General features: G+C 43.8%; 1 protein-coding gene and 1 long non-coding RNA gene across 4 annotated transcripts; one reads left to right on the top strand and one right to left on the bottom strand.

The window, feature by feature from the left end:
• The first annotated feature begins 45277 nt into the window (after positions 1-45277).
• Positions 45278-112573, top strand: REEP1 (receptor accessory protein 1). 3 transcript variants are annotated; one of them, XM_073562076.1, is made up of 9 exons: positions 45278-45902; positions 51039-51111; positions 60308-60384; positions 64169-64289; positions 65095-65208; positions 68306-68468; positions 70137-70172; positions 81061-81209; positions 107381-112573. In XM_073562076.1, exons 1-9 carry the CDS (start codon positions 45862-45864, stop codon positions 107450-107452), a joined length of 846 nt encoding a protein of 281 aa, XP_073418177.1. In that variant the 5' UTR covers positions 45278-45861; the 3' UTR covers positions 107453-112573. The 3 variants fall into 3 exon arrangements, with proteins under 3 accessions (XP_073418177.1, XP_073418176.1, XP_073418175.1); XM_073562074.1 differs by lacking the exons at positions 70137-70172; positions 81061-81209 and adding an exon at positions 96060-96191 and having other exon boundaries at positions 45282-45902; XM_073562075.1 differs by lacking the exons at positions 70137-70172; positions 81061-81209 and having other exon boundaries at positions 45280-45902.
• LOC141074828 (uncharacterized) lies at positions 51544-70866 on the bottom strand. The gene is made up of 2 exons (XR_012227215.1): positions 70761-70866; positions 51544-53579 (listed from the first exon to the last, which is right to left on the bottom strand). It is a non-coding gene; the product is annotated as an uncharacterized lncRNA (long non-coding RNA).
• Positions 112574-112793: the final 220 nt, after the last annotated feature.

Genomic DNA, 112793 nt, shown 5'->3' with positions numbered 1-112793 from the left:
TGACATCCAATGCCAATGCCTGAGGCTCTTTCCTGTTGACCTGGAGAAGTCTTGCGATTTAATCGCAAGTCACACGTGTGGTGCGTTTTCAATGCGATTTTTAATCGCATCCATAGACTTGCATTGGCGAATCCGATCCGAAAATCGGTGACAATCGCAGCATGCTGCGATTGTCTCGGTCCGAGGAACGGATCCGATAAAAAAACGCATGATGGGAGCAGCACCATTGAATAACATTGGGATGAATGCAATGCGATTTTTAATCGCATTGCATTCGTCCGATATTATCGCTAGTGTGACTCCGGCCTTAGAGTTAATAAGGCTGAATGGTGTAGAAGTTATAGTTAATAAGGGCAGATGGTGTGGAGGTTATAATTCGTTAAGCCCCCTTCACACATAGTAACATAGTTATTAAGGTTGAAGGAAGACTTTAAGTCCATCTAGTTCAACCCATATCCTATCCTAACTTGCCCTAACATGTTGATCCAAAGGAAGGCAAAAAAAACCCCATGTGGCAAACAGTAAGCTTCACATTGGGGAAAAAAATTCCTTCCCGACTCCACATACGTCAATCAGACTAGCTCCCTGGATCAACGCAATATTAAGGAAACTAGTGTATATACCCTGTAATATTATACTTTTCAAGAAAGGCATCCAGTCCCTTCTTAAATTTTAGTAGGGAATCACTCATTACAACATCATATGGCAGAGAGTTCCATAGTCTCACTGCTCTTACAGTAAAGAATCCGCGTCTGTGAGAATGCTTAAACCTTTCCTCCAGACGTAGAGGATGCCCCCTTGTCCCCGTCACAGGTCTAAAGGCCCCTTTACATTTAGCGATGCACCAGCGATCCCGACCACGATAAGACCCGGTCAGGATCGCTGGTGAGTTGCTAAATGGTCGCTAGTGAGCTGCCACACAGGCAGATCTCACAGCGATGCAGCAGCGATACAGCGGTCATTACTTACCTTTCACATGCAGCGATCCTGGCGTCCTCCCGTCCGCGTCCACGCTTCGCTCGTCACGCCAGCAGGAAGCCCAGCAGGAAGCGCCCGACGAGAAATGGAGCTGCGCGATCAACGACAGACAGCGGGGGAGCCGGTCGGAGGTAAGTATCACACATAGCGATATCGCTAGCGATATCGCTGCTGCGTCATCAAATCGGTGATGCTTTAGCGATATTGCTAGTGATATCGCTATGTGTAAAACCCCCTTAAGAGTAAAAAGATCATTAGAAAGGTCTTTGTACTGTCCCCGCATATATTTATACATTGTAATAAGATCACCCCTAAGCCTTCGATTTTCCAAACTAAATAACCCCAAGTGTAATAACCTGTCTTGGTATTGCAGACCCCCTAGTTTCCTAATAACCTTGGTCGCTCTTCTCTGCACCCGCTCCAGTTCAGCTATGTCTTTCTTATACACATACCGCACACGGATGCTGTCCGTGTGCTGTCCGTGTGCGATCCGTGTGCGTTTTTAAAAGTCAAAGGGTTAACATTGAAAATAATTTTTCAAAAACACGGACACACGGACAGCATACGGACAGCACACGGACAGCACACGGATGGTACAAACGGACATACCGATAGCACACGGATGTCACACGGATGACATACGTATGCACACGGACACGGATAGCTCCTGTACCGGTTTTTCCGGTACCGGAATTATCTGGACGTGTGAAACTGCCCTAAATGCGAGTTTGTCGTCCACCCATACACCCAGGTCTTTTTCAGTGACAGTTTTGCCCAGTGTTTTACAATTAAGCACATAATTATACATCTTGTTCGTTCTACCCAAGTGCATGACCTTACATTTATCCCCATTAAATCTCATTTGCCATTTATCAGCCCAAGCTTCTAGTTTACATAAATCATCCTGTAATATAAAATTGTCCTTCTCTGTATTGGTTTCCCTGCAGAGTTTAGTGTCATCTGCAAATATTGAAATTTTACTCTCTATGCCCCCTACAAGGTAATTAATAAATATGTTAAAAAGGAGCTGGCCCAATACTGACCCCTGTGGTACCCCACTGCTAACCGTGACCCAGCCCTAGCGATATCGCTAAAGCGTCACCGATTTTGTGACGCAACAGCGGTATTGCTAGCGATCTCGCTACATGGGACACTTACCTCCGACCCGGCTCCCCGCTGGATATCGCTGATCGCGCAAGAACGGGATGGTCCATTTCTCGTCATTGGCTTCCTGCTGGCGCCGACGAGCGACTCCATGGACGCGGGCGGAAGACGTCACCCTCGCTGCGTGTGACAGGTACCGTGGGGAAAAAAAGTATTTAGTCAGTCAGCAATAGTGCAAGTTCCACCACTTAAAAAGATGAGAGGCGTCTGTAATTTACATCATAGGTAGACCTCAACTATGGGAGACAAACTGAGAAAAAAAAATCCAGAAAATCACATTGTCTGTTTTTTTTTTCATTTTATTTGCATATTATGGTGGAAAATAAGTATTTGGTCAGAAACAAAATTTCATCTCAATACTTTGTGATATAGCCTTTGTTGGCAATGACAGAGGTCAAACGTTTTCTGTAAGTCTTCACAAGGTTGCCACACACTGTTGTTGGTATGTTGGCCCATTCCTCCATGCAGATCTCCTCTAGAGCAGTGATGTTTTTGGCTTTTCGCTTGGCAACACGGACTTTCAACTCCCTCCAAAGGTTTTCTATAGGGTTGAGATCTGGAGACTGGCTAGGCCACTCCAGGACCTTGAAATGCTTCTTACGAAGCCACTCCTTCGTTGCCCTGGCGGTGTGCTTTGGATCATTGTCATGTTGAAAGACCCAGCCACATTTCATCTTCAATGCCCTTGCTGATGGAAGGAGGTTTGCACTCAAAATCTCACGATACATGGCCCCATTCATTCTTTCATGTACCCGGATCAGTCGTCCTGGCCCCTTTGCAGAGAAACAGCCCCAAAGCATGATGTTTCCACCACCATGCTTTACAGTAGGTATGGTGTTTGATGGATGCAACTCAGTATTCTTTTTCCTCCAAACACGACAAGTTGTGTTTCTACCAAACAGTTCCAGTTTGGTTTCATCAGACCATAGGACATTCTCCCAAAACTCCTCTGGATCATCCAAATGCTCTCTAGCAAACTTCAGACGGGCCCGGACATGTACAGGCTTAAGCAGTGGGACACGTCTGGCACTGCAGGATCTGAGTCCATGGTGGCGTAGTGTGTTACTTATGGTAGGCCTTGTTACATTGGTCCCAGCTCTCTGCAGTTCATTCACTAGGTCCCCCCGCGTGGTTCTGGGATTTTTGCTCACCGTTCTTGTGATCATTCTGACCCCACGGGGTGGGATTTTGCGTGGAGCACCAGATCGAGGGAGATTATCAGTGGTCTTGTATGTCTTCCATTTTCTAATTATTGCTCCCACAGTTGATTTCTTCACTCCAAGCTGGTTGGCTATTGCAGATTCAGTCTTCCCAGCCTGGTGCAGGGCTACAATTTTGTTTCTGGTGTCCTTTGACAGCTCTTTGGTCTTCACCATAGTGGAGTTTGGAGTCAGACTGTTTGAGGGTGTGCACAGGTGTCTTTTTATACTGATAACAAGTTTAAACAGGTGCCATTACTACAGGTAATGAGTGGAGGAAAGAGGAGACTCTTAAAGAAGAAGTTACAGGTCTGTGAGAGCCAGAAATCTTGATTGCTTGTTTCTGACCAAATACTTATTTTCCACCATAATATGCAAATAAAATGAAAAAAAACAGAAAATGTGATTTTCTGGATTTTTTTTTCTCAGTTTGTCTCCCATAGTTGAGGTCTACCTATGATGTAAATTACAGACGCCTCTCAGCTTTTTAAGTGGTGGAACTTGCACTATTGCTGACTGACTAAATACTTTTTTTCCCCACTGTAAGTGACGACCGCCGACCGCTGCTGCAACGCTGGTGAGACCTGCCTTTTTGGCAGCTCCCTAGCGACCATTTAGCGATGCACCAGCGATCCTGACCGGGTCGTATCGTTGTCAGGATCGCTGGTGCATCGCTAAATGTAACGGGACCTTAAGGGTAGACAGTGTGGAGGTTATAGTTCATAATGCAGAGAGTGTGGAGGTTTTGGTTCAAAAGTTCAAATGGTGTGGAGATTATAGTTCATAAGGGAAGATAGTGTGGAGATTTTAGTTCATAAGGCTACATGTTGTGGAGGTTACAGTTCATAAGGACATGGTGTGGAGATTATAGTTCATAAGAGTAGATGGAGTGGAGGTTATTGTTCATAAGGGTAGACGGTGTGAAGGTTATAGTTCATAAGGGTAGAAAGTGTGGAGGTTACAGTTCATAACACTGGATGTTGTGGAGGTTACAGTTCATAAGGACAGATGGTGTGGAGGTTATAGTTCATAAGAGTAGATGGAGTGGAGGTTATTGTTCATAAGGGTAGACGGGGTGGAGGTTATAGTTCATAAGGGCAGAGAGCAGGGCTGCCACTAGGAATTTCAGGGCCCCATGCTGGCAAAATTTTTGGGGCCCCCTTGAGACTCTGCCTAGGCTCCACCCCAGCCCCACCTCCACCCCTCGAACTGTCCACAGCCCCACCGCTCTCTCTTGGAAAAGCTCCACTTCTCACCAATCGCACATTAACAGTTCCCATCACCAGATCACACATATAACCAGCAGCCTTTGTTTTGGCCAAAAGATTTTTTAAGCCGCCACCACGACACGGTAGACTCTTTTGGCCGGGCCCTACTCTAACCTATTAAACATTTGTTAAAATATGCAATACAATTTAAGTATATTTTTAAATTGACCAATAATATCACACACAAGGGACAAATACCACCGTACCATGACCAGACACCATATTACCACCACATAGTGACCTATAATATCACATACAAGGAACAAATACCACCACACCATGGCCGGACAACATATTACCACCACTTTGTGACTGAATACTACAATAAGAAAAAAAAGGAGAGAAAGCACCACTGCAGAAAAAGCGCACACTGCACCAATTATAATTAAGACTGAAATAAGTAATTTTTATTGATACAAAAGTGTTATACATAATAAAAACATGATAAAATCACAAAACTATGGCATCCATAGTACCCATAATACATGTCAGCACATAAATATCATACATATAAGCACATATAATGTGAGCATATGATCCAGCGACACTGTGGCACTATAGCAGTATCCCTCCCTATTCCTAGGCTCATGAGGACTATATAACCCTAGATAAAGCCCAGCCCATAAATGCAATGGAGCAACCACACACAAAAATCCATGTTATATAATATTCATGCCAGGACCCTAATAAGCCCAGATAGCAAGAAAGGGGGGAAAAAAGTTAAATCCTCCACATATCAGTGGTGCCAGAGCACATAGTAGGTCAAAACAATATCAAAAACTGCCATAAGGACGATCAATAGCCGCTATGAAAATATGGATACACGGATGCCATACCCAGGACCATTACCCCACGCGTATGGCTGTAACCTGTACGGCTTCGTCAGGGAAGTGACACACAGTGATCCATGGGGCTTTAAATACCTTGCGGAAATCAGTCGGGGAGTTACCACGCTCTGTGAACATCCCCTCTATGAGTCAGCCAAAGCAGGAAGTGTATAGACCGGCGTCCCGGTCATGTGAACAGGGGCCATGGCAACTACACATGCGCTGTATAAGCACAAAGCAAGTACAAGCCGGCGGTCTTGCTGCAGCACGCATGTATTATAGAAGCCCATAAGGGCCAAGAATATCAGCCCCACCGTGCCAGCGTCCAGTGGAACGCAGGCTAGCGTGACTGGGGCACACTGAACCTGCGCGCATATTACCACCACCAGCGTGAATTACTAAGAGTACATAAATGAACACGCGCGCCACTCCAGGGAGTACAGACACACACAAAGACCCGACATACATAGACAACATACAATACAATACACATGGGGGTGGATGGGAACACAGGACATAACAAATATAAAAAACTTCACTTTACTAGGTGATATAATAACCGGTGGTCAGGACACTCTTTAAGGAGGAGCCCTCAATAGTTAATCTGGAATCCATTTTGCTTCTAATCCGACACAAAAAAAACCCCAATGTCTAAATTATTAAAAAAATATGGTATGGAGAATAGCAGTATTTAAATAAATAACGGCAATTATTGACCAATGCCGACAAATACCAAAAAAGAAAAATATCATAGAGGTATATCACAGCACAAAGAAGGCCAAAAGTACCGTAAATGCCAAAAAGGCTATTCGTATCAAGACACTAGGATCAGAGAGGAGGGGAAGAAAGGAAAGGGGAAGGGGGGGATGGAAGGGGAAAAAAAAAAGGATGGGTCTATTTTGGAAGGTCATCAGAGCTCTGGGAGGCTATATATATATATATAGGCTCCCCCAAAACCAACTTCTCCACCATTACAGAAGATCGACTCTCCACTCTACTCTCAAGATCACATCTCACTACCTGTGCACTTGACCCGACCCGATCCCATCCCACTTCATCCCAAACCTCACCACAGTCTTCATCCCAACCCTAACCCATCTCTTCAACCTATCACTAACAACTGGTGTTTTCCCCTCAAGCTTTAAACATGCCTCAATCACACCTATCCTCAAAAAGCCCTCTCTTGACCCATCCTCTGTATCTAGCTATCGCCCTATATCACTTCTCCCCTATGCCTCAAAACTACTGGAACAACACGTCCATCTTGAACTATCCTCCCACCTCTCTTATTGCTCCCTCCTTGACCACTTGCAATCCGGCTTCCGGCCACACCACTCCACTGAAACTGCCCTAGCTAAAGTCACAAATGACCTACTAGCCGCCAAGGCCAAGCGACACTACTCTGTCCTCACACTACTCTGTCCTCCTTCTGGACCTGTCCTCTGCCTTTGACACAGTGGACCATTCCCTATTACTACAGACCCTCTCATCTCTTGGTATCACAGATTTGGCCCTATCTTGGATTGCGTCATATCTAGCAGACCGGACATTCAGCGTCTCCCATTCGCACGCCACCTCCTCACCGCGCCCCCTATCCGTCGGAGTCTCGCAGGGTTCAGTCCTAGGGCCCCTGCTCTTCTCCGTTTACACCTTCAGCCTCGGACAGCTCATAGAATCTCATGGCTTTCACTATCATCTCTATGCTGATGACATACAGATCTACATCTCTGGACCAGATATCACCTCCCTACTAAACAGAATCCCTCAATGTCTGTCTGCTATTTCATCCTTCTCCGCTAGATTTCTAAAACTTAATATGGACAAAACAGAATTAATCATCTTTCGCCTATCTCATTTGACCCCCCCCCCAACGGACCGATCCATTAAAGTAAACGGCTGCCCACTCTCTCCAGTCCCACAAGCTCGCTGCCTCGGGGTTATCCTTGACACTGATCTCTCTTTCAAACCACATATCCAAGCCCTTTCCGCTTTCTGCCGACTTCAACTCAAAAATATTTCACGGATCCGTACATTCCTCAACCAAGAATCTGCAAAAACCCTAGTCCATGCCCTCATCATCTCCCGCCTTGACTACTGCAACCTCCTGCTCTGTGGCCTCCCCTCTAACACTCTCGCTCCCCTCTATTCTTAACTCTGCTGCCCGACTAATCCACCTGTCCCCCCGCAATTCCCCGGCCTCACCCTTCTGTCAATCCCTGCACTGGCTCCCCATTACCCAAAGACTCCAGTTCAAAACCCTAACCATGACATACAAAGCCATCCACAACCTGAGTCCTCCGTACATCTGTGACCTAGTCTCCCGGTACTTACCTGCACGAAACCTCCGATCCTCACAAGATCTCCTTCTGTACTCCCCTCTTATCTCCTCTTCCCACAATCGCATACAAGATTTCTCCCGCGCATCCCCTCTACTTTGGAACTCTCTACCACAACATATCAGACTCTCGCCTACCATGGAAACCTTCAAAAAGAACTTGAAGACCTACCTCTTCCGACAAGCCTACAACTTGCAGTAACCACCGATCCACCAAACTGCTGCACGACCAGCTCTACCCTCGCCTACTGTATCCTCACCCATCCCGTTGTAGATTGTGAGCCCTCGCAGGCAGGGTCCTCTCTCATCCTGTACCAGTCGTGACTTGTATTGTTTAAGATTACTGTACTTGTATGTATTATGTATACCCCTCCTCACATGTAAAGCGCCATGGAATAAATGGCGCTATAATAATAAATAATAATAATATTAATAATATACATATTTTTTTATTAGTGCTCCTTTCTGGTCAACATCTGTTCCTTCGATTGCAGTGGACATATTGGATTGGGACAATTATAAAGGAGTTTTTGGCATTGTTGGGTCAACTATTGATGCCACTGTTCTCTGAGATAGATGGGTATCTTATATACCCTCCGTCTATATATAAGTAATATGACCCTTCTCATATTTTCCCATTATTGTGTACCTTCTCCCCCCCTTTTTTTTCCCCTTCCCTCCCCCCCATGTCTCCAATCCTGCCCCGTGTCTCCATTCTGACCCGTGTCTCCATTCTGCACCTGTGACTCCTATCGCGCCCCCATGTCTCCAATCCTGCCCCTTGTGTCTCCATTCTGCCTCCTGTGTCTCCAATCATGTCCCCTGTCGCAATTCTGCCCAATCTCTCTTCTGCCCCCACCAGGATGGACACTTGTCTCCATCCCACCGGCTTGCTGCTTTCAATAAAAAAACAAACCAAAAAACCCTTTCCTCTTACCATGCCGCACTCCTGCGGCGAGCGATGTTCCCTCCAAGTTGAAAGCGCGCACTTGCCGGAGAATGACAATGACGTCAGACGCCGGTGATGTGCCCGCTGATGTCAGCTGCCAGCCTCCGATTGGCTGGCGGCTTTAACTATTGCCATGAGGGCCCGAGCCCGCACAGCAATAGAGTAACTGAACCCTGCCTCTCGGTCACAGGGTTCAGTTAGTGCACCCGCAAAATCCTGCCGCTGGGGCCCGATGAGCAGAAGAGACGGGGCCCGATGCGGGCTCCCTCTGCTGACCGGGCCCCATACGACTGCCAGGTGAGAAAAATCGCATTGTACTCACATGACACTCATCTGAATTTTCAGGAACAACATCGGACCGATTTTATAAACGCAGATGAGTATGAGCCAACAAGGAGAGACTGTCTGCAAAGAAATCTCTACTGAATAAAGACTTATTTGGATTTCTCTATTTGGAAGAAACACATACTGTATAAATACAATTGTATAGTAATCGATAGATAGATGATAGATAATAGATAGATGATAGATAATAGGCTGGGGTCACACTTGCGAGAAACTCGGGCGAGTCTCTCGCATCAGTACCCGGCGCTGCCACCGGCACTCGGGAGCGGAGTGTACAGTATTTCTATGCATCTGAGTGCTCCAGTCCGAGTGCCGGCGGCAGTGCCGGGAATTGAGACGCGAGACTCGTGCTAGTTTCTCGCAAGTGTGACCCTGGCCTTAGATAAAAGTGTCACTGGTGTGTCAGAGACTGCAGACAGTCTCACTGCATCTAGCTGCAGAAGGTCTCTGCATTTAGCCTTGCAGACACCTTCTTAACCATTCTCTTTGACCCAGTGGCGACCTTTCTCCGGCTATAATTGACACACCTGGACCAGGGTGTTTATAGACTCCAAGCCTGCTGCTGGGAGTTGCCAGTGTTATTTCCATTTCTTCCTGCTGAGGCTTGGAGCTATAGCAGTCGGCTATCTTCCTTATTGGTGTTGCTGGAGGATGTCTGTGTTATATCTCTGAGTGTTCCCAAGATAAGTGTTCCTCTTGTTTGTCTATCCTAGCTGTCTTTAGTGGTAGTGGGGATCGTTTAGTGTTACCCCATCATTCCATGTCATCAGCATAAAGATGGTACTGAAAGCCAAATCTGCTGATGGTCTGTCCAATTGGGGCCGTGTAAAGAGAGGAAAGAAGGGGGGCAAGGACTCAGCCCTGAGGTACCCCGACAGCAAGAGGAAGAGGAGATGACGTGGAGCAGATAGATAATAGATAGATAATAGATAGATAATAGATGATTGATAATAGATAGATAATAGATGATATAGAGAAAAAGAATACAGCAGCACATGTACATGAATCTAGGCCATGTGAAAACACAGAAAAACATTAAAACCATTCCATTCAATTTAGATAATCCTCAAAAAAAAAATTTTTTTATTTACAGTTAGATGAAAATGAAGGTTCTTAGTGCACAAATTGGCCAATTCATGTAAGCTCATCAACCACGGCAAGGTGACCTCCCCCTGATGGGTCTCTGCTCTACCGTACATAAGCCACTTCTGGGCCACGAGCCTACAATTTTGGACAAACATGTCACTACCGGGCTAAGTCTACAATTTATGGGCAGGTAGAGCTGATTGCGGCCACCTGCAAGGCCAATGGGAGAGGTGCAAGATCAGTCTGGAGGCAGCTAGCATCCAGAAACTAAATAGAGAAAAAAAAAACGACCAGCACCTAGATAGATGATAAATGATAGATAATAGATAGTTGATAGATAATAGATAGATGATAACTGATAGATAATAAATAGATGATAGATAATAGATAAAAGATGATAGATAATAGATGACAAATGATAGATAGTTATTAGATAAATGTTATGTGCTCAGCGGCTCTAAAGTTAAGGGTATCTGTCAGTGGATTACTGTATTTATAACGGACTCGTCCCTTCCTCAGGCCTGTTTCACACTTCAGTTTTTTGACGTCAGTTGAAATCCGTCAAAGATTAAAAAAACGGATCCGTTTCCGTTTGACAACAAATGGATGCACTGGATCCGTTTTTTTGACGGATCCATTTCAGTCACCAATGTCTGAAATTTAAAGCAATAGGACTCTGGAAAAGGAGAGAGAGATAGAGAGACATGCTCAGTATAAAAAGGCGGATTCCGTCAATTAACGGCAACGGATCCGTCACCCATAGGCGTCCATTATAACACATGATGGACAGCGATGGATCCGTTGCTATCCGCTGTTTTAACGCAGACAAAAAACGTTTCATTGTCCATCCACCCCAGACAGCGGATGACAAAATTATGACAGATCCGTCAAAAAACGGATGCAATGGATGACCCTCCGTCAAAATCCGCCGCTAATGCAAGTCTATGGGGAAAAAGGCGGATCCGCCAAAAAAAATGGCGGATCCTTTTTTCTTGCAAAACGGCGGATTTTGACTGACGTCAAAAACTGAAGTGTGAAACAGGCCTTACTGAGAAATCAGCTTTTGATTTGATATACAAGTGATACGTTCTGTTTTCGGTTCCAGTGTCCATAGTTCTGCAGTTTTGCGCCTGCACTTCATTTTCATTTCGGATTTGTGCTGCTTTATTTTGTTATTATTTTGTAGACAGACAGTAGATATCCATGAGATAAATATATTAGATATATAGATATATGAACACTAGATGAATAGATGGATAATACATAGATTGATAGATCTGAAATGAAATATGCACTAGTCTGTATTTTTCTATCAGTTTATCAATTTTTTTTTTCTAAATGACCTGACCATGACCTCGAGGCACCATTGACAAGTGTCCCATGACCAATCAGCTGCTGCAGAACCTCTTTGAGAACCATCTCCTTCCAGTAAATGTCATTCTCCAGCCCAGACAATAAGCTGCCAGCCACCACCCAGTACAGTAGCAGTGTAAATCCAGGACATGGGCTCCTGAGCAATGGCAGGTTGGAGGGGGGTGAAGCATGAAGCATGCTGTATACTGTATCTCCCCACCCTTATCCTTCACTCCTCCTTCCAGAATATGATCGCTGAAGGAGCCGAGCAGCTGCTTACGAATTGCTAAACCCTCACCCTCTTCCAGCCTGGGCTGTGTAAGCATTTCTATGTAGCCTGGAGAGGAGGACCTGGCCCTGACAGCAGCAGCAGCAGCAGCAGAGAACAGACCCTGCAGGAGGCAGCTGACCAGGACCCCCAGCCATGGTGTCATGGATCATATCCAGGCTTGTGGTGTGAGTATACCCTCCTTGTGTCACAGGCTGCCTGTGTCAGTGCAAGGTGATCTGTCACACACTAAATATAGCTGCTGTCTCTCCCATGTGCTGCCCCTAGGAGATAATAATAAAAGAGCACACAATGGTGGCTGTCAGCTGTGTCACCATATACATCACATGTAGCCTTTTTTTTTTTTTTTTGCATTGCACCCATTTCTTTCTTTTTCTGCAAGGGTGCAAACCTATTTTCATTTTCACACCAGCAGATGGCTCTGGAGTAAAATTCCAGGTTTATTGTTATATAGGTTGCATTATTTTTTTTTTGTATTATTGTTGTCACCCGGCTGGTGACATTATATATACACTGGAATGCTCTAGGATGGAGGCAGATTGGGGGTCTCCTGGGTGGGAGGAGAGGGGTCAGCGATGATTAATTATTCATAGCACATCTGTGATAGAAGGGAAAAATCTAATGTCATCTATAGAGGCCATAGGGTTGGGAAGGGAGGGGAATTGTTGGGGGGGGGGGTCTCCCATCAGTGGGTTCCTAGTGCTGGGTTCTGGTTCAGTGGCCCAGCCTTTCTTTGTTCACATGAGGTGTATATCCGTATATCATGTGTGTGGCCTCCCTTTCTGTGATTGTGTTGGATTTTTGCTTTTGCACATGTATTTATTGTCTTGTATTTATGTGTCGATAGAAAAGAGATGCATTACTCCTAGAAATAAATCAATGTACGGAGCAACGTGCTGCCTGTGTGCCATTTGGTGTGACTATCTCCAGGGCATGGATCACACTTTTGTTCCATCAGGTTTCCATTACTTTGTGGCCATCGGGATAGCCCAGCATACAGCGATATACATCTATTAAAAATGTAAACCTGATGGCCCCATGTGTTATAAGTGAATGGATGGAAAACACAATTGATTGTGATATGATGATAGCTATGTCACGGATCGGGTAAATATAGAAGCCATTATGCCAATGCGTTCAAAGTGATATTGACTGCGGAGCTGACCTCTCCTCTGCCAGGTGCGGAGGCCGACAGACGCCATGAAACAGTGGGCCGCACAACTGATGATCTGAGCGAGTCATCAGAAAACAGTCTAATGTTTAAATCAAATTTTTTTATGGTAAATGTATTTTTTTTTCTACATTTTCTATGGGAATATTATTGTAATTATTATTTAATAAATTTCAGCATCACAATATCTATCCTTACAAAATACAACAAAAAAACTCATAGCAATTTTCAAACTAGCCACTAGGTCTTATACTAGATTCATGTTTCCTGATCCTTACAATATGCTTTTCAGTAGACATTAGTATCACAGGCAGGATTATAATGACTGATAACACCTCTGTATACAGTAGATAACGCAGGATCCACATTCACAATAGGGGATGTCACAGCTCACCTCCTCCTGTACAATGACTGATAGCACCTCTATATACAATAGATAACACAGGAGCCATCATTCACAATAGGTAATTTCACAGCTCACTTCCTCCTGTACAATGACTGATAACACCTCTATATACAGTAGATAACACAGGATCCACCATTCACAAAAGGTGATGTCACAGCTCACCTCCTCCTCCAGTACAGACTGATAACACCTCTATGTACAGTAGATAACACAGGATCCATCATTCACAATAGGCGATGTCACAGCTCACCTCCTCCTCCTCCTGTACAATGACTGATAACACCTCTATATACAGTAGATAATACAGGATCCACCATTCTCAATAGGTGATGTCACAGCTCACCTCCTCCTGTACAATGACTGATAACACCTCTATATACAGTAGATAACACATGAGCCACCATTCACTATAGGTGATGTCACAGCTCACCTCCTTCTCCTATTCAATGACTGATAACACCTCTATACACAGTAGATAACACAGGATCCACCATTCACAATAGGTGATGTCACAGCTCGCCTGGTTTCTGATTAATGATGCTCCCGATTTATGCCGTACTTTACATTTGACCCATTATTAATTTTTTTGCCATAAAGAACAGTGATTTGCAAAACGTTCCCACATTTAGGTTTCATGCTTGGAATATGGGCTTGGCTTTGTAGAAATGTAATAGGCAGTGGAAAAAGGTTTTTCTGGACTTTAATATTAAAGGCCTCTGCTTGGGATAGGTCACCACTGTCAGATTGGTGGGGTTTCCTATCTGGATGAAGGTAGCGCTTCTTACATTGTGCAGTGGCTGAAATGGTGCTGCAAGCTCTCTCCCATACCGAGCTGTGCCACTTGTATGCACTGCCCCACGGTTTGGGCTTCCCCGAGCACGCTGGTGCAGCACGCAGACAGACTATTAATTTCAATGAGCATGATGTAATGCTTAACTTCAACAGGGGTGGCGCTGCAAGAAAATAAAACTCTTGTTCCCATTGTGATAATGGCTGCGAGTCCAAACAAGGGAAAATCCTTTGATCATTTTATTGACATTGAATCTAGACAACAAAAAAGGGATTTCTAAATCAGAAACCCCCTTTAATGTATTCCAGATGTTCCTTTTATAATTGCAGAATGATCCTATCATGTAATAACTGTAGTAGTACTGATGCTCCAGCCGCCTACATCTCCAGGTCACTCACAGACATCTGCTTGGATATTTCAGGTCTGACTAATTATACAATAAAAGGATCACTTTACAGTGCAGCAGGCTCTGATAGAGATCTTGATGGATATTTTAGGGTTAAACCTTTTTAGCCTCAGTGATAGAAGAGTGACTGGGACATTGTTGTTCCCCTGCCAAAGCTTGTGCGATATATACAATATATACAGGAGATACTTGTATCTATCTCTGCTGAACCTGAGGCTTTATGAGGAGTTATGTCTCGGTTTCATTTAAGGGAAAAAAAATAGGAAGGTATGTAATTAAGGACTGTTGTAGACACCTTCGGCACTCAAAATGACACTTCTGAAGAGATTCTGTGTGTTTAAAGAGTTTTTATTCACAGCCGACATATGAAAAGGGCAAAACAAAATTCAAACGTTTTGGCTCATTTATCTCACCTATAAGGACAGCGCTATGCATAACAAAAACATGCACTATATACTAAGGGACAACGCTATACACTCACTGGCCACTTTATTAGGTACACCATGCTAGTAAGGGGTTGGACCCCCTTTTGCCTTCAGAACTGCCTCAATTCTTCGTGGCAGAGATTCAACAAGGTGCTGGAAGCATTCCTCAGAGATTTTGGACCATATTGACATGATGGCATCACACAGTTGGCGCAGATTTGTCGGCTGCACATCCCTGATGCGAATCTCCCGTTCCACCACATCCCAAAGATGCTCTATTGGATTGAGATCTGGTGACTGAGGAGGCCATTTGAGTACAGTAAACTCATTGTCATGTTCAAGAAACCAATCTGAGATGATTCGAGCTTTATGACATGGCGCATTATCCTGCTGAAAGTAGCCATCAGATGTTGGGTACATTGTGGTCATAAAGGGATGGACATGGTCAGCAACAATACTCAGGTAGGCTGTGGCGTTGCAACGATGCTCAATTGGTACCAAGGGGCCCAAAGAGTGCCCAGAAAAAATTCCCCACACCATGACACCACCACCACCAGCCTGAACCGTTGATACAAGGCAGGGTGGATCCATGCTTTCATGTTGTTTACGCCAAATTCTGACCCTACCATCCGAATGTCGCAGCAGAAATCGAGACTCATCAGACCAGGCAACGTTTTTCCAATCTTCTACTGTCCAATTTCGATGAGCTTGTGCAAATTGTAGCCTCAGTTTCCTGTTCTTAGCTGAGAGGAGTGGTACCCAGTGTGGTCTTCTGCTGCTGTAGCCCATCTGCCTCAAAGTTCGACGCACTGTGCGTTCAGAGATGCTCTTCTGCCTGCCTTGGTTGTAACGGGTGGCAATTTGAGTCACTGTTGCCTTTCTATCAGCTCGAACCAGTCTGCCCATTCTCCTCTGACCTCTGGCATCAACATGGCATTTCCGGCCACAGAACTGCCGCTCACTGGATTTTTTTTCTTTTTCGGACCATTCTCTGTAAACCCTAGAGATGGTTGTGCGTGAAAATCCCAGTAGATCAGCAGTTTCTGAAATTCTCAGACCAGCCCTTCTGGCACCAACAATCATGCCACGTTCAAAGGCACTCAAATCACCTTTCTTCCCCATACTGATGCTCGGTTTGAACTGCAGGAGATTGTCTTGACCATGTCTACATGCCTAAATGCACTGAGTTGCCGCCATGTGATTGGCTGATTAGAAATTAAGTCTTAACACACAGTTGGACAGGTGTACCTAATAAAGTGGCCAGTGAGTGTATATAACAAGAGCGTACACTATATAATACGGGATGGCTCTATATATAACAAGAAATTACACTATACAACTCTGGCAAAAATTAAGAGACCACTATGAAATGTTCAGTTTGTCTGATTTTTCTCTTTATAGGTATATTTATGAGTAAAACATAAATTGTTCTTTTAGTCTACAATCTTCTGACAACATGTCTCCGAATTTCCAAGGAATAAATTTTGTGTTTTTTTTCTGACAAAAAAAAAAGGTCAAAATTAAAAAAACAAAAAACCCACAGTGCTTTCAGACCTCAAATAATGTAAAGAAAACAAGGTAATAATCATTTAGAAACAGCAATACTAATGTTTTAGCTCAGGAAGAGTTCTGAAATCAATATTTTGTGGGATAACCATTATTTTTAGAAACAGCTTTCATGCGTCTTGGCATGCTAGCCACCAGTCTTTCACACTGCTTCTGGCTCAAAAATTTAAGCAGCACTTCTTTGTTAGATGGCTTGTGACTAGCCATCATCCTCTTGATTACATTCCAGAGATTTTCAATGGGGTTCAGGTCTGGAGAATGGGCTGCCCATGACAGGGTTTTGATGTGGTGGTCTCTTAATTTTTTCCAGAGCTGTATACTACGGGATGGCACGATATATAACAAGAAAGTACACTATATACTAAGGGGCGTTGCTATATATAACAAGAAAGTACACTATATACTATGGATTGGCACTATATATAACAAAAAGTACACTATATACTACGGGATGGCAGTATATACAGCTCTGGCAAAAATTAAGAGACCACTGCACAGTTTTATAAAAATCAGCTTCTCTATATGTTTGACAGCTATTCCAGTGTCAATTGAAATCCAACCACAGTACACCTCATTATACTTAATGTGTTTCTGAATAGGTGATCACCTGAACCAAGTCTTATTTAACGAAGGAAAGTATAAAAAAAACCCTGCTGTGGTGTTCACAATCCTCTTGCAATAGGACAAGCTGGATGGCAAAACAAGTGCTAGTAATATCCCAAAAGTAATAGGAATGCAAAAAATAACTTAACCATGCCAAATGAGTTGAAAAGAAAAGTCTTGAGTGAGGAAAAGAAGGGCTCAATTCTGGCTTTACTAGCAGAGGGATACATTGAGCGTCATGTTGCCTCCATCCTTAAAATTTCTAAGGGTACGTGCACACGCTGCGGATTGCAGTGCGGATTTGGCCGTGCGGATTTTGTAAAATCCGCAGGTAAATCTGCAGGTCAAAAGACCTTCCGTTTTACCTGCGGATTGCACTGCGGTTTTGCACTGCGGTTTTTCATCTCCACAATGGAGGAGATGGTAAACCGCAGTGGAATCCGCAGAAAGAATTGATATGTCAATTCTTTCTGCGGTTTCAAAACCGCTGAAAAATCCGCACCGTCTGCACTGCGGTTTTTTATTCCCATAGGGAATAATGGTACTGTACACCGCAGCAAAAACTGCTGCGGACCCGCAGCAGCCAAATCCGCTGCGGAACCGCAGCAGAATCCGCAGCGTGTGCACACACCCTAAGATGGCAGTCCATTACAACAAGGTCAAGCAGCAGACATTGGGGACAACAAAGCTAATTTTCAGCTTTGCCCAACACCTGGTTGTCTAATGGTTAGATGGAGACCTGGAGAGGCGTACAAGTCATAGTGTCTTGCACCCACTGTGAAATTTGGTGGAGGATCGGTGATGATCTGGGGATGTTTCAGGAAGGCTGGAATTGGGCAGGTTAGTCTTTTCAAAGGACGTATGAATCAAGCCGCATACAAGGTTATCCTGGAAAAACAGTTACTTCCTTCTGCTTAGGCAATGTTCCCCAACTCTGAGGACTGGTTTCTCCAGCAGGACAATACGCCATGCCACACAGCTAGGTCAATCAATGTGTGGATGAAGGACCACCACGTCAAATCCAGCTCATTCTGTGGAGGCTGATCGTTTGGTCAGGGCCTTCCATCTTAGGTTTCCTGGGAAACCTGAGAGTCTATTATCCCCCTTAGCTGAGGGGGTACTGTCACAAACAATTCCTCCTTTCATGCCCCTGCACTAGATTGGACGACTGAGCTGTCATGCAGGGGCATGCTGAGCTGTAAGTATTTTGATAGACAGCTCAGCCGTCCAATAATCTGAAAATGGAAGCTTTCCTGTTCTAAGTGATTACCCAGCTACTTAGCTAAGCTGTCAGTCCCAGATCTTTACCAGTTGTAGCTGTTATGAATGGGTCACCGAGGAGGAGAGCAGGTCAAGGCTAAGCCACAGAAAACCAGAGAGGTTTGCAGACCCCTGATCCTATCCACACAACTAGCAGTAGCCGTGGAGCATACCTACGATGATCCTAGACGCCCCGGCACAGCCGGAGAGCTAACTAAGCCTAAAGCAAGAAAGGGGAAATCTAAACTGCCCCAGAGCAGACCCCAAAGATATAGATAGCCCTCAAACATATATTGTCGGTGAGACAAGATGAAAACACAAACACAGGCAGGAAAATAGACTGAGCAAATGATCGGGCCCAAACTGACTAAACAGGACAGGAAAGGAAAGACATTGTCTGCAATCATGCAAAAAACCCTGCAAAAAGTCCAACACGTCTGATGCAAAAAACACTGAAGTCACACGACTTCGCCCCACTATATCAGCACTCTGGTGTATTCTGAAAGCAAAGCAAAAAGAGACCAATATAACAGGGGATAAAACAAACTGGCACAAGCAGTAACATATGGGCGGTGATCCAGCACAGCCCCAGCCGGAGCTGGCTGACCCGCACCAAGAAGAGATAGACAAAACCAGATCAAATGCAAACAGAATAGCAAATAAACCACTTAGCTGAACATGCAGGGACAGAGCTGGAGAAATCAGACCTCAGGAGGAACAGGAAGCAAATCACCAGCAGGGATAGAGGTAGTCGGCTGTCTTAAATCCCAATCTGAAACCCCAGATCTCCAATCATCATCATCATTATCAGGTGGCAAGCCTCTGTCAATCAGATCAGCTCCATTACCTCCAATAACCACCAGAGGGAACCCAGAAAGAGAACTCGCAACCCCTCTGTCAATCTGACCATCTCCACTACCTTCAGTAATAACCATAGGGAGGCCAGAAAGCGAATTCACAACATGTAGCATTTGCTTGGTGGTGCACGTTTGTCTTGTATTCCTGTATTCTGTTGATCTATTATTGTCTCACCTTGGAACTTGTTCTGATCATCCATTTGCCTAGCCCGTTTGCTCTGATCCACTATCTTCCTAGTATTCTGACCCCGTACCGAGACCTGACTTTGCATTTGTCTTTCTCCTTTAGTTTACGACGTGGTCTCTTGGTATCTGACCTCGGACTCATGACTACCCTGCCTCGGAGCTTGTATGTCAGTGGTGACTAGCATCACAGTGAGAAAATCACCACAAAAAATTCACATAAAAACGCTAAAAGAAAATGTTAACAGAAAACATTCAATAAAAACTGTAACAAAACACTTCACAAAACGTCAACTTAACTTGAACAAAACGTTTCAAGAAAAAAAAAAAGACACGGTTTTCTGAAGTGGTTTCTGATTGAAAACAATGTAATATTAAAACGCATCTTTATTGCATGTGCTAATGAGTCTTTTTTGACTTTTGAGTTTTCTGAGCAGAACCTCCACGTTTTTGAGGAGGATTTGGAGAGTTTCCAATATTGTGTCCTTTTTTCAGTTGTGTCGTGATCATTTTTTCTATGGTTTTGGCTGCCAGCATTCTTTTGAAGTTTTTTTACAATGGTTTTTGTGTAGCCTTTTTTACAGTCGGTTTCCAATAAGATTCTTTCGCTTGTTTTTTTCAGCAAATATAATGGCAAAATACTCCAAAAAACGTCAGATCGTGTTCCAAGCGACAGTCAGCTTTCCCATAGACTGGTATTGTAAAGTGAAGAGCATTTTTCTAAAAAAAAATTGCCATAATAGAGCAATCACTTATTTTAAACGTATGCCGTTTTAAGAAACCTGAAGTGGTTACAGCACATTCAGAAGCCTGAATATATGCACATGGAGTCATTTTTCCATATAAATTCTTACATTCATTCTGTTGATTTTTTTCAGGCCGTTTCTGTTGCAGACTCCGCTTGAAAAAGGCATCATGTGCATATGGTTTCTGCTCCAAAAACTTATCGAAAAACTCTGTGTGTTCATAGCCAGTTTCTACTACAAAAACTCCTTACAAACTCCATTCTTGTTGTTTTTGGTCACCTTAAAAAAACTCCATGTGCCCTTAGCCTAAAGATGCAGGTGTACTTTAAAAATCAGAAAACTCCATATCCTCATTTGACATTGCACTTTACTGCATGTCACCCACTTGCAGTACAAGAGCAGACGGAAGAACATGCCGAGGAACATTAGGATCTTTCTTCAGCTCATTAGCTTTATAGAACGATGAATAAGACGTAGTCCTATCGGTTACCTACGGTTGTTTGTATGAAAAACAATTAGGAAATCCAATCCTTAAACACTTCTGCACCAGGAAGAAAAGTCCTTAGACCGTCCTCATCCCCTTGCTATCTGTGCTTACACAATGTGCTGTGATCTGATAGTAGAAACCCAAGACATTGTTAATTCAGCTGCACAAGTGAATGGAGAAGAATCCATAATCATAACAGAAGTCACAACGCAGTGTCAGATTTACCATGTCGACCACGGGTCTCAAACATGCTTCTCTTGAAGCTGTTATATGCGGCACTTAGGGCACAGAAGCTCCTAGATATCCTTGGGACATCAGAAAGCAACACTTTTTCACGCCTGTGTGCCTCCATACAAAATTGGTGTTACGATATGGGACTATGCATTTTTATAGTCTCTACACGATGGATCCGTACCACAAGGATCTATAATGTGGCCGTCTGCATTAGTAGGTGAATCCGCTGTAGGTGACTGAATGAAGGTCATGCGGTGTCCCGAGTCCAAAAACAACAGACTGGGATAGGCCTAATGCAGACCTATCCCATCCTCTTGTTTTTCGACTCTGGACACCACATGACCTTCATTTAGTTACCTACAGTAGATCAACTTACGTTAGATTTTAGGCTTTTCTTGGCGTCCATACTGATTTGTCCCGCTCCTCAATGGATACGGAGCCCTGGGAGCAGTTGCAGGCAATGAAACTCAATCTTGCCTTAGCTGAGACTTTTGTCTTGGATGAAGTTTTCTCATTTCACAAGGCTTTTACCTCTGATGCTCTGCTTTTAATAAACCAGTATATCAGCTGTTCAGGGATCCTCACTAATACACAACTCCTTCTCCCTTTACACGGGAGAGAATGTGGCAATGATCTATCTGACTGTGGAGATATCAGTGTGCTGAGATGACAACATGAGACTTCTCTTGTTTGGGTTTTATGCTTTGATTTTTTTGCTTTCTTAAACACAGAGCAGAGGAGTTTCTCTTATCTACTATAATGCATCGGTGTTCACACAGTGCAGTAAAGAGGCAGTGACCCAAGTTAGTCCAAGATAATAATCTTTATTGTGGCAACTTCCCAAAAAATGCAATAGTTTCCTCCAGGTTGCAGCCGGATTGTCCGTCACAGTCCGTAACACTCAGTTGCCTTGCCGTATCCCTCGTGTCTGCGTCGGGGGCTTTGTTTCCTGGCTCTGGCCTGTGTTCAGACTCACACAGACCTGCCCTGCACAGAGCTTCCTACACTGCTATTAGCATGACACAAACTGACACACCCAAACCTCAACTCAAAGTTTAAATGTGAACTGTGGACATGGGCCACTTGCAAAACCTGGGAGTGGAGGAAGAGATCCACCCCACTACCATCCTGCAGATCTCTTCAAAAATAAAATCCCATTTCAGGTTTTCTTAAATCTAATTTGGTCAAATAGTTTAACCAAATCCACACTCTTATTTTGAATTTCAACCTTAGGTGTGGCTGTGATTACAATGCTTTCCAGTGGGTTTATTATGCTTCTATGCACCTCCTGGGGGACACATATGATTCCCCTTACTGTCTCACACTATGCTACAAAGTGCTTACACACTGGGCCTTCTCCTACGTTCAGTGGCCCTGTCAGGGCCTATGTCCAAACTCACTGCAAACCCGGATTCGGGCGTAGGCGCCGACAAGCTATTGACTATAATGGCGCAGACTGAGTCAGTGTGTGCTGTGGTCCATCATTTTTGAGCATTGATAAAGCGGAAAACCAGACAGAGTTTTGCCTTGGTGTCTGCCTCCAGTAGGCATATACGCCTGAAAATGATGCACGACAGAGCACACGTTGACTCCTCCTGCTACATTATAGTCAATAGTCCTGTCACGGCATGCCAAATAGCAGCTGCTACGTCCTACCACAAGATGTATGAGAGCCAAATGTGGCGTTCAAGGCTTCATGACATGTGTCATGCGACCCTTAACCCCTTAATGATTACCGATACGCCTTTTAACGGCAACAGTTAAGGGTACTTAAACCACAGCGCCGTTAATTAACGGTGCTGAGGAATAAGGGTATAACAACCCCCCAGAGCCGGAATTTCTCTGGGGTCTCGGCTACTGGGGGTAACTGAGACCCCATACAACATGATTCGGGTCGGTTTTTACCGACCCCGGTGTTGCGATCACCGTTATTAACGGAATAATTGCGACCGCAAATGTCCGATTTTCCATTTAATTTCTCTTCTGATGTAATTGCACATCAGAGGAGAGAGAAATAGGATCCCCCCAGGACCTTCGTTGTCCCTGCAAACCCCATGAAGTCTCCCGGGTCCTCGGCGTCTTCTTCCGGGAAGAAAATGGCGGACGCATGTGCAGAGCACCTTCCGAGATCTGCCGGCCAGCACCCGGGAACAATAGGACATTTTTACTATTGGTTCATTTTGATCACTGTGATAGACCCTATCACAGTGATCAAAGTAAAAAAAATTGTAAATCAAACCCCCCATTATCACCCTCTTAGTTAGGTAAAAATAATAAAATAAAGTATTTATTTCCATTTTCTCATTAGGGTTAGAGTTCGGCTAAAGTGAGTTGGCCTAAAATTAGGGTTGGGCTTGGGGCTAAAGTTAGGGTTAGGGTTGGGGCTAAAGTTAGGGTTAGGGATGCGACTAAAATTAGGGTTAGGGTTGGGGCTGAAGTTAGGGTTGGAGCTAGGGTTGGGATTAGGGTTAGGGGTGTGTTGGGGTTAGGGTTGTGGTTAGGGTTATGGCTAGGGTTGGGATTAGGGTTAGAGGGTTAGAGGTGTATTGGGGTTAGGGTTGTGGTAAGGGTTATGGTTAGGGTTGGGATTAGGGTTAGGGGTGTGTTGGGGTTAGGGTTGTGATTAGAGTTATAGTTGGGATTAGGATTAGTAATGTGTTGGGGTTAAGCTTATGGTTAGGGGTGTGGTGGGGTTAGGGTTGGAGCTAAAATTGGGGGTTTCCACTGTTTAGGTACATCAGGGAGTTTCCAAACGCGACATGGCACCACCACTGATACCAGCCAATTTTGTGTTCAAAAAGTCAAACGGTGCTCTCTCTTTTCTGAGCTCTGCCATGCTCCCAAACAGTGGCTTTTCCCCACATATGGGGTATAGGTGTACTCAGGAGAAATTGAGCAACAAATTTTGTGGTCCATTTTCTCGTGATACCCTTGTGAAAATAAAAAAAATGGTTCCGAAGTAATTTTTTTGTAAAAAAGGAAAATGTTCATTTTTTCCTTCCACATTGCTTTAGTTCTTGTGAAGCACATGAAGGGTTAATTTACTTCTTGAATATGGTTTTGAGTATCTTGGGGGGTGCAGTTTTTAGAATGATGTCACTTTTGGATATTTTCTGTTATATTGACCCCCCAAACTCAGTTCAAATGTGAAGTGGTCCCTTAAAAATATGGCTTTGTAAATTTTGTTGGAAAAATAAGAAATCGCTGGTCAACTTTTAACCCTTATAACATCCTAATTTTTTTTTTATGTTTCCAAAATTGTGCTGATGTAAAGTAGACATGTGAGGAATGTTATTTATTAAGCATTTTGTGACACCACTCTCTGATTTAAGTGTACAAAAATTAAAAGTTTGAAAACTGCAAAATTTTTGCCAAATTTCTGTTTCTTTTCATAAATAAACGCAAGTTATATCGAAGAAATTTTATCACTAACATGAAGTACAATATGTCACGAAAAAACAGCCTCAGAATCAGTGGGATACGTTGAAGCGTTCCAGAGCTATAACTTCATAAAATGACAGTGGTCAGAATTGTAAAAATTGGCTTTGTCACTGGCTCTGTTAAATTGCATAGACACATTGCAACAATGGATGTAACGACTTCATATGTTGAGTCGCATATGTTTGCAAATGTGTTGGGTTTTCTGTCTGTGGTCGCAAGTCGCACTTGACTCTCTTGCCATATAGTTCAATGCAAATGGCATGCGACTAGTCTGCAACTATTTTATCTACGAGTGCCAAGATACTCATGTGACATTTAAGCCCCCGTTACACACAGCGAGATCGCTAGTGATATCGCTAAAGCATCACTGGTTTTGTGATGCAGCAGCGATATTGCTAGCGATATCGCTATGTGTGATACTTACCTCCGACCAGCTCCCCCGCTGGTTATCGCTGATCACGCGGGAACGTCTTGGACCGTTTCTCGTCAGCCACTTCCTGCTGGGCTTCCTGCTGGCGCGACGCGTGGACGCGGGCGGGAGGACGTCTTCAGGTAAGTAACGACCGCCGACCGCTGCTACGTCGCTGGTGGGATCTGCCTGTTTGGTTGCTCACTAGCGCCCATTTAGCGATGCATCAGCGATCCTGACCGGGTCGTATCGTGGTCGGAATCGCTGGTGCATCGCTAAATGTAACGGTACCCTTAGTCACAGTGAAGCTGCACATGACTTTTCAGAGAATTGCTGTGTAGTGTAGCCCCAGCCTAATGCTATTTGCACCCAAACACTATTTGCCATTTAATTACATGGCAGAAAAGCATCTGGAGTATACAATCCCAATTCCCCAAAATTTGGAGTTCTGTGTAAAATGTGAAGAAAGCAAGAATACAATGAATTGGGAATCTCTTACAGCCATATTTTATTCTCAGAAGAACATAGGACACAGATCAGAAGGCCAATGTTGGACACTTTTGTTATTTCCATTAACTAATTTAGAAATTGATGGCAGCATCACATTTTATAAGAAAGTGTACTGGCAGTGTCCACCATTGTGCAGCATCCCCTCTAATTTTTTTTTTTTTTACAACACTCTGTAAATGTCTAGGAAGTGAAGAGACCCATAGCTGGAGTTTGGGGAAAAAAATGTTGTCCCATCCTTGTCTGATGTAGGATTCTTGATGCTCCATAGTTCGGGGTCTTTCCTGGATTTTTAATTTCATATTGTGACAATATAGAATCATAGAATCGTAGAATTGGAAGCGACCTCCTGGGCTATCTGGTCCAACCCCCTGCTCAAAGCAGGATTCGCTAAATCATCCCAGACAGATGTCTGTCCAGCCTCTGTTTGAAGACTTCTATTGGAGGAGAACTCACCACCTCTCGTGGCAGCCTGTTCCACTCATTGATCGCTCCAACTGTCAAAAAGTTTTTTCCAATATCTAATCTGTGTCTCCTCCCATTCAGTTTCATCCAGAGGCGTAGCTAGGGTTTTGCTTTAGGGGGGGCGAAACTTCTGAGTGGGCCCCTAACTAGGTAACTTTGATTACAACTCGGTGAGGCACCCTAATAGTGGATGTAGGAGATGACTGCGCTGTTACTGAAAATAATCCCAATATAAAAACCAACATGGATATTACATGGTCAGTGGTAAATACCAGTCTTACAAAACATACAAGTGATTACTGCACAGTTACAGATAGTGTCTTACCGCTGACGTTCTTTCTGATGGAATCGTTCACTTTTCCCGTCTTTTCTATCTGGACCAGACCGACATGACAGCTCCTCCAGCCACGACTCTGCTACAGAGAATACAACAAATACACGTTTCACTTCTCATATTCCAGCCCCATTACCATGTATCTCCAACCTGCACAAACCACTCATCCTGCTGATACCCCAATGCTGAGCCGCTGCTGCCGTATGTGTCCCTATTACTGCACCTGATACCCCAATGCTGAGCCGCTGCTGCCGTATGTGTCCCTATTACTGCACCTGATACCCCAATGCTGAGCCGCTGCTGCCGTATGTGTCCCTATTACTGCACCTGATACCCCAATACTGAGCCTCTGCTGCCGTATGTGTCTCTATTACTGCACCTGATACCCCAATGCTGAACAGCTGCTGCCGTATGTGTCCCTATTACTGCACCTAATACCCCAATGCCGAGCCGCTGCTGCTGTATGTGTCCCTATTACTGCACCCACTGTGTGGTTCTGTGTGACCTCTAAATTCTAAAGCATCCCTCTATAATATAGTAATGCCGGGTGCAATTGCCCTAGAAAACAGTGCCCACATTTTGGCCCCTAGAATGTAATATTGCCCTCTGTGTGCCCCGTTTGACAGTCACTGTAACCTGAGTTCCCCTATAACAATAAGTGCCCACTTTACATTTATTAATGTCCTGAGTCCCCCCCCCGTACAGCTCCCCTATACACAGTATAATGCCCCCTCACTGTATACATACTGACCCCTTAGTATCCCCCAATGATGGCTCCAACACTGTATGATGGCCCCCTCAATAATCTCCACATTGTATGATGGCCCCCTAGATAGCCTCCATATAGTATAATACACCAGATAGTCCTCAATATAGTATAATGCAGACCCCATGGGCAGATGCAATAGTATATTGCAGCCCCCCATAAGCAAACTGTAATGTAAGGCAGCACCCCCCCCATAGGCAGACTGTAGTATAAGACAGCACCCCCCCATCCCCTATAGGCAGATTGTAGTATAAGGCAGCACCCCCCATCCGCTCCATATACCTTGTACACACACGGCTCCGCTCCGTACACCCCGTACACACACGTTTCCGCTCCATACACCTCGTACACACACAGCTCCGCCCCGAACACCTTGTACACAAACGGCTCCGCTCCGTACACCTTGTACACAAACGGCTCCGCTCACCCCATACATATGCAGCTCCGCTCCTCCGTACACCTCATACATGCATATCTCTGCTTCGTACACCTTCTACACACACGGCTCCGCTCTGTACACCTCATACACACACAGCTCTGCTATATCCACCTGGCTGTAAACCCCTCCTGGACCCCATACATAAACTTCACCTTATCCAGCACCAATGCATGACAACCAGCACAGCAGAGTCCTGCAGCCAACCTCTGAAGCCCCTGATCATGTGACCCCCTGACTCCGCCCCTCCTGTGACCTCATCACAGGTCCTGTGCTTACAAATTAACTCAGGACGACATTGCCGGCTGTGAGCCCACTGCTGGCACTGGGGCCCCCCACCGCCTTCTCAGGGGCCCAGAGCGGCCGGGTGGCAGAGTAGGGAGATCGATTCTCCCTGATCTGCCGTAGAATGTAACTGTATGGGCGTGCTGTGCATGCTGATACAGTTACATTAGTGTAGCTCTGGTGGGCCCCTTCAGAGCGCGGGGCCCTGGGCGACTGCCCCCGCTGCCCCCGGTAGCTACGCTACTGGTTTCATCCCATTGCTTCTAGTCTTTCCTTGTGCAAATGAGACTAAAGATGATCCTTCTGCCATGTGACAGCCCTTGAGATATTTGTAGACAGCTATTAAGTCACCTCTCAGTCTTCTCTTCTGAAAGCTAAACATTCCCAAATCCTGCAACCTTTCCTTATAAGACAGGGTTTGCAGACCGGTCACCATTCTGGTCGCTCTTTTCTGAACTTGCTCCAGTTTGTTGATGTCTTTTTTAAAATGTTTTGCCCAAAACTGGACACAATATTCCAGATGAGGTCTGACCAAAGAGGAGTAGAGGGCAATAATGACTTCACGTGATCTAGACTGTATGCTTCTGTTAATACATCCTAGAATTGCATTTGCCTTTTTTGCTGCTGCATCACTCTGTTGACTCATATTCAGTCTGTGATCTATTAGTATACTCATGTCTTTTTCACATGTGCTGTTGCTTAGTCCTATTCCTCCCATTCTGTATATGCTTTTTTCATTTTTATTGCCCGGATGTAGTACTTTGCATTTTTCCCTGTTAAAAACCATGACCGCATATGGCGACTTCAGTTTTACCTTCTCCTCGATACCTCACCGCCTCCTATCATCCCCCTCTTTCCTTTCTCCTGAGAATAAGACACGGTACAATTTAAATTCTTTGGATAATTTTGGCCACAGCGGCCAATTTTATTAACAAACATTAACAATAAACATTAAATAATTCAAAATTATGAGGGGAGGGTTCTTGGAGCTAGAAAGATCTGGCTATAAACTTATTTCCACCATGTTACCCCCAGCCGTCCAGCCCAGCTCGAGGGCACCGTAACTCCCCTTCTGGGAGACCAACCACCATAGCTCCCGAGGTAAAACCCCGTCCAGAGCCCATACCCAAAAGCCAGATCCCCCATACCATTTTAAACTGTCAGGAATGTTACTTCCGAATCCTTCCCCGACCAATCACCGTCAACTCCAAGAACCCCACCCCCCGCCAACCACGAACAGCCATGACCACCTCAGGCTCGTGAGTGCCCCAAAACCACCAAGGCCCTCTCGATCCCCTCCTGTATTGACAGTGCCCATAAATCAATACCAATAGAATTTAAATGAACCCCATCGGCCAACCAAAAATTACCGGCACCTGTCTCCAACTCAAAGTGACGAACACTAATGCCCCCGTTCCTGGACACAAATGCCGACACCGCGCGATTCAATTTCACTCTTGCCCTGTTAATCCCTTTCAACGATCTCGCTTGCCTCCACCTCTGTCTGGGTACCACATCTGACCATACCGTCACCACGTTCGGGAACGATGTCCACAACCTCAAAAAAATCGGAACGTATGTCCCTAATTAATTCTCTCACCGGCCTGACCCCTAAATCATTGCCCCCCACATGGAAAACAATAATGTCGGGGGTTCTATCCAAGCGAGCGGACTTGGTTAACTCAAGGAGCACCCTGCTCCATACCATTCCTCGGAAACCCAACCAACGGACCAGCACCTGCTCCCTCCCAAAGCCCAATTGCCTACCATCTGGCCTCGCGTCGGCTCGTAGCGCACCCCAATAAACGTAAGAGTGTCCGAATATCCAGGCAAGAAAGGGGGCGCCACCTGGAAAAAACACAACAGAATATAGGAAACACATCGAGGACATGCAAACCACGCAGCTAACGCCGAACATACAGTAAATACCGATCCGACTGCCACCTGCCAATTCTCCTAATCGCATCAGCCCCCAACCCAAGGCTGTCCGCTTCAGTCGCAGCACCAATTCTAAATGAATGAGACCCATACATGTCCTGGGGAAGGCCCAACTCTACCAATCCCTTCTTTAAAACCGCAATGAACTGGAACCGAGACAAATAGGTGCCGTCCGCATGGCACAAGAGAGGACCCGTCCTACCCGCCCATACGCCCCAATATGCTTCCAAACAGCCACTAGGGCACATTAATGCCCCAACAACTCGCCCCAAAACTACACGTCTGCCCCTACCCTGTTGATCAGTTTTTGAACGCCGAATCCAAAAAACAATGCCCCCCGCCCAAAATTCCACATCTTCTGCCAACACCCCTCCCGCCGAAACCCTGCTGCCTGACACCACCTCGCCAATGCGCATTGCCCCAAAAAAGGCCAAAGAAAAAGCCAGCCGAAACAGGGCCAACTCAAAAACTGACGTGCAAATGCCCCCAAGGACTCTGCCTAAGCCTTCCAACGTACTAAACGAAATAGGCCTTCGTTTGTCCCCGGCCTTGATACCCCTCCGAAACCCTTTTAACGCCTGACTCACTAAGAAGCTCTTCGTAACGTCCCCCACCCCTTGCAACTTGAAACCGAAAGCTAAACCCGCTACAAACTTGTTTACCTTAGCAGCAGACCAACCGCTGTCAGCTGCCTTCCCAATCAAAAACAATACCGCCAACATCCTATCCTCATCACTTTCGACCCCACCCCACTCTGCCAACCAGCTCTGCCATACTCGCCACGAAGAATCGTAGGCCGACCATGTCTGCTGCGATAAGGATTCCCGAATCAGTCTTCCTGCTCTTCCGTAATCACCTTCCACAGAAAGGAAGGGCATTCCACGCCCGTGGCATCCGCTCCTGGCGCCAATTCTCGAAAACGGCCCCACTGAAAACGAGACAAAGAGTCTGCTATTGAATTCGTAACCCCGGGCACATGCACTGCAGAAATCCCCGCGTTCAGATTCAGACAGCGAAGAACCAAAACCCTAACCAATCTAACTACGGGGGGAGAGGAGGCCGACAAACTGTTAATGACCGCTACAACACTCGCGTTGTCGCAATGAAAGCGCATTCTCCTATTTTCGAACATGGGACCCCACACCAAAACAGCTACCACGATAGGAAACAGCTCCAATAGTGCCAAGTTTTTGGTAAGGCCCAACAACTTCCACTCCTGAGGCCACCGCCCCACACTCCACCTACCCTTACAGTAGGCGCCGTAACCAAAGCCGCCTGCTGCATCCGTAAATATTTCAAAATCAAAATTGCTCAATGTCTCCTCCTGCATCAGCGACCGCCCATTGTAATTCCGCAAAAACCGATGCCAAACCATCAAATCGTCCCTATGCTCCTTCGTCAAGCGAACGTAATGGTGCGGAGCCTTCACTCCCGCCGTCGCGCTAGCCAAACGACGAGAAAAAATTCGACCCATAGGCATGATCCTGCAGGCAAAGTTCAATCTCCCCAATAGGGATTGTAATTCCTTGAGGGTCACTTTGCGCAACTTCGAAATCCTGTCTACCTCCTGTTTCAACAATGCCAACTTGTCCTCTGGTAACCGACACTCCATCCTCTCCGAATCGACAACTATGCCCAAAAAACTTATAACAGCCTTAGGGCCTTCCGTCTTCTCAGATGCCAGCGGCACCCCAAAATGCTCTGCCACCCAAACCATGCCTGCCAACGCGTTCCTACACAACGGCGAATCCGGGGGGCCAATAAAAAGAAAATCATCCAGATAATGAATGATCGACTGCATTCCTGTAACATCCCTCACCACCCACTCCAGAAAAGTGCTAAACGTCTCAAACAAGGAACAAGAAATTGCGCAACCCATCGGCAAACACCTATCGAGGTAGAAATTACCCCTCCAAAAACATCCCAGCAGCGGGATACTATCTGCATGAACCGGTAGTAACCGAAAAGCGGACTCAATGTCTGTCTTTGCCAACAAAGCCCCTGACCCATAACGTCGCACCCACTTAACCGCCGTATCAAAAGAGGTATACTCCACAGAACACAACTCCCTATCGATACCGTCATTAACTGACAAGCCTTTTGGATAAGACAAATGCTGAATCAAACGAAACTTATTCGGCTCCCTCTTAGGCACAACCCCCAACGGGGAAACAATCACGCCCGCAACAGGAGCCGTGGGGAACGGACCGGCCATCCTGCCCAAATCCACTTCCTTTTTTAACTTCTCATCTACTACCTCCGCATGCATTATCGCCGACCGCAAATTTTTAACAGAAAAAGGAACCACATGGCCAGGAGGTGGAATCCTGAAACCGTCAACAAAACCATTCAAAAGCACGCTGGCCTCTGCCCGAGCCGGGTACCTACTTAGAAAGGGGGCCATCTCTTGAACCCTCACCGGGCTCTCCCCCTTGACCGGCACCCACATTTGGCTTTCCTTTCCCTTTCTTAAAACATTTGGAAGCACCGTGTGAGCTACCGTTGCAGTGGGAGCACACGTGCTTGAACTTGCAGCCCGCCCCGTACTTGCACTGCCCGTCATTAAATTGCCAGCACGCTCCCGACTTCTCTCTTCCTCCCTGGGTTGCCTGAGCACTGCTACCCTGACCTGCTTGCTGACTGCTGCTGCCCCCGCTCCCGTGAAAGGACTGCCCATACCTCACTGGGGCCATCACCTTCAGCCACAGCCCGATATCCTTTTGATCCCACTTTATCTCCGGCCGTACCGCCTTCCTCTGCCTAAACTGCTCGTCGTATCGCAGCCACGCCTGGCCCCCATAAATACGATGCGCCTCCCCGATAGCATCTAAATAACAAAAAAGGCCAGAACAATTATCCGGAGACTTCTCCCCTATGACACTAGCCAAAATAGCGAATGCCTGCATCCAATTCACAAAAGTCTGCGGGATCAGACGCCACCTCCTCTTTTCTTCCTCCTCTTTTTTACTATCGTCCTTCTTCCCCTTATCCAGGTTAAACTTTTCCAATGGCAGCAATGAAAATATCTCCACATATTCGCCCTGCCAAATCTTCTCCTTCACTTCTTTCTTTAAATGGGCCCCCAGCGGCCCCTCAAAGCACACATAAACCTCTCCCTTAGCCCTATCGTCCAGTTTTATCCTATCCCCCTTATCCGTTTCCGTCTGCACTGAAACAGATACTCCTGCCGCAGCTCCTTCATCGCATTCTACCGCGCGTAACACGTCACCACCCGACTCTGTGCCCGAACCGCGACTCACTATCCATGCCCCCGCTGGGGACGGAGCTGCCTCCCCAATTACCCCCCCCTCCAATCTCCTCAATATTTGCGACATGTTCGCCAAAATGTCCCTTAGCCCCGGCACCTCAGCCCCGCTAGGCCCACTACGCCCCATCCGCTCCCTACCATCTCCCTGCCTGCCCCCATCATCCTGCAATACAGCCCCTGCGGGCGACAAACACGACATGGAGCCATACTCACATAGCTGCGCGGGTGCTGTGTCCCCGCCAGCTGGAAATCCGGAATCCTGACGTCCTCGAAGATCCTGATGCAGGCACCGCTGCTCCAGGCCCGCGCCCCTGGCCTCCTCGTCACCAGGGGGACCCGAGCATGCGATACCCGCCGCTCCCGAGAACTCCCCCTTGAGCGGGACCCGTGACAGTCCCTGGACCCATGCCCGACTGGCCGGTCCGTAGCACCCTCCGGGCGACTCCCGGATAAATGCCCCCAGGTGCCTGATGCCTCGTCTGCTGGATAGGGGCCAGGCAGGGCGACCGAGCTAAGCCGCCTCCCGCCCGTCGACCGGTCCGGGCTCCAAGTGCTGCTGGGACCAGGCAGGGCGTCCCCGCTGAGCCCCCTCCTGTCCGCCAATCGGTCGGGGCTCCACATGCTGCTGGGACCGGGCAGGGCATCCTCGTGCTGCCCCCTCCCGACCGCCGCTCTCACGCTGTGGACTGCAGTGGGGGAAGGCAGGGCGGCAGCATCCGGCACCCTCCCGCCCGCCTCACCTCCGGTCCTTCTGCTGACGGTGGGGCCAGGCAGGGCGCTGCCGCAACGCCCCCTCCTGCCCGCCGCGCCACGTTTGGCGCCCTGGCTGGCAGACGCCCCCGAGCGGTCCTCATCCCCGGGGGCGCCCTCGATCCTGCCTCCCGCCGCTGTGTTGCCCGGCGCCGGCCGGCGCCGGCCTCGCCGCTGTGGGGGCCTGCCGCGGCCTTCACTCTCCTCCCTGCTGCGCGACTCTTCGGCTCCTGCCCGCGACGTCACTTCCGGTCCGGCCTGCTGTTCCTGTCCAGCTCCCCCACGCTTGCCGCCCGTGTTGACCGGCCGGCTGGGCGGATTCCTGCCGGGACGGGCGCAGGGAGGGGATGCAGCCCCATCTGTTGCGCCGCCCGCAGGGTCCCTGAAGGGGCTCCGCAGCCGCCGCCTGCTGCGGGCTGACACCTCCGGTGACAGCCTTTCGGGGGGACGGGTCCTCCTTCCGCGCCGACTGGTTCCCTGCTCCGCAGCGCTGAGAAGGGAGGAAAGCTGGGTCTGTAGCCATCCTCCCCTCCTGGACCTGGCCACATCCTGCAGCCTGGCGAAAAGTTGCTGCTCGTCGTCCATCGCTTCAGGTGAGACTTCTCTCCTCTGCTCCTGGCTGGTGAGTGCGTTTTTTCCCGCACTTTTTCCCTAATACAGGCTGCCCCCACCTTAAACCCCTCCCCCGGCCCCCGTCCCGGCCAACCATTTCAAACTGGCACAACACTTAGTTCAAACTTCCCGCCCATAGCAGTCATGGGGGGCTTCCCCTAGGCTGTGCCCTTCCCCAGCCCCCTTCTTTCTGTTAGCTGCTGCCCACTGCTCCAGTTTATTTATATCTTTTTGAATCCTTTAGCTATCCCTCCTAGCTTCGTGTCATCAGCAAATTTAATCAGTTTACCCTCAATTCCTTCATCTAAATTGTTGATAAAGATATTGAACAATACAGGGCCCTCTGGTACCCCACTTGAGACATTCTTCCAATTGGATGAATATACAAGGCCTTTCCTGAAATAGACATTGTCTGGATGGAGCAGATCCAGACCTTCATATTATACTCTTTATTATACTCTTTATATTATACTCTGCATAGATGGCGGCTATCCAGACCTTTAAGCCTCTCATGCCATAAGCACTAATGCCCCCCATACCATCAAAAATGACGAACTGTGCGCTGATAACAAGCTGGATGGTCCCTCTTCTCCTGAGTCCACAGGACATGACGTTTATGATCTCCGTAAAGACTTTCACATTTTGATTCACTGGACCGACGAACAGTTTTTTTTTTTAATTTTGCATCAGTCCATTATTAATGAGCTCTCCAACTCAGCATGATTACACAGATACCAAACATGCAGATTTTTTTATTTTTTATTTAAGTAGTGAAAATAATGTGGGGATTTGCAAAAAAAAAAGTGCTTACATCGCTTTTTTCCGAGACCCATGTACCAATCCAATTTTCAGTCTATGGAGCTGAGTGAAGTCTTGTTTTGTTGCGCCCCAAGTTGACGTTTTTATTGATGCCATTTTTGGGTGATACAATGTTTTGATCGCGTCTTATTAAATTAAGGGGTTAAAAATGTAAAAGAATAAAGCATAAATTTTCTCCATCCAAAAATAAAGAAATTTAAAAAAAAAAAAAAAATTAATTTTTCGGTATATCCTTGTCTATAAAGGTTTGACTATCAATAGTTAACCAATAAGGTAAATTCTGTACCATTAAAAAAAATGCCAAAAATATAATGGTTTTGGTCACCATACCTCCCCTTAAAAATGTAATAGAAAACAAAAAGAATTCTTTACTCACCCTATAGAGGTATCAATAGAAAGTACAGCTTGGCGCGCAAAAAAACCCAAAACAAGCCCACATAAAGCTCCATGAAAAGAGAAAATAATAAAAAGTTACGGGTCTGACAATTTTTTTGGCCAAGTTCAGAATTTTTGAAGCTGTTAAAATAATAATAATACTAATAATAATAATAATAAAATAATAATAAAGAAAAATAAAACTGGACAACCTTGGTATCGCCGGAATCATACTGACTTGGAAAATCATGTTACTGTACTGTACATAGAAACGAAACCCAAAAACCAGTGGAGAAGTTTTTTTTTGTTTTTTTTTACCATTTCACCCTACTGTATGATGCAGTGATTGAAAACTACAACTCGTCCCGCAAAAAGAAAAAAAAAAGCCAATATAAGACGATATAAAAATAATAAATTTATGGATCTTGGAGGATGGGGGGATTAAAAAACGAAATCACAAAACTGAAAATTGTCTGCAAGGTTAAAGCGGTCATATACCCTACCGTTCAAAAGTTTAGGGTCACTTAGAAATTTCCTTATTTTTGAAAGAAAAGCATAGTTTTTTCGAATGAAGCTAACATTAAATGATTCAGAATTACACTCTATACATTGTTAATGTGGTAAATGACTATTCTAGCTGTAAACGTCTGGTTTTTAATGCAACATCTTCATAAGTGTATAGAGGCCCATTTCCAACAACCATCACTCCAGTGTTCTTATGGTACTTTGTGTTTGATAACTGTGTAAGAAGCCTAACGGATGGTTAGAATACCCTTGAAAACCCTTGTGCAAGTATGTTAGCACAGCTAACAACAGTTTGGCTGATTAGAGAAGCTATAAACCTGACCTTCCTTTGAGCTACAGTAGTTGAGAATCTGGAGCATTACAGTTGTTGGTTCCATTAAACTCTGAAAATGGCCAGAAAAAAAGAACTTTCATGTGAAACTGAAGATTTCCTACAACGGTGTGTACTATTTCCTTCAGAGGAGAGCACAAACAGGCTCTTACCAGAGTAGAAAGAGAAGTGGGAGGCCCCGCTGCACAACTGAGCAACAAGACAAGTACATTAGAGTCCGTAGTTTGAGAAATCAACGCCTCACAGGTCCTCATCCGGCAGCTTCATTAAATAGTACACGCAAAACGCCCGTGTCAACGCCTACAGTGAAGAGGCGACTCCGGGAGGCTGGCCTTCAGGGCAGAGTGGCAAAGAAAAAGCCATATCTGAGACTGGCTAATAAAAGGAAAAGATTAATATGGGCAAAAGAACACAGACATTCGACAGAGGAAGATTGGAAAAAAGTGTTATGGACAAACAAATCCAAGTTTGAGGTGTTTGGATCACACAGAAGAACATTTGTGAGACGCAGAACAACCGAAAGGATGTTGGAAGAGTGCTTGACGCCATCTGTCAAGCATGGTGGAGGTAATGTGATGGTCTGGGGTTGCTTTGGTGCTGGTAAAGTGGGAGATTTGTACAAGGTAAATGGGATTTTGAATAAGGAAGGCTATCACTCCATTTTGCAATGCCATGCCATACCCTGTTGTCAGCGCTTGATTGGAGCCAATTTCATCCTGCAACAGGACAATGACCCAAAGCACGCCTCCAAATTATGCAAGAACTATTTAGGGAAGAAGCCGGGAGCTGGTATTCTATCTGTAATGGAGTGGCCAGCGGAGTCACCAGATCTCAACCCCATTGAGCTGTTGTGGGAGCTTGACCATATGGTATGCAAAAAGTGCCCATCAACCCAAACCAACTTGTGGGAGGGGCTTCTGGAGACATGGGGTGAAATTTCTCCAGATTACCTCAGCAAATTAACGGCTAGAATGCCAAAGGTCTGCAATGCTGGAATTGCTGCAAAGGGAGCATTCTTTGACGAAAGCAAAGTTTGAAGGAGAAAATTATTATTTCAAATAAAAATCTTTTTTTCGAACCTTGTCAATGTCTAGACTAGATTTTACATTCATTTGGCAACTCATTTGATTAATAAAAGTGTGAGTTTTCATGGAAAATACAAAATTGTCTGGGTGACCTCAAAATTTTGAACGGTAGTGTACAAAATGACTTAAGAAGCGCTCAAGTTTCCATGTACCTTGTATTCAGGGATTGTAAGGCACACAGATGTTCCTCCTTACCAATGCTCTGAGAGATACTGATTGCATTAGGCTTTTATCACTGTTACAATCCTTCTGTCCCTTTACCATTCCTGCCGATGCCACTATATCTGACTGTGGAAGTCTAATAATACTGTCTAGATACCATAGATCATTCTAATCCTATATGCATCTGGTATTCAAGAATATGACTTCTTAAAGGGGTTGCCCAGTCAAGCGAGTGATGTCAATCAGAGTTAAGGGACCTGCTTAGTATGTTAATATCATTTTTCATAGAGGCTACGTCCCTTAAATAACTATTAAATAGTTTAATTTTCATTTCAGGGCTCAGACCCTCACTGATCCCATGTTGCGTTTTTTAAGCGTTTCCGCTGCGTTTTTGACGCTGCGGAAACGCTTAAAAAATGATAGATAAAATGCATCCCATACAATCCTGTGGGATTCCGCAGTTGCTGTGCCAATGCTGCGGATTCGCAATTTTGTGGAATCGCGGCAATTCCACCGCCATAGGATTGCATTGAAACGCTCACTTTACGCATGTGGCTATGCCCACCATGCGTAAAGTGAGCGCTTCATGTGTGGATGGTACCCAGGGTCTGGAGGAGAGGAGACTCTCCTCCAGGCCCTGGGTACCATATCCCTGTAAAAAATAGAATTAAAATAAAAAAATAGGAATATACTCACCCTCTGTCGGCCCCTGGAATCCTCAGCGGCACTTCCGGCAAGTTCCGTTCCCAGGCGTGCTTTGCAAGAATGACATCTGATGGTGTAGCGGTCACGTGACCGGTACGTCATCAAAGGTCATTCTTGCAAAGCACGCCTGGAAACGGAAGTTGCTGCCAGCGCCGATGAGGACTGGGAGGACTCCGGGGGCCAACAGAGGGTGAGTATATCCCTATTTTTTATTTTTCTTATTATTTTTAACATCCTATCTTTTACTACTGATGTTGCATAGGCAGCATCAATAGAAAAAGTTGGTCACACTTGTCACTATTTGACAAGTGTGACCAACCTGTCAATCACTTTTTCAAGTGATGCTTCATATCACTTGGAAAAGCGCAAGCTTTCTGCAAGCTAAAAACGCTTGTGTTTTGCGGGAGAACGCATGCAAATTCCGCATGCATTTTACCCACGGTGGGGAGTTGCGGAAATGCTGCGGACAATTCCGCAGCATTTCTGCAACGTGGGCACACAACTGGATCCCTTGAAAAGGGGTGTATGGGACCTAAGAATCGGTAGCCTGTCTGACACCCGGCATCCTCGCGATCAGCCAAAAATTGCACCGTTTATAGCTGTATATAGGCAGTGCACAGGGCAGAACACAGACGCTGCGGAGTGCTCATTTTTCTCTCCCATTCAAGTGCTATCGGTATATCTCATTAATTGCTCAGTCCTGGATAACCCCATCAAATGCATTTCTTATCATTTTTTTTCTAGAATATTTTTTTTTTTCTACTAAATATCCGATAGGACAAAGCCAAGGTCTGTTTTTTTAAGCTAAGCTGTGCCTTGTTTCTATGCCACCCTTGTAGGTAAGGCAGCTTCGACTGCAGCAACTCATAAACTCATAAACAAGAAGCTGCAGTATAAAGTATGACGGACATATCAAAAGCCTGTAATCTATTAAGAGGTGAATGTTTATACTTTTTTTAAGAGCACAGTTAGAAATCCACTATAAGGCCTCCTTCACACATCAGTATTTTTGATCAGTATTTCATCAGTATTTGTATGCCAAAACCAGGAGTGTGTCCAAAACAAAGAACAGGTGTCAGTCTTTCAATTATATTTTTTTTCGGTAAGTTCCATTCCTGGCTTTGGCATACAAACACTGATGCAAAATACTGACCAAACACTGACGTATGAATGAGCCTTCATGCAAAGCCCTGACCCTGTTGGGACCAGAAAATTACTCATTAATCAGGTCGCTGTGATGTCAGCTAGCGATGAGCGAACGTGCTGGGATAAGGTGTTATCTGATCATGCTCGGGTGCTAACCGAGTGACTTCGGCATGCTCGAAAAATATGTTGGAGTCTCTGTGGCTGCATGTCTCGCGGCTGTTCGACGCATTAAGGGATAGCCTAACAAACAGGCTGTCGAACAGCCGCAAGACATGCAGCCGCAGGGACTTGAGCATATTTTTCAAGCACGCCTAAGTCACTCGATTAGCACCTGAGCATGCTCATATAGCAACTTATCCTATGACACCTTATCCCAGCACGTATTCTCATCACTAATGTCAGCCGGTATATGGACAGTCCTCCTCCCGTACACTGCGTCATGTATCGCCGTCAGCGTGTTGTGATTCAGCGTCGAGTGTCTTTGTGCTGGGAGATGAATATAAAAGCAATGTTTCCAAGCAGAAGGCTTTGATGTGCCAGGATGCTGCCTGGGATGAACTGCGGGGGCTGCTGCGCTGACAGAGCCCTGTGATTGTACCCCCTTATCTGCGGATGACATGTGCCAATTTATAGGTCACCGATGCTTGCATTGAATTCAGTTAGTAGTAAGCAGTATGTGGGAAGAGATTATATACTGTGCATTATATGATCAGTGGACACACTTTCAGTCTTGCATTGTACATTGGAGGGATGAAGCTTTTACCCCCGTTTAACACAAAATCCCTGTTAACAGATTGGTTGAGGCCCCTGCCAGCCGTACCCATGGGCCATCATGCCTCCTAATGGCAGCTCATGCCTGAATGTAGAACTGTCTTCATAGTAATCTGATGCAGAAGATGCGAATGGTCAGTGCTGCCGGGGTCATGTCGATGCTGCGGACATCTGCAGGGAAGAATCAGGGTGTGGCATAGAATAAAAGCATCGGCTAGGGGGGTGTAGATAGGAGATGAGCATGCAACCTCTTATGAGTTCTTATGGAAAAGCGGATGGTCTCTAAAGACAGAGAATCGGGTCCTGCCTCCATGAATCATAGCTGTTAAAAGTTAAAGCACTGACTTCAGGTTTTTCATCCAGTGTCATTTCTCCAATGTATAAAATCCAGCCCATTACACTCGGTGTGTAACATCTAGCCCATCACCCCTGGTGTGTAGCACCCAGCCCCTTTTGCCCCTGTGTGTATAACATCCAACCCTGCTATACAACCTCCAGCCCCATTGCCCCAGTTGTATAACGTCCGGCCCTATTGCTCCCGGTGTATAACGTCCGGCCCTATTGCTCCCGGTGTATAACGTCCGGCCCTATTGCTCCCAGTGTATAACGTGCGGCCCTATTTACCTCGGTGTATGACGTCCAGCCCTATTGCCCCAGTGTGTAACATACAACCCATCACCACCCGGTGTATAACACCCAGCCCCATTATATAACTTCCAGCCCCACTGCCCGTATATAACATCCTATTGCCGGTGTATAAGGCCCAGCCCCATTGCCCCGCTATATAATTTCCAGCCCCATTGCTCCACTATAAACTGTTCCAAATTAATATGCAAAAAGAGTTTAGGAGTGATAAGGTTAGAATTTTTTTGTTTGTCATTTAAACTCATTGATGGTGATGTGTGTCAGGGCTCTTTATATCACTGAAAGCAATTGCAGATACCTGTGCAAATTAGTTTGGCAGGTGTGTCCAAATAAAGGCAAGACTACTTAAGAAGGCTGTTCCACATTATTAAGCAGCCTACATTTTTTGCCAAAATGGGAAAGAAAAAGGATGTGTCGGCTGCTGAGAAGCAACAAATAGTGGAGCATTTAGGTCAAGGCATGACTACAATCAACATTGCCAAGACACTTCATCGTGATCATCGCACAATCAAGAAGTATGTAGCTGATTCCCAGCACACACGCGTGCGTGCTGATAAGGAAAAATTGAGGACTCTTTCCAACAGGCAATTGTGTCAGGTTAAAAGAGCAGCTGCAAAAATGCCTTGTCATAGCAGCAGGCAAGTTTTTAAAGCTGCTGGTGCCTCCAACATCCCCCAAACAACAAGATGCAGGGTCCTTCAGAGGTTTGCAGCTGTGCGTAAGCCATCCTGTCGACTACCTCTATCCACTGCACACAAGCAGAAACGGCTCCAGTGGGCCAAACGATACATGAAGACTGACTTCCAAACTGTTTTGTTCACTGATGAGTGCCGTGCGACGCTCGATGGTCCAGATGGATGGAGTGGAGGATGGCTGGTTGTTGGACACCCCATGAAAACACGGCTAAGGCGCCAACAAGGAGGAGGTGGAGTAATGTTTTGGGCTGGAATCATGGGGAGAGAGATTGTCGGCCCCTTTAGGATCCCTGAAGGGGTAAAGATGAACTCCATAATCTATGTGGAGATTCTAAAACAGCACTTCCTGCCATGGTTCAAGAGGAAGAACTGTGCTTTCCGCAGCAAGATCATTTTCATGCATGATAATGCACCGTCTCACGTCTCATGCTGCAAATAACACATCTGCATCTCTGGCTGCTATGGGCATAAAAGAGTACAAACTTATGGTGTGGCCACCATCTTCCCCTGACCTCAACCCCATTGAGAACCTCTGGAGCATCATCAAAAGGAGTGTCTATGATGGTGGGAGGCAGGTCACATCTAAGCAACAGCTCTGGGAGAGGATTCTGTCCACATGCAAAACAATTGAAGCACAAACCATCCAAAAACTGACAAATTCAATGGACGAGAGAGTTCAGAAGCTTCATTCCAACAAGGGGTCCTATGTGCAAATGTAACATCACCTAGAATAAAGTTTTGACTTGAAAACTGTTTGATTTTATTTTGTAATAAGCTGATAATGCTTATAATTTCACAATTGACCATTTTTTTGTTCAAAATAAAAATAAAAAGGTTGAAAACTCTGCTGTGCATAATAATTTGGAACATGCATTTTGAGTGTTTCTTACTTTTAAAAATATACTGTTTTCATAGGCAGTTTGTTCAAAAACATTGCAATTATACTAGAATAGTAGATGACTGGAAAATAACAATGACTGCAATTCATATAGGTAATTTAGAGAAAATATGAGGAAATATTTTTTGCATAATAAATTGGAACACAGTGTATAACTTCCAGCCCCATTGCCCTGCTATATAACTTCCAGCCCCATTGCCCCGCTATATAACTTCCAGCCCCATTGCCCCGCTATATAACTTCCAGCCCCATTGCCCCGCTATATAACTTCCAGCCCCATTGCCCCGCTATATAACTTCCAGCCCCATTGCCCCGCTATATAACTTCCAGCCCCATTGCCCCGCTATATAACTTCCAGCCCCATTGCTCCACTATATAACTTCCAGCTCCATTGCCCGCTATATAACTTCCAGCCCTATGGCCCCACTATATAACTTCCAGCCCCATTGTTCCACTATATAACTTCCAGCTCCATTGCCCGCTATATAACTTCCAGCCCCATTGCCCCGCTATATAACTTCCAGCCCTATTGCCCCGCTATATAACTTCCAGCCCTATTGCCCCGCTATATAACTTCCAGCCCCATTGCCCCGCTATATAACTTCCAGCCCTATTGCCCCGCTATATAACTTCCAGCCCCATTGCCCCGCTATATAACTTCCAGCCCCATTGCTCCACTATATAACTTCCAGCTCCATTGCCCGCTATATAACTTCCAGCCCTATGGCCCCACTATATAACTTCCAGCCCCATTGTTCCACTATATAACTTCCAGCTCCATTGCCCGCTATATAACTTCCAGCCCCATTGCCCCGCTATATAACTTCCAGCCCTATTGCCCCGCTATATAACTTCCAGCCCTATGGCCCCACTATATAACTTCCAGCCCCATTGCTCCACTATATAACTTCCAGCTCCATTGCCCGCTATATAACTTCCAGCCCCATTGCCCCGCTATATAACTTCCAGCCCCATTGCCCCGCTATATAACTTCCAGCCCTATTGCCCCGCTATATAACTTCCAGCCCCATTGCTCCGCTATATAACTTCCAGCTCCATTGCCCGCTATATAACTTCCAGCCCCATTGCCCCGCTATATAACTTCCAGCCCCATTGCCCCGCTATATAACTTCCAGCCCTATTGCCCCGCTATATAACTTCCAGCCCTATTGCCCCGCTATATAACTTCCAGCCCCATTGCTCCACTATATAACTTCCAGCCCCATTGCCCGCTATATAACTTCCAGCCCCATTGCCCCGCTATATAACTTCCAGCCCTATTGCCCCGCTATATAACTTCCAGCCGTATTGCCCCGCTATATAACTTCCAGCCCCATTGCCCCGCTATATAACTTCCAGCCCTATTGCCCGGTGTATAAGACCCAGCCCCATTGCCCCTCTATATAACTTCCAGCCCCATTGCCCCACTCAGTGGCGTAGCAACTGTTTGTGGCGCCCTGGGCGGTCGAAAAATTTGCCGCCCCTTTGGTCGTTGATAATCCGGAAGCATCCGAATAGCCCACACTACACTCAAAGATCTAATTTTTAGTCTGCTACTAACTCTGCTGTTATTATTTCTAAATTTCTAGACTTTCATCTTCATAAGTACCGCAAGGAGAAATGATATTTCTTGGATATAGGAAAAATGTAAAAAATAATTGATCCACTGCATCAGGCAAGATTTTTTTTTTCTGTTCCAAAAACTGATACATAACGGAACCCAGACAGACCCCATAATGAGCAAAGGGGCTTCTCTGCTTACATTTACATCGGTTATACAACAGATCCATTTATGACATTATTCTGTTTGACAGTTCCAAAAAACGTAGCAGAAAACAGGGCAGTGTGAACTGCAGTCTACCGCCTCACCATTCATTTTATGACCGTAGATGTAACTTTATGTATAAACTACAGCGCATGTAGGAAACAAGAATCTTGTAGAAAGGACATTACGGATCACAGACAAAGACATAGGATTCTTGTTAACATCAATATCTTTTTCAGTACCAAACAGATTAAAAGTAGCAAAGTGTCTGCTCAGCAGCCATTAGTACAGAGGTGTATACATTACGCGCTGAGACTCCACGGCTGCTCCGTCCAGTGTGTACTATTCATGCGGACCGTATGTCGTCACAACGTTCAATGGCGTATAATGACGAGGATCTCATGGATTAGTGTAAACGTGGGGGCTCAGGGGGTATACATCAGCCCAGGATGACCTCGGCATGGGTGGATGCCCCTTTATGTCCCACACTCTGTAATCATATGAGGGGCTGCGTTCCCCAGATATTGGCCCTATTGTGTGTGTAGTAGGGAGATCACTGACGTGGTTGTGATCTCTGTACTGCACTGCAGAATATGTTGGCGCCGTATAAGCAGCATACAGTAAATGCACCCGATTATGGCCAGTCTGTGTGTTATGCAGGGAGCTGCCAGCTCTTGGTGCTACTGACGTGCCTGCTGGAGCTGCACGGGGCAGAGGACAGTGCTGGCTCTCCGACGTGTGTTTGGTTTGTTCTTGCCTCTGTGTTAGAAGGAAATCCCTTGTATTACAACTTCCTGTGTTGCTGACCTGATCTGGACTTCTCTATCGCCCAGGGAGACACCATCCAGCCCATGGAGCCCAGTAAGCTGCCGGCCAATCCCGGCCAAGAAGACCGCTTACGTCATAAGCATGCGCCCGATGCCCACAGGACAGGTCTTCTGCCAGTACTTCACATAAAACACCAACATCCCAAATGGCACCCACCTGCCCTCGCCGCCAAAATCTGCTGCAGTGCTGCTGCACTGTGCCTCCGCGCTTCTCCCACAGAGGAGAGGAATTGCTGCTGCTGCCGCGCCCACACACGTGCCGCCTGGGGCGGACCGCCCCCCCCCACGCTACGCCACTCCCCCACTATATAACTTCCAACCCTATTGCCCGGTGTATAACATCCACCAGCCCCATTGCCCCACTATATAGCATCCAACCCCATTGCCCCGGTGTATAACATCCACCAGCCCCATTGCCCCACTATATAGCATCCAACCACATTGCCCCGGTGTATAACATCCACCAGCCCCATTGCCCTGGTGAATAAACTCCAGCTTGATTGGTGTTAATCATCCGCCACTACTAGACTCTGGAGGGAACGTGTTCTGGGCAGTGACGAATCACACTTGTCTATCTGCGTCTGATGGAGGAGTCTGGGGATTACCAGGAGGACGTTACCCCATGACTGCATTGTTCCTGCCACAGTCATACGGCCACTATGGAACCTGTAAGCTAGGGGGGCCCTGCACCGCTTGGCACCAGGCCCCCTCCCCCCGCCAGTCATCCACATCCTCAGGACTCGGATACCATTGAATAGATTGGTGGATCAGGGAGCCACAAATTCAACCCCATCCAACACCTTCAGGATGAACTAGAACGGAGATTGTGAGCCTGGGATCTCCCCAACATCAGTGTCTGACCTAAAAAATGCTCAAAAATTCCCAGTCACCTCCAAAATCTTGTAGAAATCCTTCCCAGAAGAGCGGGAGCCGTTATATCTGCAGAGGGGCTGACTCCATATTAACGAGTATGAATGTGTAATGGGAGGTCGGAAGAGCCCCTGTACTGGAATACGTGGGTTTCCGAATAGTAGTATATATATATAATATATATTTAATATGACTTTATCTACAGCATGCCACAAACCTCTATGCTAAAGCTGGAGATACAATATGGACTCTTGGATTTAAGGTCCATTGACACTGCACAGTGCACTGATCAGCAATGTGTTAATAGCCGGTTTACACAGGCCGACTGTGCTTCAAGTTCTCATTGAATGAAATGTAGTAGATTGCTCTGTGCACTTAGGTTGCCGTTGTTCTCGTCAGCACAGGTCCTGTTAAGGAGAACGATGCGCTGCCAAGGACGATGATCATTTCACCCGACGAACGAGCACTTTGTTAGTTTGTCGGATGATTGGTAGCCTGTTTAGACTATGCGGTTATTCAGAAATGAGCGTTTCTTGGAATGCTGTTTCCTATTTATCATGCACCTTTACATAACGCCTGGTTCGGCCTATGGTTTAATGTGCATTGGAGCACCGGCCGACTGATGGTCGGGTGAGATGTTGATCAGGCATGTCCAATTGCGGACCACCTATCGCATTGTTATCCCTTAGTCGCCGGCCAACGTGTCAACGCAGCCTTGGACTTAATCAAGTTCAGTAACCATATTCCGATTGAATCGCATCGACCCAAATGGCCATTTTCATCCTACATTCATTAATAGTGTGACTAGCATGCTTGCTTCTCTGCTAGAATGTGCATCAACCCTGAGCCCTGTGCATTAAATATACATATCTGCCAAGATTGCGGAGGAGGTGGGAATAAATATAACATTGAGGTTCCGCTTATTCAGTCATCTCTTGTTATATCTGTCTGCATGTACTTTATCACATTGGCTCAGGGAGTCTCTTTGTTCTATGAATGATTTACAACGCCTGCTTCCTTGGCAGACACTGTATCTTCAGATACATTGGTGAAAGGAAATGAAGGAAATGGAAAATTAGTGATGATCTGCTCTACAGCATGGCTGTCCTGACACTTATCATGTTATTGTGCATCTTGCAAAGGATGAAAGTCTGACTTTTATGTATTTGTTGTACAGTGTGCCATGCATTGTAATGGAATTTATCATGTATAATGGAAAGAGAAATTACAATTTATAATTGTTGAAAACAGTACTAACTTCCGAACTGCATGTATGCAACAATATAATATAATACTGCCCTCTATGTACAAGACAGTAAAACTGCTCCAACTGTATGTGCAAAAACATAACTACTATAATACCACCCCCTGTACAAGAATATAACTACTATACTACTGCTTCCTATGTACAAGAATATAACTACTACAATACTGCTGCTATGTACAAGAATATAACTACTATAATACCGCCCCCTATGTACAAGAATATAACTACTATATAATACTGCCCCCTATGTACAAGAATATAACTACTATAATACTGCCCCTATGTACAACAATATACGCCATTGAACGTTGTGACAGTTTCTTGTGTAATCAGCCTGCCCCTGCTGGGGCTATGCTGAATTTCCACTCCTATTTATCAGTATTTGCCAATCTGCTTTTTGTCCCTTATTAGATTTGTCTCTTTTTGCTCTGTCTCAGAATATTTCAGAGTGCTGATATAGGTTTTGAAGTCTAGTGACTTCAGGGTTAATTTTGTTATCAGAAGTGTAGGACAATATTTTTGTAGGTTTTTTTTGGCAGATTGCAGACAGTGTCTTTCCTTTCCTGTCCTTTTTAGTTAGCCGGGCCCCATCGTTTGCTCAGCCTATTTTCCTGCCTTTGTTTGTATTTTCATCTCGTTTCACCGTCTATACATGTGGAGGGCTGTCTTTCCTTTGGGGTCTGCTCTGGGGCAGTTAGTTTTCCTCTTTTCCTGCTTTAGGCTTATGTAGCTCTCCGGTCGTGATGAAGCGTCTAGGACCATCGTAGGAACACTCCACGACTACTGCTGGTTTTCTGAGACTTAGCTTGTTGCTTTTTTTTCCCGCCTCGGTGACCCATTCATAACAATAACTACTATAATACTGCCTCCCATGTACAAGAATATAACTACTATAATACTGCCCCTATGTACAAGAATATAACTACTATAATACTGCCCCTATGTACAAGATTATAACTACTATAGTACTGCCCCTATGTACAAGAATATAACTACAATAATACTGCTCATATGTACAAGAATATAACTACTATAATACTGCTCCCTATGTACAAGAATATAACTACTTTAATACTGCCCCCTATGTACAAGAATATAACTACTATAATACTGCCCCAATATATCTACTATAATACTGCCCCTATGTACAGGAATATAGCTACTATAATACTGCCTCCTATGTACAGGAATATAACTACTTTAATACTGCTCCTATGTACAAGAATATAACTACTATAATACTGCCCCTATGTACAGGAATATAACTACTATAATACTGCCCCTATGTACAGGAATATGACTACTATAATACTGCCCCTATGTACAAGAATATAACTACTATAATACTGCTCCCTATGTACAAGAATATAACTACTTTAATACTGCTCCTATGTACAAGAATATAACTACTTTAATACTGCCCCATATGTACAAGAATATAACTACTATAATACTGCCCCAATATATCTACTATAATACTGCCCCTATGTACAGGAATATAGCTACTATAATACTGCCTCCTATGTACAGGAATATAACTACTTTAATACTGCTCCTATGTACAAGAATATAACTACTATAATACTGCCCCTATGTACAAGAATATAACTTAACTACTATAATACTGCCCCTATGAACAATAATATAACTACTTTAATACTGCCCCCTATGTACAAGAATATATCTACTATAATACTGCTCCCTATGTACAAGAATATAACTACTATAATACTGCCCCTATGTACAAGAATATAACTACTATAATACTGCCCCTATGTACAAGAATATAACTTAACTACTATAATACTGCCCCTATGAACAATAATATAACTACTTTAATACTGCCCCTATGTACAAGAATATAACTACTATAATACTGCCCCTATGTACAAGAATATAACTACTATAATACTGCTCCCTATGTACAAGAATATAGCTACTATAATACTGCCTGTTGTGAGTTCATTTTCCCCTTCACCATTGAGGTCTGATGAACTCCCTCTTCTGGTAAAGGAAGGTAGTGAGGCTGATTACAAAGCACCTGAGCAGAATGATGATGACTGGGTGACTGGGATTGCTGACTGGATATAAGGCAGCCGACGCCCTTCTGCCTTGCGGGTGATTACTCTGAGGGATTCTTGGAGACCAGTCTGATTCCTGCTCCTCAAAAGCTAAGTTTTCTGCTCTACTTTTTGCATTTGTGTTTTGGTTTTGTTTTGCCTTGTTTTTCTGGATTTCTGCCTTTCCCTGCTGGGTGAGCTGAATTCCTTTTTGCTCTGTCTTCAGATAATACCTGAGTACTGATATAGTCTTTTTGAAGCCTAGCATCTTCAGGGCTTTTTTCCCTATCAGTCTGTTGGCTCTTGATTCTGAGAGGGTTTTGGCGGATTGCAGACAGCAGCTTTTCTATTCTGTCCTTTTTAGTTAGCTTGGGCCCCATCATTTGCTCAGCCTATCTTTCTATCTGTGTGAGTGTTTTTTCATCTTGCTTCACCGTCATTATATGTTGGGGGCTGCCTATTGCTTTGGGGTCTGCTCTGGGGCAGTTTAGATTTCCCTTTCTGTCTTTAGGCTATGTAGTTCTCCGGCTGTGATCGAGGGGTCTAGGGCACCGTAGGAACCCCCCACGGCTACTGCTAGTTGTTGTTGTTAGGTTCAGTGGTCTGCAATCCGATAGCTGCCAACTTCTCTGGTTTTCTGGACTTAGCTAGTATTTCTGTTTTTGCCTCCTACGGTGACTCATTCATAACAACTGCCCCTATGTACAGGAATATAACTACTATAATACTGCCTCCTATGTACAAGAATATAACTACTATAGTACTGCCCCTATGTACAAGAATATAACTACTATAATACTGCTCCTATGTACAAGAATATAACTAATAAAATACTGCTCCTATGTACAAGAATATAACTACTATAATACTGCCTCCTATGTACAAGAATATAACTACTATAATACTGCCAATATGTACAAGAATATAACTACTATAATACTGGCCCCTATGTACAAGAATATAACTACTATAATACTGCTCCTATGTACAAGAATATAACTACTATAATACTGCTCCCTATGTACAAGAATATAACTACTATAATACTGCACCTATATACAAGAATATAACTACTGTAACACTGCTCCTATGTACAAGAATATAACTACTATAATACTGCCTCCTATGTACAAGAATATAACTACTATAATACTGCTCCTATGTACAAGAATATAACTACTATAATACTGCCTCCTATGTACAAGAATATAACTACTATAATACTGCTCCTATGTACAAGAATATAACTACTATAATACTGCCTCCTATGTACAAGAATATAACTACTATAATACTGCCCCTATGTACAAGAATATAACTACTATAATACTGGCCCCTATGTACAAGAATATAACTACTATAATACTGCACCTATGTACAAGAATATAACTACTATAATACTGCCCCCTATTTACAAGAATATAACTACTATAATACTGCACCTATATACAAGAATATAACTACTGTAACACTGCTCCTATGTACAAGAATATAACTACTATAATACTGCCTCCTATGTACAAGAATATAACTACTATAATACTGCTCCTATGTACAAGAATATAACTACTATAATACTGCCTCCTATGTACAAGAATATAACTACTATAATACTGCACCTATGTACAAGAATATAACTACTATAATACTGCCCCCTATTTACAAGAATATAACTACTATAATACTGCCTCCTATGTACAAGAATATACATGCTATAATACGGTATAAGCCCCCAGTGAAAACTATTTGAAAACACCCACAAATTAGCTCATTAGGTGCCAATAAATTTGATTACACTCTGCAGTCACTACAACATCGTGTGTCCAGTTCAATATGAAAAATCTGGTAAAAAATCTTCTCTAAGTGACTTATGTCTGCCACTGGTTGCAGCCTTTGAGATATTGTAGAAGGTTCCTACAATAATCTAATACAATTTTGTGTTTGTCTCTTGCAGGCTAATATTTGGCACTCTGTACCCTGCATATTACTCTTATAAAGCTGTGAAATCCAAGGACATTAAGGAATATGTAAGTATTGTAAATTAAACATCTTTATGTTTACTGGAGGTCTCGTTTTGTGCGCCATAATGATTACACCTTCTTTCACTAATTAGTCCATTATTACAGAAACACTCCAAGTAAGGTCGGGATCACACATGCGAGAAACACGGCCGAGTCTCGCATGTTAATACCCGGCACTGCCATCGGCACTCGGGAGCGGAGCGTGCGGCCGCCTAGCAATACATGGAGCCGCACACTCTGCTCTCGAGTGTCGGTGGCAGTGCCAGGTATTAACATGCGAGACTCGGCCGTGTTTCTCGCATGTGTGATCCCAGCTTAATTCTGGACCTGAGGGTGTACATATGACAAGAACTCACCCGTCCCCACCTTTTAATGGTGGCTTCAGTGCTTTACAAGGACAACTATTACTTAGAAAAATAATCAGAATTGAGAGTCCTCAATGGTTGATACCTTTTAATGGCTAACTGAAAAGATGATATAATATAGAAAAAAACTTGGCACATAAAATGCAGTCAATCAAAAAGGTTAATTTATCCACATTTGTTGAAATCGGACCACAGATAATCAAAAATCAACGTTTCGGCTGTTAAGCCTTTATCAAGAGTTTATCTGTGTGAAAAAGGTCCTAAATCATCAGAGCAAGGATTTATCTCATGCTTACTGCACATGGAACAGAGTGGGTTACCACATATGTGAAGACATCCAGATGACGTGCCGATGTACGCCGTTAGGCAGTGAGAGGTGCCGAAAAGATGTAACACATTGCAAGATTTCGAGACTACTCAAGTCTCTTCATCAGGCATTGACTAATACAAAATCTGAAGAATCACATATTTATGCACAACACAGCACAGAAAAAATGAAATAGATAAGACAAGTGACGCGAAGCAGAACTATCATTATGGCAGAGGGAGAAACATAAATATTGCACCAGTTCATAGATAAGGAGTCTTATGTTTATGTTTTATTGTCCTCTGATTGGTGTCTGGTAATGTGTTGTGATGCCCCCACAAGGTCTTAGGAGCAAATTCCTTAATTAATATAAAAAGACATAAATCCATGCGACACTTTCATTCCAGCATTGAGAGTATCAAAGGTCATCATGAGATTGTACTCCCAGACTCTTCTCTCTCTGAGATGTGAAGTTACTTTTCAATACCAGTAATTTCATATCCATGGTGTTATGATCAGGCATACAAAAATGTTTTGCCACAGGTAGATCCATTCTTTTTTCTCCTATTGTGTGGCGATGAGAATGCATCCTTGTTCTCAGTTTTTGCCCGGTCTCCCCACATACAGACCCCCCAGTTGGACATTTAGTACAAATAATTAAGTACACCACATTAGATGTGATGCAGCTCAAAGTACCTGGGATCTTTTAGTCCTGATGTGAGTTGGGGATCTTTATTTTGTCCGTGGTCATTATAAATGGACAGGTTTTATATTTTTTCTGGTTGCAAGGAAAGGTTCCTGCAGCTGTTGGGGAGGACAGGGAGCTTCTGACAATGATGCGTCTTAGATTTGGGGGCTGCCTAAAACACAGTAGTGGGGGGTCTGGAAATATGGATTGTAATCGGGCATCTTTTTGTAGTAAAGGTTGTAATTTCCGTGCAGCTCCCCTTAGCACCTCCAGATTTGGGTTGTAGGTGACCACTAGAGGCACCCGGTTATTTTCTTCTTTAGCTTTGTAATGTAGCAGGTGATTCCTTGACATTCTGGTGGCTCTTGTAATTTGGTTTTCAATTGTTCTTGGATGGTAGCTCTGATTCAAAAAGGTATTTTTGAGGCGACTTTTACTTATAAATTTATAAATGCAGGAATAGGTAAATAATTGTAATAGTTCATATTTTTCCTTTGAAGAGGTATAAGTTATTCTTATCCATGGGATAGGGGATATCTTCCTAGTCGCTGGGTATACAATTACTGCGATCCTCAGCGATCCTGGGATCCGAGGCTCCTGTGTGAATGGAGCGTAGGTCGATCATCTGCACTGCCGCTCCATTCATTCTTATGGTGTCGACAACTTGCCAAACGCAGCGCTCAGCGTTCCCATTAAGGATGAATGGAGCGTCAGTGCACATGAGCGACCTACGCTCCATTCACATACGGTCTTCGGGATTGGTGGGGATCTTTGTGGTTGGACCCCCATGAATCCGGAAATTATCCCCTATCCCATAGATAGGAGATCATTTTCAAACTTGTGAATGTTCCTTTAATTGTGCACCAGTGAAACCTTATAGGCGATAGATTAAAGGTGTTTACTGCCCTGCGAAATAAGGATACTTGTGTTTGTCACTTTTAAAGAGGTTGTCACGTCTCGGACAGCTTTACAATTTTCAGGGCTTCTGCAGAAATTAGTGAAAAAGTCGCACAGGCACTGAACTTGAGTTTCTAATTACAATCTTGTCCTCTTGACATCGCTGCACTCTAGTGACTCGGCGTCATCTTATCCCTCCAGGCTCCTCCTGTTTGTTCTGTGCAGGGAGATAAAGCGAGGATTTTAGTTACTGATAATTCCACTATTTCGTCTTCCAGAAGCTGAATTACCATAGAAGAAAATAACATTACTGCAGCAGTTTAGGTAGAAAGTTGTAATTCTCCGCTTAGCATGGAAACTATTAATTAAACATGTCTGAAATTGCAATGCAGTCAGCACAATGACCCGCGTAGCGAAACAGAAAACCACATCCAAGATGGAAAAATGGAAAAATCCATTAAAAAGACCAAAGTAAAGAGGAGTGTATTTGCTTTAGGGCAAAAAAATGAATGAAATTTCCATTGCTTTATGCAACAATTGGAGAGACTGTTCCTGCTTATTGTAACACCAATGACACAACTCTGTTGTCGGAATACCTAAGGCCAGGGGCTCCTTCCCTGTCCCTAATGCTAAGAGCACCCGAGCTATTCCTGCTCCCCGGATTACTTCTGATGATGAAGATGCTGTGGCCACGCACCTTGCTGAACTCCTGAATCAGCCCTATATCTGTCCCCCTACGCCTCCCAGGGAAGTGGGTAGTAATAGTGTATGTACATACACAAACCAGACTAACAAGGGAGGACGTACAAGGATAAATGAAAATACCAAACATACACATATGCACTCACAGACAACAGAGAAGAACACTAGGGAGAAAAGGAAGGAAAACCAAATAGGAGAGGAGTAGTATTTGCACACAGCCGAAACACAAAGCAACAGTCATAGATCAACATTACAAATGCCTCTAGCAACAACCGACACCTCAACTCCACACCAGGCAGTATAAGACTAACATATATAGTAAAGGGGAGTGGCCAATACTGAACAGCTCAGATCATCCAAGCAGGAAACCTTCATATACCTTAAGCTGAACAATTTAACTTCTGCACTGCTAACAGAAACCTGCACCGTTTAATAAGAAGTGTATTTAATCAGTGCAGGAATACGTGAAATCAGATGCTGTGGTCTTCTGGCCCCTCTCTGTTATGGTAAACCCATGACAAACAGCATCCCTGCATGCCTCCCTTTCTCCCCAGCAGGGATGCCGACTTGTTCACCATCCTGACTGTGCTCCTGTTGCGGCTATCCACCTCAGCTTCCAAGTCCCCGTGCCTGTGCACGTCTTGCAGTCTCTGGGCACCATGCCTAGTGTGCGCATGCACTTCTTGCTTCTCAAAGGGTTAGCATGCAGACTTCTGAATGTCCCCAGCCAATTGCTGGGAGGCATCTAGTATGTAAGGCACCCTCCTCTAAAGGGAGGTGCCTGTTCAACATTTAGGACTTTAGTATTTAGCTTGCCTTTAAGCTGCTAGGTCCGTTGTCCACACCTGCAGTTCCCTGCCTATCTGCACCTGCGGTTCCCTGTCTGTCCGCAGCTGCGGTTCTCTGCCTGTCCCCACCTGCGGATCTGTAACTGTCCACACCTGTGGTTCTGTACCTGCCCGCACCTGCGGTTCTGTACCTGCCCGCACCTGCAGTTCTGTACCTGCCCGCACCTGCAGTTCTGTACCTGCCCGCACCTGCGGTTCTGTACCTGTCCGCACCTGCGGTTCTGTACCTGTCCGCACCTGCGGTTCTGTACCTGTCCGCACCTGCGGTTCTGTACCTGTCCGCACCTGCGGTTCTGTACCTGTCCGCACCTGCGTTTCTGTACCTGTCCGCACCTGCGTTTCTGTACCTGTCCGCACCTGCGGTTCTGTACCGGTCCGCACCTGCGGTTCTGTACCGGTCCGCACCTGCGGTTCTGTACCTGTCCGCACCTGCGGTTCTGTACCTGTCCGCACCTGCGGTTCTGTACCTGTCCGCACCTGCGGTTCTGTACCTGTCCGCACCTGCGGTTCTGTACCTGTCCGCACCTGCGGTTCTGTACCTGTCCGCACCTGCGGTTCTGTACCTGCCTGCACCTGCGGTTCCGTAATTGTCTGCACCTGCGATTCTGTACCAATTGGCCACATTGAGCCAGTTGAATGACGGCAGGAGCACCGCTGTTCCAAGGATTTGTGCTGCTGGAATTTGTTGTCTGCACTTGCCCTGTGAAGTTAGCAGTGCTTCCAATCCTAGGGTCTGTAGCGGAGACTACTCTGGGTGAGAGTAAGGCTGTGTTCACACACAGCGTTTTTTTAGCGGTTTTGACTATAAAACCGCTATAAAACTGCTAAAAATAAGCTTCCCATCAATTTCTATGCATTTTGCACTGTTTGTGCATATTGATGCGTTTTTTTACAGCGAAAAAAACGCATCGCGGTAAAAAATGCAGCATGCTCATTAATTTTGCGGATTTTTCCGCGTTTCTGGCTAGTTCAATGCGTTTTGAAAACGCTGCGGAAAAAAATGCATCAAAACCGCGACAAAAACGCGCGGAAAACGCGAAGACAAAAAAGGTCCGGTTTCTGGGAAGGGAGTCAGGTTTTTGAGCAGAAATTTTCTGCAACGTGTGCAATTAGCCTAACTCTCCTCCACTGTTGACTCTGGCCTTTTCTATGTCCTATGGAGCAACCTGCTTTATAGATGCGGCCTGTTTCCATTTCGGATTGGCTGGAGACCCTTTGCAGCAAGTTGTAGATCTGCTCACAGGATCAAAACTCCCTGATAGCCGTATCTTTGTGGTACCGGTTTGAAGATGCTCCTTTAAAGGGTAACTTCAATTTTCTATTGGCCACTGGATATGAACGTCAAGGTGGAAGCACCTTCCAGGACCCTCTTTACCAACAACCTAGAGGAGGAACTCCTACTTGATTTAGGGTATCAAGTTGGTATCTGGGCAGATGGAGGCTTTGCAAATTAAGGATCCTGGTACTCAGCCTAGCCCAGTCTACCCTGTGGATGTCTTGGAGAAGAGGTCTACTGCTCATGAAAAAGATGAGAGAGAACATATTTTTCCTAGCAAATTGGGAGCGTCTGAATCAGTAGCTATTGCTAAACTTGCCGTGTCTGATTCAATCTGATTCTGTATCTGTTTCAGTATCTAAAATCTCTAAACATACAATGTGTGAATCAGTATCTATGATCACACCTGCAGTGTCGGAATCAGACCCTACCTCTAAATCTGCTGTGTCCATAGCAGTACCTTTTCCTATACATGCTGTGTCTGAACAAGTACCATTAACCTGCTACCTTTGTCTGAGCTCCCTATGTTCGCACCTGAGGTTCCCTGTCTGTCCACACCTGCGGTTCCCTGTCTGTCCACACCTGCGGTCCTCTCCTGCCAGTGACCTGGTTCTTCCTGAATTTGTTTCTTTCCGTCCTGTCTGATCTTGGTCCTATCCTCCCGTTAACAGTTCCTGCCCAGCCAGTTACTCTGGCTCTGGTTCTGATTCCTTGACCCTCTGGTGTCAGCTTCTGCGGCTCCGGGGTCTGCTCCCTGGAGTAACACCTGGCATCCATCTGGGTTCAAGTCTAACCACAACATCAGGGGCTCTAGTGAAGAACCAGATGGGCTCTCCCCGGACCGTGGCACAGTGGGTCCACGATCCACGCACATGCGTTACACTTATAATGTTACTCCTGATATTATATATGTTGGATATACTCAGGAGAATCCTGGGCCAAGAGTCAAGACTCCTCTAAATTAATTACTCAATGAAATAATTGTGAAATTCAGTAATATATGGTCATATGTGATGCTTGTAGTGTCGTAGTAGATCCTCCAGTAGCCCAGGCTCTAACACATGAACTAACCCTAAAGTTAACCCCATTTAGAGATGACTTTGCAGTCCAAAACTAATAAATGGAAAGAGGGTACAGAGGGAAGATTGCCTCTCTGACCGACTTTGGGGAAAGAAAGCTAACACATACCTGGGGAGGAATATAAGGAGCTGCGAGGGATGAAGGCCTGAGATACAAGTGTATGTGCATGAGTGCAAAGGCCTGCTACAGAGAAAGTGAGAAAAAGAGACCCCCGCTGAGAGCAGAGGAGCCAGCACAGAAGGAGTTCTCTTGAGGTGAAGTAGTCAGAAGAGCCCTCTTCAGAAGAAATTTCTAAAGGAGACTGTAAAGACGTTGTTGTAACTTTGGAGGCCAACTCCACACATTGGTGTTTCACGTTCCGAGGTCGGACTTGGCAGCAGGTGTCCCGACTCAAACTCGGCCTCCTCTTTAGATGCTTATGAGGCTGGAAATATGCGGTCAGTCCATATATCATAGTCTGTACACGAACTGTGAATATCAGATGTGTGAAGCTAGCCTACACGGGAATCTGTCATCAGCTTTTGGCTACCCTATCTGAGAGCAGCATGATGTAGGGGCAGTGACTCTGATTCCATCGATGTGCCACTTACTGGGCTGCTTGCTGCAGTTTTGATACAATCCCTATTTTCTCTGTTGTAGAACTACCAGTTCTCTGATTGCTGAGCTGTGTATAACCCCGCCCACACCACAGATTCTGCCTATGCACAGTGTACACAGCTGCCAATCAGTGGTATGGGCGGAGTTATATGCAGGGCTGTGTCGGTATAAAATGGACCGACTCCGACTCCTAAAATATATAATAAATTGGGTACAGTAGTTCAATGCAGAATGTGCTGAATATTTTTTCATAGGAATTTGGGAAAGTTATGAAATGTCCTATAAATGGCTGATCTATTCCTGATCTAAGGCTACATTCACACAAGAACAGGTTCTTGCTATTGTAACGGACAATGCTTCAAACATAAGTACAATTACACTGATGAATGAGAGTAATGAACAACAGCTAGATGAAAATTTAGGATTCAGTATGTTTGAGATGGAAGGCCACAGTGCTGTTCATGTAACTGAGGAACAAACAGATATTACAACAGAAGAACAGCAAAATTATACTGTAGAAATAGATGATCTTGTTGAAGCTGCTTGAAAACACTTTCATATTCATCACATGCGCAGTGTTGTGCACACGCTGCAGCTGGGAATAAGAGATAGTCTGCAAGAGGGACATGCTGGAAATCTGATTGGAAAAGTGAGGAAATTGGTTATTTCTGCCAGAACTCCTAAAATTGATTCCTTCTTGAAGAGACGTGTTGGGAAAGGGGCAATTGTCGATCAAGCCACTCGGTGGGGCAGCACTTATTTAATGATTGAGCGATTGCTTGAACTAAAACCATTTCTTATAGATATGGCGAACCCTCAGGTAACCCTAAATGAAGGTCAATGGACACAGGTGGCTGAATTGAAGGAATTACTTAATCACCAATTTACCGTGACTAAAAAATTACAAGCTGAGGATTTAACTCCTGGCATTTTCATAAGGTAGTGGAAGAACTTGCTATTTTGCCTGTCCCAAAGAGGAGGTTTAATCGCAGATGGCATTTCTGCTTCAATGATTTCAACGGAGAGAGACACAACTATTGGAAAATAACATTCCAATAGCTGTTTATGTGGACCCAAGTCATCTTATACTGATTGATGAGCAACAGCTTACTAAAGGAAAAGAAGCTCTGACTGAGGTAGCAGTTAGGATGAGTGGCCTACAGGAGGACTGCTAGGTGCAAGAGCACTTGGGTCCTGACAGTGCTACTGCTGCCATATATTCATCCTCATCAGATGAGGAGTTTGACTTTGACAAGTATTTGGATGACATGGAGCAGGCAAAGCGTTGCCGCAAGGAAAAAGATTTCACTCCGTCTCCTATAGCAGCAGATTGACCATATTTCAGCAAAATGTTTCACTTGCTCTCAAAGAAATAGAAAAATTCAACCGTTCATCAAAACTGACTGTGCAGGAGGCAATTCCTTTATACCCGGAAATTGTGAGAGATGTTGCCCATGTGGTTATGGCTTTGCCTCCAACCCAAGTTAGTGTAGAGAGGTTGTTCTCTGGCCTTGACCTAAAATCTGACCTAATAATGTTATCTATGAAGGAGGATCTGATGGAGGCAATTCTATTTCTTAGAACAAATTCATAGACTGCACAAATGTTATTTAGTATGTTTTTGTTGAAAACTGTTTTTTGCCACTTACTGTACATAGTTTATTACATAGTTTTTATATATATATATATATATATATATATATATATATACACACAGTATATGCAATATCACATAGTGCATTACATATTTACAATTTATTACAGTTTTTTGTGTTCTAAAGTTGTATTCCAATAAATAGATATTATGTTCTATCTAAATGTCTTGATTATTGTATCATAAATATGATTAAATGTCTGATGTTCACATTGTACTGCAATAAATTTTTCACTTAAATATAAGCAATATATGTCGGAGTTGGAGTCGGACTTGAGTCGGAGTCGCAGGTTTGGCTTACCGACTCCACAGCCCTGGTTATATAGAGCTCAGCTTTTAGAGAACTGCTAGATCGGCAGCATATAAAACTGCAGCAAGTAACCCAATAAGGGATACCTCACTGGAATCAAGGTCTCTGCCTCCTCTGTATCATTCTGCTCTCAGATGAGGTAGAAAAAAACTGGTGACATATTCTCTTTAAAAAATATGTGTTTTGTCTATGCTGCCGCGCATGATGGAAATCCCTAGCCGGAAAGGTTGTGGCCTCCTATCATGCAAGTTTGGCACACCTCTTACACCCCTTCTTATAGGATTATCACAAATTAACTAGTGGATCACATTAGTTACCTCTCTTGCGTTGATTAAGTGTAGCCTCATAGGCAGTTCTCCTTGAAAGAAGTATGCAAATTATCCCCCACCCAGAAGGAAGAAAACCGTAATGTCAGCCAAACTTTAGACCCCTCTACCAAAAAAAATGTAGTAACTTCCTTTGTTTTTGTCTTTCCCAGGTAAAATGGATGATGTACTGGATCATATTTGCACTTTTCATGACATTAGAAACATTTACAGACATCTTTCTCTGCTGGTGAGTACAAGGCAAAACATACTGTATTTGTGTTGTTTGTTTTGTAGAGGATCTCATTTACTTTTAGCAAGCAGATCCAAGGAAGAAAATCTTCGCTACCACAATGCCGATCCTCAAAGTGTTAAAAAAGATATCAATTTTATGAAAATACCAATATGTAAATTACCAATAATTAAGTTATTTCTGACATATATATATCCAATATAATAAATATTCTTAAAGGGAGTCTGTTACCAGGTTTTGGTCACCTAATCTGAGAGCAGCATAATGTAGAGATTGAGGCCCTGATTACAACGATGTGTGACTTACTGAGCTATTTGCTGTCATTTTGATAAAATCACAGTTTTCTCTGCTGCAGATCTAGCAGTGCTCAGAATGCTGAGCTTTGTATAACCCTGCCCACACCACTGATTGGCAGCTTTCTACACAGAAATATGCCAATCAATGATGGGGGTGTGGTTGGACTACATGGCAGCAGGTTTATTAGTATCCTAGTGATAATCTCCTGCTGACAAAACACTGGTTTTATCAAAACTACATCAAGCAGCCCAGTAAAAGACACATTGCTGGACTCAGGGTCTCTGCTCCTACATCATGCTGCTCTCAGATTATGTGCCAAAAACCCAGTGTCAGATTCCCTTTAATATAGTTGCATGACTATAAAAAAATCTTCTAAAATATACATGACACAAAAAAAAGTAATACAAAATTATATCTCAAACCTTGTATATTTTTTGTATTTTTTATCACTTTTTGTTATACCTTTTTTCACTTTCCATTTCAGCTTTTGCAAGGCAGGATGGACAAAGAAAGCAAGTTTAGCTGTTTTTATGAAATTCTTTATGTCTTTAATTTTGTTTTGTAATTTAAAAATATAAAATTAAAACAATTACAAATTAGCAGTTATAAAACAAAAATGTGTTGTTTTTTTTTTCAACAATGATATTTATTGTGCAAAAGTAAGTAAACATATAGAAAGCTACAGTATATAAATTTAATATGGGCGTAACGGTACTGACTCGAAAAATAAAGCCAATACTTTGTGTGGGATAAAATGTAAAAAAAATCCAATAATAATAATTGCTATTTAATAGTCATATATACTCCAAACTGGTGCCACGGCCAAATAAATCTCATCCTGCAAGAAAAAAAGAAAAAAAAAAGCCCTCATACGGCTACAATGGTGAGAAAATTCTATAGCTCTTAAAATGCCACAAAAAAAAATTAGATTCGGCCGTAAATTTATAAAATGGGTGAGTCCAAGAGGGGTTAAAATTGTGTCACACAGTGGTGGAGGCCACGGGCATAACCGAATACATAGCCATAAAGGGCTTAGTAATGAGCAAATGCACTGAAGCTAAAGTACACAATAAGCAAAAAAAAAAAACATCATCACATGTCACAGTGAAGACGCCGCCGTCTGGTACTTCACTTACAGAATTTGTTTTTCATTGCCAGGAGATTTCTATCTCCAGATATTTTGGAGACTTATGCTGTGTGGTTGTGGTTAGTTTTTGATAGAAAAAGACCCCAAACAACAAGTGAAGTACATATGTCCTAGTGCCCAAAAATGTTAGAAACTACATACAGTGCACACACACAGCGCTCCCATAAAATACAGCCATACTTTAGCCTTAAAATACCACCATGTAGTGTCCACACAATATTGCAATTTAGTATCAGACTTATGCTATCACATTATACTAATATATTACTTGCATAAGGGGCCCACATAATACTTCTAATACTTCTACATCAGTTTACATACTACCAAACAATGATTTATTACCACCATATAGTTCCCAAGTAGTAATAATGCTATATACTGCTCATACAATACTCCTTATAGACCCAGAATCCCACTAAAACTATTTTGTAATGTCTTTTTCCAGCGGATTCTTTCTGAAAAGGTGGCTCAAACCTGCTACAAAATTTTAAAGCATTAAAGCGGCAGTGCTGGGCACATGTCTAGTCTTTTGCTGTTTTTTTTTTTTTTTTTAACCACTTCAGGGTTCAGAAACCTTGAAGCAGGTAAGTTATATTCATTCTTCGTCCGGTTTTCACTAGGGAAGTTGCTCGCTACTGTGGTGGAAAGTATAAAGAAAGAACGCAGACTGCAAAAAATGGTGGTTAAAGCCAAGGACGCTGCTTCAAGAAAAAGACCGCCGTTATCTTGAATGACTTTGCCAAGAAAAACTCACAGCTCTGCTGCCAGGAAGAGAAAGTTTTGTGTCCATAGCCTAAAGTCCTGTGCTCACACCCTAAAGTCCTGTGCTCACACCCTAAAGTCCTGTGCTCACACCCCAAAGTCCTGTGCTCACACCCTAAAGTCGTGTGCTCACACCCTAAAGTCGTGTGCACATACCCTAAAGTTCTGTGCTCACACCCTAAAGTCTCACACCCTAAAGTCGTTTGCTCACACACTAAAGTCATGTGTTCACACCAGGCTCGGACTGGCCCACAGGGTAACGGGAATCTCCCGGTGGGCCCTTGGTGCAGATCTGGGCCCCCAACCCCACTGTATGGGCAGTACTTGGCATAATTCACTTGATTCACTCTGAACAGAAAAAAGCAGCATCTTATCAGTCATTAAACAAACTGCCCAGTTTATTATATAGATGTAGAGGTAAATTTGTGAACGAGGGTAGTGGAATATGTGTATGCAGGTGAAAAGTGGGCCCCTAAAGTCAATGTTACTGGTGGGCCCTTGGCATCCCAGTCCAACACTGGTTCACACCCTAAAGTCTCATACCCTAAAGTCGTGTTCGCACACCATAAAATCTTGTGCTCACACCCTAAAGTCATATGCTCATACCCTAAAGTTGTGTGCTCACAGCCTAAAGTCGTGTGCTCACACCCTAAACTCGTGTGCTCATACCCTGAAGTTGTGTGCTCATACCCTAAAGTCATGTGCTCACACCCTAAAGTCTCATACCCTAAAGTTGTGTGCTCACACCCTAAAGGCCTGTGCTCACACCCTAAAGTCCTGTTCTCACACCCTAAAGTCGTGTGCACATACCCTGAAGTTCTGTGCTCACACCCTAATGTCATGTGCTCACACCCTCAAGTCTCATACCCTAAAGTCGTTTGCTCACACACTAAAGTCATGTGCTCACACCCTAAAGTCTCATACCCTAAAGTTGTGTGCTCACACCCTAAAGGCCTGTGCTCACACCCTAAAGTCCTGTTCTCACACCCTAAAGTCGTGTGCACATACCCTGAAGTTCTGTGCTCACACCCTAATGTCATGTGCTCACACCCTCAAGTCTCATACCCTAAAGTCGTTTGCTCACACACTAAAGTCATGTGCTCACACCCTAAAGTCCTATGCTCATACCCTAAAGTCGTGTGCTCATACCCTAAAGTTGTGTGCTCATACCCTAAAGTTGTGTGCTCATACCCTAAAGTCCTATGCTCATACCCTAAAGTTGTGTGCTCATACCCTGAAGTTGTGTGCTCGTACCCTAAAGTCCTATGCTCATACCCTAAAGTTGTGTGCTCATACCCTAAAGTCGTGTGCTCATACCCTAACGTCGTGTGCTCACACCCTAAAGTCGTGTGCTCACACCCTAAAGTCGTGTGCTCACACCCTAAAGTTGTGTTCTCATACCCTAAAGTCCTGTGCTCATACCCTGGGGTTCAAGTCTTGGTTCGTCCAAAATAAGTGAAGGAAACTGACACTTCACAGTTATCACTGTAAGAGCGGGCATATACAGGATCAAAATTCCCGAAGATTGTATTATTGTTTTGTTTTTTTAATCGAATGTTATGTTGTATCTTTTAGGTTTCCATTTTACTATGAGCTGAAAATTGCTTTTGTTGCCTGGCTGCTGTCTCCCTACACGAAAGGATCTAGCCTACTTTACAGAAAATTTGTGCACCCCACACTCTCCTCAAAAGAGAAGGTAAATAAATGAAAGGAATTTTTGGGATCTATATAGAAATATTTCTGTGGAACCTCTTTGATAATCACCACCTACAAGTTAAAGAAATAAACTGTGCCCAAGGAATTCAACCTAGATTAAAAAAAAACACATAGCACGATTATAATTTTGGAAATATTTTGTGGCAGGCACCTCATTATATTTATATTTTTACATCACGACCCAGCACTCCCTGAGCCGGGCCCGCCTGCCTTTAGCTCTCAATATTTAAGCAGGACAGCCATGCTCGCCTCTCATAGCTGTCTGTCCCGCCCTCATGACTGCCCAGGCCCCAAATATCCTGGGTATTTGCCATGCGACTAGTGCCCCACATGCAAGTTCACCATGTCTTCACCGCGGTAAACTCACCGTGGTTGACCTCTGATTCTGCACTTACCAGGAATGCTGTGTCGCAATGCGGTCTCACACAGTGTCGGACTGGATTGGCAAAGGCCCACCAGTAACAATGACTCTTGGGGCCACTGTTCAGCTACATACAAAAATAAACTGACCCCAGTAATGCTTCTATGTAATATTAATTTGACTAGCTTGTTTAATGAATGATACCATGATACTTTTTTCTGCACTACTCATTAGCATTTCTTCACTGGGGCCTACCTAAGGATTCTCCTGCTCTCCTGTGAGCCAGTCCAAGCCTGATCTCACATATCACAGGGGGTGTATGAAGCACGTTGTATGTTTCCCCACCTCTATCTCTCACTTCTCTTTACAGAATAGTAGCATAATTAGATTTTCTTGGTAATAAATGGATTTTGTTTTACTTTAGGAAATTGATGATTGCCTCATCCAAGCAAAAGATCGCAGCTACGATGCCCTAGTACACTTTGGCAAGAGAGGTCTCAATGTTGCTGCCTCTGCTGCAGTCACAGCCGCTGCCAAGGTAACGGATGAAACACTACAGTACATACACATTGAAGTTAGTGAAGTTAGAAGGAAAATATCATGATATTTGTAAGGAAACTTCTTTTTTATTTTTCCCATAAAAAAATAGAACGTTTGAGTTGTTCAGTTTAAAACTTTGCTGTGTAGGCTGGGCTAAATCAGCAGAGTTTCTTCACTATCACTAGGTGGATCAGAATGGCAGATGACAGATCTGTTATACTGCTAGAAGGCAAAATAAAAACATGAAGGAGTCACCTCCTGGGCACTGCACACGATAGGACCTCCTCCTGGGCACTGCACACAAAGTGGCCACCTTCTAGGCACTGCACATGAAGAGACCACCTCCTGGACACTGCACACGAAGGGGCAGCCACCTGGGCACTGCAAACGAAGGGGCCACCTTCTGGGCACTGCACACAAAGGAGCCACCTCCTGGGCACTGCACATGACGGAGCCACCTCTTGGGCACTGCATGTGAAGGAGCCACCTCCTGGGCACTGCATGTGAAGGAGCCACCTCCTGGGCACTGCACATGATGGGACCTCCTCCTGGGCACTGCACACAAAGTGGCCACCTTCTGGGCACTGCACATGACACTTCACTCACTGCACATGACCTTCTGGGCACTGGACATGACTCCTGGACACTGCACACGAAGGGGCAGCCACCTAGGCACTGCACACGAAGGAGCCACCACCTGGGCACTGCACAAGAAGGAACCACCTCCTGGGCACTGCACACGACGGAGCCACCTCTTGGGCACTGCATGTGAAGGAGCCACCTCCTGGGCACTGCATGTGAAGGAGCCACCTCCTTGGCACTGCGTGTGAAAGAGCTTGCATGACTTTGCCCCAGATATGCTTACACTGCTCTTCCACATCTCTATAGCGCTGTCAGCAGTTTTGAGGAAAAAGCAAGAATGTTTTCAGTTACTGACAGCAAGCAGTGATTTATTCAATGGAAGTCTTCAAACAGAGGCTGGACATACATCTGTCTGAGATGGTTTAGTGAATCCTGCATTGAGCAGGGGGTTGGAAATGATGACCCTGGAGGTTCCTTCCAACTCTACCATTCTATGATTCTGTGATGTTGCATTTGGTGGGAAACTGAATCACATTGTATATTGGAAAATTGCTAAATATTTCATTGTGTTATGACATGAAACAGGATTTCAGAGCAGATGCCTGGTGTGTCGTTTCAGATAGGTACAGAGTGTCAGGACCACCGCACTGAACTTGCTCACTGAGCCAGTGCGCGTGTCCTGAGTAAAGCGTACTATGCTCAAAGATACCTGTGGAGCAGGCAGCAGCCGAGTAGATGCGTACTTCAGAACCAGAACAGCAGGACCTGAAGCACCTGACTGCTGGGGGCGTGGCCTAAGCTCCAGAGAGCTAGGAGCTGCAAGAGAACTCCTAGCATGGTAACTGCGAGACAAAGTTACCAAGGGGCATTGACAATGAGTCATACACAGAGATAGCTGCGAGGTACAAGAGGGGCGAGCAGAGAGTAGTCAGATCACAGGCAACGAGTCATACACAGAGAGGATAGAACAGTACAGAATCAACAGGCAAACTCAGAACGGGAAACAGAACCTGGTCAGAACCATATAAAAAAGCTATAACAACAAACAGGCACAGCCACACAGAGGTCACCACACTCGGCCAAAGGCAAAAGTATAACTGACAGGGGTTGGAGCTTCCAAGGGGTTTAAGAAGCTCTCCCAGAACAGAAAGAGGCCTCCATCATTAACCTGAGGTGTGCAGGTCAAAACCTGCACTGAGCTCCAGACATTAACCCCTGACGTGCAGCTCAAAAACCTGCCCTGGGATCATGACACAGAGGTTGCACTCACATCTGGGCCTGGTGCCGGATAGCGCCCAATGACTCCTGTATTACACAGGAGGATACCAGCACTATATATGAAGGAGGCTCCGGTGCACATTTTGTATCAGGGCCAAAAGCCCCAAGTTACGAGGCTGGGCTACAGATTGTAGCTATTAGACTCAGACATAAGAACAATGCGGCTTATATGTGATCTGCCCACCGCAAACTGTGAGCCTTAAAATAACATCATTCAGCATCGGGCCAGGACTTGGCAGCAGAAAATACCCAGGACTGCCAAAGAGAGCGATATAAACCCCCATCTCCAGAGTCTGAAGATTTGTTTTCTTCTCTCAGACTATTCCAGCTGTATTTTATATTACTAGAGACATGTTTTGACTATGGCTCCTTGAGATGGATGAGAACTGTGTAAACGCCATGAATCTTGGAGCTAAGACAAGTTCTATCATAAGCCCAATTACACTCCTCAACATTGATATTACAGCACCGAGAAAGAAAACTCGTGGAATTATGGAAATCACAGGATGGATAGACAAGTTACTGATCTGCAAATCATCATAAATTACAAAAAATTTAGAAACGTCTCAATTTATTCAGTATAGAGTATGAAGGCCACATACAGAATACCCCGCAGTTACACCTTGTCTGCTATCAATGAGGTTATTAATAGTTGTCTGAGGAATGTTCTGCCATTCTGAGTGCACTTGGCTTATCATCAAGATTCACTGCTGGCAGTTCCTTATGCAATTGCCGACCAATGATGTCCTAGCTGTGGAGACAAGTCTGGAAACGCTGCAGGCCATAGTAGCACATTTAGACCACGCATGGTGCTCACAGTAGCTTGAGCAACATGCAGTGTGCCAATATCTTGTTGAAAAACTGGAAGTAGAACCAGTGTGACGTGCGCTCGTGAAGGCCTCTTCATGATGTTGACCACGTGGACTCCATATCAATCTCCAGCTGTTATTCTGTCCAAGACAAAAGCAGGACTCATCTCTAAAGATAATAGACCTCCATTCCAACCTCCAATCTCTATCTGGATACCATGTGGCAACGCCAGAAAGAGACCTTCACTAGGAGACGTCACTCTGATCCTACTACTGAGCTTATGGTGTGGGGTGGCATAATGTATGGGAGCTTGAAAAAAACGCTAATGTTTCATTGTTGAGTGGAGTTAAGTAAACTTTCAGAAAACACCAGTAACAAAGTCAACACAAAAATGTTGTAAAAACAGGTATTTTATTTTCCCAAAGGGGCAGGGAGCACTGTCAGAAAGACTAAGGAGCTTCAGCATGCAGGACCTCTCCAGCATTCGCGGTGACAGCCCCTCAACCTCTCCTGTGCCACTAAGGACAACAAGCAAGTCCAGCAAGGCTAAGTTATCCCGAAGCGCAACGCAGAGCAGTGAACCCTCAGGTAGGTACACATGACATAACCCAGACTCGATCATGTCACCCCACCCTTCAATATCAATTATTCATGTCATTGCCCACTTCATTAGTAGCACGATGTGTTGCTTTTTCTTTCTTGACTAGTCTCCCATTGACACAATAGTACAGTAGAATCTTCCTAGAAGTGTCAGGCCTAGAAAGTAACTTCCAAATCTCTGAGCTGAAGGCCTAAAGAACATAGAGGTGCCCCTCTGTGATAGAGGCCTAAGCTTTGGTTGCATAGGACCCCAGGACTCCATTATTGAAGGCTTCCCAAAGCTTCATCTTGGTGATGACTCCAGTGTGACGCGAATCTGCAGGACTTGACTGGATAGTTATTTTATGATGGATGTTACCACGACTTTAGACTATAGCATATTGCACTACTTGATCCCTAAAAATGTGAAATGAGGGGGGATAAATGATAGCTGTCCTGCCAATGATATAAAGGAGCCACCGGGGTGGCCGAGGGGACTCTTTTCCACAGCACCCAACACTCTTTTGACCCCAGCACCAATTACTCTTCAGATCTTAGCACCCAACACTCTTTGGATCCCTGCACTTATCACTTCTCAGATCATAGCACCTGACAGTGTTCAGACCCCAGCACGGTACAATCTTAAGACCCCATGACCCTACACTATTTATACCTCGCCACCCTAGACTCTTCAAATGCCAGCACCAGACAATATTCAGACCATGGCACCCAAGACTCATCAGACCATGGCATCCAACACTCTTCCAATCCCAGCTGCCAACACTCTTCAGACCCCAGGATCCGACACTCTTCCGATACCAGCACCTGACACTCTTCCGATCCCAGCAGCCGACACTCTTCCGATCCCAGCAGCCGACACTCTTCCGATCCCAGCAGCCGACACTCTTCCGATCCCAGCAGCCGACACTTTTCTGATCCCAGCACCCGACACTCTTCCGATCCCAGCACCCGACACTCTTCCGATCCCAGCACCCGACACTCTTCCGATCCCAGCACCCGACACTCTTCCGATCCCAGCACCTGACACTCTTCCGATCCCAGCACCCAACACTCTTCGGATCCCAGCATCCGACACTCTTCCGATCCCAGCACCCGACACTTTTCAGACCCCAGCACCCAACACTCTTCAGACCCCAGCACCCAACACTCTTCAGACCCCAGCACCCAACACTCTTCAGACCCCAGCACCCAATACTCTTCCAATCCCAGCATCCAACACTCTTCACATCTCAGAACCCGACACTCTTCAGACCTCAGCACCCAACACTCTTGAGACCCCAGAACAAAACAGTCTTCATTCCCCAGCACCCAGCACTCTTCACCCACAGCAACCAAGACACTCTTCCGTTCTCAGCACCCGACACTCTTCAGACCCCAGAACAAAACAGTCTTCATGCCCCAGCACCCAACACTCTTCAGACTTTAGTACCAAGACCTCAGCAGCCATCATTCAGCCCTCATGAACCTGTCCCATGGCAGAACATGCTCACAGACACTTTAACTGTTAAGTCGTATAATATAGGCATGGCAAGCGGTGGCAGCCTGTAGCACAGACTATCTGATCACTAATCTTTGGGAGGTTTTTAGAAATACATCAGCTCAAAAGATATCTGCTAGACAGAATGACAACCTTTTACATTATGGCCCTTTTTACAGTATGTGCGTGTTGTTCTGTTGGAAAATTCATACAAGGTGAGTGATCCCCCTGGTATCTGTGCCCTGGATGTGGCTTCTCTGGACCGATGATAATAAATTTACAATATTCTGATAACCTGGGTGTTTGTGTGCCTGATAATTACGATATTGACCACCAGACTGCACTACTAAGGGCCGAGTTCACACTGGTGTCTGTCTGCTGTATGTTTATTTTCTTTTTATATTTTTGTTACTTAAGCAAATTAATCATGCAACTAATACATTAAATTATCTTACACAAAATCTATAACATTTGTGGATCTGCTATTGTATTTTTGGACAGGCTTTTATTCCATCAAGTTGTGGTGGCCATTTGATGCCCTCAATGCTCACCCTATGCTTCCCCGAAACTTTCTGCACAGTATATCTAGTACACAACATTATGTGCTCCACTTATTATACAGTGTATTGATTTATTAATACCCTAGTGCATATATAACGTCAGTATATTCCACTGCACTGTACAGAAATTGTCATCACTCACATCATTGCCAAGCCCAGGGCAAAGGTTCAGTTTGGGTATTTCCAGGCACACAGATTATTAAAGCATTGTAAAAACTAGCAGAAATAAACTTCATAATTTACTTGCTGTAAAAATTCTGCTCTGTTCCTGAGCTGTCAGGGGTGGTGATGTGACCTCCTGCTCCTGACTTCCTCAGCCAGCAGCTCTGCAGTGTGCACGGGATGATGATGTCATCAGGGGCGTGGTTAAACCAGCAGTTCTGCGGTGTGATGTCATGGAGGGCGTGGCCAGTGATCTTGAAGATGAATGACTGGGGATGTGTACAGCGAGAGAGGGAGAGCACTGCAGGCTGCACTCTGACCAAGAAATCTTATCAGCATGTGACTTTAGTCAGAGAGAATGGAACACAGTGTTCCACAGTGCTATATTATATTATAATAAGAAAATAGGGGGGGAATTGAATTGATCAATTTTTTTGCTAAATATCTCATTTTTGAATACAGCTAGATATTATGTGCATATGCACTCCAATTTATGCATTCTAACCTCAAGCAGTGCTGGCTTCCCCCCTATTTTCTCATTATGTTATAATACATGACTACATTATATGACTCATTACTCCCCCTTACAGTACACCAAGCCTTTGTGGTGTCGGTGTTAGCAGCTGTAACATTACTCAGTGCAGGATAGAAGTGGGAGGAATGTTAGGAAGGAAAAATTGTTTGGGCAGCTATTCATCCATCTTGAGACTCGATAGATAGGAGTCTCAGGATGGTGCTTTGGAAGTGAAGTGAGGGTGGGAGTGTGAGAGCTGTGGAAATATACAACACTGTTTTGGGAAATGTGGTCGAAAGGCACAAGGAAAGAGCTGGAATGAAGTTCAGGATGTGAACATTAACAAACCACAAGGATGGCTGCAAGGGGCTGAAGAGGAGGTAAAAATCTGTAAAAATATAGGTAACAGGATTCCAGGACTTCTTACAGGGACAGGCAGATGTTTTTCTTGGGTTCTTTTTGTGCCTGGAAAACACCTATAACTTATTATATTTTTGGATTGTAAAGGGGATAAAGCAGGAGAAGCTGCAGGAAACAGGAGACGGCCGGGGTCAGACCTGCGAGAAACTCGCACGAGTCTCGCATCTTAAATCTTAATACCCAGCACTGCCGCCGGCACTCGGGACCGGAGCGCTCAGCTGCATAGAAATACATGCAGTCGCACACTACGGTCCCAAGTGCAAGCGGCAGTGCTGGGTATTAAGATGCGAGACTCGTGCTAGTTTCTCGCAAGTCTGACCCGAATATATAGAATCCATGCCCCTGGTGTCCTTGATGGGATTCAAATCCATGACCCCTGCAATGTATCAGTCCTACTAGCAATAACTGTTTTTCACAGACTGTGATGGACTGGACTTAGTGTCACCGAATCTGGGACATCAAATTAATTAATTGTTGCCTTGAGATGGAATAAAAAAGCCATTTCTAAAGCATAAAAATGGCATAAGGACAAACATTAGTGTGAACACAGCCTATCTAATAGCGAAGTTCTGTGCCCCCTCTTGCATGTGAGTTTGCTGTGTGGTGTGGATGACATTGCTCTGACTTTAACACTTAGCGCATTGGGACTTTAGTTAACCCAGTAATACGTGGGAATATATAAAGCTATGTAATTTATGTTATTTGAGGACCGCAGCATCTTCCTTTCCTTACTGCAGTCTTCAGAAATATAAAAATACTCCATCAAGAGTAATGCGTGAAATAGCCAGGGAGGAGGGTGTGCAGCTGCAGTATCTCTCCCTCCGTGTGTACGTGAGACTGCATGCTGCAAAAGAGAGAATACCAGTTTCCTATTCTTTATAGTGCACAATGTGAATCATGCTTTATTATTCCTTCCTGTGAAGGGGCTGCTTCATCCTAAACCAGGACTGAACCAACCTTCGTCAAAAAACATTCCACACTTAAAGGGGTTGTCCAATTTCATAAAATAAGAATGGTATAAAATTATAAACAAATTAATACTTGCCTTACCAAACCCATGTTTCAAAATTTTATATTTGACCATCTATATTTAGCAATTTTCAAATTAACCACTAAGAATAATATTGCACTCAAACTTCCTGTACTGTGCACATCATTTTTCAGCAGTCTCATTATCACAGACAGGATTACCAGAGAAAACACCTCTATAAACAATATATAATACAGGATCCGCTATTCACAATAGGTGATGTCACAGCTCACCTCCTCCTCCTGTACAATGACTGATAACACCTCTATATACAGTAGATAATATTGGATCCACCATTCACAATAGGTGATGTTACAGTTCACCTTTACCCTCCTATACAATGACTGATAACACCTCTATATACAGTAGATTACACAGGATACATCCTTCACAATAGGTGGTGTCACAGCTCACCGCCTCCTGTGCAATGACTGATAACACCTCTACATACAGTAGATAACACAGGATCCATTCTTTACAATGGGTGATGTCACAGCTCACCTCCTCCTCCTGTAGAATGACAGATAACACCTCTATATACAGTGGATAACATTGGATCCACCATTCACAATAGGTGATGTCACAGCTCACATCCTCCTCCTTCTGCACAATGACTGATAACAGACAGATAGGGCTGGATTCGGAGACTAGTATAGCAGTCCGGACAATGAGCAGTGTAGGCATACGAACACATTCAGACACACAGGTTTGGGGAACTGGTTCATGTTTTTTCCACACATGAGAGTAGGTTCAGGCCCTGTCCGCACAATGTCCAGGGGTTCGGGTTCCAAATTCAGGATACTAGGACACAGGACAACCTGGCAGCATACAGATGCACACACTATCAACTACTAGGAAACTATAGGGAACGTTCAGGCACCTCCCTAGTGGAGAGGATGCCTTTTTCAGAGTAATTGGCTGGGGGCATTTTATCATGTGCGTGCACTTCCCCTTAATGGCAGGGGAGCATGCTAGTGCATAGGCGCACCACCGGGAAGTACGACACTCACAGACACAGGAATCAGGGAGAATGCCAGGGACCGCGCCGTGTGGCCAAGGCGGTGAGTATGACGGAATCCCTGCATGGAGGGGGAAGGGGAACCATGCAGGGGCCCCAGCATTAGTGTTACAACCCCTGCCAGGGACTTTGTAGTAATGTAGAATTGTAGTTCTAATGATGACTCATGCAGGGAAAATTGTCCTCCTGTTTCTACATAGAGCTTAGAAGGATTCAGGTAGTCTATTTTTAATCACGTGATGTCATAGACCTAATATAAAAGGTAAGAATTAGGGAAGAAAGGCAAAATGAGCAATTGTAAGTACACACTGCTATACAATATGATTACTGCAATATATTAAGAGGCTAAAAACTTTGATGGGAGGAGGAGGAGAGCTTCTTTACATGGGATCCAGTCTTCTCCATGGGCTGAGTCTGGACCCCAAACATTAAAAATCTATCGATCCTGTTTTTTTTCCATTTTCGCACTTCCAGTTTTCTCCTTACATCACCCACATTGCTCTCACTATATCCTTCATCGGGTTATTCTACTTTTATTTTCCAAATTATATTTTCTAATAAGAAACAAACCAAAACTTCACTTGTAATTATCCCTCATATATTATAATGAATGTCTGCAATATTTTCTATAAAAATCAGCCAGCTCATCAAACTTAGAGCATTTCTCATTAGAAGGATCGAGTCCTTTGTCAGCCAATGCCATAAAGTAGTCACTGGGCTGAGGTCCAGCTCAGAATGTCCTGATGAACGTCATCTCGTATGGATGATCTACACGGCCATTACCTAGAGTTGATTTATCCTGTGAAAGTGCTAATCTCTTAAAGGAATTCTCCAAGTCATAGCCAACTTGGCCTACAAAATATTGATCATGGGCCATAATTCACACAATAGAAGGATAAAAATCAGTAATGAAGGAGAAAATGGGGTGAAGAATATGTGGAGACACAGTTCATAGGACTCTCGTCCAGAGATCTCCCATAGAGCGGACAACAAGTGTGATAGTAATATTCATCTGTGACTTCCATTTTTTTTTTTACCAAAGAGGCGATATTCTGTAGGTGGGATTGGGGCTCTTAATCTTCATTGATTTATATATGGGAAAGTCTCCCATCAGAACAACGACTGCATACCGAATTTGCACACAATTGCTCTTTTCTAGTAGGGACATCTCCATGGACAATATTTCTAGGGCTTTACTTTCTTGTGATACCTTGTGATTATTGTAGAAGCACACATTCCCTTTAAACCGTTCCCCATAAAAATCACACAAAATTTGCGTGTGACTCAATACAGTCTTCACAATAAATGAATAGCACCGAGCTTGGACGGGCTACTTGTTGGGTTTGGAGGTATGGTCTCGTTGCTCATGTCTCTGTCCAGGACTGGTCTTAAAAAGGGTTATCCTGTACTATATCATCTTTTTACTATGGGCCTAAGAACTAACAGACAGGTAGTTGCTACATACCTGTCTATTGTGCCCGATGCCGATCTCTTCCGGCATCGAGTAATCACAGACCGCTCATGCCGACGATTCAGCAGCTTCTGCTAATGTCATGTCAATAAAGCAGCAGTTTCCCTTCTGTTCTGCTCTGTTGATGGGTCATAACTGCCGATGTCATGGTAATTGATAGCCGCTTCCCCATGGCCTAACTGCAGTGAGTCGGCTGTCAATCAACAGGAAGTCAGCAGTCACACCCTGTCGACAGAGCAGCCAGGAAGAAGAAGAGCTGCCTGTTGACATGGGACAGCTGAATCGCTGGCAGGAGCGGTCAGTGAGATGGCGCCTAGTAGAACAGGAAGGTAGTTAGCAACTACCTGCCTGATCGTTTTAAGACCCTTAGTAAAAAAACAAACTAAACTAATTCTGGATAAATCCTTTAATAGTATCAGTCCACATCAGCAGATTCTGCTCTAGAGAACATGAATATTTCCTAAGCTTTTAGTTTTCTGAGTGCCACTAAATGGGGCATCACTAATGCCGGGCAATTCATGGTTCATGGACATGAATATAATAGAGATCCTTATCTTTCTACCGGGACAATTTCCTGTCTGTACAAATGAAGAAAAAATAGATCGGTGGTTTATGGAGGTAAGGACAGGATGTGATGCCAGCCGTCAGTGGCTGAATTTACCGTCCTTGTTTCATAAAGTGATTGGAGGGGTTTTCTTACAGTTTCCTTACATCTGTATTGTGGCATACGGATGTAATAGGGGTTGCGCAGAATATAGCGGACCTCGTAAAGGCTGTTCCCTAGATTGGAGAGACACTTTAGACTTAGACTGCTGATCATATAAAAAAGCTGATATCTATGGGGATGACAAGAGTCAGGATGGCTTCTTTTAAAAATTGGGTTCAGTGTCTGACAGCCACTGTGTGCTTAATCTGTCCGGTGTAGCTGCCCGTGACCACAAGTGTTGGAGACATCGTCTACCTCCTTTGAATCTGCACCGGGTGAGGACACTCTACCGTCCCAATATGTATGAAGAGTAGGGTGGGGGGAAAGCTACCACTGTAACATGTTTTGTCCATTGAGTGCACTTTTCGAAGTTAATGTTTTTTATTTTGTCCACCCCATACCAGTTTTTAATAGCAAAGTTGAGAATAAAATTGGAACCTGAGAAGTTGAGTGAATTTATCAGTAACAAGGTAATATGCAAAATTGTAAAAAAAATGGCGGCAAATTTATTTAAACGGCGCAGCGCACCATAGTTTGCTCCTGGCGCACATTCACACCAATATGTTGCACGGATATTTGCTACTTTTTCTAAACACTTTTCAAACCTTTCAAAGCAGAAGTACAATTTCCCTAGATAGTGTTCTCCTTGATGCAGCTGTTTTGAAGAACAGAGGGGGTAAGAGGGTCCTCTCCAATTCTTGGGGATCTCAGAAGTAGCGCCCTGGCTTCCGGCAATCCTATGATCTTGTATACTGCTCTCCATCGACAGAAGGTTCACAGTCCAGACACCTTAGTCTATGTGTGCACAATGTCTCCTTCAGGCAATCATGTTCGGGATCTGCCTGAAGCGAAAAGCGTCGCAAAAGCTCCCCCAAAAATGAACATAGTGCACAGCATAGCAAAAAAAAACATTGCTGTGCACACGTTCGGTCTTTTGCGACTTCTTTTAACCGTTTAGGTGTTCGGAAACGGATAAAAGAAGGAACACGTTCGTTCTTCCACTGTGATGAAAAGCACAGAGAAAAGATGGCAGCGATCAAGCCAATGCAAAAAACGACTGCAAACATGCCACAGAAGCCACTTCGGGAAAAAGACTGTCAGTTTCCTGAATCGGCTTCACCTAGAAAACCTCATTGGCTTTGGCGTAGTGTTCTATGGAGGTTTTGCACCAGTCAAAAAGTATTCTAAACATTGTCTGAAAATTTCCTCCGAATCGTTGGATAGGGTTTAGTGTACCGAAAACAACAACAACAAGAAAGTCTTCCTACAAGGAATCCTGGTGTAGCCACAGCTACGGGGTCATGACAGCCGCAGCAGCGCCTCGTTTTTGGACCACCAACAATCCTATAGATAGGTGATGACTATAAAACTAGCGATTCAGCATTTTCTATAGATCAGCATCTGTATACTCTTAAAGGTGTTGTCTGACGTGTAAACATTGTCCATACAACGTGTTTTGCTTTCCTTTTTTGATGTGACTTTATGGAGGCGACAGACTTAATATTTTAATTCTTTTTTTTCCCCCTATGTGCCAATGTTCTGGGGCTGTTATGTAAGTGTCACAGATCTGCATGTTAGTGTTAAAACCTTTACCCATCTTGTTGCGTATTAAAAGGAATCTACCATCACCAGCACATACTTAAAGGATATGTCCACCTTCAGAGACCATTTTGCAGTTTATACAGTTAAGTAAGGGTCCATTTGCACAGTCCGACCCATGGCCGGTAAACATCCCCCGATCGGCTACCTCTAAGACAACCGGTGATTAATAGCCTGTTTACACCAGACGAGAACACGTTGATACGAACGTTCTGTGCACATAGAATAGCATTGTTCTTGGCAGCACATCACCTGTTTACACAGGACAATGCGCTGTTGAAAACAATGATTTTGATGTAAGCTTCAAAATCATTTCACCCGACGAACAAGCGTTTTGCTTTATTTAACAGCTGATCGGCAGAATGTTTAGAGAGGTTGATAATCAGGAATGAGCACCTATAAAACCACGCTTAATTTGTAAACGCCAGTCTTAATGAAGCGCACGCTGGAGTATGATGCGCCAAACTTATTAACAGGTGCACGCTACTTAATGAACTTTCACCATTTTCTCAGTGGCGCACGCCCCTCAACAGAAGTGTTAAAGAAGTTAAAAAATGCCAGCACGTTTGGTGACATTCCCGGCTCATCCCCAGCTCTACCCATTTTGGCTCCAAACAATCGTGAGAACCCAGAAAGTCGCAAACTTTTGCCCCACTCCGATTTGCACTAAAACATTTGGGATTAATCAAAGCTTTGTACAACAATATTCTGGCATAAAAAGCTTTGATGAATTTCTCCCCATGGTATTTCTTGTCTTATACTGAACAGGAGCTGCAGACTGTATAATTCTCCAGAGCTGCGCTCTCTATTCCGTCAATTAAGTCCAGTTGCTTCCTGCTGTAACTCATAAGTACAGTATCCAGGCAGGGAACCCCACTCTGTGATATCCAGAAAGCAATTATTCATTATTTAATTATATAAATTGCAAAATGGTGGATATAGCGATTAATGTATTTTGTTAAATGTATTTTTTTAAATGTCTCATGATGGTTTTTCTTCATGTCATTATCACTATCGATATTTAAAAAAAAAAAAAAGAAATAAAAAATCTTGCAATTTTCACATTGGACTCATTTAGCCTAATTGACTCATACTTCCTGTTCTCTATTTGGAGATTACTAGCAGTAGATTAACACAGACCCTATTTATATTGAAGTATAAATTGAGCATGCTCTGGTCAGGGCAAAAGTCACTGTACAGGAAGGGGATGAGGTGATCTGTAGCATCACTCTTTATGAATGGTGGTTTCTGTGTTATTTACTGTATATAGACATGTTATCAGTCATTGTACAGGAGGAGGCGAGCTGTGACATCACCTATTGTGAATGGTGGATCCTGTGTTATCTACTGTATATAGTGGTGTTATCAGTCATTGTACAGGAGGAGGTGAGCTGTGACATCACCTATTGTGAATGATGGATCCTGTGTCATCTGCTGTATATAGAGTTGTTATCAGTCATTGTACAGGAGGAGGAGGTGAGCTGTGACATCGCCTATTGTGAATGATGGATCCTGTGTTATCTACTGTATATGGAGGTGTTATCAGACATTGTACAGGAGGAGGAGGTGAGCTGTGATATTACCTATTGTGAATGGTGGATCCTCTATTATCTACTGTATATAGTGGTGTTATCAGTCATTGTACAGGAGGAGGCGAGCTGTGACATCACCTATTGTGAATGGTGGATCCTCTGTTATCTACTGTATATAATGGTGTTATCAGTCATTGTACAGGAGGAGGTGAGCTGTGACATCACCTATTGTGAATGATGGATCCTGTGTTATCTATTGTATATAGAGGTGTTATCAAATATTGTACAGGAGGAGGAGGTGAGCTGTGACATCACCTATTGTGAATGATGGCCTCTGTGTTGTATAATGTATGTAGAGGTGGTATCAGTCATTGCACAGGCAGAGGAGGAGGAGGTGAGCTGGGATATCATGTATTATGAATGGTGGATCCAGTGGCAGACACAGAGGGGGAAGGGCCCTGTGCAAGAACAATATATGGGCCCTTTGCAATCTAATAGCTCACCATAATGCACGATTGCACCTGCTTTAGATGTGGAAGTTGTCCCCCTTACCTCCGTGCACCAATGATACATCCGCCATGGTTGAGTCCTGTGTTATCTACTGTATAAAGAGGAGTTACCTTTCATTGAATTTCTGTCTGTGGTGATAATGAAACTGCTGAAAAATGTTCAGTACAGAACTGGAAGTATAAGTCTATTATGTTGGCTTATATAAATGGTTGAAAATTTAAATATTTCTATTGTTTTAATATAGGTAGTGATATGAAAATTAAAAAAAAATAGTAAATTTAAAAATATATATTTAACATAAAAAGTAACGTTATGATGATACATTCCCTTTAATGACTGACCTGTGTCATTTTCACTAACAGCTAGTCCTGTCCCTCGCATAGATCAGATCATTTATAGTGGCGATCTAATAAGTGTCTTAATCCTATTTATGCACTGATGTGCCAGTCCAGCTCTGATGCTTTGCGGTCGGTCTGTCATAAAGCATGGCTAAGATATTAAATATACAATGTCAAGGAGCAGACGGAACAGGACAAAGAACCCCAAGCACCAGTCCACAATAAAGCGATTTTTGTCATCAGTCATCCAATATAATGTAGCCCACATCCATGGAACACCAACACTGTCCTGCTTGTGGCTTGCACCTTATTTCTATCTGAAGTAGATGTTCAATCCGTGTCCATTTTTTGGCTGTTTGTGCTGTCACATGAGACCGCTTGGGATTCTGCATTTAAAGGCTATTGACACCTTTGAGAATGCAAATAATGATTTTTACATGTTATTTTTACCTTTAGTTAATAAAATTGCACTAAGTTTCAACATTCATTTTCAGACCCCCTGATATGTAGTTTGCATTATGATCAAAGGTTCAGATTTTTCTTTTTGAGTGTCCCTCCCTGTAATACAGGCAGTATGTGATCCCTGTGTGGATCCATGGTGCTGCTGTCTTTATCTTTACTTGCTATCATTTACCGCCACAGCTTCTATGCTGCACTTATTTTCTCTCCATGTACTTTTTTTTCCTTTTCTTTAGTCCATTTTCTCTGCCATCCCCAAGACGTTACATGTTTTCTTCCAACCTCCTTCTCCTCCCTGCTCCTATGTCTAACACTGAGAGAAGGGAGTGGAAAGTAGAGAGCCATCATGTGCAGGAGCACAGAGCTAAAGTATACTAGCTAATGTACAGACGCTCTACAGCAGCAAAATAATAAAAATTATTTAGAAAGTTGCCTAACTTTTCAAATTAGGAAGTAAATAAACAGTAAAAAAAGATCTGAACGGAGGTGTACTTAGCTTTTAATGAATGTCGATCAGTGTGACATTGTTTGACTGAGTAGAAAAAATAACCTAACCAGCTATTCTCTATTTTTTTGGTTTTGACTACCCCATGTTTTACCCATTATTTCTACAGTACCTACTCCTTCTTGTTCTCGCAAACTAATTTTCCTTCGTCGAGAATCTGGTTGACCTGATGTAGCGTTGACTAACATTAGATCCCTGATAAACTGCTCGTTGTGCAGTGCATTGGTGTTTGACAATATACTATGTATTTATTTAATGCATAGCTTGATGTGGACATAGTTGTTGAGGTGGATCATTGTGAGACGGCCAGTAACTCATCTTATGAGACACAGGAAACTCTTTCAGATGAAGATGATGATGGTGGAATAGTCATACTGGAGAAGACCGCTGTACACAAACCACCTCGGAAGAAGGACCGACCTGTTGAGGTATGGGGCTTGGATTAGGTTATTTGGGTTCCTCTATCACCTATAGCTTTGTCATTTCGACCATAGACATCTAGAAGGTGGTGATGATCCACGTGTCATCAGTCAGACGGGTAGAGAACCCAGCTTCTAAACCCCCCGCCTCTGATTGGGCTCCATCACTCACATTGATTTTAGTGGAAATGCGCCCACTCCATAATAAACTAGGTACAGGACTTGTTTATTCTAGAGACCAGTGTCGCTGGGTGTGGACGTTGGTCATAAGCAAAAGTAACAATGCAGTAGAAGCTCCTCTCTTTACAAGGTGCTCTCCACCACCATGTTACCTACTTGACCAAGTATAGTCTGAAAGCAGTTGTGCCAGTGGTGTACGTAGAGGACGCCAAAGATACAAGTTAGGTCCCTTTCAGGTGCCACTTGGCACCACTACACTCCCTACTCAAGAACAGAAATTCTTGGTGCCACCAACCTATTTTCATGACTTGAGAACATTTTTTTATTAGTGGAGACCATAGTGCAAGCCCTCACCACCCATTACTATGGAAATGAGACCTTCCGGAGCCTCACAGCAGCCACAAGGGCTGCCACTACAGTATGAAAGCCCTTCATTTTCATTTTAAAAGTAAAGGTGCTAGATGATGCAATAAGCAACACTTTCTTGAGGCAGTGATTTTGTTGGCTGAGATCTTTGTACCCAGTCTATGGCTTATTGAGATGTAAGGATAGTGGCCGTGCAACATAGGATCTCAACTTCCCAATGCTGAAATCGCAAGCAATGATAGTGAATGCGGTTACTATCAGATGGTCTAGCTTCTGTTTTCTCAACGTAAACCTCATTCACTATCATAATTTGCCATATCATTGCGCGAGTTTGAGATATTATGCCATACGGCAGCAGGTCACCATGTAGCCCTAGCCTAAAGTGCCAAAAGTTGGTTGATCATTCCTGATCTATCAGCAGCAAGGGCTACGTTGTGTGCTTCCTTCCATCTGGGTTGGTTCTTGAGAATGTTCACTGGGGTCATTGCACCTTTTAGCGTAGCGTTATTAGGGCATGCTGTTGTCAAAAGAACTCTGTCCAGGAAAAGGTTGAGTTTCCCTGTAATATATCAGTTAGGCATGGTGCTTAGCTTTACACGTCCCACCTATTTGTTTTTTGCCACATTTTCTTGGGATGCCATATTATGCTCAGTTCAACCGGCCAGTTGTACATGTGCTTGACTTGGACTTGCAGTGGACAGTGGATGTATAAAGGCAATTTTACATATCAACAAAAGTTGGTTTTGGTTGTAATTTTTAGAAATTTTTGACCTTGCCATTCCAACCGTCACCGGAGACCCCTCTCTGCAGTTGGCGCGGTGCTTCCTGGGGAATTTTTCCCAGTGTTAGCGGCTGCGTGAACGTGAATGAGGTTATCAAATAACAAGACAAGAACCTTGATCAGCTCTACTTTTCTGTTTCTTGTAAGGCTATGTGCACACATAGTTTTCTTGGTGTGCGGATTTTGTAGAGAAAACTGCAGGTAAATCCGCAGGACAAAAGTCCTACGGTTTATCTGCGGTTTTGCCTGCGGTTTTCCACCTCATAATGGATGAGGTGTAAAACTGCAGCGTTTCTGCACCAAACAATTGACATGCTGCGGTTTGTAAACCGCAGCAAAACCACGCGGAAAAAAACGCAGCATGTGCACAGCTTTTTTTTTATTTCCATAGGAAATAAAGGTACTGTACAACGCAGCAGAATCCGCACCGTGTGCACATACCTTTAGTCCTTCAGTGAAGAGAACAACAATCCTAACATTCGTTATTTAATTTGCTTTTTGTTAATTTAATCAGGGCATAAAGAGTGGAGACCACTGATGCCGTGAGCTCCAGACTAATCAGAAGGACTAGGTGATGTACAGTGACGGAGCCGTGCATGGTGCCTGCAGGGGTTATGTCCTACTTTACCGTAATAGTTTTATGCATGGAGCTAAGGAGATATTCACATGATCCATGGGTCAACTAGTGGATATTCAATTCCAAAACTTTACAGGGAGTTTGGCAACTCATTTTCTGTAGTGGTGACCACCAACCTGTGGTTCTCCTATTGCAAAAGTATAATTTCCATAATGCCTTGAACCCCAACCCTGTAGCAGTTTGGGTCATGGTTTTCCATCCAAATATTCATATCAATCTGCATGGATGACTTTAAAATGATGGATAATATTAACAGAACAATAACCCAGAGGTGTTTGCCCCCTTTTGACTCTTGCCAGCTCTCACGATATACCAATGCACTTCTGGAGCAAAATACCTAGAAAAGAGAGGTTTCTTTGATCTTCTAGGTACCGGTATCCATTATGACCCAGCCTTACAGTGAGTGAAAACCTACTTGTGATATCTAACCTGGTATTACATTTGCAAGCCACAGTTAAATATATACACAGTGGGGAAATAAAGTATTTAGTCAGTCACCAATTGTGCAAGTTCTCCCACTTAAAATGATGAGAGAGGCCTGTAATTGACATCATAGGTAGATCACAACTATGAGAGTCAAAATGAGAATACCCATCACACATCCTCCATCCCATAGTCCCATGCCCATATACCCATCATACATATTCTCCATCCCATAGTTCCATGCCCATATACCCATCATACATATTCGCCATCCCATAGTCGAATGCCCATATACTCATCACACATCCTTCATCTCATAGTCCCATGCCCATATACCCATCATACATATCCTCCATCTCATAGTCCCGTACCCATATACCCATCATACATATCAGCCATCCCATAGTCCCGTGCCCATATACCCATCATACATATCCTCCATCCCATAGTCCAGTGCCCATATAGCCATCACACAACCTCCATCCCATAGTCCCGTGCCCATATATCCATTATGACATCATCACCATGGCAACCGTTATGACATAACCGTCACCATTGCAACCTATTAAGACATCATCTTCACCATGACAACCATTGTGACAGCATCTTTGCCATTGCAACCTATTATGACATTAGCGTCACCATGGCAACCATTATGACATCATAATGAGGGGAGGGGCTTGATACACACACACTTTTTCCCCATTATGTAGATAGGGGCAAAATTGGTGAATTGGAACGCGCGGGGTTAAAATTTTGCCTCACAACATAGCCTATGACGCTCTCGGGATCCAGACGTGTGACTGTGCCAAATTTTATGGCTGTAGCTGCGACAGTGCGGATGCCAATCCCGGACATACACACACACACATCCACATTGAGCTTTATATATTAGATTATGGTGGAAAATAAGTATTTGGTCATTAACAAAAGTTAATCTCAATATTTTGTTATATATCCTTTGTTGGCAATGACAGAGGTCAAATGTTTTCTGTAAGTCTTAACAAGGTTGGCACACACTGTTGGTGGTATGTTGGCCCATTGCTCCATGCAGATCTCCTCTAGAGCAGTGATGTTTTGGGCCTGTCGCTGGGCAACATGGATTTTCAAATCCCTCCAAAGGTTTTCTATGTGGTTGAGATCTGGAGACTGGCTAGGCCACTCCAGGACCTCCATATGCTTCTTAGGAAGTCACTCCTTCGTTGCCCTGGCGGTGTGATCATTGGGATCATTATGCTGAAAAACCCATCCACGATTCATCTTCAATACCCTTGCTTATGGAAGGAGGTTTGCACTCAAAATCTCACGATACATGACCCCATTCATCCTTTCATGTACACGGATCAGTTGTCCTGGTCCCTTTGCAGAGAAACAGCCCCAAAGCATGATGTTGCCACTCCCATGCTTCACAGTAAATATGATGTTCTTTGGATGCAATTCAGTACTCTGTCTCCTCCAAACACAATAAGTTTTGTTTTTACCAAACAATTCTACTTTGGTTTCATCAGACCATATGACATTCTCCCAATACTCTTCTGGATACTGTCTATGATGATAGTGAGACTACTGAAAAGTCATTCGTGCGGAAAAGGAGGTATGAGTCTAGCTTTATGGTGAGTGATCAGTGTGAGATATACCGTATATACTCGAGTATAAGCCGAGTTTTTCAGCACATTTTATTGCGCTGAAAACTCCCCCCTCAGCTTATACTCGAGTGAGGGTTCCAGATGATGGAGGGGGAGCGGCAGCGGCGGAGCAGCGGGTCACACGAGGCAGGAGCCGGCGGCTGTGGCTAAAGCCTGTGCCCACTGCTAAAGAGAAATGAATATTCACTGAGCTGGCAGTGAATATTCATTTCTCTGTAATAGCGGGCACAGTAGTCGCAGCTGCTGGCTTCCTGAAACAGCCAGGCGATCACTTGTGCCTGCTACTTAAGAGAAATGAATATTCACACTTCTCTCCACTCCCATGGGTATGGAGGGCAGTGAATATTCTTAAGTAGCGGGCACACGTGATCGCCCGGCCACTGCAGAAAAGCCAGAGGCTGCAACTGACACTGTGCATGCTTCTAAATAGCAATGAACACTCACTGCCCTCCACTCACTTGGTCCCGGCATGGAGAGCAGTGGGTATTCCGGTTGCTGTCCTCTGCTTGTAAACAGTGCATGACGTTACTGCCATGTGCTATGAAGAGCCATACATACAATAGGTTCATAGGAGACGGACTTGAAATTTACAGAACAATACAAGTGGGTAGAATAGTGAAAAAAATACACATTTATTCTGTGCTGAAAAAATAAGCCTTTGTTGGAATTGTAAAACTCTGCAACATGGATTTTATCTAGCAGAAAATCCAGTTCCACACGGCAGATTTGCGGAGTCCCTGGTGGAATTTTTCCTCCCTTGTGCATCTTACAATAAAAGGTTATAACTCAACAATGCACAAATAATGGGCACATACAGTCATGGCCAAAAGTATTGGCATCCTTGAAAATATTCCAGAAAATGTAGTATTTCTCCCAGAAAAGTATTGCAATTACACAAGTTTTGTTATACACTTTTATTTACTTTGTGTGTATTGGAACAACACAAAAAAAAAAACTACAGACAAAAAAAAGTAAATTGTACATAATGTCACAAAATGGGCTGGACAAAGTTATTGAGACCCTCAACTTAATATTTGGTTGTACACCCTTTGGAATAAACTACAATCAATCGCTTACTATAGCCAGCAACAAGCTTCCTACATCTCTCAACTGGAATGTTGGACCACTTTTTTTTGCAAACTGCTCAAGGTCTCTCATATTTGTAGGCTCCTTCTCCAAACAGCAATTCTACGATCTCTCCACAGGTGTTCAATGGGATTTAGATCTGGACTCACTGCTGATCACTTCAGAATTCTCCAGTGCTTTGTTTACATCCATTTCTGGGGGCTTCTTGAAGTATGTTTGGGGTCATTGTCCTGCTGGAAGACCTATGACCTAGGATGAAAACCCTGCTTTCTAAGACTGTGCTCTACATTGTGATCCAAGATCCTTTGGTAATCTTCAGATTTCACATTTCATGATGCCTTTACACATAGTCAGGGCACCCAGTGCCACAGGCAGCAAAACAACCCCAAAACATCTTTGAACTTCCACTATATTTGACTGTAGGTACTGTGTTCTTTTTCTTTGTAGGCCTCATACCATTATCGATAAACAGTAGAATGATGTGCTTTACCAAAAAACTCTATCTTGGTCTCATCTCTCAACAAGACACTTTTCCAAAAGGATTTTGGCTTGTTTGTGTACATTGTGGCAAACTGCAGTCTAGTTTTTTTTCTGTCTTTGACAGCAGTGGGGTCATACTGGGTCTCTTGCCATAGCATTTAATTTCATTCAAATGTCGAAGGATAGATCGCGCTGACTCTAATGCATCCTGAGCCTGCAGGACAGCTTGAATTGCTTTGGAACTTGATTGGGGTTGCTTATCCACCAAATGGACTATTTGCAACCTTTCATCAATTTTTCTCTGCCGCCCACGTCCAGGGAGATTCGCTACAATGCCATATGTTGTAAACTTCTTAATTATATTGTGCACCTCGGACAAAGGAACATCAAGATCTTTGGGGATGGACTTGTAAACGTGAGATTGTTGATAGTTTTCACTAATTTTGTATTTCAAGTCCTCAGACAGTTCTCTTCTCCTCTTTCTGTCCTCCATGGTTAGTGTGGCACTCACACACACACACAATGCAAAGATGAGTCAACTTCTCCCCTTTTTATCTGATTTCAGGTGTGATTTTCATGTTGCCCACACCTATTACTTGCGACAGGTGAGTTTGAATGCGCATCACATCCTTGAAACAAAGTTGTTTACCCACAATTTTGGAAAGATGCCAACAATTTTGTTTAGCCCATTTTTTTATTTAGTTTTTTTTAAACTACAGTGCCTTGCGAAAGTATTCGCCCCCTGGAACTTTTCAACCTTTTCCCACATATGCTTCAAACATAGATACGAGATGTAAATTTTTGGTGAAGAATCAACAATAAGTGGGACACAATTGTGAAGTTGAACAAAATTTATTGGTTATTTTACATTTTTATGGAAATGCAAAAACTGAAACGTGGAGCGTGCAATATTATTCGTCCCCTTTACTTTCAGTGCAGCAAACTCACTCCAGAAGTTCATTGTGGATCTCTGAATGATCCAATGTTGTCCTAAATGACTAATGATGATAAATATAATCCACCTGTGTGTAATTAAGTCTCCGTATAAATGCACCTGCTCTGTGATAGTCTCAGGGTTCTGTTTGAAGCACAGAGAGCATCATAAAGACCAAGGAACACAACAGGCAGGTACGTGATACTGTTGTGGAGAAGTTTAAAGCCGGATTTGGAAACAAAATGATTTCCAAAACTTTAAACATCCCAAGGAGCACTGTGCAAGCGATTATATTGAAATGGAAGGCGTATCATACCACTGCAAATCTACCAAGACCCGGCCGTCCCTCTAAACTTTAATCTTAAACAAGGAGAAGACTGATCAGAGATGCAGCCAAGAGACCCATGATCACTCTGGATGAACTGCAGAGACCTACAGCTGAGGCGGGACAGTCTGTCCATAGGACAACAATCAGTCGTAAACTGTACAAATCTGACCTTTATGGAAGAGTGGCAAGAAGAAAGCCATTTCTCAAAGATATCCATAAAAAGTGTTGTTTAAAGTTTGCAACAAGCCACCTGGAAGACACACCAAACATGTGGAAGAAGGTGCTCTGGTCAGATGAAACCAAAATCGAACTTTTTGGCAACAATGCCAAACGATATGTTTGGCGTAAAAGCAACACAGCTCATCACCCAAAACACACCATCCCCACTGTCAAACATGATGGTGGAAGCATCATGGCTTGGGCCTGCTTTTCTTCAGCAGGGACAGGGAAGATGGTTAAAATTGATGGGAAGATGGATGGGGCCAAATACAGGACCATTCTTGAAGAAAACCGTTTGGAGTCTGCAAAATACCTGAGACTGGGACGGAGATTTGTCTTCCAACAAGACACTGATCCCAAACATAAAGCAAAATCCACAATGGAATGGTTCACAAATAAACGTATCCAGGTGTTAGAATGGCCAAGTCAAAGTCCAGACCTGAATCCAATCGAGAATCTGTGGAAAGAGCTGAAAACTGCTGTTCACAAACGATCTCCATCCAACCTCACTGAGCTCGAGCTGTTTGCCAAGGAAGAATGGGCAAGAATTTCAGTCTCTCGATGTACAAAACTGATAGAGACATTCCCAAAGCGACTTGCAGCTGTAATCGCAGCAAAAGGTGGTGCAGCAAAGTATTAAGTTAAAGGGGCCGAATAATATTGCACGCCCCACTTTTCAGCTTTTGAATTTCCACAAAAATTTCCAATAACCAATAAATTTTGTTCAACTTCACAATTGTGTCCGACTTGTTGTTGATTCTTCACCAAAAATTTACATTTGGTATCTTTATGTTTGAAGCATGATATATGGGAAAAGGTTGAAAAGTTCCAGGGGGCCGAATACTTTCGCCAGGCACTGTATGTCCAATTTGCCTTTTTTTCTCACTTTTTATTGTGTTCTTCCAATACGCACAAAGGAAATAAACATCTATAACAAAACGTGTAACTGCAATAATTTTCTGGGAGAAATACTTCACTTTCTGGAACAATTTCAAGGTTGCCAACCCTTTTGGTCATGACTGTATATCACATTGCCTTGCTGTTCTTCCCTTTATAATAATGACGTGATGAAACATATCCAATTCCTTTCTCAACACTTCTGTAGAATTCTTGGCACCTGGAGGTACTGTTCTTCATGAACTAATAGGATTACAGTGATACAATAGAACAGATCTGTGTGTACAAGTCCTAAAAGGGAAAAACATTAGTGCCATTCTTTATTTGTAAGACTGTGGGTGAGCCATACTTTTCCTTGATCAGATAGATCTGGTTTCTATATTTTGTCTTCAATTTGGGCTGGTAGTAAAAAGCTTAGGGGAAACTGGTGCCAAATCTGATGAGGATCCTCGTCATTCATCAGGCTCATCACTTCTTGAAAAAGTCTAATTCTAGGGTACGATTAAATAACATTACGTGCAGTGTTTTTTGGTTCAGCTGTGGCAGCGAAGCTGTACACAGGATCCACAACTTGTCATCAGTTGTGTCTGACTTCGGCATGAAGTAACTCACCGGATACTCCTAAAATAAGGGAATCTAGCATATGTGACTTGCCTACATAATACATCATGCATTGCTTCCACTTTGAATCAGGAACATGTTGCCGCTGCTGAATTACTGAAGAAGTTTTACTTTTTCCTTTATTAAACAAAAAAATTTACTTTCTGAATTTATATTTCCCTGAAATTTTCATACAGTCCAAGCAGCTTATCCTAATTGGTGCCACAGACTACAGTACAAAGAAGAGCAGAGGGTGCGGAACCTGCTGCTGTGGGATGAAGAGCAGAGGGTGCACAACCTGCTGGCGTAGGATGAAGAGCAGAGGGGCCACAACCTGCTGCCGTAGGATGAAGAGCAGAGGTTGCACAACCTGCTGGCGTAGGATGAAGAGCAGAGGGTGCACAACCTGCTGCCGTAGGATGAAGAGCAGAGGGTGCACAACCTGCTGCCGTAGGATGAAGAGCAGAGGGTGCGCAACCTGCTGCCGTAGGATGAAGAGCAGAAGGTGCACAACCTGCTATCATAGGATGAAGAGCAGAGGGTGCACAACCTGCTGCCGTAGGATGAAGAGCAGAGGGAGCACAACTTGCTGCCGTAGGATGAAAAGCAGAGGGTGCGCAACCTGCTGCCGTAGGATGAAAAGCAGAGGGTGCGCAACCTGCTGCCGTAGGATGAAAAGCAAAGGATGCACAACCTGCTATGATAGGATGAAAAGCAGAGGGTGCGCAACCTGCTGCCGTAGGATGAAAAGCAGAGGGTGCGCAACCTGCTGCCGTAGGATGAAAAGCAGAGGGTGCGCAACCTGCTGCCGTAGGATGAAAAGCAGAGGGTGCGCAACCTGCTGCCGTAGGATGAAAAGCAGAGGGTGCGCAACCTGCTGCCGTAGGATGAAGAGCAGAGGGTGCGCAACCTGCTGCCGTAGGATGAAGAGCAGAGGGAGCACAACCTGCTATGATAGGATGAAAAGCAGAGAGTGCGCAACCTGCTATGATAGGATGAAAAGCAGAGGGTGCGCAACCTGCTGCCGTAGGATGAAAAGCAGAAGGTGTGCAACCTGCTGCCGTAGGATGAAGAGCAGAGGGGGCACAACCTGCTATCATAGGATGAAAAGCAGAGGGTGCGCAACCTGCTATCATAGGATGAAAAGCAGAGGGTGCGCAACCTGCTGCCGTAGGATGAAAAGCAGAAGGTGTGCAACCTGCTGCCGTAGGATGAAGAGCAGAGGGGGCACAACCTGCTGCCGTGGGATGAAGAGCAGAGGGTGCACAACCTGCTATCATAGGATGAAAAGCAGATGGTACGCAACCTAACTACTGCCGTAGGATGAAGAGCAGAGGGGGCACAACCTGCTGCCGTGGGATGAAAAGCAGAGGGTGCGCAACCTGCTGCCGTAGGATGAAGAGCAGAGGGTGCGCAACCTGCTGCCGTAGGATGAAGAGCAGAGGGAGCACAACCTGCTATGATAGGATGAAAAGCAGAGAGTGCGCAACCTGCTATGATAGGATGAAAAGCAGAGGGTGCGCAACCTGCTATCATAGGATGAAAAGCAGAGGGTGCGCAACCTGCTGCCGTAGGATGAAAAGCAGAAGGTGTGCAACCTGCTGCCGTAGGATGAAGAGCAGAGGGGGCACAACCTGCTGCCGTGGGATGAAGAGCAGAGGGTGCACAACCTGCTATCATAGGATGAAAAGCAGATGGTACGCAACCTAACTACTGCCGTAGGATGAAGAGCAGAGGGGGCACAACCTGCTATCATAGGATGAAAAGCAGATGGTACGCAACCTAACTACTGCCGTAGGATGAAGAGCAGAGGGGGCACAACCTGCTGCCGTGGGATGAAGAGCAGAGGGGGCACAACCTGCTGCCGTGGGATGAAGAGCAGAAGGTGCACAATCTGCTATGATAGGATGAAAAGCAGAGGGTGCACAACCTGCTGCCGTAGGATGAAGAGCAGAGGGTGCGCAACCTGCTGCCGTAGGATGAAGAGCAGAGGGTGCACAACCTGCTGCCGTAGGATGAAGAGCAGAGGGTGCACAACCTGCTGCTGTAGGATGAAGAGCAGAGGGTGCACAACCTGCTATGATAGGATGAAAAGCAGAGGGTGCACAACCTGCTGCCGTGGGATGAAGAGCAGAGGGTGCACAACCTGCTATGATAGGATGAAAAGCAGAGGGTGCGCAACCTGCTGCCGTAGGATCAAAAGCAGAGGGTGCGCAACCTGCTATGTTAGGATGAAAAGCAGAGGGTGCGCAACCTGCTGCCGTAGGATGAAAAGCAGAGGGTGCACAACCTGCTGCCGTAGGATGAAAAGCAGAGGGTGCGCAACCTGCTGCCATGGGATGAAGAGCAGAAGGTGCACAACCTGCTGCCGTAGGATGAAGAGCAGAGGGTGCACAACCTGCTGCCGTGGGATGAAGAGCAGAGGGTGCACAACCTGCTGCCGTAGGATGAAGAGCAGAAGGTGCACAACCTGCTGCCGTGGGATGAAGAGCAGGGTGCACAAACTGCTGCCGTAGGATGAAGAGCAGAGGGTGCACAACCTGCTGCCGTAGGATGAAGAGCAGAGGGTGCGCAACCTGCTGCCGTAGGATCAAAAGCAGAGGGTGCGCAACCTGCTGCCGTGGGATGAAGAGCAGAAGGTGCACAACCTGCTGCTGTAGGATGAAGAGCAGAGGGTGCACAACCTGCTATGATAGGATGAAAAGCAGAGGGTGCAAAACCTGCTATGATAGGATGAAAAGCAGAGGGTGCGCAACCTGCTCCCGTAGGATGAAGAGCAGAGGGTGCACAACCTGCTGTGATAGGATGAAAAGCAGCGGGTGCGCAACCTGCTGCCGTAGGATGAAAAGCAGAGGGTGCACAACCTGCTGCCGTAGGATGAAGAGCAGAGGGTGCGCAACCTGCTATGATAGGATGAAAAGCAGAGGGTGCACAACCTGCTGCCGTAGGATCAAAAGCAGAGGGTGCGCAACCTGCTATGTTAGGATGAAAAGCAGAGGGTGCGCAACCTGCTGCCGTAGGATGAAAAGCAGAGGGTGCGCAACCTGCTGCCGTAGGATGAAAAGCAGAGGGTGCGCAACCTGCTGCCGTGGGATGAAGAGCAGAAGGTGCACAACCTGCTGCTGCAGGATGAAGAGCAGAGAGTGCACAATCTGCTGCCGTAGGATGAAGAGCAGAGGGTGCACAACCTGCTATGATAGGATGAAAAGCAGAGGGTGCACAACCTGCTGCCGTGGGATGAAGAGCAGAGGGTGCACAACCTGCTATGATAGGATGAAAAGCAGAGGGTGCGCAACCTGCTGCCGTAGGATCAAAAGCAGAGGGTGCGCAACCTGCTATGTTAGGATGAAAAGCAGAGGGTGCGCAACCTGCTGCCGTAGGATGAAAAGCAGAGGGTGCGCAACCTGCTGCCGTAGGATGAAAAGCAGAGAGTGCGCAACCTGCTGCCGTGGGATGAAGAGCAGAAGGTGCACAACCTGCTGCTGCAGGATGAAGAGCAGAGGGTGCACAATCTGCTGCCGTAGGATGAAGAGCAGAGGGTGCACAACCTGCTGCCGTAGGATGAAGAGCAGAGGGTGCACAACCTGCTGCTGCAGGATGAAGAGCAGAGGGTGCACAATCTGCTGCCGTAGGATGAAGAGCAGAGGGTGCACAACCTGCTGCCGTAGGATGAAGAGCAGAGGGTGCGCAACCTGCTGCCGTAGGATCAAAAGCAGAGGGTGCGCAACCTGCTGCCATAGGATGAAAAGCAGAGGGTGCGCAACCTGCTGCCGTGGGATGAAGAGCAGAAGGTGCACAACCTGCTGCCGTAGGATGAAGAGCAGAGGGTGCACAACCTGCTATGATAGGATGAAAAGCAGAGGGTGCACAACCTGCTATGATAGGATGAAAAGCAGAGGGTGCGCAACCTGCTGCCGTAGGAGGAAGAGCAGAGGGTGCACAACCTGCTGTGATAGGATGAAAAGCAGCGGGTGCGCAACCTGCTGCCGTAGGATGAAAAGCAGAGGGTGCGCAACCTGCTGCCGTAGGATGAAGAGCAGAGGGTGCACAACCTGCTGCTGTGGGATGAAGAGCAGAAGGTGCACAACCTGCTATGATAGGATGAAAAGCAGAGGGTGCACAACCTGCTGCCGTAGGATGAAGAGCAGAGGGTGCACAACCTGCTGCCGTAGGATGAAAAGCAGAAGGTGCACAACCTGCTGCCGTAGGATGAAGAGCAGAGGGTGCACAACCTGCTGCCGTAGGATGAAGAGCAGAGGGTGCACAACCTGCTGCCGTGGGATGAAGAGCAGAAGGTGCACAACCTGCTATGATAGAATGAAAAGCAGAGGGTGCACAACCTGCTGCCGTAGGATGAAGAGCAGAGGGTGCACAACCTGCTGCCGTAGGATGAAGAGCAGAAGGTGCACAACCTGCTGCCGTAGGATGAAAAGCAGAAGGTGCACAACCTGCTGCCGTAGGATGAAGAGCAGAGGGTGCACAACCTGCTGCCGTAGGATGAAAAGCAGAAGGTGCACAACCTGCTGCCGTAGGATGAAGAGCAGAGGGTGCACAACCTGCTGCCGTAGGATGAAGAGCAGAGGGTGCACAACCTGCTGCCGTGGGATGAAGAGCAGAAGGTGCACAACCTGCTATGATAGAATGAAAAGCAGAGGGTGCACAACCTGCTGCCGTAGGATGAAGAGCAGAGGGTGCACAACCTGCTGCCGTAGGATGAAAAGCAGAAGGTGCACAACCTGCTGCCGTAGGATGAAGAGCAGAGGGTGCACAACCTGCTGCCGTAGGATGAAGAGCAGAAGGTGCACAACCTGCTGCCGTAGGATGAAGAGCAGAGGGTGCACAACCTGCTGCCGTAGGATGAAGAGCAGAGGGTGCACAACCTGCTGCCGTAGGATGAAGAGCAGAAGGTGCACAACCTGCTGCCGTAGGATGAAGAGCAGAGGGTGCACAACCTGCTGCCGTAGGATGAAGAGCAGAAGGTGCACAACCTGCTGCCGTAGGATGAAGAGCAGAGGGTGCACAACCTGCAGCCTAGGGGGTCACACATGGCCTATTATGCTATTCTTTGCGGCAATCAGACATCTGGTCATAGACTTGTTTCTCAGTGTCTGTTGGCTACTCACATTTATTTTCCATGTCATGGAGCAGAGTTGTAAGTAGCACTAAAGGCATGAGTAAGTATAATGGTACAATTTTATGGACATCTATGCAGCATTTCTTATTATTTTTGGTAAACCCTTATTCCTGTGTAGCACAGAAAAGAGTAGATGAGATGAAGATGTGGTCACGCATGAATGACGTATGTGTTCTAGGTCATAGGAGAAGGGAAGCACTCGACTATTGGATAGAGCTGAATGTTTGAGCTTTTCCTTTCTGGATTGTGAATGGAGAAAATGAGAGGAGCTTTATACTTCTGAGAGGTGGGATGATTCCTAAAAATGGAACCAGCGCATATTAGTTATTTGTGGCATATGCTGTACTTTCAATATGCCATAAATGTCTCAGAAAGTAATATCGTCTAATAGCCAAGCTTTATTGTGGCCCTCGAGGCCTGGTTCAATCAGACATTGTGGACCATAAAAGGTTGTGCAGTCGTGAGGATGAAGTACTTGAATTAAGTGTAATACTAAAGCATTTACGATTATTCTATCCATGGACAATGTCTGGTCTATTTCCAGTGCTCTTCATTACTTGTGTTATCGAGATCCTCGTTGCATAAATCGACAATGATAGATATGTACAACGCAGACTTACAACAAGGCAAAAAAGTAAAATTAGAAATCCAGAAACTCGTACCTCAATACCACCAAGCGAATGCTTAGTTTAGCGTCAGTTTTAATATTGGTACTCTTAAGAATAAGTTGTAATTTTTTTTTTTTATCCATCTCTAAGTCTCTAATTACAAGTGTTACCCTTAGTTCTGGGTCTCATTATGAAAACTGCTTTCCATATGTAACATTTGGGAATTTGAGCATCATAAAGTGGCGTTCAGCCTTTTCCTATATTGACTGTGACAGTAAATAAGGACCATTGGTCCTAGTCCTACTGTAGGAGACTGAAGTTTATGTCCTTTTTTTTTGCTTTCGACTTATCATACCTAGATGTGTAGAAATGACACCGTTGTCTCCAGTAATCTTTGTGATCGACCAATTATGATCATCCAAGCTCATGACGTCCATTTCCATGTATGTGTCCGTGTCATGAAGAATTGAGATAAAGATCACCTCCTGCACCCTTCTCCATTCTCTTTCTTCCTCCCTTTTCCTTGGTTGATGTCTTCAGACACAGGGGAGGCCGAACAGAAGGTGGCTCAACCGAAAGCAACTGCCGTGAAGCGATCCGAAGATTCCAGGAGCAGGACAAGCTTAAAAAAGGCGCAGTAAGACTCCATTAACCATGGCACTGCTGGTTAATGTGAGTATCACACCTACTATTTCTGTGTATCAGGAGGTTACAGATTATTTACTTGTTTTCTTAAAGGGAATCTGTCATCAGGATCAACCCTCCTGAGCCGTCTATATGGGCATGTAGGTAATAGGAAACTGAATAAAATGATATCTTGATATCTGCGATCTGATGTTTTATTCCTCAGAAATCCAAGTTTTTCTTAATATGCAAATAAGCTTCTAAGATCTATGGGAGGGACAAAGAGCTCCCTGACAATCAACTTATTTTAAATGAAAAGGTGGCAAGTTACCAGTGTGAGACATGTAGATCAGGAGAGCAGACTGTCTGTGATTACATGTCTCACACTGGTAACTCTCCTATCATTTAAATAATCTCTAGAGGCAGATTCTCAGAGATCTATGTCAAACCCATAGATCTTAACAGCTCATTTACATATTAAGAAAAAAAATGGATTTTTTTGGAATAAGACATTGGATCACAGATATCAATGTGTCATTTTATTCAACTTTCCAAGCCCTATGTATATGGCTTAAGAAGGTTGAGCCTACTGACAAATTTCCTTTAATTACTTTGCAGGCTTTAAAGGGGTTGTCCACTTGAAAATATACACATTTAAAATATAAATCTACGCAACTTACTAATATGCAACAGTTAAATTAGGAATGGTGCCCCAGTCTCCAGTGTCTGTGACGCTCCACTTTTGGCTTGGCTTGAAGACAGAAGAGAGTATGTGAAGGAGCATGGATGATTGGCTTATTAAAATAGCTGAGCCAGTCCCCTTCTGTCTTTTTATTGGCTGTGATAGAGAAGGGGGCTGACCTACCTATTGATATGAGCCAGTCATCCAGCCCCCTTCTCTTTCTATGTGTTTTCTGTGATCCAAGAGGAGAACTGATGTAGCTCCTGATCCAGTAAAAGTCAGAAGTGGAGCTGCCAGGACCAGCGCCAATATCTGGAGACATCCTTCTTAGTTTAAGCATATTCATATATTTCTATTTTTAACACATCTAAAGATAATTTTTCCCGGGGACAGCCCCCTTTAGTATTTACTTTGTAGACCTTTCATATATGAATAGGCACCCTATTACTGCAGAGACAAATCTGACCCACACGGAACTGCAAAGAGATCTGAAAAGATCAGACATTAACAATTCAACTAAAATTGTGGCATAGATGATCAATACTAAAATAAAAGCAAAGGACATTACTAAATACACAAACCATAGCTTTTCACAAAATAATGAACCGGACTGTCCGACTCTCAAAATTTTTTTTATTAATTTTACAAAAAGTTTTTAGAATTTAAATGACACTTTAGACCAGCGTCCTACCATCGAGACATGAAAATTGATGCCCAAGAAAAACGTGACACTGCCCTTCTCATGTTAGGAAAAGTCAACATATCTCTAACAATACAAGAGCTTCTCCTCTTTGTTCTTGACGGCACCGGGTAATGAAAAGGAGGTGAAATAAAGAAGGTATTGGTGTGCAAATAGTCTCTTCTACACAGAGGAAGAGAGCGAGATCTATTGGAAGTAGAATTCTATATTGACCCTCTTTAAGAGACTTGAATCTCCCCAAAAGGAAAAATGGTAGACAGCTAATTTTGGGGGTTCTTGCCCCTTATAGTGTTTTGTCAGATGAACTCTGACTTCGGTTGGGTGTACTACAACTCTGTTCCGGAGTGGTATCTTTGGTACCTAGAACAGGGTTGTGTCCCATCCAGTGAGACCTATCTGAGAAAGGCTGACCTAATATCACAGGGTGGAATCAGATCCTATCCTTGGTTGTAACTATAAAGTTCCTCCAGGAAGACTTCATTCGCTTCTGTTATGCTGGCCATACTCTGTTTACGAGCAGGTATCAATTATGCGTTGACCTCCTTACTGTATTGCTTTGTCCTAGGTCTTTGTAATGTAAAGGCCTCCATTCACATTAGCACAATGTCAGCTTAGACTACTTTCACACTTGTGCTGCACAGACCTGCGTCGGTCTGTGCACGGCCGCCGCTAAGCTCCGCCCCCTGCAGCGCCTCCTCCTGTTAGCTCCGTCTATGGGCGCATGACACTGCATGCGACCTGCGCACCCTATCTTTAGCATTGGGTCCGCAGGCCATGCGCAGGTATGCGTTTTCCGGCGCATGCGTCCTTTTGACAGTAGGCCGAGCGCATCAAAATGCAACACGGTGCGTTTGGCGCAGGTCGATGCACCGTCAAAAGGACACATGTGCCGGAAAACGCATACCTGCGCACGGCCTGCATACCCAATGCTAAAGATAGGGTGCGCAGGTCGCATGCAGCGTCATGCGCCCATATGCAGAGCTAACAGGAGGAGGCGTCGGGGCGGAGCTTAGCGGCGGCCGTGCGCCGACCGATGCAGATCTGTGCAATGCAAGTGTGAAACTAGCCTAAGCCAGTCAATTTCAGCCAAGGTTGTGTATGGTGATGTCCTAACACTTCACCCACCGATGATGTCGGTGATAGAAGGATCGGACAAATTAAATTTAAACCCTTCAATCCTATTGTATTCACTTACCCTCCTTTCCCATTGTAAAAAAATGCATGCTCAGCTGAATGAGCATGCATGTGTATGGGTAACTGGACCTAAAGGACCTGAAAGCTATGAAGGTGTATCGGCACCTAATGGAGTGCTATATTCTATAAAAAAGGATAAAAATGATCACCTATCCACTGAAAAAGTGCTAATTCTTGGATCCATACTGGGTCCAAACTCATGTACCCCACTCTCCCCTCGTTCCTCCCGAGGCCAGGATATGTTGAGTAGAGCACATCTATCTTCATTAGTGCCATAGGCTTTGAGATTCATAAACTCCAGCCGATAGGTGATATTTCTTTCTAACTGAAATACCTCTTGAACTCTGGGGAAAAAAAGCAATAAATTCCACGTTTTCTCAGTGTTGGGAACCTCTTCAACCCCTAAAGCTTCACCTACTTCTATGTCACCATTTCTGAAACCGACAATGGCATCAAAATCTTGAGATCGACTGAAGCACGGATCTGAGGTTGAGCATCTTGGTCAACTTGGAGGTGGCACAGAAAAGTCCTCCACTATCGGCCAATGTGGTATGTCGAGAGGTGCAGAGGGACCCAACTTCGAAGCTAAATCTTTTTTTGTCCAGGGTGTCAAAAGAGAAAAGCGTCTACAGCAAATGTATCTAAGCCTTGTCATCCATAGAAAATCACTCACGTCTGATGTGCATTGTCCTCGATAGGTCAGGATGGGTCCCTTATGTGGTTTGCTCCACTTGTGTATTGTGATTACATATGAAAAGTCAGTAATATTTCATAATTACATCAAAACTTAAGTTGAGAGGTTGGGGTGGTTTTTCCTGACTCATAGGTCATGTGAATATGAAATACTGCAATCACAGAAAATTGGGCAAAATTTCTGCAAATGCAAACATTCTTTACCGCCTCGCTGCAGGTTGTGATTGTATGTGGATGCTGCCGATGTTAGGCGCTGCTATGAAATTGCTATTATTCTTGGTTATGAAGGTTAATAAGGTCCATGTGTTCTATAGTTTTAGTACAAATCAAATTTTCAAGTGTAGGGGGGTCCCGGCACATGTAGTTCTGGAGAAATCTGGAGCTCCAATCTATAAATGACACAGTGTACATGCAGCTTTAGGAAACTTCAGCCTGTCATGGTGATAGGCCAGAAGTCTTGTTCGGTGGGGTCCAATGACTTAGACTCTCAATGTCTGCTGAAATGAAGGGACTTCAGAGAATCGGGTATAGGGGTCTACGGGTTCATACAAAGTATATGATCAAAACACCGCTCTAGTTGGGTCTTTATCTGTTGGGGTCTTACCACCTGGGATTCCACTGATCAAAACTAGTGACATAATCGAAAACTTGTATCACCGCCCTGTAGATGCTGCTAAAAGAAATGTGGAATTAGAAAATATCCTGTTGTTTAATGAAAAAAAAAATCCCTTTCACACTGGCCACCAGGACAAATTTTAGACTATTCCTAATAGGGGGAGGCGGTGAGCTGTGACATCTGCTATTGTGCATGGTGGATCTTGTATTATCTGCTGAATTCTGTCTGTAATGATAATGAGACTGCTGAAAAGTCTTATATTAGGCCAAGTAGCCAATGTGGAAATCTCAGGATTTCTGTTTGTTTTTATTTTCATAAAGATAGTGATATGGAAATTTGAAAAGATAAAATAAAATTAATAAATAAAAAAAAATATAACCCATAATCGATATCAATATTTTTTTTTATATAAATGCATTCAACATAAAAACCTGACTTAATTGGTTATTTTCTGATGACAAGATAAACGTTGGATGTGCACGGAGCCCATGTTCTGTCATCGCTCGGCATCATTTGAAGATGATGAGAAGGGGCTTTTTTTATAACATGGGAGTTAAACCTTTTATAAAAATCCGACCGCTCAAGGATCGATCACTTGTCTTCCACATGTGCAAAGAATGGGATGGTAGATCAAAAAGAAAAATGATTGTACGTGAGTGGTCACTGAGAGTTTTGGAAGAATCCTGGGTGGGAGACGATACAACACTCTTGACTGTGGAATCGTTTTAGTATTATGAGGTCCATGATTATTTCTCTTATCACTGTATCAATAGGATCTAAAAGGTTATTTGCTAATAATCCCTTAAGAAATTGACTCTTGTGGCAAGTGATTGGCCACAAAGTCATTGGCAAATACGGTTATCTTCTGTTTGATTTTCGGGGCCCATTCTTGAGCCTGAGATCTAAATTCTCTGTTATTCTGATGGCCCAATATGAATCTGCCAGGTTGTAATGGACCCTTAGTTGTATGGATACCGAAGGACTGGATCACATTTGGGACCCAGCACCCCCCGGACCACCTACTATAGTCACATGTAGAAGACTGGCAGTGTGTGCATGTGGCTCTTTACACTAAAAGAGACTCAACTTGACTTCTAAATAAAGTGTCTGTACGTGATTAGGGAAAGAGGCCTTGAACCATCCCTAGGACTGGGGCCCTAACTGTCTCTGCCCCCAAAGTTTCCTCTAAAGGTGAGGCGGTTTGGGCCACAAGTCTTACTGTTCTCCTGTTATTCCCTAAGCTGTCCACTCCCCCAGAGGCCTGGGACAGATATGCCAGTGTATCAGCATGCAAGACAGACAGGGATAACAGAAAGCAACAAACATACCACTAAAGGTAGAGAGGTATATAGGAAAGGATAGGAATGTACCAACCAAATGGGAATAGGACAATGAGGAAATCATACACCCAAAAACAGCACACAACAATCTCCAGCAGCAACAACGATCTCCAATTCAGCATAGCGTCTCCAAGGAGCTAGGAAGCAAAGCTTTCACTGGCAAGACAGAGAAGGTCTGGCCAGATTTTATAGGGAGAGGAAATGACGTGGTCAGGAACAGCTGTGAGATGGAGCTGCAAGTTTCTTACCAGCAAAGAACGGGTTATTAACCTCTTCATCACCAAAGGAAACAAAATCCATTTAAAATGAAACACAAGCAAACCTGCTAAATGGAAGATCTGTGATTCACAATACGTAGTGACTTTTTAACTCCAGATCTTCCAGGAGGACGTGACCCACTCATGACATAAAGTGGCCAACTTCTTATCTATTTTGGCTGGAAAGGATCACTGAACGGTCAGCAGGGAAGATCGCTGGTGGATCCTCTTAGGTCTCCAATTGAGTGGAGGCTCAAAGTGAACTTGCCAAGTTTGACATCAGTATCTCGGACAGATAAACTCTTTAGTACAAGTAAAGCAAATACCATATATCTACGATTAAGAGTCAGCGAGACTTGAAACGCGTCAGATATACTTTTTAGGCCCATTCTACTATTTTAATGAAGTCACAATAAAGTATTTTTGCTTTTAATTCGCTTTGCTAGATTGAAAAACCTTTTTCACAATTTTTGACAAAAAATGCAATGTGGTTGGAGTTTTATTTATTGCGGGTCGCAGTACCCACAAGTTTGCAATGCGACCCAATTCATTTGTATTGCGCCGAGTTGTAGCAAACCTGTGTCGTGACCGAAGTCGCCGTGTAGTCCCGGCCTTACTGTCTACTGAAATAAGTATGAGACAGCAGAATATTTCCACAACCAAACCCTTTATTGTATCAGGCGTAAATGATTCACTCTACTGATAAAAGCATGATGGAGTAGTTAATAGTCTGACTGCCTAGTGCACCAAGCAGAGTAACCACATCAATAGTAATAATAACTGTGAAATGCATAGTGAATGGGGCCAGCTGCAGTTCCATGCACAGCCTCGTGGCTGAGTGCGGCACTGTGGAGTAAGAAATTGTGACGGCAACTATGGATCATCTATGGAAGGGGCATGGCTGGAGGCTTTATCTTATCTACTGATGAGGCTAAACTTGGCCAAACTCTCTGATTAAAATAGAGGTTCACATACTTTTGGCCATGCCACCCTATTCACTAGACCGCAAACACAATCAAATGTATTTTAGGTTCTAACCTAAATATGGAAGATGAAATAAAATAAAAGCTTTATTTGGGGACGGGGATTCCTGCGAGTATTGGCATTTCATAATTATAAACATATCTCGCTTCTTCTGAATCCTCCCCGGAATTTATAGATTTTCCCTGGGAATTGGCTTCGCTGAGTTTGTTGCCACGAAACCCTGTGATGCCTTTTATGCCTGCAAAACAGCAGCCTCATAATCTACTCCTGTCCATTGTGATAACCAGGAGATCACAGTTTACTGTCAATCAGGTGGGAATTTCCCCAGAAATTCTCAGAGAGGGGATAAAACAGATACAAATATATTGTGCTGTCTAGTCCAGGGCTGTAGAGTCGGTAAGCCTAACCTGCGACTCCGACTCCTCAATTTCCCTTACACCGACTCCGACTCCCACATATATTGCTTATATTTAAGTGAAAAATGTATTGTAGTACAATGTGAACATCAGACATTTAATCATTTTTATGATACAATAATCAAGATATTTAGATAGAACATAATGTATATTTATTGGAATACAACTTTAGAACACAAAAAACTGTAATAAATTGTAAACATGTAATGCACTATGTAATATCATATAGTTATAGTGTGTGTATATATATATATATATATATATATATATATATATATATATTCACTATGTAATAAACTATGTAAGTGGCAAAAAAAACAGTTTTCAACAAAAACATACTAAATAACAATAGTGCAGTCTATGAATTTGCTCTAAGAAATAGAATTGCCTCCATCAGATCCTCCTTCATAGATGACCTCAAATCTGACCTAATAATTTTAAGGCCAGAGAACAACCTCTCTACACTAACTTGGGTTGGAGGCAAAGCCGTAACCACATGGGCAACATCTCTAACAATTTCCGGGTATAAAGGAATTGCCTCATGCACAGTCAGTTTTGATGAACGGTTGAATTTTTCTTTTTCTTTGAGAGCAAGTGAAACATTTTGCTGAAATATGGTCAATCTGCTTGCTATAGGAGACGGAGTGAATTCTTTTTCCTTGCAGCAACACTTTGCCTGCTCCATGTCATCCAAATACTTGTCAAAGTCAAACTCCTCATCTGATGAGGATGAAGATTTGGCAGCAGGAGCACTGTCAGGACCTAAGTCCTCTTGCGCCTGGCAGTCCTCCTGTAGGCCACTCATCCTAACTGCTACCTCAGTCAGAGCTTCTTTTCCTTTAGTAAGCTGTTGATCATCAAGCAATATACGATGACTTGGGTCCACATAAACAGCTGCCAGAAAAATTTTATTTTCCAATAGCTGTGTCTCTCTCCGTTTCATTGAAGCAGAAATGCCATCTGCGATTAAACCTCCTCTTTGGGACAGGCAAAATAGCAAGTTCTTCCACTCCTTCATGAAAATGCCAGGAGTTAAACCCTCAGCTTGTAATTTTTTAGTCACGGTAAATGGGTGATTAAGTAATTCCTTCAATTCAGCCACCTGTGTCCATTGACCTTCATTTAGGGTTACCTGAGGGTTCGCCATATCTATAAGAAACGGTTTTAGTTCAAGCAATCGCTCAATCATTAAATAAGTGCTGCCTCACTGAGTGACTTGATCGACAATTGCCCCTTTCCCAGCACATCTCTCCAAGAAGGAATCAATTTTAGGGGTTCTGGCGACAATAACCAATTTCCACACTTTTCCAATCAGATTTCCAGCATGTCCCTCTTGCAGACTATCTCTTATTGCCAGCTGCAGTGTGTGCACAACACAGCGCATGTGATGAATATGAAAATCGTATCCTCAAAAACCGCAGCTAAAATGCTGCGTGTGAATGTAGCCTTAGATCAGGAATAGAACAGCCATTTATAGGACATTTCATAGCTTTCCCAAATTCCGATTAAAAAATATTCAGCACTACTACTGTACCCAATTTATTATATATTTTAGGAGTCGGAGTCAGTCCATTTTATACTGACTCTGACTCCACCAAAATGAGCACCGACTCCACGACTCCGACTCCACAGCACTGGTCTAGTCTCCGCTACATAGTACATTTGTGCAATAGAAAACTATCCAAAAAACGGATTGTATCCAGATTGTATCTACTGTAAAGTGAGAGAAGAAATTGGAAGCACAGTCCGACTTGTCGGGACTGGTGGGCTTCTGTCTTTGGTCACCCAGTCACGGCACAGTCAGACTTGTCGGGACTGGTGGGCTTCCGTTTTTGGTAACCTGGTCACCAGACAGACATACAAGTAATTACGTTCTGTCTTGTCTCCTTATCCTCACCACAGTTACACGTATACGGTTACTTACAAAAGGATGGAGACAGATCACAATGGCTTCAGCTTCCCTAAAAGGGAATGTGTCATCAGAAAATGACCTATTATCTCAATCAAGTTTTAGTGTTATGTCCTTTTTTTTCTTCTTTTAAAGTAGCAAGTCAGCATTAATAATCTTATATTGTTCACTCTTTGACTTATTTCCTGTTCTTTCAGGGAGAGTTTTCAGCAACTTCATTATCATCAGAGGTATGATAACAATGACGGGTAACAGCTCTATACATAGCAGATAATATAGGATCCACCAATCACATTTGGTAATGTTACGGCTCCCTCTGCTTCCCCTCTCTTCACTATGACCTTTTGCACACGCTCATTAGATGCTTCACTACGAAAGATAGGGGAGGAATCATTTGATTGCTACTAATGTGCATGTGAATATCCTGAAAGTACTGGAAGTCCCCCTCCCAAAAAAAAAAAACAGCAGCCGATGTGAAAATTGCAAGATTTCTATTTTTTTTTATATTTATTAAGATTGTAATATTGTAAGGGCGGCACGGTGGCTCAGTGGTTTCCTCCCACATTCCAAAGATATACTGATAGGGAATCTAGATTGTGAGACAGTCATGACAATCATGTGTGCAAATTGTAAAGCGCTGCGGAATATGTTAGCGCTATATAAAGATTATTATTTATTTATTATTATGTAATATGGAAAAAAAAAATTAAAAATAAATAACACAAATCACATAATACGTAACACAAAAACCTATAGGTCATTTTCTGATGACACTTTCCCATTAACGCACCCATACGCGCGTTCCTGCCAGATGCATTTGGGAGACCCCAGACCCTTCCCCAAGATAAGATGTCGGGTGACGGAAGGATTTTCCACAGTCATTATTTTTGTTTTCATTGGAGTTGTCTCTTAGCGGCTTTCTCCTCTCTCCCAGCTGATCTGAGCGCAGGTCGTCTGGTTTTTATTTTCTTAGATGGTTCATATTAAATGTGACGTTTTCTCCATTTCTTTTTCACTTATTTTTTTTACTATATTCTGTGCAGTAAAAAAAAAAAATGTATCCTGGAACATTAGTCATCTGCATCTCACCTTGTGTAGGTTTATTTGTTACTCCTGTTATGGCGTTTATATATTCATGTAACCTCTGTAGCCACTGGCCATTCAGGTCATCTACGTAACGCGGTTGTCCGATTAGGAAAACTCCTGTCCATAGGGACTGCTAAGATAAATGGTCGTTATAGAGGGGATTCCTGCTCGGGGTCCTCCTAACTTACCCAGTATGGAGAGCTCTCACACTGAAGGACTCAGCACACCCATGAGTGCCGGACTCATACCATAAGGACAAATCCTTAGTGGGAGTTGTACGTAAAAACGATAACACAAAATACATTACACGGAGGTTAAGTGTTTTATCTAGGTAAGTGATTTGCAAAAAATGGAAAAAGTCCATCAGAAATCCTGCACCTGGTTCTGACAGCTCTCACATATGAGATACATAGAGAGATAGATACAGTTGTGCTCAGAAGTTTACATACCCCGGCAGAATTTTTGCTTTTTTAGCCTTTTGAATATGAATGATAACACCAAAACTTTTTCTCCACTCATGGTTTGTGGTTGGGTAAAGCCATTTATTATCAAACTACTGTGTTTTCTCTTTTTAAATCATAATGACAACCCAAAACATCCAAATGACCCTGATCAAAAGTTTACATACCCTGGTTATTTTGGCCTGATAACATGCACAGAAATTGACACAAATGGGTTTGAATGGCTACTAAAGGTAACATCCTCACCTGTGACCTGTTTGCTTGTAATCAGTGTGTGGGCATAAAAGCTGAGTGAGTTTCTGGGATCCAGACAGACTCTTGCATCTTTCATCCAGCCACTGACACTTCTGGACTCTGAGTCATGGGAAAAGCAAAAGAATTGTCAACAGATCTACGGGGAAAAGGTAGTTGAACTGTATAAAACAGGGAAGGGATACAGAAAGATATTTCCAGTAATTGATAATGCCAGTCAGCAGAGTTCAAACTGTGATCAACAAATGGAAAATCAGGGGCTCTGTAAAAACAAAACCACAGCCAGGTAGACCAACAAAAATTCTGCCGGGGTATGTAAACTTTTGCACACAACTGTAGATTGATCCCAAAAAATGGAGGCAGCACACCAAATAAATGAAAATCACATGCAGTTTAATTACCCATATGGCGTCATTTTGGTCCACATCTCTGGACCGAAACGTCACCATATGGGTAATTAAACCACGATTTTCATTTATTTGGTGTGCTGCCTCCATTTTTTGGGGGATATATTTACTAGGTTTGGTACGTACCTGGTAGGCTTTTGCACCCTACTGTTTTTGGTGCTGTAATAATAGATAGATAGATAGATAGATAGTGAATATTGCATTATTGTATGAGTAATGCCTTTTCCTTTTGCTTTTCAGCCTCCTCCCAGAGTCCATAAACCTCGATTCAGGAAGAAAAGTATCTCTGCCTCTAATACGGAAACTGCATGAATGCAGCCGCCATCAAGAACCACAGAATGTCTCTTCACTGCCTTAAAAAGAGCAATTCCTACCACGTGACAAGGTGGCGCTAGAGTTCGGACAACAAGAAAAAAATAAAAATCAGGCATGACTTTTCCCCGAATCCTTCACTCCCCCGCCATATCTGTCAGTGTTCAGCTTCCCGTACTCCGCTGCCTTGAAGCCGCTCCAAGGACGTCTGAAGACATTAGAATCTTGATTGTGAGCCCTGCTTGGAAGTTGCAGTCCCCCAATGTTAGGATGTGGAAGCTGCTGTGGTCCTGAGTCGTCATGGCGCCCGTCCTCCTCCCGATGGCGCTCTTAAGTATTGGTATACTGATGACATTGAATAGCCGTGTGCGTTGGAGACTTTTCTCTGTACCTGCTACATGTTTTTTTTTTTTGTATAAATTATGATTGTCTTTCTATGTTTCTGCTTCTCTTGTGATCTTTAGGCAAAGCCGACTGTATTTACCTTAGAGGAATAGTCCGAGATTAGTAGTCAGATTGGATAAACAGATGTCTTCAAGGTAGTAGCTACCATACTTGTAATCATGAGAGTAGAAAAAGAATGTCTGGGGTTTTTTTTTTGGGCCAGAAACAGCGCCACTTTAGTCAAGTGGCCAGGTCTGGTATTGCAACTCAGCCCCATTTATTAGGAAAAGTCCTCAGAGATCTCTCCACATCTACAATCCAGTCCTTATAGCATCAATGTGTAGTTGAATGGATCGTAATTTTTTATCATCCTAAATGGGTTAATTAGCATAATACAATGGATGCATTCATTCTGGATACAATGGGGTGGGAATTAAGAATTTAAAGGTGATGGATCTGATCGTATAATATTACACACTTGTAATTTATATAATATTCATAAGACATCCTTCATGATTAAAAGGAAAAAATGACATTTTTATGGTACGTTTTCCATAGCTTTTTTTTTTTTTTTTTTTTTTTTTTACAGTATCACTTGCAGTACCGCTTTTCACCATCATAGCCAGGAAACAATTTTCCATAGACATCTGTGCAACAGCGCCCCGAATTCTAACACTTAGACATCATTAGAGTTTTTTTTTTTTTTTTCAATTCCCAAAAGTGCTGTTTATAAAATAGATTCGTTTATAGGAAACCAAATTGCAATTAATAAAAATTAAAATGTCTCTGGGGAGCAAAAATCAAACTTTTATTAGTTAACTCAATTTTTAAGATCTCCCAGTATCTTACAAAAGGCTTCTGACATACTCCAATACCTTTTCTTTTCCACTTCTGGGATTCAGGACTGAACCTGAAGATTTTTTTCAAATACAGCATACAATTGGCCCTTTTGGAAATTATGGAGGCGCAGACTTAAAGGGGTATTCCCATCTCCAAGATCCTATCCCAATATGTAGTAGGTGTAATAAGAAATTTAGTACAGTTCTTCTAATTAGCCATGTCGCTTTCCCAATGTGCAGGGCATTGCAGCAGCTGAGGTATCCATGTGACGACCACTCATACGGTGACAGTGAGTCGTTAGTAGTCGTAACCCTGGATATATAAATACGTAAGATGCTGTACATGGGGTAAGTGACATAGCTAATCAGAAGAACTATAGTATTTGATAATATTAAGAAAGAGGAGCCGCGGATGCTGGCAGGATGGAGGCGTTTGGCTTTGCAATCACACGTCCGAACAAATATTTAATAGGGTTCCATTTGGGATCCAAAGAGCTGTCTCTTTTCAATGAGCGGAATGATTTAGATTCTCCCAAAACAAAAAAGCTGGTACTTATTAAACCACACCCATTTCACTTTAGACCTCGCCCCCTACACTGAGACCACACCCCCATTCCAATCGCCGATCAGGGCTCGATTAAAAGAATCCTAATGGCCATAACGCGGCTTGTAACGGTAATACGGTAGATTGGAATAAGATGTGTAAATACTTCCTGTCTAGAATATTTATTTTTATTTTTATTTTTGGAAGCAAAAAAAAAAAATTAATAATAATTTTTTTTCAAATGTAAAAAAGTTGATGTCTCAAAATAGTAAAAAAAAAAATGTCCTCATATGTGATCTTTTTTTTTCTTTTTCTTGAAGCTCCAAAATGATGGTCTGCAAGGAAAAGAAGGACTGTTATATATAAAAGTGGCCTCTGTTATATACAGGGACATGTACTACTACATGGATATAGTCCTATATGCCTACACATAGAAACCAGCTAGATTCTAGGGGATGGGGGATAAGTCAAGCTGACTTACTAAGTCTAAAGCCTCTGCATATTTTTCCCCTGGGTACAGTATGAGTTAACTGAGAGTCTATCAGTGAGCTCATTCTGACGGGATAGTTTATAACTCTTGTCTTCCTTCTTCTGAGCTCCTGTCAGTTTCATGTGACCATAAATCAAGCCGAGAGGAGCTCTGAAGAAGGCAGATAAGGGTTGTAAGATCATTGATGGATTTTCAGTTTACTCATTTTATAGTTAAAAGAAAAACTGTGAAATGAAATTTGATTAAAAATGGATCTAATCTTGGAGGCGCTGAGAAGAAAGAAGTTAGGAATTATAAATATTCCCGTCTGAGCGAGCTTACTGATAGATCCTCCGTTAACTCATTTTGCAGTCAGTTGTTGACAGTGCAAAATAGAGATGAAAGAAATCAAACTGTGCAAAATTGTTAATGTAACGCAATTGCAAAAATGGTTTTTAGCCAAATATACATGCATTTAGGTGGAAAAACAAAATCCCCTTGACGTGTCCATATACTTTGATGATCTGCAGCGTGTGGATGAGATTATGGAATCTCATTTATCTGTTGGGAGATTTTCTTTCTTCAAATTTGGACAGAAAACTGACAGCAAATCTGCAAGGTCTGAACAAGCCCTCACACTTGCAAATGTTGGAGCCTCCTAAGAATTTGGGTATATGTGCCAAATAACAAAAAAAAAATGTGAATAGATGCTTCATAAAAAATGAAAACCAAGATACCATCGGAACCCTCAATATATTTAATGAGCAAGCAAAGATGTAACTACCAAAGTTGTCATCTGGTACGTTGTCAATAAAGTCTTTTTTTAATGAAGAACAGGAAGTGGTGAAATTTTCTAATATACGTATGATTATTTATTATTATTATTATTATTATTTGTATTAATATTTTTATTATTAGTAGTATTTTTTATTATTATTAACAGTAATATTATTTTATTATTATTTATTAGTAGTAGTAGTATTTATTGGTATTACTTTTTATTATTATTTATTATCATTATTTATTATTAGTATTAGTATTATTTATCATTATTATTAGCAGTTATTATTTATAGTATTATTATTATTTGTATTATTATTTTTCTTATTTATTATTAGTAGTATTATTATTTATCATTATTAGTTATTATTTATATTATTACTTATCATTTATTATTATTATTATTAGTAGTAGTAGTAGTAGTAGTAGTATTTATTATTATTCTTGGTTATTATTATTTGTTATTATTTATTATTGTTATTAATTATTATTATTTTTTATTAGTATTATGTATTATTATTTTTATTATTTTAATCTCCATATTCTAATCTTTAACCCTGTAGTTACGGTTTTTAGATCAGTCCAAGGGAAGCACTCAAAGACAAAATGTGAAGTGGATGACCTATAAAAAAAATAAATATGTAGCAGTTACCCTATCGACCAATGATATTTTAGCTTTTTATTGTCTGTTCTGAGAATAAAGTGGTGATCTGACCGCTGCTCCTCATTTTTTATTTTGGACCTATTGAAGGGGGGAGGGAACACCGGCAAATTAATTGGATTACGCAATTTACATTTGTAATAATTCTGTGAAATGAGATCTGTAATCTGATTATCTGATTGGTGGATTGAATTGGTTGTTTGTTATTTGTTTTTTTATTGGGGGGGGGGGAGCGGTACTGCGCCCCCTAGATGTCATTGTCATCATTAATTTATTGTCACAAAATGTTTAAAGAAATTAAATAGGGCTTGTTTTTAGAAAAATCTGTCAGTAAGAGAAAGAAGGAGGTAAAAGGAAATCTCCGCCCTTTATCTGCCCCCATATTCAGGGTCAGATCAGATTCACTGATAGAGGATGAGAAAGACGTGGCTGCACTTTTTCACACCAAATTCTACATCTAGGTTTGGGGTGTAAGGGGTAACGTTTTTCCATGTGTAGAGTGACAAGTAGGGCCTGATATGTCAGAGTGAGGAGACTTATAGGCCACGTATCCTCCTAAAAGACTAGAACTAGAACTCTCGCTGCTTCCTACAGGAGGCGATAGAGTTCTAGTCCTCTTCCTCTCTGAAGAGACAATTTGCTTACATCTTCAGTTGCTCTCTGACCCTGTACCCCCCTTCCTGCATATCACTGGTTGGCACCAGGATGCCGCTCCGTTTCTCAGCCGGCATTAGTAATAAGATTTTTTTTGTCCTTTGGATCCCAGAACCTTTGTAAAGCCCATCGGTGTAATTTATCCATGTCTGTCCATCACCCCTCACACCGAGTGCCTCGCTCTCCTACTGTAGCGTAATATTGTGTCACTGTGACGTCCACTGTAACCGCCGAAATGTGCTGAGATCCGCACTGAGTGATAGTGATGCTGCACCCAGAGCTGAGTGGAGCAACATCAGGCATTCAAAAAAGTTGAAACATGGCTGCTTCATTCCAGAAACAGCGCCACATCTGTCCATGGGTGGTAACTGGTATTGCAGCCTAGCTGGTGAATGGGGCTGATCTGCAATACCGCTAACAACCTGCAGATAGGGGTGGCGCTGTTTGTTAGTTTTTTTTCGGAAGAAATCAGACCGTGTACAACTCCTTTTGTGTCACAGTCTTAGGATTAGCTCTGATCTCACAAATATTTAGCGTAAAAAATATATATATAAAACTAGATTTTTTTTTTCACTGATTTTGTGAGTTTCACATTTAATGAAAAATCAGAATGCACCTTGTAATTTGTGTTACTGTATCTGGCAGGCCAGAGGAACTTTCTTTCCAAGTGTTACTGTTTATTTTGGGTATATTATTGCATTGTCTGTGCTGCATGTTCATTTTTATTTTACTTTTTTATTTTTTAAAGAGCCGACGTACCAAAAAATAAATACAGATTCTGAGCTCGTGATGAGAACGTGTTAGTGTTTTCCTTTAAAAAAAAAAAAAAATAACCTTAATCTTGAAGAGGGGTCTGGTTTAGAAAAAAAAATCCTTTTAATTAATTATTATTTAAAGGGGATCGTCTAGTACTTCTTGAATATAATAAGAAAAAAGCATACTTACTAGCGCCGCTCCAAACTCCATTGATTGACTGCAGTGGTCACACGGCATAAACAATGTCACAAAGT

This window comes from Dendrobates tinctorius, unplaced genomic scaffold, assembly GCF_039654945.1.
Source record: "Dendrobates tinctorius isolate UK_male_01 unplaced genomic scaffold, ASM3965494v1 ptg000334l, whole genome shotgun sequence".
Lineage (NCBI taxonomy): Eukaryota > Metazoa > Chordata > Amphibia > Anura > Dendrobatidae > Dendrobates > Dendrobates tinctorius.
The sequence above is the reverse complement of the archived record's forward strand: the minus strand, read 5'-3'. Positions and strand labels throughout refer to the sequence as shown.

Bases quoted from the DNA above. Each gene is read 5' to 3' on its own strand.
- REEP1 (XM_073562076.1), top strand. From the start codon at position 45,862: ATGTGTAATGGGAGGTCGGAAGAGCCCCTGTACTGGAATAC. The intron at 60,385-64,168 runs GTGAGTACAAGG...TGTATCTTTTAG, and splicing joins ACAGACATCTTTCTCTGCTG to GTTTCCATTTTACTATGAGC. The intron at 70,173-81,060 runs GTGAGTGATCCC...ATGTGGACATAG, and splicing joins TGTTGGAAAATTCATACAAG to TTGTTGAGGTGGATCATTGT.